Raw genomic sequence first — 144179 nt, 5'->3', positions numbered from 1 at the left:
AAAACGTAAGCAAGTCTTTTAATAGTCGCCAGTGATGTGTAAACATTTAACCTCGGTAACAAGCAAATTTATGTGTTCTCTTGTTGCAAATAAACTTATAATACAAAAAACTGACACAAAATTTAGTGTAGAATTTTTTAAAATAATGCAGAGCATGATAATTATAAGAAAAGTATTCATTTTAGGAAAAATTGGTAATTGTTTTGCCTTTTTAATACTTAACTGTAAATCTGTTTAACAAAATGGTACCATTGATTTCTCAGTGATAGCTGAACAACAGAAGTACCATCCAGTTGCATATAAATGCCTCAACGCTGAACCTGTGACAATTCCCCTTAGACCAAAATATCATCACCTGCATTTTTGAGGTTATACTTCTTTAGGTGCATTGAGGGTGAATTTTTAGTATGCACCAGAAATGCAATGAAATAAGCATGCATTACACAACAGAAATTTAACAGGTTGAAAGTCCAATGTGCATGCATGCAGAAACTACTATAGCCACAAGCAGAAGTCGTTAAGTTAGCAGTCCCACGTGTGGCAACTTGCACCCATATATATTAACTTTGGTGAACATTGTGGGATGTACTGAGGGTATTGGTGTGCCAAAGTAAACTTTATGGTAGTGAAACTATATTTGGAATACACATTCTATAAACTTTAATAGTCATAATAAGGTATAATTACAACTTTAAAATAGCCAGGAAAATTGTGTTTGAACAAAGATGGCATCAAAGATATGTTTTGAAAAAATAAATTGATAGTTGCTTTAAAAATGTACTGCAAGGCTATTTTTAGCTATTTTTAAATAGCCTTGTAGACAAGAGCTATACACAAATCTCAATTCTGTTTTTATAAGAACTTAGTGTAGTTAATTATGAGAAACATTGTCGCTTTGTCCCCCATTGTCACCGCAGGAAATTTAGAGTAAACGTCATATTATGAAGGCATTGCACACTTTTCTAGCATAAAGCTGGGTGCGCAGGACTGCCGTGTCTGTGTGAGGACGAGACAAAGAGAGACTTGCGGGAACCAGCTTGGAATGCGAAGAAGCGTCAAGGAGGAGACGAAGAAGGATCACTAAACAAGTGACTATCAGCAGAGATGTTGTGTTCTTAGAGGAAAATATGCTCAATGAAGTGCCAGCAATGGTAAGAGAAGGTGAGCTGATCTCACAAACTGTTGGTGATAATAAACAACTTATCTCTCAAGAACCACAATTTAAGCAGCATAGGGAAATCAATGACTTCACTGCAGATTCAGATAAAGTGCCCTTTAAGGGGTTCACATGAAATGGTGACCTTGAATAAACCTCCAGTCCTCAACAGTTAAGATCTTATTGCACCCTAAGGCCTAAAGCTGCCGAGCCAGATTTTGTAACTAACTTCACTGCAGAAAATAACAAGCCCCTCACACCAGGAGAAGCTTTGACAAGTCCAAAAGCTGCAAAGTGGAAAGAAGCAATTGAAGAACTATCTTCATTTTTTAGTAATGAAACTTATGAGTGGGTAGACTTACCAATGGCGCAAAGTCTCTCAAATCAAAATGGGTGTTCAAAATTTAAAATCCGGACTCAAAGGAACTTAAATACAATGCTAGACTAGTAGTCAAGGATTGCGGACAGAAGCTGTATGCATTGTAAGATAGCATAATTCCTGCCCCCTGCTATTAATGACTCACTAACTGAGAATGTTTTATTATGGTGATGTTTTCTTAATGTTTCATAATTATTTTATACTCATGTTTGTTATATTACGTGTAGGCATTTAAGTCATATTGCTTTGCTTCAGTATTAATTATTATTTTGGGTTAGGTTTTATATAAATATGAATGTATTTTTATTATTATTTTCACTATAATTTCTTGATACTTTAAAATTAACATGTGTATTAATTGCATTTGCCAAATTTTATAAATAAAGTATATTCTGGACAGAAGACTGTAACATTCTAGAAGGTTCCAGAAGGTTTGAAAAGAATGGAAGACACGGGCACAACACACTGTTTCCAGTAAGTTATTTTCACTCCTCAAATAAGTGGGAAAAACCGGCCCACAGCTGCGCTGAAATGGACTAGAACTTTCACTGGGCGCTACCTAGTCAGTCAATCAGAATGAACCTTGAGGTGTTGTGATGTGTCTTTCCAAACTTTCAGAGAAAAAATGAAAAATGCTTTTTACGTATTTCTCTTATATGGTCATTCTGTATAGTGATTGGTCGGTTAACACGGGGTTGCTTCCCCTTTGTTTTCACCTTTGTAAGGGAACACAACTTCATTGTTCAGTTAGTTGTCACTCGATCGTCGCTGTGTGCGGCCGCATCGTCGGCAGCTCACCAAAAAAACAATGTAAAAGTTACGAATAGCGAGTTTCACACCTGTTGGTTGGGGCCAGACTGAAGGTAAACTTTTTTTTAATGTTTTTTGGACGTTTAGCTAGAAATTTGACCTCAGGCTTCGGCATTGGCCCATGGTAACCGTCGTCACCCTTCTGGGACATATCAGCGGGATATTATACCTTTGTTCAACATTTAACAAAGGGACTTTAATTTTTTTTTTGCTACAGTGAATATGTGATATATCATCTGGACATTAAGTAAGTTAAGATCTACTATTTTTTTGAGAAGTAAAATATTAAAACAAGACTGACTTAAAAAAATATTTTATTTTAAATACAACTAAATACAAACTTTCAATCTAAGGGAATAATTCGTCTCCAATCTTGGGCAATAAAACAAACTTAAAAATAAAGTTTCAAAATAAAATAAAACTTCAAAATCAGTGTATATAAACATAAACTTTTCAAGTGATTAAAGTGTCTTGTTGTTACTATTCTGGGTTGCTTAGCTGGGCAACCTGGAATGTAACAACAAGGTGCTCAGCTTCACTGTTCAGAAAGTCTTGTGGTTTAGAATGCTGTGCAGTGAACTGCAACCCAAACATGAATGCAAGCCAACCATTGTGTATTGTGACAACAAAGGGGCAATATATCTAGCTAAAAACAGTTTAACCAGCCAAATATCCAAACACATAGATATCAGGGATCATTTTATTAGGGAGCATGTCCAAGACAAAACTACTGATGTCAATTTTTTTTCAACAGATGACATATCAGACATTTTGACAAAGCCCCTAACCAGGGAAAGACATAAACACTTTATCAATATGTTATGCCCTAATGAGTTGGTGTGTTTATTGTCGAAGCATGTTTATTGTTTGCTTGTTCCTATATTGAGGGTGTTTGTTGTTTGATGTCTTGAATTGAAAGTTTTTTTAATGGTACTTTCAAACAATTTAAGGAAGTGTTTGTTTGTAAATGGTTTAAACCTTAAATTTACTCGAGTGGTGTATCCCCACTCCTGTGTTTTTCCTGTATCTGGTAATGATGTGTGTTTCGTGCCCATTGCTGTTTGTATGATGTTTATCATGTGTAGTAAAAGACAATCAGTACTTATTGACGAACTCATTATCTAAACTGCATATACCTTACAACTTCATTTTCTGTGAATCTATAGCTGGGTGATACATCCTTCTTTACATATAAAGTTTCATTTTCAAAAATATCTTCAAATATATCTGGAATTAGGAAAAACCTCTAAATAAAAATGATAATGTTGTGGGTAAACACCAAACTCCCAGAAGGTATGTCCAAGAGGTTTGGCTATCAACCCCCAAGGGCCTGATTTAACCCCTTAACATATTAACCCGAGTATATTCGTTTTTTTACATTTGGCACGTAATTATTAACCCGAGTTTACTCGTTCGACTAACAAAAACGTGCGTCTGATTATATTATTTCGAGTTTTCTCGAATGAGTTACATGAGCTCTCGCTAGATGTCGTGGTAGGTATTTTCAGTCTTTGAAACAGACTTCCAGTAGTTTTATGTTACCCACTAGATGTCAGGGCAGATTCGATCCATCACGGTACCCTACTTACACGCGTTCGCCGTTTGTGTTTGAAAAATTGTACATTAGATGTCTCTAATAGTACTATTATGAATTTATGATGTTCCCGCCAATGTTTATATATTTTAGCTGAGGTGTCAACATTACTGTAATGTGAATAATAGAAATTGTTCAAAATGAGTGATTCCGACAGTGAAGGAAGCGACGTGAGTGATCTTGATAAATTGGGATCTGATAGTAGCGACAATTATAATGACATTTCAAGCTCAGAAGAATCAGGTAGTGAAGAGATATCTGGCAGAATGTGGTGTGAGATAAACTGTAGTTTGCCAACTATCTCTCCTCCAAGATACCCATTTACAGGTAAACCAGGCGTCAATGTAAATGTAAATGTTGACGATAATTTTCTTCGTTATTTTCTCTTATTTTTTGATAATGATTTGGCTGAACTCATAGCTACAGAAATGAACCGTTTTGCATCACAGTACATTCAAACACATCCTCAAACAAAATGGAAACCAACAAACAAAGAGGAAATCTATGTTTTTCTTGCACTAGTTGTGGCTCAAAGCATAGTCAAAAAACCTACATATCAAATGTACTGGGCTAAGAACCCAATATTTGACACACCATTTTTTAGGAAAACCATGCCATTTCGCAGATTTGTTCAGCTGAAACAGTTTCTTCATTTTGTGGATAATGAGTCATATGATGCAGCCACCCATCCAAACCCTAAACTGAACAAAATATGGCCTATATATATTCATTTGCAAAATAAATTTTCTGAACTTTACACTCCAGAAAAAGATGTCACAGTAGATGAAAGCCTTATGTTATATAAAGGGCGTCTAGGTTGGAAACAGTACTTACCTCTCAAAAGGGCGCGGTTCGGAATAAAGTCATTCATGTTATGTGAATCGTCAAGTGGATATGTATATTCCTTCGTAATTTACACCGGACGAGGAACCAATTTTGATGATGAATACAAAGGCTTGCCAATGTCGTCACAAGTAGTTATGTCATTAGTGAAACCTCTTCTTGGGAAAGGTTATTGTGTCATTACTGACAATTTTTATACCTCACCACAGCTATCAGATATGTTGCTATCACATCGAACCGATTCTTATGGGACTGTGAAAACGACAAGAAAAGAAATGCCACCAGAATTGCGGAAACAAAAATTGCCGAAAGGCAGTGTCATTGCTTTCCAAAGAGGTAAACTATTGGGATTGAAGTGGATGGACAAAAAACCAGTCACAATGTTGTCTACAATCCACAATTCTGAAATGAAAAGTGTTACAATCTATGGACAACAGCACATAAAACCACAAGTTGTGTTAGATTACAACAGTACAGTGGGAGGTGTGGACATTGTTGACCAGCGCACAACAGACTATGCAGTACCCAGGAAGAGGGGGAAAAAATACTATAAGAAGATTTTTTTTCCATTTAGTGGACCTAGCAATATGGAATTCATTTTTGTTATATTCAAAGTTGGGAGGGAAGCAGTCACATTTGGAGTACAGAGAGGCTGTTGTCAAAAATTTGATTGAACAGTTTCACAAGCCAACAATGTCGCCAGGACGAGGTAGGCCTGGAAAATCAACGAATCCACTGAGAATGACTGAACGTCACTTTCCAGCTACGATCCCGCCAACTGACAAAAAAAGCAATCCTACACGCCAGTGTGCAATGTGCAGCAGGGTGACAGATGCACGGGGGAAAAAAATACGGCGTGAAACACGGTACATGTGTGAAGACTGTGGTGTGCCACTGTGTGTAGTGCCGTGCTTCAGAGTTTATCATACAACAGCAGACATTTAGGCAGAAATTAGTTAGGCTTACAGTCAGAGTGAAATGCATTCAAGAATAACTTCACAAATGTCAATACAGACTCGTGACATTATTCAGCTACTGTATTCAAATAAAAATTCTTCTATTTATTGTGCTGTGAAAAAAACTGAATGTCTCACATAAAAACTTTGTTTTTTGTAAAGAATGACATCCTTGACATTACAATGATTTTTTTTTGTATTTGTGAATGTTCAGCTATTGCAATTAGTGTATACTGTACAAACCTTGTGAGGTAAATTTTTATACGAAGATCTATTCGGACTGACAACATTTACATATCATATGTACATATTTTGTTTTTCATGTTATTCAGGCAATTTTATAAAAGTAGATGTAATTTTGTAAAAGAAATATGGTATGTTGCAAAAGTTATTTCATTGGTTTCTATGTAAGCTTATACTATATCTGGCTAATGTTATAAATATTTTTAGTAATCTTAGTGAATATTAGCACTGACGAGTATACACGGGTTAGGAAACCAGTGTCCATTCAAAATGACATGATGGTGTGATAAATGTGAAATTTTAATGTATTTTGTGTGGTATGTCCATTTGCATATTGAATAGGTAAAATATATTGCTGCACAAATGTGATTTTCAGATAACTACTTTTGAGAAATAATTCTAACCATGCTGAACATTACTAATGTTGTTATAATAACTTCCAATTTGTGTTAAATGTTTTTATCTAAATATTTATCTATTTAATTATATTCCATAAATATTTATAATGTATTTACATATATTTCAGCAATGACGAGTATACTCGGGTTAGTAAAACAGTGTGCATTAAAAATTACATAATTTTGTAAAAAATGTAAAAACGTATGTTTTACATGTGGTACGTTTATTTGCATATTAAAAACAATAGATTACTGCAAAAAAACCAATTTTAAAAAATGGTTTTTTTAGACACATATATCTAGCCATAATATATATGTTAAGGAGTTAAAGCACACCAGCAGTGGAGACTCAATTGTCTGGTGGGCTCTGGCTGAACCTAGACACCCCTGCGAACTGGTCACATCCATTGATTCTGCTTTCACTCAAGAAACAACTTGATACCCAATGACTTTCAAATGATCACACTGGGAATAGTGTCATGTGCTTAAAAACATTATGAAGCTGTGATAGCCAAGTGTTTTTTTAGGGTTATAAAACACAGTTGTACTTACCTATGTATTTTTGTATAGTTTGCTGATCTTGCTTGACCAGAGATTTGAACCCTTTAATCTCTTTGACACAGCTAGGTGGAATGTAGTTGAACAAACATTCCAGGTGAAAATACTCCATAACTTCCAATTCTGGAGTGTCAGTCTGCCAAGAAAAAAAGAGAGAATATAAGTTACAGTACAAAATGTTAGATATATTACCAAATTTATTATCTGCTAACACCACCAGATGCTTACAAAATAAGATTAGCATTGGAACATAACTTACAGATGCTGTTCCACATCCAAGTTTCTTTGATTCAACTCAGAACCCAAGGCAACAATCTATGTTTTAAGATGTTTGTGTAGTTAGTGTAGAATATCTACTGTAGTGTGGAGGTTTATTTGAGGTTCTCCCAATGTATCCTGCATCTTCAGTTTAGCCAGGATAGGCTGACCTGCTCCTCAGTTATTTAGCCTCCCTCCATTAATATTGACCCACCATATGTGTTATTGTTATGACTGGCAATATTCAGAAATAACTACTAACACCAGCACCTGTTTATTTCTTGCAGTAAATACATGCGTATTATCAAACATGCAATAACACAGGTGTAACTTATTGATCAAAATCATTCATCTGATATAATTCATATGTACAACCTGGAGCTCTGCATTAAGCAGTAACTTATCCAAAATCAAATCAGAAGATGATAAAGGGGTGTGACAGGGAAAATACTATTAACTTCAAAGGAACTACAATTAAAACATGATTGTGATTCTTTGTCTGTGAGAATAAAGGTCTGCCACATTCATGCGGTCGCTTGTGTCTGGTCTGTTGGAGCTGATGTTGTAGTTGATTAGTTAACGTGACCTATGATGCCAAGTGTTGAGGGGCAGTCCCGTGGACTGGATCTGTCTGACCATAGCTGGCAAATTTGAATGACCAAGGACCTATTTGTACAACATTAAAAACAAAAACTACAAAGATAATAAAATTAAAGAAAATGAATGGACATCTTTTGGAGATATTGTGTGATTACTAGGTAAGAAATTGGTTGCTAGTGTTTGCATGCATTGTTGATTTGCACAATAAATAGGCCTTACAACATTATTGAGTATTAGGCAGTGATAAATTTTTGCCACCTATAGAAAATTGGTATAATGTAAACCAAATACAGTTTATTTTTGAACTTACAAAAATATATACCATATTTTCTTTCTATTGATTTCATTTTATAATATTTTATTTATGTTGAAACTTAAATATATATATATATTTTTTTTTAATTGGCTGCAAGTAATTTTGTAACTGATCCCTCTGTAGAAAAAGCCACAAAGAGACGGCTGCAAATTCGTGAAAATATTCTGTGCTATCACTGGCACAAAAAATTGGAAACAAACCTGGGTGTGGAATGCAGATTGATTAGGAATATCCAGATATTTAAAAGACAATGCTGTTTTATACCAAATTCTGAAATGCTTAGAATAAGTAAGTACGAAAGCTTTTTTTTTTTAAATCTTTCACATATTATATAGTACATACAAACAAATATTTGCTACAAATAAAAAAAGATTATAATTGTGGATTTTGGAAGCTTTACTGGAACAGAAATAATTTTTGAAAATTGTGTTTTTCCAGAGTATTGCCATTTTATAGAGAAGCTGCTTCTGAGAAATAAGTGAAAGTGAAATGTTTTAAGTGAGGGTAATTCGGCAGGTTTGTGGCTTCTGTGTAAAAAAAGTATAACAAAACTGGAATTTATGAGTATTAGAAATGTTTCTTGACTATCCCCTAAAACTACAAATTTTATTTCCTACTGTATCCTAAAAACACCTTATAGTCGGTAGAGCTGTGAAGTCCAGGGAAATTTTGGGGTGAAGTGTTAAAACTGACAAAAATATTGACATGAAAATTGTAAAAATTGCTATAACAAGTAAATTCCAACAATTTCAATCATTTACTGTCAATATTTACTTGTTTTATATACCCAAACCATACAATTTTCCCCTGACTTAAAGGTTCTTCGCAACTACAGAGATTTATAAAATCCAGTTGAAATAAAAAATGCCATTTTGCAAGCATTAATACATTTTCACAATTTCAGAGCATTTTAAATGTCACTGTGCCTAGCCAAATTGGTTACTATTTATGTTAACGTATACATGAAAAAACTCCTAATATAATTATACTTAAAAAGACACAATGCAGAAAAAAGTCACATTGTAAGTGTTAACCATCTGTCATTGCTTTAAAAATGTAGGCATTGCACCATGAATGTGATAGTATTAAAATTATTATGCACATTCACATTAATTCATAAGTAACTTTCACAAAAACTCATACTTGCAATCACTGACAACCACTCGCATGGAAAGCCACACATCAAATGACGTGACACTAACGTAACCCATTCGATGCTATTTTGCTGCAATAGAAGCCTCAGATTCACTGGCGTGGAGTAACATCCCGGAACCCTTTCAGACATATCCCGGTTTTCCATTACAAAAAAAATTTCAATTCTAGGAGAATTATTTCTTTCTACAGTTTAAATAAAAATATTTGTAATGTTGCTGAGTTAAACTAGCCAAACCTTTTACTTGAGTTACAATCACCTAGACATGCAAACACAACATATTGAGAAACAAATATTTACAAACTCTGTAAATTAAATATCATTTCATACATTTGGCTACCTTTGATTCTAGTAACAACTGTATAAAAATCACACACCTTTCTCAACACCGTGTAAATCAAACAACATTACAATCATGTTACTGTTGGGTAATAGAATGATTGCAGTAATGCTGTGTAGTTTTACATAATGAAAAATCTTTTGAAGGTATTCATAAATATCCTTTTTGGGATGTAATACTCTGCAGAATTACTTAACTGGATTTTTTTTTATAGAATTTATATATTCTGACAAAGATTTTTATTTTTTACAAGATTTTATGCTGGCATAGCCTAACCAGCCTTTCACTTCAGCTATTTTTTGATTTTATTTCTCAGAAGCAACTATTCTAGAAAATCAGCTAGAGTACCACCATTGTTGTTTTACTACCCTGCAAATGGGGTTGGTCCCAAAAGTTAAAATTTTCTGTAAGGAAGAATAAAACAATTAAAATTGGTTAATTTTTTGAAAATAATTATTTCATTTAAATATCATCATTAGTAACAGTTAATATAATCAAGCAATATTTTTGGCACTAACAAAAATTTCAAGTGTTTATATGTATGTAACAGTTGGACCTCAAGCTAGCTGAGCAATATGATTTCTTGTTCCTTCTAATGGACTAAGATTTTGATATGGATCAAGGATCTTTAATGATATACATAGTACTTCAAAATTGTGTTGTTTTTTCTGTAGTTTTGTAATGTTGCTATTTTTTATGGTGTTCCATACAGATGTTCAATATAATGGCTTACACACTCAAATTTGCTTCTACAACAAACACTTGATATTGTCTTGGCACAGGGAAGAAACAGACCTGGGCCATAGCGTAGCATCGTAAGATGCTAGGATGGCTGACGTTTGGGAAAAATAATAAAGTTATAAAAATGAGACATTCACTTTGGCATGTGACTTCAGCTGGCAGATGAGCTTTTCATTTCACTCATTACTCTCTGCCATTCTCACCTCAGTGTATTCTAGACCGTAGCCAGAGTTGGAGGCACTTGATCTGGGGTACGTGCGGAGAGGGGGTAGACGACTGCGCCTACGCATACCGTGGCTTTCTTAGTGGTGTGGTTAAATCAGCATTCAGGAGTCATACCAAGGAGTTTAAAAGGCAAGACATTCCCCATACTTCTGCTCTCGCAGAGATTTCTCTGTCTTTTTTTGTCTTTTACCATATGAGAGTGCAAGCTGTGAAATTTCATGACCTTGGTGTTGTTTTAACTCTGATAGTATTCAAATTTGCCAATTTTGTTGATAATATAGTCACACAACCTGATTGTTTGTAGGCTACAAAAATAACAATTTTTATCAATAATAAAGTTGTGTTAATGGGGTTTATGTTTATATAAAATAACAAATGATTTCATTTGATGGCACCCAGATTTTTTCAAGTAGGAAACATGGCTGACATTTCAATGGCCATTGGGTTTTCTTGGAGTAATCCGTTCCCCCTTCATTCATTTCGTCAATGCTCCATTAGCATCTCATCACCTTTCACTGTCTCTAATGGCTGCAATGTCTGCAAAATGTTATGCTTTGATCAATTTCATTGAAGCTAAGAACTATAGAATGCTTCTAGGATACAAATTTGAGGAATGTAATGGATTGTAATACTTTGTGTAAGTTATATAATTTAATAATTTTTTTTTTTGTTTTATGGGAAACTAAAACTACTGTATTATTGTTTATATAACAGATAACATCAGGTGCAATTTGGGCATTACATTAATGTTAACCGAATTTGTTTTAGTCATGGCTTTCAGGATAGAGCTGCATCATTGTGTTGTTATGTTCCAGTGGTGCATTGATCATATTGTTTCAATAGATGAAAAGTTCTCTAAGAATCCCATTGCTTGTAACGAGAACAAAATGAGTGAATGCTTGCAGCATCAAAACAGAAACAAACCAAAATACAAATCGTGAAAATACAAGTTTGTTTTTAAATAATTTGGATTAACTTTAAATCTCTGTCAAAAAAGAGAGGAAATTACTAAAGAGTGAGTTTCATTTCAATGGCACCATTGCACCAGATGTAAAATTATGACTTTCTTGGGCAAATTCCTCTGTCACATGTCTGATGAAAATGTGATTGTTCTAAGCCATCTGCTGTGTATCCTTCCAGCATACAACTTCGACATTTATTAACAACAGAAAATAAAAAATCTTACAAATAAAGAAAATTTAAATTCTTTTTTTTGTAAAACTGAGTCTCTACATTTTAAATAGTGAAAAATGAAATAATGACAAATGCTATTTAATTATAAGCACAGTAATAAAGTGTGAAAGTATGCTCTGAATTTTATCATACTGTATTCAAAGCTTTCAGCAATCCAGACTACTGCTCTCCCCACTTGTGAAACTGTTTAACGTATGATTTATTATGTTGTCTCATCATATGCAGTACTATAGTTAGGTTTTTTTATATCATTTAATTAATAGCTATTTATTCATTTTGAGAGATGTTTGTGCAGTTGCAGCATGTTGTACACGGCCGTAGCAATAGCTTTCACATGGGGGGGGGGGGGGGGGGGGGTGTCCGCAGGTGAAAGCTAAAAATCTAAACGCTCAAATCATAGTCATTTAGCAATTACTTAAACATGAAATGGGTACACACTAGTTCACCTGCATACAATTAAGCTACATACAAACAATAGTTCCTTTAAGTACATTAAAATAAAATTTGTAAGTAATGTCCATAAAGAATTTATTTAACTATAATAAAAGTAACAAAGTAGAAGATAGACAACATAAACATAATATTGTATATCAATATTATTTTTTTTACAAGCACATAGGTATTTTTATTCTATCTTTGTTTGCGATGCTTCGGCTTTTATTTATTTCCATATTGCACAATCAACATAAAACATTTTGACATAAAAAAGACTACAATCAATTAAAACATTTGGCATAAAAAAAGCCTTCAAAATAAAATAATAAATTAGAGGTAAAAAGTTAAAAAATTAAAAACTTCAAAATATTAAATTTAGCATTTTACGTCTTATGGCCAACATATTTATGATTTCATCTGAATCCAGTTCAGAAACTATGTCACGATGAACGCTCATCAACGCAAGCCCCGTTAGTCGTTCATCTCCTATGCTGTTTCTCAAGTAGTTTTTTAACCTCTTTAGGGTTGAAAAACATCTTTCTGGGGTTGCTGTGGACACTGGGAGTGTGGCCAAAATAGTGAGCAGCTTTTTTATAGTAGGAAAAAATTGATTCTCGCACTGATCTAACTTTCTAGTGCGGTGGATGGTTTTGTCGCCATATGTTCCCAATGATTCTGCATATTTCATACTCACTTGAAAAATTATTTGCCTCAGTTTCTCCCAGTGGCGTAGCGTGCCATCTCGGCGCCTGGGGCGGGAGACCCATTTTGCCGCCCCCATTCTATAGGTGCTTAGTTAAAATTAAATTTCATATGCAATGAGGTACCTTTTATTGAAGTTAAAATAGGATGAGCGGTTTTACAAGCGGATTCTACGGGCCTTATGAGAAGCGAAGTCAGAAATAACTTTGTCAAAATCAATATTGACAGCCAATTCTTGTTCAATCGACAATATAGGCAAGTTTGATAGTCTAGCGGAGCTCATAGTAGATCTGAGGTAATTTTTTATTAGCTTCAACTTTGAAAAACTTCTCTTACAACTTGCAACACTAATCGCCAAAGTCAAATATATACGAATCAAGATGACTATATTTGGAACCAAAATTCCGAGATTCAGTTATTAAATGAACTGGAGGAGCTCCAGTGGTCCTTTACCACTTATATCTTCCTCTGATTCAGAACAGGCAACAACAACAAACTGCTGAAGACGCTTCCGCTCCATCTGAAACTCGTCCTTGTCGATGTCTTCTAATACATGGGAAAGATCACACTCGAACTTGCTGTCCAAAAGTTTCGCTGGCATCAAAAATCCGAACATGTCCGATATTTCTTGAATTTGCTGGAATCGAGTCGTCATTTCTTGAATGATCTTGTCGAATGATGCGATAATCTCTCGGCGGATTTCCTGTTCGTGAGACAAAGCTGCATCTTCAGAAGATTCATCGCCATGCATGCGTTTTTTCTTGCGAATTCTTCTCGTTTTGAGTTCGATTCCGAGTTTTTCGCAGAGAGTCTTAGCAAAGTCAATTGCTTCTTGCACGAAACGGTCTCTACTTTCCACTAAGAGGGTTTTCAAAGCGCAGAGTTTCTGAGCACACTTATCCACACTTAGTCCTCGTTGCTGCAGGTAAATCTGTGTGTCATCTACTTCAGGTAGCACTGCAGCCCAAAAGCCAAGAAAAGTTAGGAAGTTAAATGACTGCATGGCTGTCAGGAGAAGACTGGCTCCCGATCTTGTTTCGGAAGTTTGAGATGAATCTGTTAATTGTTCCAGTACCTCAAGAACTACCTCAAACTTATTTTTAAGCATCTTGACAGCTACATGTTGGTAATCGCTGCGCTAGACGGCGTGCGAGCAGAACAGCTGATTGTGTGATGTCAGGTGAGACGGACGAGCGGAGTCGCCTGGTAGGCCCTGACGGGCGCGCACGTGAAGTAAAACGCGGGTTGGCCATGGTGATGGTTCCACATCGAAGTAACTGTATACGAGTGTTCCTTTTTGAATATGAACGGGGTTCATATATATATAATTTAGAACGCTTTGGTACGATGAACGCGATTGGTAGGTGAGGCGTGTGTGAATATTGCGAGGATTTTCCAAGGATGAATTATGTGCGCCGAAATAAACTCCAAGACGGTATGGCGAAGGATTCGTCATATCCGTACAATTACCTGCAGCTACGGTAACGTATAATGGCAAGGGTTTGCCATTAAAAACACTCGTGAGCAAACGAGTGTATTTGGTGACCAGACATCACGACGTCAAAAAGCCAGTAAGTGCCAGCCGTGCCACTGCCCCGTTGACCCCTTTGACCCCTGGTGCGAAACTATAATTTGTGGATTTTTGGGATTTAAAATAACGGACTAATAAAACTGAAACTGGGATTTTACGTTCAGCGTGTTTCACCCAATCCCTGCCAGACCTAGAAGAAAAAAGGCGTCGACCGTTAGAAAATGACTTAACTGAGAAGGGCTTGTAAACCCATAATTTGTAATTTGCTAAATTTTTGGTATATTTATTTGCATGTTAAGTTGTGTCAATTTTTTGCTAGATTTCGCCTATGTTAATTGGTATTTACAGCGGTGATACGCCCGGTGCGTATCTATTTTTGTTTTTGTATTTGTATTAATATGTTCTTATATATTTTTAATGCCTTTTTGGAAATTATATTTAATTTTCGGAGCTCCGAAGTATATGATCAAATTATAATTTTTTGGGGGAATGGTTAAGGTATTTTTTTAGTATTATTATATAGCTATTTTTTTATAAGTAGTAATAGGTTATGTATTTTATGATGGATGCACCGATTTGTGATGAAACGATTTTATGATAGATATATTTATTAAATGTTGTCATATAAATTTTGCGTCTTTTTAACTTGCTGCCTCCTCTCACTGTTCGCGACCTTATTAGTATTTTTAAGCCTGATATTAGTTTGGGTTTTAAAATTTTTTTGGATTTACCTGCGCTCGCGGTACGAGGCAATATAGGAGTTTTACTGTGTCCCGGTTTGCGGAAGTTGTTTGGTTTGCCCTGGGTTAAGGTCAAACTTTACAGTACAATGCGTAGTACTAAATTCAAAGAGAGGCATCGACACGGGCCGACGCGTGAAACAAAAGATTTTGTATGAGTAATGAACATAATGAGGAGTGCCGCTCAACTCGGCTCGCGCGCGCCGGGCGGCGCGGCGTGATGCGATGTTGCCGTTCGTATGTAAACAAACAAACGTTATAAAGAGCTCTGTCAGTGATTTTGCAGTTTTTCTTTTGAATAAATATTAAAAAATAGTTGGTGCGCAAAATTGTAGATAAAAATGGAACATTATAGTGTGTCTGACACATGTAATGAATGAATCATAGATCAGATCTCAACCCGCTTCACCGGCGACCCGCCCCCGCGGGCTGCCGCCCGGGGCGGGCCGCCCCCTCCGCCCCACCCAAGCTACGCCACTGGTTTCTCCCCAAAATAATAGTGCTATTTTTTTAAGCCTTTCGCTTATCCTGGAGTCCTTATTGATCTTCTCAGGCAGAAGCATTTGAATCCCTTCTATTGTTTCTTCATGTGGTTTAAAGCGTGCATCAAGTTCTGTAATCACATGGTCAATGAAAGGGTAAAATACATTTCGACAATAATATATCTCAGCAGTTTATCCTGAAACATTACTGCGCTGAGTTTGCCTTCCAGTCGTTCTGGGAACATTTATGTCGTTTAAACTGATATTCTTTGCTTACTTTGCTTATCAAATATTTTGAAAAGTATTTTTTATTGTTTTTACATAACTGCAAATATTGGTTGAATCGACAGTGATCTTTTGCATTGCCTTGTTTAGATTTACTGTATATGAAAATACTTTTCTCAGTACAACTAATGACACGATGAATTGGCTGTTTTCCATAGCTGTTTGCAGTTGGTATGCTTCAGTGCTGACATTTCTATTAGCAGAATCCTGAAGTGTTTCAAGTGCTGTGCATACTACTGGAAGCATTTCTGCGAATCTCTCAACAGCCACATGTTTTTCTGTCCATCGCGTCTCACAAAGAGAGATAAGCATTGAATGAGATGAGTTATTTTGATCCGCAATTTTCTTCATAAGACTGTCTCTAAGTGGAGATTGACGCAAAAAGTTAACTATACTTTTTATGGTTCCGATACAGTTTCTTATTATAGGTACCTCACTTGAATGCGCTAGAACCAAATTCAGAATGTGAGCCACACAGTGTACGAATTGCGCTTTTGGGTATTGTTCTGCGATAATTATTCTCACGCCTCGTAAGCGACCAATCATCACTGCAGCACCATCAAACCCTTGCCCAATAAATTTATCCATGTCCAAATTATAACTTAAGAGATGTCTTCGCTAACGCTTGAGCTGAAACATCTTCTACGTTGATAAATTCTTGAAAATCTTCTTGGATGACAGATTTTCCAGTCGAGCAGTCAACATATCGTAAACACAACGCTAATTGCTCTCTTCGTGATATGTCCTGAGTTTCATCTGCTAATACAGTAAAGAAACCTGCTTGTCGAACCCTTTTAAGCACTTGCGTTTTAATAGTATTACCACATATTGCAATCAGTTCATTTTGTATAACTTATGAGGTATACATGGCTCTGTTGTGTTGGTTTTGTGTAATTAAATGATTTTTAAGTGCTTCATCGCCAGATAGTGCACGAAAATGAAGAAGCGCGCTGAAATTTCCGTCATTATGCAAGGGTTCGTTTATTCCAATTTCTCCAGAATCTCGACTCTCTCTTAACGCCATTTCCTGCCGCCCAAGAAGAAGAATTGTTTCTATAATAGCTTTCAATCTTTTTCTATTTTCTGCAGCTATCTTGTTATTTTGTACATTAATACACTCACTAACATCAAGCGCCTTGCCTTCCGTAATCTTCATGAAATTTGCTGCTTGTTCGATAGCGAACTTATGATACTTCGTATCTGCATGGTGATCAAAGCTCTCTAAAGCTTTCTTCCAGTTCGTAAATGGCTTACTAACAAAGGCTCCAAGTTCTTGGTGACCACGACCGCCTTGCATTTTTCCAAGTAATACACATACTTAAAGTGCTCCCTGCATGACATTTGAATAAACAAGCCACGAATATTTGGCAAGCCAATGACATTGAAAGGACAGATTCTTTTTACCAGTGATTGGAAACTTGAATGTATCCGGTGGAATCCAAGGTTCTTTTAATGCTCTTAGTTCTTCCTCATTATTGTTTGGAGGATGACATACATATCTCCCAACATAATAATTCATGGATATATCTGGAGACAAATCTACCTTGGCTGTAAAAGGAAAGAAAAAAAATTACACAAAACATAACACTGTTTACATAAATATTATACATGCATCAATTTTCAATATTTGAGTAAGTACATATATAGTGAAATTAATTGACTAAAAGATCAACACTTCACGTTTGCGTGTTAAACAAGTGTCATTGAAGTTCTTGGGATGGAGATCGGCTGTTGTTTTTGTTAATAAAATAATTTATAAAAAATAGAACTAATGTCATTTTTTAAAAAATTAATTTGAATGATTAAATAAATAGTTTACTGAAAATAAAATTAATTAACAAATTCCAGGCCGTGAGATATTTAAAATATCATAATAACCTTTGCTCCAAAACCCGATCTTACCAAACTTGGATATCCGGCACCGGCAAGCCAAAGACAATGTTTTCTTACCTACATTACTGATACAGTAGAACCTCGTTTTTACATACTTCAAGGGACCGGGAAAAAAATATGTAAAAACTGGAAAAACGTAAAAAAAAAAAAAAAAGGAATTGTTAAAAAACTTTTTTTTATTATCTCACTATGATAGAAACAATAAGAAACAAATATATCAAACTAAATAAAATGTCAGGAATGCTTATGTTATTTATATATTTTAAAAAAATTAATTCACACAGTAAAAAAATTAATCCATCCAATCTTCCAATTCTTCATGATTAGGCCTATTAAAAGCTGAACATGAAATTTCCAGTTCTTAAGTAAGAGATCTGCATTTTGAAGCTACCCAAAATGTCCACTTATTATTTTGATATTTTCTCCCTTTTTTTGGGACTTTGTGTGTGTTTATAATCACGTATTGAACATTTAATTTATTTCTGATGTTTATTGGAAACAATTCTATTTAACAAAAAAAAAGTCTTTCAAAAGGTGGTTTACGTCTAGAAGTAAAAAGGTCAGTGGTTTCCATTGAAATGTTTGGAAATTCAGTGCTGTGAACTGCCGTTTCAATAATATTTCAAATGTAAACGATAATTGCCGAAAATGCACGAAGACGCTTATTTTCAGGAATATGGTAAATTGCATAAAATTATTTCAAAAATAGCCTAGTAATCCACTGTTTATGTTAAAAAAGTATTTACCATTTATTTCATGCATAATACATTGAAAAGTTAAAAAAAGAGAGATATAAAACTGAACTTAATTTTGTTGTCACGGCACCAAAGTTTTGGTTCATGGCTGTATGGTTTACCGTGGCACAAAAAGAAAAGTTGGTTGTTTACAAACAGCGAACAAAGTAGCATTTGACCAAACACAGAAACGTTTGATACATTAACTTCACACTATTCTATTGTTTATGTTTAGTATAAACTTTTTTGGTGGTTTGCAATTAAATGCAGCGCTGTTGCAACGTAATTTGCGAGAAATGCTTTCGCATAAAACGGGTTTAATATTATAGGGAAAATTACGATGCAAGTAAAAAAATAAGTTAATTACAAGAATTTGTTAATCCCAGGAACATAAAAATTAGGTTGCACTGTATATACTTAGGTGTTAACTGTTATTAATTACAGATAAATAGTACATACCTGTAGCTACAACAGTTAGACTTACCTTTCTTCGCTTCATCGTTAATGTTTGTGGATGGGACCGCGTCCGCTCCATCTACTTCTTCAAGGTGGGATTTTACTCTCTCCTTTTTTTGCAAAAAAATCCAAAAGTGATACTTGGTTTGATGACCGTTTCATAATAAATTTTTATTCAAGAGTAGACATTTAATAGCAACAAAAAATGGCTTAAAAAAACATGTTGGCTGGCGGGCGCGTGGTTCTATCAAGATCGCGAGACTCAACTGTTGTGCGCATGTGCAATAAGCGCATTGCGCGGGAGGCGGGTGCGGCACATGCGCAGTATGAATGGTGCGCAGAAGTCTGGAGGGGGGATGTGCAAGGCGCAGTGTCCACGTAGCATTTATAGGTAGTTCATTGTTGTGACGCGTGCTTATATTTTGTGGCACAGATTATATAATCAGTCATCAATATTCTGCTAATTTTAATTATGGGGTATGCTAAGGGGGGGATCCGGACCCCCTGAAACCCCCCCCCCCCCTTCCCTTATATACGCCCATGATGATGTATGATTATAATTTACATTGTTTCATGCTTTTTAAGTGTTTCTGATGAAGCTCTTGCTTTGTGGTCCATAAGCCCCTGAAAGTTATTTTTACTTGTTTGTTTATTAATGTAGTTACATTTTTATATGTTTTCACATAATTTTTAAGTATTGCTTTTTTTATTCATAATTGCATGTTTTTTTGTTTTTTTTGCCATGGTTCTTTGTTCTCAAAACGAGCTGATGCAATATAGTTTTCCAGTTCTGTAAGCATGAAAATACCTTGGATTTTTGTCATAGTGCTGTGCCATGCACTATGATTGGCTGATATTTTTCTGAGTAATCGTGTGATTGGTCAGGAAATATGTCACATAAAAGCCCTTTGTCCTTCCTCAAGAAGAAGAGCGACCATTTAGGCAGTCAGCATCTGTACGAGTACCGAGAGGTAGCGTGTTGTGTTGTGGCTCACAAATAATATAGTAATGTGAATTCAATAGAGAATTTCACAGCTATGGTTAGGGCGCTACCATTTATAATTAACTTCTTTTTGTCTTTTGGAACTTTTAATTAGAATTTGTGAGACCACAGTTGCCAGGGAGAGCCCAAAGCAAGAGTGAGTAGTTTCGCCATTGTTCCGAGAACAGAGCCCTTTGGCTTGTATCATAAGTTGCAAGCAACCATGGGATTTACTTGCAAACAGTCATTGATATTCATTTTTCGGTACCTACCAACATAAATTTTTGTTTTGGAGTAAGTGAGATGTTTTGTGCGACAGTTTGTATTTTCGACATGTATTTGTTCTCGTGGTCGGAAAATGGTGATCATGATGACTGGTGAATTTTCTTAACAACTGCCCAGTTCAAATCAGTTGGTGTCTGAGAGACTTTATTTCAGCAATTAATCTTAAACCTTAACTGTTATTTTGGAACTCAAATATTTTTCAGCACCCAACTAATTTCATCAAGTGTTCATGAATGTGCACTCTAGACAAAATGTTGAGCTAGCCGGAGGTCTGGAGTGTGACAAGCGACTTGAGGGGAAAACTCCCATCCACACATTGTTTTAATTGTTTTGTATTTGGGTTGAATGTCTTACAACACCAAGGTCATTTGAGTGATGACAAACTTCTAAACTGAACAAGGATCTTGGTAAAGGAATTGGCCATTGCCTGCAGCAAGGAGTCGTCGCAGCATTGCCGACAGTGATTTAGAGAAGCCACGAAAAACCAACTGCATCCTTTGTAATGAGTCCATATCTTACCATGGCACCGCCTGTCTCCATTAATTTGGTTAATGGTTCATGAACATGAGCAGTGGGGTGTACCTATTTTTAAATATCATGCCACACCTCCAGAACTGAGAAAAAATGTTTGCCAAATAGCAAAATTTTTTCTCTTTATTTCTCTGAATACTGATGTTATATCAAATGAGAGGAAATAACAATGTTGGAAAATAAGAAGGTAAACCATAAGATTAAAAAAGGGGGTTGTCTGTAAAGTCTGTTCACGGACAATAATTTTACGTGATAACGTCATAAGAAAACATTGATGAAAAATTGCATACAAACCACATTAACTTTTCACTTCACTTTATAAACAGTTGACAAAACAGTTCACGTGTAGGTTGTACGCTGCCGCTGTCTCTCTTCTACTCGGACGCATCGGCCGATGAAGTGGAAGAGAGATGATGTGTCACAAGCCGATCGTGCCTCTCTATCGCTTGTTCCGCGCTCTCGCTTGCACACTTGGCTCGGGCGGAACGTGACAATGAGTCATGCTTTTTCGTGCGTGCAGCCAGCGTTCATCGATTTATAAGATGGTAACGCGTCTTCAAATGATTTTAAATGTGACTTATTCAATGTTGAAATCTTACATCTTTAAAAGTGTTACTATGTTAATGTGTGTTACCTTACGATGTGCCATGTGTTTGTGAGTTTCATTATTATTTTCCTTTAATGTTTATGTTGTATTATTTATTCCTATTTTTGGCAAGTAATTGTTCAAATTATAGTGTCTCAAGCTTTCTTATGTTATCTCATTAAAGTTTTTAATAAACGAGTTCAGACTTGCACCCTTCCGGGAAGGAATAATTAATGACAACACAATAATGACTACTACTGCCACACTATAAGAGTGACCTAGACATCTACTTCCAGAACAATCAAAAGTTAAATTCCATGCCTGGATGATGGATTTTTTTATGATTTATGGGGGGTATATATATCCCACTTCCATCTCCCTCCTCCCTACGTATGCTTCTGCATTGGAGAAATACATTTTGAACTGACCAGCTAATGTATTGAAGGGTTATCATGGGGGCGATTTTAATCTGTCAACTGGAATTTGTTAGTGAATTAAAAGACAATTGTGTCTTGAGAACATGCTTGATGAACTTTTATTGAACGACAGAAAGTTGATTTCATATTGGCTTTTGGCATCAAGTTGGTTCAATTCTGTAATGTCATTGAGCTAGTTTAAACTTGTTGAAATGTGAGGATGGCCTTTTCAAATTGAAAATGATTCTTTCATTTGTTAGTCTGTAATTGCACAAGGTTATCTGTCGGAATGATGCCTACTAAAGAAATTTTTAAGTGGAATGATGCTATTATTACATTTCTTTTATTGAATTAATACCAATGGCAGCAGTGCTTCTGGATTAAAAACGTGTACTTTATGAAAATTATGAAAGAAAAACTGCTACTCAGGCAATAATTGCAAATGTGAATATGCAACACTATTGTAAGGGGTCGTCCATTAATCACGTGATGTTAATTTAGCAAATTTTTAACCCCCCCTCCCCCCTAGTGATTTGTGGTGAGGTTTTAGACTAACCCCCCCCCCCCCCCCCCCCCCCCAAATAAATCACGTGTATTTTTTTGGTACAAAATATTTTTAAAAATTTCAGAATATTATCTTTAAATATAGGTATAATCTAATTTAATTCTGGAAAATTAAGCGCAGTGATTAAAATGTCCAGACACACATTAAGGTTTCAGGTTTATTCTCACTGGCATAAAAATAATAAAGGAAAGGCTTATATGTGAATAAACATATAACTTAATAATTACGCATGTATTCGGCGCCAAAATCACAGTCTTACTGGCGACTGGCAAGCCGAGCCGGGTGGTTCATGTTGCGGCGGGCGGGGATATTGTTGCCTGGCTACGGCGAGTCAAGGTCACACGTTGGTTTTCGGTTTAGTAGAAATCGCGCGAAAAAATAAATACACGTGATATCTCTCTACACCCCTCTCCCCCCTTGTGATTTTTCCCGACACCCCCCCCCCCCCCCCCCCCCTTTTCGAGCCTCACGTGATTAATGAACAATCCCTAACTGAATAAAATAAACTCCAAATACCATGTAAAAAATAACCAGAACATTTATAAGCCAAAATTAATTTGGGTTGATAAAATACACACTTCACCCATTTAAATAATGCTAGTTTCAGGGGGACACATTTTCATGACATTGGAACTATCTTTGAACAACTGTCTATCAGTTTGATTATCGGATCATGTGTGAGAATAAAATTCATTTTTAATTTGACACATTAAAATAAAAGCTGACTGAGTGACTTGCCTATTGAGAATGTGGCTTCAATAAATAAGCCGTTTGCAAGTTAAAAATATAAAATCCTCAAGATTTATGCCGCAAGTAAATCATGTAAGTTGAACCAAAAGTGAGCACTGACTGGTGGTTCCATAATTTGTGAGCAATTATTTAATTTATCTAGCCTATGTTTATTATTATTATTATATGTGGCGTTTCAGTTATGGCATTTGTGTGAGATATTAGTTAACTTTTTATTAATATTCACATAATGTGTTAGGGTATTTACACTTTAGTGTAGGAAGGTAAACAGTAAAGAAACATTTATTTTGTATTAGTTTTTAATGTATTTACTATTAAAATTTTGAGCATTATGTGTTCGTTGATTTCTTCAATTGCAAAAGTGAATTTTAAAACAAAAATGTTTGTATTTTTACTTGAGTTATAAGAAATTGTTGGTTAGGTACTCCTACAAACAAACAAAAAAGTTGGTAAAATAGCTGTTGTAAAACAATTTAAATTATAAAATAAAAAGTAATCTCAAGAAATTATTGGGAATACAAAAAAGAAAGGCGCATTAATGGAGCATATTTTATTCATAGAAATTAGTGTCTACCACCATAGATAAAATAACAGCCATCCCTTTTTACATTCATCTCTCCCCATGGGCATTATTTAAGTTCATTTAGTAAGACACTAACGTAGAATGCCATTTCAAGTGTTCAGTGCTGACTTGGACTTTGTGTGAAAAAGGTTGATCATAAACATTAAATAAAACTGTTTGTCTTTCTAGCTTAGTTCGCAAATGCCAACTAAAAATTAAGCCCCTCTGTTTGCTCCAGGACCTGTTGCTGAGCACAACGCAAGTGATCAGCATCAGGAAGGGCTACTTTATGAGATGATGAATTATGTTGTTTTGCAGCACTGTTAATTTATACTCTAAAAAAACCTCTGTAACCATTATAAAATTAACATCAAACTGTGTAGTATACAAACAGAACTACGTCCTAAGGTAAATTCAGGTCCTTATAAAACAACAGAAGGGCCTGAGGGCAAATAATTTTGTCGGGTTCCATTCATATAAAAAAGCCCGAAAAAAATACAGTAAACATAACTGTGACCATAACTTTAAAATGATATATACATGTAGCATAATCTGTAAATTTTCCAGTAAATTGTATCAATAATAGACTTTTCATTTTTGACCTAACAGGTTAAACACAAGCATTAAAAATTCCTTCGTGGCCCCATCATCCTGAGTAAATATAAGTGGCACAACTGTAAAAATTGTAAGTTTGAAGCCATAAATTGCACTATATCTATAATTCCATTACATATGTGTGTTTAGAATACTGAGTCTTCGTGTATTTTTTTTTTTTTTTTTTTTTATGAAAATACCCAAAAACCAATTTTAACAATGTATGTGCAGGGTACTTTACTGTAAACATTTTATTTACTAAACCATGATTGTATATTGTAAAATAATAACAAAAGGATTGTAACATGTTCAAGTGTTCAAATGATAAAGCAATAACATTAATAACTCACAATTTCAGATGTCCAAAATCGCATTTCATGTTGCTCGATGAACATCTTGCAATACTTGCACTTTATATTAGCTTTAAGAACATATTCCACATTATAAGTACACTGAATATTACCTTTTGAAGAAAACATTTTATAAATCGGGGATGTGAAGAAGTAAACAAAACGAAAGCCACCATAGATTTGGGACAAATGTAGAATGCACATTCCAGAGATTTTGTCGTATAAATGCTCTAGGAGCATTTAGTAACAAAAAATAGTAATTACTTTCATAAACGATATTAACATTTCTATGTATGGGCTTTGGCAATTAAATAATTATGTATTTATGTTTTGAAAATGTCTCTGCAATTTAAACCATTTTAAATAATAAAAATATTAAACATTTCCTAATAATATATTCGAATAATCTATATGAATCGGGAATATTTATTTATATGAAACAGGTTACTATGACAACTTTAAAAGTAAATTGTTAACATGTTTTAAGATTTTTGATAAAGAACTCTTTCACTTCTAAACCTGAAAATGCAAGCCATATAATTCGATTGTAAATGTAGCAGTTTAATTTAAGTTTTCAAAGGGCTCTTTCTATTAACATTACAATATAAACGGTATAAATTTAGATTCAACATAGTATCTCAAATACGGACCAAAACATTGATAACACTTATTTTACAAAACTTTAGAAGTTACCTTTAATATGTTACTGCCCTGGGAAGAATGCACCACTTCTGTTCATCACTTAAGGAGAATGCCCTTTGATGTCTGCCAGTATCCATGGTGTGTTAAAAAAATATATGATTTGAAGACTATAATCAGCACGGTAGATGGTGTATGTTTGATTTGTGTGTTCTTTTACAGAAAGGCAGCATTTAAAATTTGAATAAGTGATACTGTTGATGTTATTTTTGCTATCTTTGAGTAGAAGGATCATCCATGTGATCCTTGTGTCACTCCAGGGAGAGCTGTCAGAGAGGACAGGTGCTGTCTCACAGAGCTCCCCAAAAATGGCTTGCCATGAGGTGACTCCAACTACTGGTGCTCCTCCAATTTGCACAGACCACTGTGGCACATTGCCACCTCAGAGCAAGTTTTGCTTTGTGTACGACCCGAATTAGCCCCAGCGCAGTGCAGGGGTAGCGAGTGTAAAGCTACAAATTCCAGCCACTCCCGGCATATCAATTGTCTCCCATGTGTCAATTGACCAGTGTTGTTGATCCTCATGCTGTTATTTTACTTCTCATTAATGTTGTCATTATTTAAACTATACAATTAGTAGATAATGTTTACATTCTATTAATTTTGGTTTAATTAATAATTGTTGCCTGAACTATGGTGTCTAGGCTGAAAATGAGGCTTAAGGGCGGTATTCCAAAACATTCAGGTAAGGTAGCGAATAAGCACTATCTTGTTGGGATACAACTGTAACCTATCTCGCAGACTGTATTCCAGAACGTGTCCCAATCCAATTCCTGTTAGGAAACGAAAAAGCAACTGTTTTAATAAACTGTACCCTGTACGAGGCTAGAAACTGATTTCAGTGCATTCTAGCGGATGTTTGGCAACCATCGATGGATTTGCTACGCCAAAATCCTACAGATAGCAGCACTATCGTGCGAATTAATTGGCGTAATTTTAATTTTCTCATGTAATTTTAAAGTTGTTGATTATTTGTTTTTATGACCATTAAACTATTCAAATATATTCCAGAATAGTTTTTGCTATTATAAAGTTTTATTTGACACACTAGGTAATTTTTAAGTTGTTGATTATTTGTTTTTATGACCATTAAAGTAATCAAATATATTTCAGAATAGTTTTTGCTATTATAAAGTTTTATTTGACACACTAAAACACATTATACATCCCCCGATTATAATTAAAATGGCTATATATGAGTTAATGGCGCCAGATGCGATTCAGCCATCTGGGAGAAATCAACGAAAAAGTGAGCTCTGCGCATGCGCGTGATTTTGGCAACGAAACGGCAACAGATAGGACACCAAAAATCAGTGCCCTAAAAATCATAGAGTAAGTAAAGGAGTAAACTAAAAATAAGGTACTGGCCGTGTCCTATCGTGCACTTGGAATATGGTTAGGGTACAGGTATCGCATATTCAACACCTAAACCCTTATTTTTGTGTCTTGGAATATGGCCCTAAGTATTCATTTTGCACACTACACAATTTCACGGGAACTGAGATAGGGATAGCATGTGGAAGCCACAGCCTCAGCCAGTTCGTCACCCCCCTTAAAATAGACTGAGCGCACATCGCCCCATGGGATCCATCAACCATTTTTCACTGGAATCATCACTTTATAGTACCAGTCTCCGAACGTGATTCAAGCCTCGCTATGGATAGTATGCACGGCCAGCCTGAAATTACCGGCCGCATAACCTTAATATGTGTGCCAACCCATAGGACTTTTGTGTTATTTGTAATTTTGCATTTTAGTCTGGGCACAGGATGCAGCACAGGCTTCAAGTACCTAATAAACTTTAGTTCACTGGACTTTTGCAGTTTCGCCCTCAATGAGCCACCAGTGTGGCGGCATGTGTAACAAACGTTCTTTAGCATTAAGGCCCATGGACTTTCGGGGCCCACTTGTTTTTCGTCCACATTATATGTAAATTAAGTTTAAAAACATGTGCCACCCCTGTAGTGTATGCTTATTATGTAATTTCGTTCACCCATCATAAGTGGTGGTTTTGTATTCGTGTTGTGCCATGATCAAGGATATTTGTAAGGGTAATTTTATTAATTCCTTACGTGCCACCATTGGGGGGATGATGATGCCACATGGGTAGCAGTGTAACTTTTGTGTTTATTTATTGTCAGTGTATTCAGTGTATCTGTTTCAATTCAATGCAGCATCGCAGTAACATCTGCCCATTTATAGTTTATGCTAAGGCCCAAGGGACTGTATGTAAGAACCTAAATAAATATGTATTGTCGGTACTCCTGCTGCCTGATTATGTTTAGAATAAATATTGAATTGAAAATGATCTCAAAGGAAAAGGGGCGGTGGGGGGGGGGGGGAGGTTCGACCTCGTGGCTGCAGGCAGGAGTGTGTCGTTAGTTTAAACTACCTGGGCTGTTCAGGCCACCCAGGACACCTTGAAATAAAATGAACATGACTGAGAAAACACTGTACTTTATTATTGCTTGATACACTTGCTTGTCCAACGCCTGGCCGAGTATGTCGTCAGACCGTCGCTTCACGATCAGTTTAACACATTGACATTGCGCGCGAACAGGTTAGGCTGCAAACCCATGTGTAAAGTTCTATCCTGAGGCCGGCACTGACAAAACTAAGGCTGTGGTGAATTACTGGATAACTGATAGGTTGCAACTATATTTATATTGTAATTGAAATTAAACATAAAATGGCAAAAATATACAATCAAAAATTCTTAAACATGAGTGCAATCTAACCTACTACAATACGAATGTTTCAGCTTTCGCATAAGCGGGGCTAGATGAAAATTATACTAGAGTTACAGTAGCTCCTTAAAGGTTGATAAAGTTCTTATTACGAGGGTAGATTGCAAATACATATATGACACAGTCAAAATTAACTAAATCGAAAACATGTTTATTAAAGTGTTAGTACACCATGAGACTAAATGCTTGCCAGAAGCCCTAATCAAACGACGATGAACTGGCGTCGAAGCCTGGAGAGATGCGTAAGACTCAAGTCTGCTGCCCGAGTAATTTAACATTAAATTTACTTAAACTGCCGGAATATCCCTGTTGGGATTTAAATTATTAAGCGAAAAACCGCACTTAAGAACGTACGGCTAAGTGGGGTCGGGCGCAGAGATAATTGTAAAAGATTAGGTAAACTTACGACTATGGCGATGAACAGGAAAAGTGGCGCGAAAACTGTAGGCTCTGAGTTCACAGAGAGACCAACCCCTGTGAGCTCCCGGCGGCAACTGGCGCTAGAGCCCCTCGCGACCTCGCGCCAAGACGCGTGTAGCGCGGGAAAACAGCCACGACCAGTTTTGGACTTAGTTGTTAAATTTTTTGATATTACATGATTATTTTACAATTGCACATAATTCTCATATTACTTCAGTATCTTTTAATTTTTATTATTTTGGTTTCTAAAAAGAGGAATTACTTATTTAATTACTCACTAGCGCATTGCCACATCTGGCTGGGTGCTTTGGTCGACTTGCTGTTCGTCGCAGCACACTTAAACACACGGTGGACATCATGCACAGGCGTGTTCGTCGCACTTACGAGTAAGTGTTGTTGAGACGTAACGGTCTGTGCGACCCAGAGGGAGCACCGGCAGCTGGCGTTAGTATATGTAATAATCACTTTGTGAGCATTCATAATGTATTGCATCGAGTCTTGGCTCTGCACATAATCAAGCCTTGTTCACAGTAGCAACATGAATGAGTGTTGTGTGCAATTAAAGGCAATATTGCCAGAATAACTATCTTTCTCTTAGTAGCATAGTCAAGTAAATATAGCATCCCTTGTGGCTAAAACAGGCAGGGGTGCCACTGCCTGATCACCATCTGCCATCTGTTGCCATGTGATGATATCATGCCCTAAGTAATGAGAGTCTCCCCTAACCTGTGAACTAGCCAAAAGTACTCAATATGCTAGTTTGCACCTCGGGCAAATACTTTAATATCATCACTAAATGGAAGAAGGTGGCAGTGCGACAAACTGGTCAGTTAATGCCATATTTCTTCAAATATTTCTATCTCTTTTTATATTTGGAGCTTTTTATCTCGCCCTGTGTTTTTGAGTGTGGGCCTTACACCCTCCTTTATTTTCTCAGCCTTACACCATCGGGCATGTGGGGAGGTCACACTTACGAGATTGGCTGACTGCAGTGTTTTGTTTAGTAATTAAATAACTGGCATGGATGCATGCCAGCCATTATATTTTGGACTGAGTACAAGTGCCTTGTACATCACCTATATTATTGACGAGTGGAGTGTCTTTACAGTTATACTTGTCAGTGTACTTGGGTGCTGCATTAAAGCTGCATATGGCTGCTATCTAACAGGTAAGTACTGTTTTTACACTATTTTATCAGTGTGCTTGTGTGCCCAGCATCAGAGTGTTTATGCAGCGTCTGCAATGAGGGACTTGTAAATTTAACAAGAAGCATGGTTAAAGGGCACCTGCATGTCATAATTCATGTACTCCATTATTTACTGATTAGGGTACCTGTGTGTTCAAGTGTTTTATGCACATGTAATTGCTATGTATTTGTGACATTCACCAAATGTATGCACTGACTTCCTTTAAGTGCTGCATTTATGAAAATAACACTCCCAGACCCTACTTACCCTTTTGTCAAAATAGGTTTATCTAAATCGTCCTAACCTTGCTTATTGGATGTTGTGTAGGTAAACACATGACATTCATAATTTCATGAATTGATCTCATGAACCTGCTATAAGAGTAACACACCCAGGCCCTTTTATTTTAATTTTATAATTAGTCACCTGCCATGTTGATAAGATTTTGACTTCACATTTGCACCCATCATCAGGGTGCAATTTTTGTCATTTTTCAATGTTAATGACATACACAGACACGTGGTATGTGTGGCTTCATCTTAAAGAATTCCAGCTGGTAGGTACATGTTTCAAATATTTCAAATTGTAATGCTTCTATTAATTTATTTATTTATTTCAATTTAATTGTCTGTCCATAAAGAAAATAACACTTAATTAGCTTGCTATTTACTCTTCCACAGGAGTTTGGTGTAAAAGTGGCACTCTTTACTGTTTTCTCTTACCCCACACTATTGTCTCTAAACACTCTTTTGCACTATTGACTCTTCTGCATTGACAGTGTCCCAATGTACCAACCTTCACACACAAACCCCACTTTCCATCGGCTTATCGCTTGCGAAAGGGTCACTCATGCTCTTTACTTCACTGCTATGGTAAGTTGTTATATACCTTGGAGGCCCTGCTGTGGAAAGGTCACCTAGCCATTATCACCCGAAGCGGTGATACCAATGGCATTCTAGTTACACTACTTTTCGCGATAAAGCTTTGAAGCGCACACAATTTTCCAGGCGATACAGTAAGGTGCCAAGACTATTATTTGGAATGGTGTTAGAAAAGGGAAGAGGGATGGGCATTGCATGGGTCGCAGCAGGGTTGACTCAGAGATAATCATGGTCAGCATGCCACTTCAACCATTGTAACACTGTCCCCTATTTAAAACTGTTCATCTAAACAGGTACCATGCCTCTTATGGAAGATTGTTTCAATCGAAAAAAAAAAGAATTATTTTATAAGTCATTATTTTGTTCATTCGTTTTAGCACTTAAATTATAACTAGAGATTTAGAGCCACTGTCCTGTCCTCCATTGTGGGATATGCAGCTACAGCCGATATATAAATATATATACACACACATACACACATTGCCATCACCCAAGGTCTCGGGTTCGGGACCTGGGATGAGCCCAGTAAATGCTGGTGGGGATTATTTAGTGGATTTAGTTATGAGAGCACCAGGCTAGCTGTTGTGGTTGCATGGGTCGTCGGCCCCAGCGTGGATCACTGGACTCGCGGCGAATATGAACTTTGGGCATTGAAACAATTTTGTGAGTTTATATGAGCTTCCAAATAAAGCATGCTCATGTGCACTGTTCTTACACTTGACGTCGTCCAGCCGAAGGCCAACTTAAGCCCGACCTGCACCTGCCAGTACCCGGCCCCGCTAACAGAACGCACCCCTAGCCATGGCCCACCCGAGTCAATCTAACATAATTTAATGGTAACTTCAATATCAATTAAAAAAACCCGCCCAAGGAAAATGCGACGCAGGAGTGCCAGAGTCACTCACGTGTGAACTTGCCATAATAAGTTTGTGAGTGTCTTCTTTGCGGCCTTCAGCCTTAATTAATTATAGTACTGTGTTAACCTAAATATTACCTCCCTGTTTTTTATGTATAGCTAGCCACTGGAGCGGTCAGCAAGCGACAAACAGTCTCTGGTGTGACTCTGAACATTGAAACTTAATTTACACAAATTAATTAACCATTATTATTAAAAAGCCATCTGCCAATCAGATTAATTAAGAATAATTAATGTATGAATTTAGAGCTGCTCTCAGCTTATTATTATTAAAATAAATTCCGAATAACGGAACTTTAGCAACTTTTGCGCGAGAGAATGCCGAGACCTTCCCTCGCGCCATGGCCAGATGCCAGTACCGAGCGACTCGCGGACCGTGGTGGACGTGTGTTCCACAGGGAGCCATCATCCTTTGTTCTACACTGAGCAGTATTTCTGGTAATTATAGTCATCAACCTAAACCTGTTTTATTCTTTTTACGTAAACTCCCCATGCGTCCCCGGTCTTTTTACGGTGTAAGGCTTAACCCAGCTGCTTAACTTTAAACTCCCCGCACGAGCCATCATGTGGGGTAGTTCACCTTATGGCACGGGCCGACTCCCGCTACCTACGAACTTTTTACTTAATGTTGAGTGCACAGGCGCCGACGACAACTACGTGTAAAAAACTTTTCATTTAATTTAACTGCGAGCCGCGACTCACACAGGTGAACACGGACGCCACCAAATTAGCAACTTTCGGGATTGGCCGTCTCCAATAAACCCCCCCCCCCCCCCCTAACCAAGGCTGGCGTGAGGGCTTAGACTAGGGACAGTGCGTCAGAGCACTATTTTAACCAAGTGTTTTTTTTGTAGGGTAATTCCTTGTGCGCCATGCAAGTGTAATATAAGTGTAATTGCGACTGTAACTATCAACCTGATTAAACGACCACTCCGCACACTCCGTGCGCGACGTGTCATCGACAGTCTAAATCTCGAGTTCGTGTTTGTTATTGTATTGAGTCTCCCTATCCCAGCTAGGAACCAGTGTATTATGCTGCATATGGCCTGTGATGTGATACCAACTAGGGACCCCTCCAACCACGAACTTCACCGACGGTCCTAGCGGGTCACGCAGGGGCAACGCACCCATGAAACCCAAATTTGGTTAGATGCCGAGCTAACCTGCCACCCTCCCGGAACACAATTTTAATAAGAGCCAGTTTCCCGCTAGGATACACGCCCGGTCTTGAACACGAGAACTCGGACAGCGGCAAACTGTAAGCATAATTGTTCGCCCAGAGAATTACCTGTTACATTTTGTGTTAGCAGGAACACTGGGGTGGATGCCATCACACACTATTAATGTTTGTCACCGCTGACATGTGCTGTGGAGCACACCCGTCAATGTAGTTGTCATCCTAATGACACACCATATTGTTGTTTTTTTCGTGGGACAGAGTGTCCATTCTAGGTCGCACTCTGTTGTCTACTGCTACAGCTGTAGCCTCTTTCATCACCTGGAGACACTTTCATGTTGCAGACACCATGTGTCGTTCAACCAGCTGCTTGATCTGGGCCAGCTCTTGCTTTGGTTTGGGCCGATACTGTCGAGAAACATTGCATATTACCTTCCTACTTCTTGCTGGATTCTTCCATTTTCTTTTTCTCTCTTAACAGTTACTATATTAACCCTGCTTTTCTTCCTGACTCTTATTCGTCTCTTCTTGGTTCTTTTACACATCTTGGCTCTTCTGCATCTCTCTTGGGCTTGTCTTAGTCTCTTCTTATCCCATGTCATCCCTCCTTGTTCTAGTTTCGCCTTTTATTAATCTATACTAAACACTTTTTGGTCCCTTCTTGTTTCTTCTTGTTCTCTCTTCATCTCTTCTTGAACCCTCACATCTTTTCTTGACCCATCTTTATTATTTCTTGGGTTTTCTCTGGTTTTTCTTTTCCCAAATTCATTTCTTCTTGGTTTTTCGTTTTTTTTAGTTTTTTTTTTTTTTTAGTTTTTCACCTCTATTTGGTTGTACTTCCCTCTTTATTGTACTTATATTTTTGACTGTTTTCTCTTATTGGCTGTTATTTTTATCTTAGCCATTCTTCTATCTCCACTTCATTAATTTGAAGCTTTAATAGCATTCTTCATCTCAGGTCTGCTATTTTTTTTTCATTCTTGATATCATTACTCCCCTCTACATGGTTGTATTCATTCATTAGGCTTTACTCTCCTCTGCTTTGTTGGCCATTATTTCCTTTAAATTTAATTCTTCATGATGTTTTGTTACTATTCATCACTTCTCTGCAAACATTCATCTCTTCTAGGAAATGGTTGATCTCATTTTATATTTATTTTTGGTTCTCCATCCTGCATATCATTTTACTTTCAATTTCTCTCACGAAAATCTTCATATCGGTCTTAATTTCATTCAAAAAATTCTTCATATCGGTCGTAGATCCATTTAGGGATTAATTTATTTTTCTCTTAATGATTTACAGCTACTCTTCAGTTCAATCAATATTTCCTCCATGAGAGCTCATGCCTGCCTTAGTTTGCAAATGTAAGCTCTTCTTTGTTTAGTTACAATTGACGACTTCCTTCAGTTTTCCTCCTAGTCGCATAGGCCATTGTTGCCCATTGCCTTCCATGTTACCGTTTTCACTGGAGTGCAGTGTGAATGCAACGAATGTGTACAGTGCCGTGAGTTTAGGCTACCACCGACTGTAGTTTCCATAGTAATTTCATCTTTAAACTTTTTTCTTTTGCTCGCGGCCGGCCTCCACTCGGCTTGAAGTAAACATCAGCCACTTAAATAACTCTTTCATTGTTTCATTAACGTGTCCGTGGTTAAGATTTCGCAGGATTGTAGTATTAGAGCCACACCACGTGGACACCTTTTGGCCAGTGTGAATTAGCTACTGGTCTTTTGGATATCGCCCACACTAGGAAGCCTACGAGATAAATGTGCGCCTTGCTTTAACAACAGTAATTTCAACTCGGAAATGTTGGGTTGGGTCGTGTAGTGACCACTGGGGATCCGTACCTACAGGGGCCCTCCGTCCAAGCTAAATACACTATTTTGTCTTTCAGTGTGATTAGTGTGTTCGCTGTCACAGGACACCACATAAGTTTAGTTTACAGTGTGAACTGCTTCATTGCCCACATAGTAATTGTAAAGTGTAGTATCAAGTGTGAACTGTTTCATTGCCTGCATAGTAATCATTAGTGTAATATTCGTGTGTTTGTTACAGGCCTAATTTCTCTGTGTTTTCATCCATGTCGTTCAGTGTCTCAGACTCTCGTTACACAGCACATGGTTCATAACTAACATTGCCAGACAGTGTGCCTGGACGTACTAAAGCACTCATACGATCAGGGCCATCTCCATGGACAGCACCACGTACAGAGTCGCCTTCGTACATTAAAACAGATGTCTTATGAACCTAGTTGGTAGTCATTCTTCATGAAACTGTACCACCACATCTCCCCTGTTTTAAAACCACGTGGTCCAGACCTACCCCAGAGAAACGACAAACTAGCTAGCCGGCTCCCGAAATTCAACCCGTACACCATAATTCACAAGACAACAGGTGGGTGCACATCAAATGGCGCCCACTGTAGGGCTATCAAAATCACAAGCAGCAAACTTTAAAATTTCAAAGCCAAAAATTCGCAAATTTTTTAAAAATTTTCTATGTCCACAAAACCACGCAGAAACATTACCAGCGCAAGAGCGGAAGTCGGCGCACCAGGATGGTGCAGGATCGCATCGTGGCACTAGGAAAGAGCGAGTCGAGTTATCAGGCGTTGCACAAGTATAACTTGCATGTTCGCACCGCGGGAACAATGGCCCTTCTCCTTTTTCTCGAGCACAGTTGAGGTCACGTGAAGACGGCTTCGGCCAGGAGAGAGCTAATCTCATCATAAGAGTTCAAAATTTTCTCATTATCCTTTTTTTATATGTTAATTGATTATTAACTTATAATCCTACTTTGAGAAATTGTAGCTAATAAATATTTTACCAAAGACAATAAAGAAACAACCATGTTTAATAATGTTTGAGTTCCTATAATAAACTTCAATCTTAAGTGAAAAAACTACATTTTGTATTTTCATGTAGGGTTACAGGTGCATAAGTTCTTATAAATTGTTCGTTTATTCATCAATAATATTATAGACATTCATTTCCTTATATAATAGGTTAATTTTTCTTGTTCAAGTTACTTGTGATCCTGTAATTTAATCTTATTATAAGTAAAACATATGTGCCACAAACAAAATAAGCAGACCTATTGACTGAACTATTTATTTAAATATATTATAACAATTAAATAAACAAAAATTATAACTATTGTTATAATTTTTCTTAAAGCTACTTTTGTATTCAATAACCTGTTATTAAAAATTTAAATACATATATATAATTTTTGTCAGTGACGAAATTTGAACCATAGCTACAGTTTTATCATTACCTTTTTGTCTGAAATCTATCTCTATACCATTAGACTTTCGAAGCTCTGAAGAATTGATGAGGGAGATTATTTATTCTCAGAGTGTAATGCCGAAGTTTTTTTTATTAATTTTAATGGATTCTAGGCATTACGAATGTAGATTTAATTTTTCTGATGGTGATATGTATGTTGTGACTGTAATAAAATAAGACAGTATACATTTCTATAACTTTACTGCGTGAACACCACAATATGACTGAACGCCAAGCAGGCCATTCTTTAACAAGCAACAAATACACAACACGGAAATTACACCAACTACTAAAAACACACGTACCAACAGTAACATATACAACAATGTACATTATCAACCATCATTAAATGCACCATCTTACACATCCACTGTATTCGTTTTGTAATCGATATGTACATAAATGTGTCTTTTAATGCGCTTAAAAATGTATCCACCGATCTCAAACAATCACTTAACTCATATAAAACACACATAAAATTGCTTCAGTAATTCATACAGGATTTATAAAAATTTAAAAAAATACGAGGTTCACGAGAATCAGCCATTGCCTACATTGCGATCTGAACAAGCAATTGCTTGAGAAATGTCTGCAGGGGTCTTGGCAAAGACAGTCTTATTCGTGTTCTTGAGTAAGGTCTTAACGACTATGAAACATGCTTATGCGGTGGTGTTCTCAAGCTGCGACTATGACACACGAGAATGCCTTCTTAGAAATAATAAATATGGAAATATGGGACTATAATGAGATGGTTATCAACAAAACAGTCATGTTTACGTTTACATGAGACAATCTCAAGCAACACCTATTACACCAAAATATTTAAATAAGAATGCATATAAGAATTTCTTGACAAATAAATAAATATGAATACCACCCCCAGACTGTTCAGGAAGACTACAAAGGCGTTGCTTCTGTTTTCCGGGACAGGAAGTGGTAAAACAAAAAAAATTATTCAAATGTAAGAGACTTCCAATCTCTATCTAGATAACTGTATAATTACATATAATCACTCTCGAATAAATAATACATTCGGTCTGATTTAGAATTTTAAAACAAAGGAAACATTATTTTATCACAGAACATTGGTGGTGGCCGGCCATGTCATCACAGCGACACTTTGACAGCGGCGGATGCAATAGACAGGGCTGGGACCCGGTATTAATTAGGGAAAAAGAGGTACTATATATATATATATATATATATATATATATATATAGAGTGTATCAAAATTCATGTTACAACGCTTGAGGGGAGAAAGCTCTTATAATTTGCAACCATTTTTGCCAATAAACATGTTGCTGTGGTGAATTACGTGTTTACGACGCCGGGCAGCGCTCGAGAGGACTGTACAATGTCGAATGCTGACCCCCGCCCCTTTTTACTTCCGTTGGTGGCGCCCTCACCTCTTTTCTTCTGTTCGTGATGTGCCATATCACTGCGCAGCGTGACATCGCAGTGTCGCAGTGTGTTTTGATATCACTGGTGGTCTGTTGTTGACTGTTCTGTCGTACAAGCAAACTCGTGGTGTCATTTCTTTCGCTGTGGTTCTGAAAAGGGCGATGTTTAAATGGAGCTCAATGGAGTACACGTATAGTAAGTACACGGACATGCTGCTTGTTTACGAGGAAGCTAGACAAAATGGACGAGCTGCCCGTCGTCTGTACGAAGAACGATATCCGGGTCGTAGGATTCCAGCTCACACCATGTTTGCAAGACTTACTCAGCGAATGCGTGATACTGGTACATGAGCCATCACAAGACCAAATGCTGGTGCTCCACGCAAGGTTCGTACTCCTAGTTTTGAAGAAGATGTACTTCAGAGCTTTGAGGAGAGTCCGGATACAAGCACTCTTGTACCCGTATCACCTCCAAAAAGTGCAACACATGGATCCGGTGGACTATCCTCTTCGCATTACCTTTTCTCGTTGGTACATTCGAAGAGTATTGAGGTACCCCGAGTTAGCGGTTTTATTCAGCGATGAAGCCAAGTTCACTCAAGACGCTATTCTCAGTTCGCACAACAGTCATGTTTGGAATGATGTCAATCTGCATGCAACGTGTGTTACAGCTCGCCAGGAACGTTTTTCTGTTAATGTATGGGCCGGTATTGTTGAAGGCCTACTCATCGGGCCTTTTTTTTATTCCGCCACGACTTACCGGCGCCTGATACCTCCACTTCCTTCAGAACGAACTACCAGGTCTTCTTGAAGAGGTTGCATTGCATTTCCGACGTGTGGTGTGGTACCAACATGACGGGGAACCACCTCATTTTTCCCTGAAAGTGCGAGAGTATTTAAACCAACCATTTCCAAACCGATGGATTGGACGAGCAGGCCCTGTCGCATGGCCGCCAAGGTTACGGGTACTAACCCCGTTAGATTTGTTTCTGTGGGGTTACGTAAAAGGGCTTATCTACGCTACGCCAGTATAAACGGCAGAAGAGCTTACACAGCGAATCATTGAAGCGTTCGAAATCATAAGGTAGACTCCACACATGCTCCAGCGTATCCGTGAAAACATAATTCGCCGTTGCCACCTCTGTGTTGTTCAAGGTGGGTGTGTTTTTGAGCCGTTGCTTTAGGCTGTCACATTGTTAAAACTTATGCAACAATTTCAATGTTGTGAAACAAAGCCGAAGCTGTGATTGATTTCAGAGTGAAATTAAAATCTGTGGCACGATCAAAAGGTTATTTCTCTACTCGAATGCCTCCAAACATCCACAACATAACACTCTACAACGAGTTGCCTACGCTGACTCTTTCTGGGGCTACATGGGCCTAATTACGCGTTTCCGGCAACATGTTTATTGGCAAAAATGGTTGCAAATAATAAAACCTTTCTACCCTCAAGCGTTGTAACATGATTTTTGATACATTCTGTATATATATGAATTTGCTCTAAAATGGTGTATCGGTCTAACAAACAGATGGCCATAATTTAAGGCTAGTTTTAAATAGTTAATGATGCTGTATGCCATTCCCATACAACATTCAGCAGTCGGAAGTTTTATCAGTTACATTTCGAAAGTCAAAAGATTAGCACATGTGACACCTCTGCGTATTTACACTTCACCACCGAGACGAATATACAGATAAGAACCTTCAAGGCATTTAAAGCTGACGCAAGGTAACACGTAAAATGCGCCTTTTTATTAGTTTAGCAAATATTTACTTTAAAATGTTTCGTTTATGGAATGAAATTATAAAAAAATAAAATCTCATTTTATGGCTAAATGTGTTCTCCTCAAGGCTAAAGAACAAGAATAAAATGTGAAAATTTAAGTTGCACTTATGGCCATGGGCTTGAAAGCGTTTGTTTTATTTTTGTTCTAAGTAAATGATGACAGACGAGGATGATTATGTTGATGGCATTCATGAGGTAATGTTGAGTTAATGCTGTTAACTTTGTGTATTTTTTTGTATAAATTTAACATTGACTTTTGGGGTGGCAGAAATAAAATGTGATTCTTCATTTGGTTTGAATTTTTTTTAAGGGCGGGGGGGGGGGGGGGGGGGAGTTCATAATGTTTAGTTAGGTTATTCGTAAGGGTATCAGCTTTAAATACAGTAGAGTGAATCATATTTTGATTGTCTTGTAAACATAGTAGATTTGACATTTGGTGGACATAAAGTTGTGTACAATATTAACTGTCTGGGGGTGTAATAAATACTTAGTTTTCGTAATTTTCGTAATTTTCGGATGTCGCGGCTTTTTAGAACGGAAAGAAAAAAATTCAGAAGACATGGTTTTCACACAATTTTATACCCTACAATACCTGTGCTTTTACTCTTCCACCACCATTTATTGTTTATCCGCTATAGGGCCTGTGCAGTGGTGGATCCAGGATTTTGGTTTGGGAGGGGTTTGACCCAGCTGAGGCTAAGCTTTATCAAGGCAAACACTAAAACAATAGTGGACCCAGATGCTTTTGGAGGGGGCTTGAGCCCCTTAGCCCCCCCTCTGGATCCGCTACTGGGCCTGTGAGTTCCAGAAAAGTATAAGCATCACTTTACCAGCAGATGGCTGGGTCTTGAATTTTTTCTGCGGTGGAGAACTAGTGTGTTTCCACTTAAGGCTTTATCTCTTAGACTCAGGCTCATAATAGTGAATTCCTGTCTCATTGCCTGTTACAATTCTTTCAAAATAAGCCTCTTTCTCATTGGAACATTGAGCTTTCAGCTGTCTACTGATTTTAAGCCTCGTTTCTTTGTAGTTGTCAGTAAGTTGTCTCACAGGTTTTCTTGTTTGCGGTTTAGTTTTAATGATGTTATGGACGGTTCCAACACTTGCAGAAACTTTTGCAGCTATAATTTCAACAATGATTCTTCTGTTGTCTCGGATTATTGCATCAGTGCATGATTCAAAGGAGTAAGTGCCATCTTCGACTGGTCGGCCACTTTCACTGCTCATGACCGATACTTTTGCGGCCACATTTAATTGTTCTACCCACTTGTAAATGTTTGAATGGTTTAAACAATTGTTCCCATACACTTTTAAAATTATTGCATGGATATCATTATCTTTAACACCTTCAGCGACTAAAATCTAATCATGGCACATTGTTCTTCCGCAGTGCAATTCTCAATCAGATTTGACATCTTGAACTGACTGATTTTTTGGTTTATGTTTACACAATCTTATCAATAGCTGATCAGAAGTCATTGCAAGGATGCAACTTAAACTTTTGAAAGTTTCACATTTATTAAATAAACCGTTTCCTAGCTACATCAATTTGTCTTCGTTACTTATTCAATGACCTTCGTATATGGGTCATTATCATGAAAAGGGACATTTTTCGATCAAGTTTTTTTAAAAGTTGTACATCCGTATTTCTTAGCTTAATAATTTATTTTAAGTAGTTCTAAAGTTGTTAATTATGAACACAGTACCAGCAGTAAAGTTTACTAGTTATTTTTTATTGAAAACTGAAATTAAAAAACTAAGACTCCATGGAGTTGATGGACAATGTCCATGGAGTTGACAGTGAAAAAAAAAAAGTTATTTTACTATTTTTACTAATCAGTTGCAATATATATACTACTCTATTACAGACATGTAATAAACCGAATGGTTTGTAAATAAGTAAGTCTTATATATTATGAACATTTATGGGATTTTGTGGTTTTGTGTAATCTTTACCAAACATCCACAAATTAGCCTAACATCTTGGGAGTATTTTTTAAACATTTATAGGCAGTGCAGATTAATTTAACAAACTATAAGTGATGTAGAAGGTGCAATAACTGAAAAGGATATTATAAAATAACTTAATGTGAAGTAATAATTTTTTTTAACACATTGCAATTTGAAACAAACTTATAAATCAAAAGTAGAAAGTAACAACATTATGTTTGTTTTCTTAGTTGACATTGTCAATACAATTATGGGAACTGATTACAATCTATGTCTGTAAATAGCATGTTCAGCCTTCTGTCAACTTTAGGGTCCTTGAGAACTTGCTGTATTTGGCTATGGGATACTTGTGACACATCCTCTACATCAGGATACTGAAAAGTTTTATGGTCCCCCTTTGAACGAAGGCATTTTACCCAGTAGCCACTTGTATCATGTGACAGCACAAGACCTATGTAGTGCTTTGAAGTGTTTGTTGTACTTGTGAACTCAACAACCACAAAACAGTTGATCAGTTCACTTGGTGTCTCTGAACATCTTAGATCCTCTTGAGAAGAAGAGTTACATCTTACTTCCTCTTCAGAAGAAGAATTGCTGCCTGAGTAGACATCAGAGTATTTAATTTTTTTCTTACACATTTCATCTGAATAAGTCGTTAAGAAATTAAAATATATAACAACTGTCACATAACTAAGACTAAAATAAATAATAATAACAAAGACAAACTGAAGTTGATCAATAATGAAGAAAGAAATAAGAATAAATAATGCATACATGAAGGAGATAAAGAGGTTAACAAATACTATTGATAACTTTGAAAATAAAGCTTTAACTTTTAAAAGGATACTATTTCTCTCTAGAAGATCATTGACATCAGTTTTTAGGATAAGGCTTCCTAGCTCGTAATGTTCACATTTCTGAGAGGGCAAGCATTGGAAGCAGGAAAGCCTCCTGAAGTGCAGTTTCAAGTGCTCACATCTACTCCATGTAACTTGATGTGTATTTAATGTCCCTTTAAATGGAACCAGTTTTTGCTTTAGTGCATACGGCTCTTCTACAATTCCTTTTGGGACAGAAATTATTTCAACACCTTTGACATTCTCTTTCAGTATGTTGAAAAGCTCAATAAAGTTTGGAACATCAGTTCCATGGGCAACAAGAAAATCTGCAGTTCTTTTGAGTGTGCCTCCCACACCATTGGGAGCACCTTTCCCGTGGTTTTTCTCACTGTAGTTACATGTTATGTCTTGGGCATTAGGAAATTCATCTGCAATTTCTGTTGCTATCAGTTGAAACATCTTCCGATTTCGGTATTGCGTTGCCGGTCCATCGCTGAGAAAATGAAGATGTTTGATATTTCGAGTCAGATTTTCTTTTACTTCAGAAAAGACAGGTTTCAAGTGTTAAATAATGGCAACTGGATCATATTTCAAGCTGTCGGAGAGAGTACAAAATGACTTTGCAACTGTTTTTTCCGCATTTTCTTTACAATTAACAACTACAGTATGGAGAGTTACCTGCTCTCTAGACTCACCAAAATGAAATGATTGTATTTCATCAGTAAACTTGCAATTGTAATTCTCAGAGAAATCAGTGTGTATCAACACACTATCTGGTGAGAGATTTTCCTTCAGACTAGAAATTTGTTTATATTGGTGGTATATATTATTTAAATGAGCCATAAAAGCAGGAATTGAAGCCTCAAATTCTTGTACTAATTCTTCTGTCGAACATGTGACTGCTACTTTAGTGGACTTTCTGCACACCTTATTTACCCCCTTTATAACTAATATTTCTTTTCTTGAAATCCATTTTTGGTAGGTAATTGTATCATCCTTTTCAAACTCACCATATGTTATTTGCTTGTTCTTGCAGTTTTCACACACTCTTTCAAGGCAAATTTTTTTCATTGAACTGTCACAGCAGAGATTCATACAAAGACTAACTGCACTTTTATCTGTAATAATCTTTGAATGTTTTAACTTTGAAAACATTAAGCGAATGTTCTCATGGAGAGTACAAAGGCAAGTATCTCTTTCGCTCACCTTAGGTGCAACAAACCAAAATGGTCTGCCCCTACAGAATGTAGTGTAGCCTAGAAATAAGTCTGGTTTTGACTACAAAAGGTTTTGTAAAGATTTCTGAGAGAGTCATTCAAATAGCGCTTTTGTTTTTTGCACCCTTTTCTTGTGATAGTATCTCTCTTACCTGGACAAAGTCTGCTTGACTCATCTTTCTCTAGGAAAGCCTGTATATCAGTTTTAATCTTGAGACATTCTATCAAACGCTTAGTGTTTTTTCCTGATGAACATTTTCGCAAAACCTTGTAGGTCACAACATTCTTTAAGAACTTCATACATCTGTATTTTTTCAATACTTTACCAGCGACATGCCGGACAAATTAATTTTTCACACTTCCAGGATGTTTACTTTTCTTAATATTTTCTTTCACTCGGGCTACGATAGCTTCACCGAAGACAAGTCTCTTTCGTACATCTTCTGATACATTCTGTCCCCTCAATAATTTTTTCACATTACTTCTTGGAGAATCCTTTGCCATTTTTCTTTATTACATCTGTAGTATTTACACCTGTAAGAATTATATTTCATTTTGTACTTCATTATCTCCTGTTCTAGTTTCTTTATCTTCCTGTACGCCTTCGCCCTGTCTTTTCTTACTTTTTTCCGACCTGAAGACTTACGTTTGTCCGATGAATTTGGTGTATGTATACTGGGCCCAGGAACACACATGCCATCTCCAGAACCTTGAGGAATGTCTGAATTTGGGCTTTCTGGTGGGCTGTTTGACTGTAAATATGAATCAAATTTGTTACTTGCCTCACATGTTTTCCTATACTTAGCAGCAGCTACTCTCCAGGTTTTCCGTATTTTTTGCTTCTGTCGTGGATCTGATACTTGCTCAATACCTTTTATTTTACCTTCGTCTTTTCTTTTGTGATACCTTGCTCTCTCCTTCTCTTTAGTCTCTCTGTAAATATCTGGGTCATTCCTTATTCTATTTCTGCGTCTCCTTTTAGCGTCTTTCTTTTTCGCTCGTTGTTCTTGCATTGCTTTCTCAGACAGCTTTTTATTTCCTTTCGCCATTTCACCCTGCACCAACAATAAACCATTGCAATATTATTTTATGTTTGTAATGGTGTCATTATTCTATAAATTTATACTATGTAAAAATATTATGTAGGTAATACATTTTATTATAAGGCCCTTGTTCATAATCTGTAAAATGAATAATACAAAAAAGTTTTCAGTAGGCCTATGTGAAAACCAATTATAAAATATAATAAATCTATTACCTATGTATAAACAAACTCTTTGCATAAACATTACAGTAAGTTAATGAAAAAGAACATCTGAAATCAACTCCATGGTTTTTGGATCAATCCATGGTATTAAGTATGCCATGGAGTTGATGAATTTTTGCAAACATATTTTCAAGATATATTAGATTTGAGGTTTGGATGAAAATATTTATTAGTAAGTATGTTTACATGAAGTCTTTTAATAATTAGTCATGATAACAATAAAAATATAATTTTTATAATTATATTTCATATCCATGGAATTAATGGATAATAAATGTACTCACCTAATTATTAGCAATGTAAGCCACAGAACTCATCACACAACCATAACAACCAACTAGTTCTTTGTTACTAACAACAAGATGGCTGCTTCTTCCCCTCGTGACCATCAGCTAAACCACAGGCATGCTCCCTGCAGAGATTTTGGTGAATTAACATTTTGCCATGGAGTTGATGTTGAATCTTGGGTCACAACTTTGATATGTGATTAAACGTATTTGTAGCTATAGAATATTGTAAAAAAACAGTGGTACTTACTTACTTGTATTTATGATATGAGGTCAACATTATAAATTAACTTAAAGCTTTAAAATCTGGTAGGAAAAAGTGGATCTTCCCGATATAATGTGCTGTGATCACGACATGGAGTTGACTATTTGAGAAGTTGAAATACAGTTTCAAAAAAGCTACATCTTTATTAACCATTATTATTTATGGTCTTACAAGTACACATGGTTTAATATATAAAATATATAAGTACATCATAACATTAATATTTTAAAGGATTTTTTTGGCTTGGTCAGCAAAGTGTTCCTTTTTGTGATAATGACCCATATATTAAATTCAAATTTTTAGGAAGTTTAACAAATTCCCATGTTTTATTTTATGCTAATGCATTGATTTAATCTTTTATTGCTTCTTTCTGGCCACTATTCATAGCATCCTGGAATGACTGGTACAAATTAAGAAGGATATTGTCCAAATGATGTTTCTTTTTGTATGGAGTTTTGTTTATAATGCTTGAACTTCCTTGGCAATGTTTTCTTATGTTATTTATTGGTTCAACTTGTGAATTACCTTTGTTATGATTTTTTTTAAATAATTTTTGATACTGTAGGTTCAAAACCAATAAATTCCTCTTTGCTCTTACAATCAACTTCTTTAGAAGTTTCATATTGACCCAGCTTCCCAAGTACAGTTCCTGACCCTGTTTAAAAATTAAATTACAACGTACTGTGATTTTCTGTGTCAGAGTATCGTATAGTATGTAGTTGCTAGAGTCTTCATAACTAGCAAATATTAGTTTCTTTTTTCGGACAATTTCTTCCACTTCTACTCTGGTACTAATGTGTATGCCTTACTTCCGAAGACTCGTGTGTGATCCAATGATGCTTTCTTTCCATACCATTTTTAATGAGCCGTGTCCTGAGTAACTGAATTTGGTATGTATGCGATTTTAAGATAAACTGCGGTATTCACTGCTTCAGCCCAAAAATATAAATGCAAGTCCTTTGAATAAAGTTTTGATCTCACACTTTCCATATCATTCCTGTTCTCTCCTTCAGCATGCCAATGTTGTTCTGGTGAATATGAAGCAGTTGTCTCCAGGATTATTACATTGGACACCAAAAACTCCTGGAAAGGATACCTAATAAATTCCGTTCCATTATCATCTCTCAAACTTAGCACACTATTATCAAATTTATTTTTACAAATATGCACCACTTCTTCTACGTCACTTTTATGCTTCAAAAATCTAACAAATTTGAAAGATGATTCCTCATCTTTGTAAAGTATAAAAAAATCACCCTTCAACAGATTGTTCAGGCATTGGGCCACACAAATCACTATTGATCAACTCACCTGCCGTATTGGCTCTCTCTGAAATCTGTTTGAAGGGTAACTGATGCTGCTTATCATAAAAACAGCCTTGACTGAAGTAGTCTCCAACCTTATCAAGTTTTACATCACCAACTAGATTTGTAACTGCATTAAGGTATTTACTGTTTATGTGATCAAGACGTTCATACCACAACCTAAAATTATCATCAGTAACGTTCAGCTCATTACATCTGGAATTCTTGAAAAGCATAGTGTAAAGTATCCTTTGGTAACCCAACTGCAACTGACTTTTTATACCTCAAAAACTTCAGCCTTATTTCCACAGTTTATTATCACCATCCATTTTCTTTTGAATTAGACTTCAAAAAATGGGCTGTGTCTCCGTTCTGGTATAAACATATCACTCATAATAGCTCCTGTTCAAGTATTATGCAGAAGTCTTTCAGTCCTGACAGTACATCTCTTATTTTTTCAGCCAATTTAAAATTATTACCAAGTATCACATTCACATTTACCTCAAAAAACTTTCAAAAAATGTCATAAATACATATGGCAGGATGCCCCACTGTCGATTGTCCATTTCAACTCATTACTCATATCATGTATTGAATGACTCACTATAAAAGTGGTTCTGTCATTTGTAAAAACTTTGCTTCTAGTTGGAGGTCTGTCAGACCCCAGGTGCCTGCAGTTTCTTGCTATGTGGTGGCTGTCTTCTTGATAGTTATAACGTATGACATTTCTTTAAATGGTGCTATGGTACCTTGAAACATTTGAAGCCGATTCTCGATTTTTCACACTTGGTCCACGTTGTCTCCTCATCTAGTAATTGAGCTGTGAGTTTATACAAAGTTTTTTATTATTTTCATCTGTTAACAGACAGACTTGATGGAAAGTCCTAAACTTGTCAGGTAAAGTACTTTATATCTTCATTATGTCTGTAGTTTGTCATACTTTCTTCTGTTTCTCTAATCAACATGGCCAGATTTTCTACTCATGAAATTTAAATAAAAATTCCTTTATTACTTTCTATTTTAAATTGATGAAAATGTCCTAGTAGGGCCATACGGCTGTACTCCGATTTCTATTGATAAACAGCATTTAGTTTTTCAATTATTTCATAATACATGTAATGATTTTCAACCAACTTGGTCTGGGAGAAGTCCATGGCGGATGTCAACACAAACATGGCATTGGCATCATCCACTGTCCATTTATCAAACTGTTTCTCATCTTCAGAGATTATAATTTTACCTGACACACTAAGTTATATTATTTAAACCTTTGGCCTTCAGAGCACAGATTATTTGATTTTTCCACTGTGGATAGTTATAACCATAACATTTATTAATACTACCAACGTCTAAACGTTCCGCCATTATGCTTTGCAATATACACAAGCTATAACAATCACCTGAAAATAGCCTTTCTTCAGCACCTGGGCCCATAACGTATTAACTGTTAGGTTTCTTTCTTTAAACATATGCAATTTATTAAGACTCGTTTATATTGCTTGTTGGCATGCATTACATCACTTAAAAATAACTAACCACATTACCAAATACCACAATCTCGGCCAAAAGCCATACCTAGCCTTCGTACTAGGAGCACCAACTTAACATAATTAATTGCACTCTTGCACATAAACAAAAAGAGAAGCAGCTAAAAATCAGCTTATGTCAAATGTTAAATGCACAGATAATTCCATAGAAGGAATTTAGTATTTCCTTCCATGGAAATATCTATGCTGTCTAGGCATTTCACATTTAACATAAGCTGATGTTGGCTTATTCTAAGAATGTACATTAATATATGTTTTGTATTGATGAACAAAATAATCATATTTGCATGCACTGGAAACACAGATGACAAAATTTAAAACTAAAGAAGTGTGAAAAAAGCAGGACTGGAATTTTGTACAACCGTAAAGGCACTCCAGAATGTTTTACTAGAAGCTTCAAATTGTTTATCAAACATTTAATTAAAGTAAATAGAAATAAATATGAGTTTTACACTATATATATATATATATATATATATATATATATATATATATATATATACATATATACATACATAAATACGTACATTCACATACATACACATACATACATACATACATACATACATACATACATACATACATACATACATACATAAATATCAATTGAAACAATTATTTTATGAAATCCAAGATTACCAACAAGTTTGTGCCAGTTGTAATTGGCTTTTTCCTTCTTCGAGAGAGACAAAATGACAAATCATGTAAGTCATTTGTAGTGGAAATGGAAAACAAATATAAAATTGGAGTGAAAAAACAGCATTTTTGGGTAAAATTTACTTGTGATATCTCAAAGTTTGTAGAAAGATAAAGTGATAGTGTGGTAATACCAGAAAAAATAATTTTTTTTGGTTGTCACTTTTTTTTTTTTCATATAGCTAAGCCTCTCTCATCCTTAACTATCCCTGTGCTAAATGGCTGTTAACATGACATTGGTGATGGTGCTGCATTGCTAGAACAATTTTTGAGCGACTAATAAGGCGCTAGTGTTAACTGAACTGTAAGATATAAATTAACTGTTGGTAATAATATTATTATTGCTTACTTATACGATGGAGCAAAATTATGCAGTAGTAAGACACTAGACTCACTTTCATCCTGATTTCAGTTTTCCAAGGTTTCCCAAAAACAGTGTAGGAAAATGCTGAGATGGTTCCGTACTATAGACCAAGGCTGATTACTTTCTGTTTGCTTGAACTGTGTGTTTTAGTTTATTCATCTTTAATTGTCTTGATGTCACCAAGATATTAAATTCAAAATACTTTGGCTATGATTATTTGGGAAAATTCCAAACAAAAATTATGGGAAGGGTATTTATGATAATATGGATATTTAAGTATAACTTATTCAAATGATGGTGTGGTAGGTGTTCTCCTGTATGGCTTGTTGGTAAGTTTAAATGAGTCTATAAGGGCACCAATCTACGAAGGTGGCTTTGCACATATTTGCAGTGGGCAAAGCAAGAGGGAGATGGGAAGAGGGTTGGCCACATAGCAGGACAGCAAGGGTAAGGGGTTTGTCTTGAACTCAAGATGGCTGGACCAAGAATAATTTTCGCTGGCACTGTTTTTGTTATCTCCTTGTTTGCACAGTCACTGTACACATTTTACACATGGTAGCTGCAGCACTAGTAGTGAGTTCGCCCAGGGATCACAACTTTGTCTGATACAACATAAAAACTATGTAACAAAAGAAAATATACACTATCTGCTTACATGAAGTGTGAAGTGGACAAGAAAACTTGGTCTCGAGGGGCTAGGAATTATGTGACTGGCGTGGGCAGGCTTTCTAGTAAGATTGACTCTGGGCGCCAGAGATGGAGCTAGCCGCTAAATAACAAAATAAAATGGGGGATTCCCCAACACTTCAGGACTAGATCCCATTAACAGTTCAGAAATCAAGCAAGGAACAGTTAGGTTGTACATGAGAGACACGTCACTAATAGACTGCTTAGAGGACATACAAGAAAAGCATATTAAAGTGGCTCAAGAGAATGGAAGGGGGCTGAAACTGCCTGAAGAGGCTGTTAGAGGACATACAAAGTTCAAAATGTAAAGGAATTGCACCTTACAGGCTTTAGAGGGGAAAGTTAGTATAGTGCGGCAGGGTGGCCGGGCATCATAGGAGGGTGTTATGGGGTTTATACTAAATGGTTTTACCAATGGACTGGGAAAGGGGGTGGGATTTAGACATCACAGTGGGGGTGAACACAGTGGTGCAAGGGAAGAGTGGTGGTAGAATCTGCAGTGTTGCATGTCAACACGGTGGCGAGCACTGACATGAGCAGGCCACGGGAGACTGGAAATGTGCAATAAATTGGGCAGAGACTATATTCTTGTTAGGTTAGCCACCGGAAGTGGACAGCTAGGACTGGGTTTGGCTGAGAGCTAGGCTGAAAGGCAGAAAGGTTGTGAGAAAGTGAAGTGTAGGAAAGGTTGTATAAAATTTTAAGTCATTAAAAGTTTAAAATGTTACTTTAGTTTCCATTACCACAATTTATATATTAAAATACTATTAAAGAAACAATTATGCCACAAAGTGAATTCTCAAAGTGGCACAATGTTACAGTATAAATGATCTCATAAACAATATTTTTTTGTTTACAATTTTAAAGAATGCCGTACAGGAAATTTAGAATGACTTTTTTAAGTCAAAATTTTTTTGAAGATTTTGTTTAGTTAGGTACTTAATTTAAAACTTTAAAATTTGTTTGTTAAAATTTATTTAGTTTAGAAATGTTAATGGCTTATGTAAAATTACTAATCAACCATATGGGTGTCATATGTCTATCAGTATTAGAAATTAACATATGCTTCCCTCAGACAGGGAAAAATGTGGAAAACAAAGGAAAATCATGTTATTAAAATGTTTTCAAAACCTGGATTATTTATAGTATTGTAGTTATCAAACTAGTGGTAATTTTTTTATAGCAATGGGTTCCTGTTAATGTTTTACAACCAGTATGTATTTTCATCATAAATTCATGTGGATTTGATGATCAGTATATGTTTCACCAACACAATTCATACGTAAGAAATGCAGTCATCTTTGGAATGATTTGAAGCACAAATATTGGTAAGCTTTTCACCATTCACAATCAATAATGTATCGTTTTATATTTTATTCAACTATAGTCATCATAATTTATATTTTGGCTATGTTTCATAATGTTGATGGAAATGATAATGCAAACTGTATATTTTGCATGAAAATCTTGTACCTAGTCACTGCCTATGTTATGTATTTTTGTCAATTTTTTTTAGTATGTTATTGTTATATCTTCATATTTTATTATAGATGGATTTGATAAAGGGGGGGGGGGGGAGGGTAAGAATTTACATTTTCCTCAAAATTAAATGACAGGCTAATAATTACATTTATTATACAGATTTTAATCGAAATAATTCTTTTTATTAGTACCTGTGCATTTGGGTAGGAATAGTTATACACATAGTTACACTACATTCACTACACCTTTGGATGCAGAAATTACATAAAGTGGAGCCCATGCAAACAAAGCCATTTAGTACCAAACAGTATTACTATATTATTTATATTGAGTAATTCATAACAGTATTGTTGCTTTCTTTTTATAAATATGTGTTATGAAACTTTTTTTAATATAGACGTAATCTATACCTGAGATGGTAATTTTGCTGATACTTTGTGCATATAAAAATTAAATTAATCCTTCAAATGCAAAATTTTGGTTGGGCAGGTTTTAGCCTGGGGAGTTAATGACCAACTTTATTCAGTTATCTTTAAAAAAAATCAATCTGAACTACATAAATGTAAATATAAGAAAGGTGTAAAAGACATGCCATGAAGCTAAGTTTGTAGGTGTTGTAATTATTGGACGATCTAGTTGGAGTCTCTGCGTTGAACAGTTAGCAAAAAGCTAAACATAGCTTGTTACTCTCATCATATTCTGTTCAGTAAATGGTGCTTAAAGTGTTAAGAGGTTGCATATTTTGCTTATGTATATTAATTAATATAGTATGGAATAATATTATTGGCAATCTACAAGCAAAATTAAAGTAAAATATTAGCTATGCAGAATAGATCAATGTGCTCAATTCCTTAAAAAATAAATCAGCAAACACACTGCAGACTTTTGTAAAAGAATGTAAAGGTACAGGTTTAAAACAACTCTGGCATTTAATGCTCTTATGCACAACAAATAAATGAGTAAATGAATGTATTAATTCTGAAATGCATTGCAGCATTCCATGTCAGTTCATCCAACAAAAATTGAAAATGTAACCATTGTTTTTTAATTTTGATAAAAATTGGTTCATTTGTTTGGTGACATAAGGCCACTTAAAAATCAAAATTTCAGATTTTTATCTCAAATACTTCCTGAGAAATCGAAGGTTTCGTTGTGACCATTTTTGGCCTAAAACAGGTTGTAATGACAGCATAAATTGGTCAGTATCTGTGTTTCCTTGCTTTGTATTTCACTGTAATACCAATATTTCAGAATAAGAACACATTTCCTTATGAATTCTCTAGAGAATTCAAATTTTGCCACCAAATTGCTATATCTAGAATGGTTTGTAAGTTATAACAGAATTATTAACATGACTGATGTTTCATGTATCATCTGCATCCTTTATTACAAAATAGACTGTATTTCAAAAGGCAGACCTCACAAAAAAATGAGCTTGGTACTATGTGAAAGAGAAGGAAATTTCCTATAAGATACATTAAAAAAAAAAATAGTGGCTTTCTGCTGGAAACATGTAATGTACTCGATAATCGCTTACTAATGCTATATGTACACATAAAAAAAATTCCCTACTTACACAAATCTATTGCCAATGAATTAGAATCTACAGACACAATCCTCCAATTTTTGCAATTAGCAAACTGCATTGCTTTTCTGATAAAGCTGCCATTCTATATCACACTTGCACAAGTCTTCTTTCAAACAACTGTAAGTTCTGCCAGAGCTGCTTTTGATGGTGCCTGCAAGATGCAGAGTATGTGTGCAAAAGGAACACAGCACACATCGTCTCGAGGTGAAGGCCAGTAAAAGGAAGCACTTGAACCGGCAGGGTGCATGAAGGTTACTTGATCATCTTATTCTGACCTATCAATGTTGTTTACAACACCAACAAACCATTTTTTGTCATACACACAAGACACATAGTAACCAGTATACAGTTTTGATATCGTACCACCAGGGTCTTTGCTAGCTGCTGTAGCGAAATTGAAAACTAAGAAATATGCATTATCCTGACTTGTTTTCTTCATTCCTATTTCATACTGGGATATTGGTGAAGCATTGTGAAACCCTCTTGTGCCTGGGATTGTCTTTGCCATAGTATACCGTTGTTGTAGAGTCGAACGAACGTCATCCATATCATTCTTGTCAATGTAATGAAAGATAATACCTGTTATGTGTTCATTGCAGTAGGTAAACATCTTAGACACTGATGTAATTTGGTCTTGGAATGGTCGTTGAAGACTAGCTTTTGATGTCAGTCGCTTAACAGTTCCCCCAATTCCATCGCAAGATGATTTGCCATGGCTTGTGGCAAAGAATTACCAAGAAGCTGTGAGCTGAAAATCTTGTGTGTGGTGGCACAAATTGAGGATATTCTTGCAGTTCTTGTACTGAGCAGCACAATCATCACTAAAATAATGTATGTGTTTTACATGAGGCAGGTGTCTTTTAACATATGTGACTATTTCCGACTGTGTTTTATACACCATGGAAACATCATGATCCAAATCATTTGACAAAAAACAATGACTGCTTGTTTTCAAATTAGTATTGTCTGAAATTTTGTAGTAAATGACTACTGGATGAACTGTACATTGACTATTGGTCCAATGGTATCCTTGTGCTTCATTTTGGATAACGAAGGAAAAATTTTCACTGAAATCTAATAAAGCTATAACTTCTCTTTCACTTATTTTCTCTTTCAGCTGCTTGAGGTAGTCCGATTGTTTTTTTGTGGTATAGGAATGGGGTATGAGGAGTTCCATTTTTTGTACTAAAATTTCCATAAAGTCTTCTACACTTGAGGTAAGGGTTTGTAATTGTGTTCGGTCTGTACTGACCCACTGTTGATATTCAATCACATCATCTGGATCACAGTCTAAAGTATGATATAGATGCTGCTTTAGAGTATCTGGAGAAGGACATTGCTCACATTGTCTTAGCATTCAGGCAGGATTAAAAATGTCACATACAAGATACAAAATAAATGAACCATACTTTTCACCTACACCAAGACAGTAAAGAAGTAATTCAACATTTTGGTGTATAGTGCACACACAGACGAAATGGGTTCCAGAACTTCCAGCTAAAACGCACCATTTAGGACGCAACGTACAAAACTTTGAAAACACTACCTTGAGAGATGGATATTTTGCCTTAAAAGAACAATACAGCTCATGCAAGTTGCATAGCAAAAGTCTTTTCTGTTTGTAAACATTTTTGGATATAATAACTTTATCTTTCATTCCTGGCATTTCCCTGGAAAACTCATCATCTTGATAGAAATCTTGAATGACCTGCACAGTTTCTTCAGGTAACTTCTTCCCACCTGTGGGATGAACTAATGCGCAGATTCCTTTTTCCAGTGTAAGTTGTCTTGCATGTCTTACCATGTACTCAGAAACACCAAATTCTTGTGCTGCCTTCTGTCTGGACCATGATTGAGGGATAAGGGTAAGAATTTGTAATTTTCTTTGTCTATTCATTGTGGGCAGCTTTTGCTTTATTAAAGTTACCAAACGGTCCAAATCGGCAGCCTTTTTTTCCACTTCATGCCTCTGTAATTCTGTACTTTCACTAGTTGATGTGGCTGGAAGCTGTACATCTAATACTTTAGATATTTTGTCTGCTACAGCTGATGATACCTCTTGTACTTTACGTTTCCCATATTTTTCTTTTGCATGTTGTGGTACAGCATGCAGTTTTATTGGTGACTGTTGCAAATATTCCAAACTTTTGTCAAGTAAGCAATGGGTTTCTTCTTTTGATGCTTGAATCTCTAAACCCTCTGCAACGTCACTTTCAGATGATTCTGAAGATACCTGTGCACCTACTACTTGAATATTATACAACCTATTCCTACATGAGGAGCATAATTTTTTACCAGGAATTAAATTAATTCGCTTGTCTGCTGCTTTTCTGTAGCACTGTAAAGAGATTGTGCGCAAAGAATGCTTAACTGGAACACTATGCACTTTTATAGGATCACAACATGATGTCTGAAACATTTCATACTTCTTAATATAAAACAATTCGTGATGAAAACATATGGTGTGAAGATTATGTTTAGAAATACCTGACTCAGCACAAGAAGAGTTTGAATATCTTTGGAAAGTGATTCCAATCTTTTGATTCCCTTTGTTTTAATATAACACTCTTTATGGCATTCTTCATGCATATCATTCCCAACAGAACATAATTCTAGTTTAGTAGTACTGATAGCCATGTAGTTCTCATCCAACTTATAATGAACTAAGACTTTCCACTAATATTATACACAGGCAGCGCAGTAAGACTGGCCTACACAGTGTAGTCTGCATGGTGGCAGACACACGCCTTATCTCTGACCCGTTATCTTTATTGCTTTCCTCCCCTCTGCCCCTCTGTTCATGGGCCTCTATACTGCATTTGCTGTGACAGCCCAGATATTAGGCCTATCTCTCAACTGCCTCTGAGGAAGCAGAAAAAAAAACCAATGCCAAGAGGAACAGAGCAAGTATCGGAAAATATGGGACATACACAACCCTTATATTTGATCCTCTTTGCTTCCATCTTCTGGCTGCCTTCTGTTAGGGGCCCCATTTACATCACCAAGTCATTTTCATTTTGTTTTTCAACACTCCAGCAGAAAGCCACTATTTTTTTTAATGTATCTTATAGAAAATTTCCTCCTCTTTCACATAGTACCAAGCTCATTTTTTTTGTGAGGTCTGCCTTTTGAGATACAGTCTATTTTGTAATAAAGGATGCAGATGATACATGAAACATCAGTCATGTTAATAATTCTGTTATAACTTACAAACCATTCTAGATATAGCAATTTGGTGGCAAAATTTGAATTCTCTAGAGAATTTTACATAAGGATAAGTGTTCTTATTCTGAAATATTGGTATTACATTGAAATACAAAGCAAGGAAACACAGATACTGACCAATTTATGCTGTCATTACAACCTGTTTTAGGCCAAAAATGGTCGCAAAGGAACCTTCGATTTCTCAGGAAGTATTTGAGATAAAAATCTAAAATTTTGGATTTTAAGTGGCCTTTTGTCACCTAACAATTGAACCAATTTTTATTAAAATCAAAAAACATGGGTTACATGCCCTGGATGAACTGACATGGAATGACCCAGCTGTAACATTTTTCTTCATAAATTTGAGTCATCCTGGGGTGTTGGGATTGTGTTAATGAGCCATGCCACATGAGCACAATGCATTAGCAATCATATCATGCACCCATCTTTGTGTGAAGTTTAATACTTCCTTCCCTTTGTGTATGCACACACACGCACACGCGTGCGCAAGCTTGTCAATAAATATATTTGTCCGTAAAACTATAGATAGCCAGTGGCAGTTAAGAACACAAATCCACAGTCACAATACAAGAGAAAAGAAAATATTCACGTAAGCTTAAATCATGCTAAAAAAAGTGTAGTAATTTTTTTCAATTATATAGTAAATGAATCAACAATGTACTATATCAACTTAACGTAATCACAACCACTTAACGTTTAATATATTTTTTTTTAATTTTCTGACCATTACAATTTTAGGGCTGAAAAAGTATTCTAACACTGATAATGTAAATAAATTTTTTTATGAATGATAATGTAATTGTAAATTATAATAGGATATATTAAACTCATTGTGTATTTGTATGCTTAGATTTTACAATAACATTTTAATTAAGGAAAATTGTATTTGCAATTTTTTACCATGTAGTTTTAAATTGTATGTATGTCTGTATTATTTTTTAAATACATTATGTTTATTTTTATAGTACGAAGTCCAATTGCATCAGTGTCTGCTCTTATCCACAATGAATGATTGTATGAATGAGGAGTGAATGAATGAAATTATTAATTCTGAAATGCATTGCAACATGAACTTTTTTTTTTCTCCTCTTCAGAGGAGTGAACTATTTAGATATTTCAAGGAAATTGGGATTGTGGATTCTGAAGAATTAAATGGAAGTATTATATTTGCTGGTGACTTGAATGAGGATAAGCCAACATATTTTTCTGCAGCTTATCAGGTATGTAAATTTTATTGTAATTTAAACAACATTATAGGTCTTACAGTTTTTCTATTTTGAGTAGGAATTCTTCTTTTTTTTTTTAACTTTTTGTCTACTTTACACTACTTTTTAGTTACATAAATATTAATTCTTTTATAAGTATACAATAAATGCTCTTTAGCACTTTTTGGCACTTCTGGTTATTTTCTATTGCTTTACATTTTATTTACTTCTGGGAGTATTTTATTTTTATTCATGATTTTAAATTAATGGAATTATAGATAGTGCCTTGGCTGGACCCCTAACTACCTGTGTGGAGCTTGTGAGCCTACTCACTTAACAATTATTTTAATTGATTGGTTCTTTAATATTTACATACCTGTGATGTCAAAACTATGTGTTACATTTTTTTACGAATCTGAAATTTTGGGCATCTCATCACTGCCTCTGGTGGCCCAACCCAGTGTGCTCCGTGTCACATGACTGCCGTGCCATTTAGCATGACCAGCCAACACCCTTAGCCTTTTTAAACCAGTCTTATCCCTCCACAACTCAATACACATATATGTATATCAAGCACTCAAATTGAGGAGGGGTCACTCAATTCTGCTTCTGGGTTGGTATCTCATCACAGCCACTATCCCTGAGGACTTCTTTCCGAGACACTGATAATCCATCCCAACTTTGGTAGTTAAAGATATCCTTTTTGTATATTTTAAAGTTGTTTTAATTTTGCTGGTACTCATATCAGTCTCTAGCAAGTAAATAAATGTTTGTTTATAGTTTGTACACTTCATTAGATTTTTTAAAATTTAAAATAAAATTATTTATTTCACCTGCCTGGCATCAGACAAGATAAATTAATACAAGATTGTGTCTTATGAGTAGTAGTTAGAACACGATTATACAGTGAATTGCGATAAAACTGAAATAACACCGAACAGCATGTCAGTTGACAGTATAGCACCAAATTGCATGTTATATCAATTAAAAGCTGCAATTAAGCAGCAATTTAATGTTTGACATTCAAGTGATGTCATTTTTCCTGAAAAAAATTTGTACCAAAGTTCATAGATCAGAGAAATTAATTTAATTTGACTTTTCTATTTATTGAGGAGCTTAATATTACTTGTTTTGAGTACCATTGTACTGTATATTAATTTTTCTTGGTTAGTCCAGTTAAACTGTAATGGAGATTGATAATCCGGCATGGCCATGGTTCCAAACATGCCATATTAAAGACCTTTCACTGAATTTTGTGGCTTTGATCACTAAATTCTCAAAATCACGTGTGGCAAGGAAGTAGAATTGGTAGTAGTTAAATGTTTTTAGGCAATTTTTGGAAAAATGCTGAGTGAATTTTTTCGATGCGCACGCACCATGCAACATAATTTTCACAGGAACATGGCGGACCCACATGTATGAACATGTACCCCCCATATATAGTCACTTTCATAAAAATTAGGGGACATATCAAATGTATTGGTGTGCCAAATGAAACTTTTATGGTAGTGAAACTACCCTGGAATATATTTGTCTTAGTAGAGAGTAATTTCAAGTTTTAAAAAACCTAAGGATACTGGCATTACAACAATTATAATATTCTCCTTACAATATTCTGTCAGGCTTCATAGCACAGTAGCCATATTTCAATAAAATTCCTTGTCAAAAATCAGGTCCAAGCTGGAGTTCAGTTTTTTTTCCTAGTTTTTTTTTATATTTATTGGTAACGTTCCCATAAATTTCAAAAAATCTGTGTCGTAAATCAAAAAGAAGTATTACTTCTGATGCGTGTACTTAAGTACACACACCATTTTTTAAAATTATTACAATATAAGTCATTTATGTTCTATATTTGAATTACTGTAAATAACATACTTAATGTAATAATTGTACATAGGTTGTAATATTTGGTTTTTTTATTTTAGTTAGCACTCAATAATCCAATTTGGCATGTTTCCTAATCAGGCACCAATCGAACTGGTCATGTTTGGATCTTTTTGTAGGATTTAGGCATTTTTTTGACCTTACACGACTCAAGGTAACAAAGTTCGCCTAGAAGATATTGTGGCACTATGTGCTTGTTTTATATTCGCCACTTTTTTCCTCTTGCTTTTAGAAATTACCTGGATGTCTCTCTGCAGTCTCACTTTATCTTCTTTATACCTTCATGCCTACATGCAAGGCTATACTCAAGTTTCAAATAGCCATTTGAAGGATGCTTAAAATTAATTGCCATAATTATGAAGTTTGTCAGGCACAGATTTGTTTCCACTTATTTTTTACACTTGAGTTATTGCTTTGTGATTTTGGGGTATGATTTTATTCCTAAGACGATTATCTACTGAAATAAATTTTTATCTACATAAAATATTCCTCTGCTTCACTGTAAGGAACCATTAAAATTAAACTTACTGTGCTCATCGTTAAAACTTATGTTTTTTCGGGTGATGGAAATAAGTAATTTTTGCAATAACAAAACATTAACTATCCCTATCTGTGGTAATATGATATTCAAAGAAATGACTTTAACAAAATTATTTCACGTTTTAATAATAAAACTTCTAATTGTTTATGCTATTGTTTTATTCAGGAGACAGCTAGCTACTTAAATAAATTTATATTTTAATAACAATTTGTATAAATTTTATATTAAAAGCTTATGAAAGATTTTACACACACTTTTCCTAAAACTTAATTACGTATTGGTTATCATGCTTAGGTTTTTTTTGTAACAACAATATGTTTAATAGGCCCTTTTATAATAAACTCACCGGACAAAATCTTATTCCCCCTGGAGAAATCATTACTAGCATCATTTAATACCGTATAACTCCATCTCTGGACTTGATAACCGCCTTTATTCGGTTAGGAAGTGAGTCCCTAAGGTGGTGCAGGTACTTCACATCCATGTTAAGCCACTCACTGAGTATTTGATCATGCAATTCCATCAAATCGCGGGAATGCTGATGTCGGAGTTTCACACGCTGTTCCAACATGTCCCACAGATTTTTAATGGAGTTCCAGACAGGTGATTTTGCAGGCCAATTGAGATGTAATAGAGTGGGGGAGTGTTAATAAAACCAGTCACATATGCGTCCAGCCTGATGAACTTTGCTGTTTTCTTGAAAAATTGTGGCATACTCAACATGCAGATGTTGACTGAAAGGCAACACCTGACCATTCAGATTTTTAAATAAACATCCTGGTTCATGTTAGTGGTCACTGCAGTGAGAGGGCCCGATCCGTGACATAAAAAAATCCCCATAACATCACAGACCCACATCCGGCTTGAACCTGACCTTGCACACATTCAGGATGATTCTCTCGCTAACAGGTTCGGATGGACCTTCATTCACTGACTGCAAAAATTCCTTTCTGGCGTGGAAGGGGTACACGTTTTTGGTCTCTCTGTTAGGATCTTTTTCGAATCACAATTCTGACGTGTTTCGAGGCTACGTGTAGTGCACCACTGCTTGTAAACATGTTGAACAGACAGCTGTGAAACACCAACGAATCCAGCAACTTTACGGACTGTAAGGTCATGGGCGCGGCCAAACATGATTGCCCATTTTTGCCACTCTGTCGCATCCTTACATCTACCCATGTTGACGATCACTGTCCGTTTGAAACATTATGTGGGTGACTAATTTTTTGTCTGGTGAGCTTATCTTTTTGTACAGAAGACATGGGGCTAAAAAAACAAACAATAGTTTTAAGGATAAAATTACTTATTTTCTTGCAACAGGCTGGTGGCTTGCTAAATGTTGGTCACAATTCGTGTTTATGCTTCTTTTGATGATGCTAGATGTATACCGTATGTCCTTCTAAAGTAATGATTTTTTTTAATAAGTATTGTGTTTGAATAAGTTAATGTTTTACAAACAAGTTTTTTCAACATTTCCATAAGAAACCACTTATCTATCATAATGAATATCTCAACAGTGTGTGATTAAATTCTTCATTAGGCCTATGTATCAATATACATTAACTTTGCAGATCATCTGTGATTTTTGTTTATTCATGGTATTCCCATTAAAACTATATTAAAACCTGTTCTGAAAAACTCGCTAATCTGGCATGCCTGTGATCCTGAGTGTGCCATAAAAAAAGTGCTTTTGCTGTAATTTACTCCAAAGTCATCAAACAGTGGTGGTGGTGTATTTTGTATTTAAATAATAATTTAATTTCCTTGTTTCCAGTGGCAGAGTCAGGCCTGGGTGTATTTGAGAAATTTGTTCAACTGTGAGGTATGAAAATTTTTATTTTAATAACTAAACTAAAACAATATAGCAACAATTACTGTCAAAAGTGTTTTGGGTGTTTTCATGTAGGCTATTAGGTCAACAGTATAGTAAACCTTTGCTGCTATAAAGTAGATAACTTTACTTTATTAGCTTTTACGATTAGCTGAGTAATCAAAATAAAAGATTTTTAAACCATTTATATTAATAAATAATGGTCTTCTTTGTCAAGTACTGAAAACTAAATTTTGTTTCGAGTTTTATTATATCATTTTTAATTTAACAACAGTATTGATAGAATTTTTTTTTCAGTAGGTACTAAATTATCATCCATATTGTAAATGGTAAAATATAGTGGCTTTATTTTGCTCTGTATATAGCCTAATATTGAACTGTGAAGACCAAAAGTGGAGTGTCGAAACTCAAATATGGATTTTTCATCCTCTGTACTTCCAGCAAGGTGTAATTTAATGACGACTTGATCAGTTAAGTGTAAATAATTACTTTATTTGCTTTCAGCTTATGCACAGATTTTATGATATGGTTTGTAAATTATCTTATCTCACTTTGTGATTTTGGTACTTTGATCACTATTGCTAATTGTAGTCCAATTAGCCCTAAGTCTGATGCTACAACCCAGTTTCTTTTATACTGATTTTAGGCCTGTGCGAAGCTTTGACCAAACGACTCAATCAAAATTTGCTATTTGTTTTATTTGAAGCTTTTGTTGTGATGTAAAACTTTGCAGCTGATGTGAAGCTTTGCATTTGTTGTTAAGCTTTGCATTCGTTGTGAAGCTTTAAAACATTGAAGCATAATATTCACTGCTCCTCAGTTATAAGCCAAAATTTTCCAATTTCGAAATTGTGCTTTTTAATTTTGCAAGTGAAAATTAACATAACTAAAGTGAAGAAGTGGTATGGTCAGCCACATTAATACAAAATATAAACATATACTTAGTATTATGTTTGTTTAAAATGTTTTGGGTTAAAGTTTTAGTAATGCCAGAATTTTAACTTCTAATGTGTGTCCTTTTTTTGTATGCAAAATAGTTCAACTGTAATACATAATTTCAGTCATTATTTTAAAATTAATAATGTACAAAATGTTTGAATATGTAACATTTGCATAACTCAAGTACATGCCAAATATTCTGGTTTGCTGATTAAGGGGAAGGAGAACAAATTGTGATATTTTTGAATAATTTTTCTAGTGGGATTAAGTTTACTTACCGGTGAAGGGGCAGCCCCCCCCCCCCCCCTCCTCCTCTGTTGACCAAGCCCTGTTAAAACTTCACATGTATAATTTCTGATGTGTAACATCTTAGCTCTCAGTGTACAGCTTTGGTGGCAATCATTTTGTGAATATGACGGAGGTTAAGGCTCGGTCTCAGTCTTGAGAAATTGGCCTTGCGGCACTCTGGCCGTTGAGAGGTGGAAAGATGAGCAGAATTCACAACACAGTGCCTTACCCCCCTCTCTAGACCAGTGAGGGAGGTAGGTTTTCCTTCGCTCCTTGGTTACCCCTCAGCCCTCGCTTATGCATTGAACCGCTATTTATGGACTGCACCCTCCCTCTCCCTTCCTGTAAGTTGTTATCTCACAGGCGACCGGGAGGGAAAATCCTTCCGTCTGGCCTAGGGTCAGTAGCCTCACATTTCAGACATGTGATCTGTCACGGCCACTATCGATAACACACCGCGCCAGTCAGAAGGTGTCTGCGTGTCATTCTGTTCTGCTTTGATATTAGTTTATATAGACCTAGTAACACAGGATTCTGCCCTGGTTTTATAGCTGGTTTGTTTTTATATCTCAGAGCTATGTATAAGCGTATCAGTATAAATAGTTTTCCAATAACATATTGGGGTGAAAAAATTGAAATTCATCTTATTTTCAGTAATTATGGTGTTTATAAGAATTGGTTTTGCTAGCCTTGCGCTGCATTCTTACTCTAGACATTACAATCTGTAAGTGCGAGGATTACTTTGACCACTGCCAAACAGCAAATCAGCTGGTATATTGACAGTAATATCAGATAGGGGTCCATAATACTATTCCTTGTTAAACTAAAAAAAAATTTAATTTGATTGAGTTGCTTCCACTTACACGAACACAAATATTCTGAAAAGGGTAACACATGGTCATCACTCATGTTGTTACACATAAACACACTGCATTTCTTGAAAACACTGTACCGTTGTCATGTAATTTTCATAACACGTCAAATTCGGCCATTAAGAAGACTTTAAATTACTTACATAAATTTTGCGTTGTAAGGTTTTCAAGTAAGTCAATGAAAAATTTGGGTTTTGAAGATGTTTTTATTTCTAATTTAAGTTTTATATATATATATTATTGAATTCCTCCGTGACACTGAATTTCTTGAATTCTGCTTTACGTTGACCTATCATGTTCGACTTAAAATAACAAAGAAGTAAGTTCGTTGTTACTGCTATAAGTAGTACAGCCAAAGATATATAAAAATTTTCTACACATATCAATTCTGCTTGAGAAACAGTTTAGACAAACAAAATCCATAGTCAATAAAAATGTTACGGTAGGGTTGTAGACATGTAGGGGCCTAATAACACAATGGTACACTATATTCCTACAAATTCATAACAATATATTTACAAAACAAATTGGGTTAACACACAAGCATAGTACAGTTAGGATCAACGTTCATGTGTGTGTGTGTGTGTGTGTACACTGTACAGTGGAAAAAAAGCATTTCAGCTAAGATACATAAATTCTTAGAAAATAAAAAAATTACTTGTAAATTACAATACATCAAAATGTCTATAACAATAAATGTACATTAAAAGTTATGATTAATTTTGTTAATGTTTTCATACACATAAATGTTTTGCGTTTTTTTAAAGTGTTTTTGTCATGTTATATTTTCAAACAAAAAAAAATGTGCATTTAGTATCAGTCAATAAACCAAAATTTTGTGTCAAACTAAATACATTATATATTTCAGTATTGTTTTAGCATGCACAAAAATTACGAACTGAATTATAAGCTGAAGACAGATTACTTAGCATAATTAATACATCAAAATTAGTATTCCGTTAATTTGTGACCGACATATTTAAAACTTTTATTTAACAGAACTTTATAACATTATCAATAGTTTTATAATTTTTACACTGTTATGTGAATATATCTGCTGATATGGTCAGCTCCGTTTCTGTAGCGCCATTTTTCGGTCAGTCTGAGCCTTTAGAATGTAATCCGGATTTCTGATTGGCATTGACCTCGTGTATCTCGGATCAATTAGCTCTGGTAGTAGACAGTTCAAGTAAAATGTTTTTAACTTCTTTTCCATAACATTGCTCCAAAAAGCATTGTCTCGTTCAACACGTACCACCAGTATTCCTTTCTTTGTCCAGATTGTGAAAAGGCAATACCTTGTTCCGGTAATGTGAAGCTGACCTTGGACTTGGTAGTAATAATTGCTTTTTTTGTTAACTTCGAAACCTTTCTCGGATTTAATTATACACTGCAATTTATTTAATGCTATAGCTTCTTCAGGTTTCATGTCAACAATAGATGAAGGACACTTAACTTGAACAATGGTGTCGTTTCCTACTATGCCATCAGGAGTAGCGCCGATGAATGGAATATCTTTGTCAATGAATAACCCACATTCTGTAATTTTGATATTCTGCTTTCTTTCAAGATCTCTTAATAGCATCTTGCTCATGTACCTGACCATATTGCATTGCTGGCACAAGCACATTATTACTGTAAATGATTGTTTTAACAAGATTCTCGCATCCTGTAGTTGATTTTCTCTTGCAGACGGTTACCAAATGAGAAGCTGTTAACAGTTTTCTTCTCTGTTCTATCCATTCACCACTGTGTCGCTGCATAACCGTAAGACGTTCCAGTGATTTTCTCTCTTCATTGGTCTTTTCTAAGCTCTTAAGGAACTCTAACTTCTCTTTCTCGTAGTCTTCAGCAGACATATCTGGTCTTTGGGCATTTGCTCCATAATCCTGATCATTTGTCCCTTTTTTCCTTCCATCTTGCAAGAGACTAAAAGTATTGCGACTTAGATATCTGGCAGACACTTCAAGCTTTTCCATCAGGCCATATTTATTTAGTTCAGGAACTATATTGATCTCATTTTGTTTATTTTCGCTTGTGCAAAAATAGTTGCATTCATTACATAATGTGTGCTCTCCAAAGACATGTTGAGCTCCATTTAAAATATCTTTCCTCAGTTGATCTACTTTTTCGTTCTATTGCAAATCTTCAGATTTTCTGTATAGTACTGCCTTCGTAACTGCAGCCCTCAGTCTCATAATGCTAGCCCCAACGACTTTCCTTAGCCTCACTGGATAACGACCTCCATCACTAATTTTTACATCTCTCAGTTTGTTATAATAGTTTCTCAGCAAATGGTTCCTGCACTCAATTTTCTCTACAGTAATGTTCTTATAAGGTTTTGCATCAAGGATTCTTTTATAAACACTACTATCACCATCTGCTACTAGTTTTGCATACCTCACCCCATGAATAGCCTCGCTAGACAAAAATCCTTCCACAATTATAGCTTCTTCCATACTTGAGGAGCTCTGGTTCCAATTTTTGCTGCAAGTGTGATCACGTGGTGGTGTTTTTCTTGATTCAGCTCTGGTGCAAATTGTGCAAAACTTATTTTTTACACCGATGAAAATAACCTTTCTTGTGTAAAAGCCCATAAGTGCCGCCTGTAAAAAAAGTGGAAACAAAAGTATCATAACGTTTTATAGATCATCTGTACCAGAGAATGCTTAAGAATATAACAATTCACTTAGAGATTTGAGCTGTGCTTAGTTGGTTAAATGTGACAACAACAATGTAGCGAAGAGGAAATGGAGCACCAATATTAATACCGCCGGGAATTGAACTCAGTTTGTCGTGGAGAAAAGCAAATTGTGTGCCCATTATTATTTATTTAATTTATTTATCGAATTCGTAAGTTAATTTGTGGTGTGTGTGATGTTTATAACACAAATTTCGCAGTCATGCTGTATGCTACATGGTAGTCGAACCTGGAACTAAATATAAATATTTGAACCTGGAACTAAATATAAATATTTGAAACACTGTTTATAAGCAAACCATCTATCAAATGTACACAAATGTATATATATTTAATATCGTCCTAAGATTTCCTATAGCTGTATTTTAAAATTTAACAATTTTTTTGATAATTAAAAAATTAACAAATATAATATTTTTTTAAACTTATTAAAAACCGTTAAGCCGCTAATTTTTATAATGCAACCAATGCCAATAATGTCGTCTTGCTGTAGATTATTTATTTGATGCTTTTTGATGTTTCTCAGCTGTGCTAATAGTGCAGCAAAATGAACACTTTTTCCCATTGTATATCTGCTATAAGACCGAGCCTTAAGAAAAGGAAATGTTTAACAACCACGGTGCTGCCATCAGTGGTGGATGGCTAGAATCAAAGTTCACAAATACAAAGAGAAATTGTATTGTATTAACTGTTTATTGAATTTAAGCAAGCTGAACAGTATTTTAATAAAATTCTTTGTTGAAAATTAGATCCAAAGCCAGGGTTTAGTATTTTTTTCAAGTCTTTTTTGCTTTTATCGGAGCCGTTGCATTAAATAGTTTAAAATTTCTCTCTGCAAGTTAAATGATTTGATAGTCGACTTTGCTGCTCCAGCAGCGAATTCTAGCGGCGTGTGTGGAAATATGTGATTTTCATCCAGAAATGTAGTTGAAAACACAATTTGCGTATATTTATCATGCTGTGCATTATTTTAAAGAATATACTTTAAATTTTTGTGTCAGAGCCCCTATTTTTGTATTACAAGTGTATTTGCAACATGAAAACACATGAATTTGCTGGTTACTGAGGTTAGATGTTACACATTACTGGCGAGTACTGAATATTCTCTCACATTTTTTTTAAATATTGGGATAGCTTTTTGTGTAATAAAATTATCAACATGAATTTTATAACTATTTTTATTATATTTTTTAGTACTTGATGTAACATTTGAAAATTCGTAAGTATTTTTGTTTTTGAAATATCCGAAATCTTTGTTAATCACAACATGGTTACTTTAAAAAATAAAATGTGGCACTCGGGTATGCTTTTATGAAAGCTTAATATTACTATTATATGTGGTTTTTATAATTTTTATTGAATAGTGTTATTGAGTGCCCAATTCGGTAATTAATCAATTCAAACAATACAAATGTTGAAGTATAATTTTTTTTGTACTTCAATATAGTACTTATAAAATAAGTGTAATAAAGCCTTGCTGAGAACAATGTTTGCAATTTGATTGAACTTCACAATTATTTTAAACATTGAATTTGATATTCGTTTTGCATCAAAAAACTAGTATTCGCACATGCCTAACTGATTTTGTCCTTAATGTTTATTTGTTACTGCAAATCCTGCTTATAATTTGTGAAACATCTGTACTTTTTTGTAGATACTAAATGTTTTCATTATGGGTGGCATAATTTCAATAGGTTTTATGTTAATCTTGTGCTGGGGATCTTTCAGGTTTCACATTGTTATTAGGAATGAACAGAAACAAGGTGTGATTCCGTCTGAATATAATTACGTCAAATTTATTAAAGGAAAATTTATAACAGATAGAAAAGTCATTAACATACAATTTCAATTACTTAATTAATTATCTCTCAGATATATTTAAAAAGAAATATGGTGTGCTGATATAACACACTAATAATAATATGACGACAGACAACTGTTATGCTGGATTGGAGTGACCCAAACGTAAATGAGCACCTCGTTTGTTTACAAACACAGCACTGACTGAATGGTAGATGATATTTGTCAATACACGATTGCCTAACATTACTTGGCCCTGTTTGCCATAACTTTAAAATATTATCAAGGAGACTAACCTGTAATACAAATAAACAATATATGATTTTCAAAGAAATTTTAATAATATTGATGAATTTGAGGCAAAACAATAACATAAAATACTTGACAATGGCTAAAGTTCTCTGAGACACAATGTGACTAGCAAAAAATAAGAATGTTATTGAAACTGCAGGACGTTACGAAGGGCACCCGACTCGACAAAAGTCCATTTCACGTTCAGTCTCTATTGTTGGTATCCGACACAACACGTAGATGCCGCCTACACATTCAATAAGGGTGGGGTTTGCTCCGGGCTAAACTCTGTCGGTAGGCTATTTCTACCCCCAGGACCTCTGGGGGGACCGCGGACAGTTACTATTAGGAGGCACAGTCTCTGCTATAACGTCTCGTAGCTGGAATCACCGTGTAGGATGAGGGGAATTTTGCAGTCCAACAATGCGCTGGCGCCGACTCAAGGCGACCGCGCCTTACCTTGAGAATGCTGCGCTGGCTCCACGGTCTCCAGACTGCGTGATGGCTGTCCCAGGAAGTGCGTTGAGATGCACCAGTAGGCACCCCAACTTTTAGTCACCAGAGCACTCACACAGGCGAAGTTCCGGCGCGCGCGAAGTCGTTTCCCGGACCGCGGACGCGTTGATAAATTCGATAATTACCGTCCCAAATGTTGATAATACCGAATGTTCAACTTCAAATCGCGATTCCGCAGCCCGGAATTGCGGGTAGCGAAAATTTCTTAAGCGGAGCGATACGTGCTTCGACTCAGTGCAGCGGACCGACTCCCCGAGAAATCGCCAGGAGGCTCTTTTATACTTCCGCCGAGCGTCCCTAGCGGCCTCTCCTATTGGCTCATTTTTAAGTTCAGTCGGTTGCCGATTGCCGCTAATTCTCCTGGCGCTGGCGCGCATGCGCCGTCACAATAGCACTTCAAAAGTCGAATATTTACCATTGCCACAGACCATTGTTGACTAGGTCCCTTCAAACACAGTTTATATTTAATTAAATAAGCTCTATTGACAATATATATTTATATGTGGGCCGTGTATCGGTACAATGGGCTAGCCGTAAATTAAATTATTAAAAGGTTTCATTAAAAAAATACATAAACCAATAAGAAATACAAATGTGTTTAAACTATCCCAGTATATATATTTAAAGTCCAGAAATTATGTTTATATGATGAACCGCGTCTGACGGCGTTATTTAGGAAAGTTCAAAAAAGGTTGAAAGGCACAGTAGCACCGGAGGTCGGGGCTTCGTTTCCTGGAGATCACGCGGGAACATGATGCCAGGGCGCCTGTGTGGTGTTGAGGAAGGGAGATGAAAGTGCCAATTCGGCGTCCGGCTCTCGGACCCTGTCCGCGAACAGTCCGAATCAAAACTGATCAGAACTTGTACACAGACAGTATACGGGGCAGAAAATGCCTGGAAAAGTTAAGGGGAGGTTGAGGAAAGTTGCGGATAGTCACTCACCACACAGGGAAGTCGGCTTCTATTTTCTGATGCGTCGCCAGCCAGGAACTGGATCCCGCGAATACGCGGTTGGCGCGGTCGTTTTCATCATTTCAAAAAGAAAATACTCAAAGAAAATAACTACTATTCGTTGTGCTACGCAGACGGACTAAACTACTTAAAAAAAGATTACAGGGATAGCATCCCTTATTTAAGCGACTACATCGCCGGTTACGGTTGGATGTAAGTCTTGCAGAGTCTCGCCGATTCGCCGATAATCGCAAACAATCCGTCTGCAGTCGCGACGCAAAGTGTCTCACGTAGAACCCCGTCTCGTAATTAAAAGTAAATGTTCTATCAAAAGTGGAGGGGGGGACTGGGAGTCCAGACCGAAAGGTTCCGAAGTTCCCCGAGTGGGCGAAATAAAAAAACTCTGACTGATGTCTCGAAGTTGGTAGCACTGGCCGGCCTTAGCGCTACCTGTTGAGGGGTGTCTGAAATAAAAAAGAATCGACTCGCCCAAGGCGTCTGCTTTAACAAGGGAATAAAGGGGCAGTCAGGTGCTGCGCTCTGGCGGCCTACAGGGTAAGTTGGCTGGGCGGTTAGCGAGTTTGCAGCTAGATGTCGTGTGCGGTCCATCTTGGCACACACATTTTTTATGCCAGTCGCCCTTGGAGACGGTCGCTGTCTGTTGGGGTTTATGACCGGTCATTGGTCTTAGGCGAATTCTTAGAACCGAGAGGGGAGGGGGGTGAAAAAAAGTGCAACGACGCTGGGAACGAGCGTCCATGATGTGACTCTCAAGGAGTGAACCTAAGACGTTTGCGTGATGGTAAAGGCTATGGTCAGCTCGTCTCTGAGAAATGGTAACAACTCGTCCAGAGCTGTTGTGTGCAGTTTTAGTCATGAAGTGAAGTAACGTTACAGGCCTGGGACGTGCCTGTAAGCGAGGGAAATTTCAAACGGGCAGCCAACAAAGTCTTAGATCTGCAAAAGATCCTATAGGTCTCTGGGAAAGGTGCTTCAGACTACTGAAATAAGTTTAACTAAGGGGAGTACACCAGCCTAACAAAGAGTAAATCGCCCTTTAGTAACCAAATTATAGAGCAAAATAAAATTTCCAAAAATAATTTAAAATTATATAAAATTAAAAAAAAAAAGTTTCGAAATACCAAATTTCCAGCACAATCTTTATTTGTAACTGCATTTCTGAGTTATGTGTTTCTTCACTAAACATATAATTTTTCTGGAACATACACATAATTTCTTGGAAAAGGGGGGACGGGGTGGGTAATCAATCTTTTTGGCCGCAGTTTGCTTTCAAATGCTTTCCCATTGTTGGTGGCAATGATACATTTTTTTAGTATTCAGGATTCACCCCTCTCTCTGTATACGCTCCTGCAATTTATCATAAGCCGTTAAAACAATGTCCTGCAACGATATATTATGCTGAACCTGACCCAGTTATTTGCTAATAATGACATACGCAGCAGCCATTCTGCGTAGCTTGCGATCATTTTATGTTTAGTACATGCCACATTATGAAATCAAAATTATTTTTTATTAAATAAAGTCTAGTTTTCATGAAAAAGATTTGGACAATCAACTGTCTATTATCGTTATTTGAAATGGTTTTTAGAGTTACTTAGCTCATAAATGTTTCTAGTGTGTTTTGTTTCCCAAACACTTAAAAAATTTCATAAAATTTTAAGCTACATTCTTAAATGTTATGAATGTAGTAGTTGATTTAAATATCATTTTTAGGATGATTCTGATCTTCATGAGGCCATAAAAAGAATTTTGGAATCCATGTTGATGATAAGAGAAGATAGTTACCATGTGGAACACATTATGTCCCAAGCAGAGCTTGTGCAATTTCGTAACAGGTAAGGATCAACATCATATTAATATGCAAACAAAGTATCTTTTTTTGGAAATTTTATTTGTTTATTTGCATTTTTTACTGCAATTTATTTTTAATTTTTCTTTAAAAATATATTTGCTTAAGCCTGTAACTTGGTATAAAGAGGACATGGTGGTTGAGTGGTTGGATTACTCATCTCCCACCAAGGCGATCCGGGTTAGATTCCTTGTGGGGTTGAACCAGTATTTCTCGTGAGTGGGAAACATGTTGAATGTTGCAGTAAGCATGTGGGTTTTCTAGTGGTCCTGCCATTTTACTGCCATCCCCACTTCTCCCGAATTCATTCTGTCAGTTCTCCATTCTCATCTCATTGGCCCACATTGTCTTTAATGGCCTCCAATGTCGAGACATTAAGCCATAATCCATTCTATCATTTATTTATGCTGTTATCTTCATTTGTTTTTCTGCAGTAAACTTCCATTTTTAGTACATAACTGGCAGATTAGTCACATAAAATAAAAAGTTTCACACCATATTTTTGCGGCTTATTTATCTTGTAAACACGTAACTGAATACGGCTGTGTAAGCAACACATGCCTTGATCTATTGTCAGATTACAATAAAGTGCAAATGAATGGGAAACGTTTCAACTAGATCATCAAAAAATCGCTAAATTTTGTGCAAAAGATCATATGGTTGTCCCCTTTGTATGTAGGTATTATTATCATTCAAGTGAAAATTTTGACAGAATGGAAAAAGAAACAATTTCTACTCATTATAGATGCTGGGAAAGGACTAGACACAAAATCGTTAGTTGACCAGTACTACTTGAAATCACTCTTCTTCACTAGACACACATGAAAAACAATTGCAAAAAAATTGATAAATTTCACATAGTTTTACTGGTTTCCATTTAGAAAACAAGCTATTAGGTTTCAACTTTTTTGTATGCCTCAGTTTATCAACAGCAGCAGCTGATCATCAAATGAGGAAGAAAAATTTAAAAATGGTCAAATGTTGTTGAAGAGCTGTCAATATTAGCAGTCACTCCTGTATGTTCCTTAAACACTGGGAGCTGTGGTTGTGTGTCTACATGTGTCCAGCCAAGAGCAGTGTCACTTTGACAGTCACCTGACTTTTGGATATTGTTGCTGGAGGGCCAGAAGCAGCCTCACCTTAACAATAATTGGGATGTTGAGTTTCTGATTCACTGTTGTCAGTGTCCTCGCATTCAGCATCTAGAACATAATATAAAAAATATAAGGTAAATTTTCAAAGTATCAAAAATGCATTGAAGGAAAAAAGTAACTATTTACATAATTTTAAAATAAATATTTAGAATTTAGATAAACTAAACTTGTTAATATAAATTACAAACCTGTTCTTGGCAGTAAACAATCCGGGTCTAAATCTGAGTCGTCTGCATCGCCTTCAGAAACAGTCGATAAAGTTTTTGTTTAGTTTTTCACTGGTACCACTCTTGTCCATTTTTCCATATTATACAGGAAAACAAATATTATAATTACATCACGTGCATACTGAAAACCTCTGCATAAAAACAGCACAGATTATTTCACGGAGTGATTATAACTAGCGCATGCTGCATGCACAGCAAAGTGACCCTGGTGCAGCCTTCTGACAGCACTCTAAATGAATTTACAATTAGTTGTCATAGCAGCCACAAGATAGTAGCACAAGGCTGTAAGAGTTTAAAGATGATTACCCATTTACCAAACCCGAGATATACTTGTTGGTGGACTAGCAGAAACCATGTAAATGGCACCCCAAGTCAAGCTGGGGCGTGGTCTACCAGTTAACCTTTGCGGTAAGGAATGGTACTTAAAGTGCTAAGGAATTCATGTTATGGTGGAATTTTTTTGCAAGTCGTACATAATCTACATTTAATTTTTAAAAATGCCTTATGATAAGATATATGTAGATTGTTTGGATTCACAAAGCTTTTAGAGGCAAAATGCAACATTTAAATTTTGATTTTGATCTCTTAGAATTCTACCTAGAGCGTAAACTTTGTCTACCATTCAAAAGTATTAAAGAATATTTTATAATAGAATGTATTAAATTTTACAGTAACTTGCAACATTTACTAATGCTGTATTTTATTTTTATTATTATCTGGTTTTAATTACGTTGCATTGAGCCTAACCCTTATCGGTGAGGCCATCTAGAAAGGGAAACACGCAACACAAATCAGGAAATTAATTGGCCATGGCCCATTGCAGTGATGGTCAACAGGCAGTCGCCAGGCCGGATCCACCCCGTCGTCATTTTGTACTGCCTGCTTAAAGATTCTTTCGAAAAATAAACATCACCAGGTATCACTATCGTGTACATTAGCCATCATTCTTTGCATATATGTGGAAAAAGTTTGCAGATTGTAACAACCCAGATTACAGCCTTCCTCATACAATCCAGTAATAATAATTTGTTAATAATTTTTTGTCAAATTTCAGGTTAGATGTAAAAAATTTTCCTTTCGAAGTTATTGTGAACATAATTCACCGGGTTTATTATTTTTAATTTTAAAATTCATAAGTTTATTTTTTGAAGTATTTTTTTTGCGGTCTTTGTGTGGGAAGGCATGCTGACGTAATTCTCCTTCGTTTTTCCACGACCGAGGCTTTGTTTCACACGCTAGGCGTGTGAGTCACGGTCACGGGAGTGTGAGAAAGAGACAAAATCGCTGTGTCGTGGGAACAGAAGTAAGCATTTCGTACAGCCTCTGTTGCCATGCGCCGTGATTGGCTGAAAATTACATGAGCGAGCCCAGGACACTGCCCGCATAAAGGGAAAGAAGGCTTTAAAATTCAGTCATTGTCTGAGCACCGCGCTGAGAGGTCGTGGTCAGGCGATGGCTCACCTCATTTAGTAATGTTATATTGAAGTACAACTTTGCGCCTACGGTCCGGGCGACGCCTAAGAACCTTTTTTCTTTCGAACATTTTAATTAATTTGAATTTTTTTTGACCGTGGTCGTAGGCAAAGCCCACAGCGAGGCCACAAAGGGTTTTGTCCAGCCGTCGCTGCCCGGAACTTATCCGGGCAATATAACGTAATTTGTAATAAGTCTACGTGTTTTTCTCCTTTATGGAGGTACCGTTTAATCTTTTTGTGTGCTCTATTGTACGTAATATAGTGTGATTTTTACATAAATAAAACAGGTGATACATCGAACTTTGTGTATAACTTTCTCCTTTCTTCGTGACCTGCAACCTGTTTGTTCCACTCATCACCTAATTTGAGCTAGCCGGAGGTGGTGAGTGGTAACAAGATGTTCAGAAGCAACAACAGTATTCTCACAGAAATATTGAAAAATATTATTTATTTTTATTGTAATCTATATATTGTTTTATGATAGTTCTTAGAGTTTAAATTTTTTTATTGTTCTAATTTATATTTTTAATATAGTTATTTTTTTTTACTGCAAATTATTTGTATTTATTGTTTATTCAACATAATAAGGCAAAAAATGTTTGTAAAAATTTTAATTAGTGATGGGTACAAACCCAATTTTCTCGAATTTGAATCTTGAATTTGAATCTTGAATTTGAATCCCAGAGAGTACCTCAAATATACCCCTCGAATTCAAATCTGGGTGTCAAGAGTTTAAAAAACAAAATAATGTACAGCACATGAAAAACATTAACTATGGTTCTCACCACTCACCACTTCCGGCTAGCTCAAAATTATGTGATGAGTGGAACATACAGGTTATGTAGCAGGTCACGAAAAAATTCTTACTCAATGTTCAATGTATTACCTGCTTTTTTTTATTCATGAAAAAATCACACTATATTCCGTACAAACAGAATAAATATTAATTATAAGTACATAAAAAAAAGATAAAACACGGAGCCATTACCCGACCAAGGCCTGCTCGGCCCGGTATCCGAACAACGACCGTCTGGTCTAGCGTGTGAAACAAAGCCTCGGTCGTGGAAAAATGTAGGAGAATTACGTCAGCACGCCTTCCCACACAAAGACCACAAAAAAAACTTAAAAAAATAAACTTATGAATTTTAAAATTAAAAACAATAAACCCGGTGAATTACGTTCACATTAACTTCGAAAAAGAAAAAAAAACTTATCTTCCCTGCCACTTAGGAAACATTCTCGAAACTCACAAATTCTACTTTAAACTGTCATGGGTTTACTCAACATGCTCAAATAAATTTAAAAACTATCTCAAAAAGAATTTTCAACAAACAACAAGTTGACACAATTCTACAGTCATGGCATGACAAGCACTTCATTATGATTCAGTCGTATGCTTCTCTTCTTCAAAAAAAAATTACATGAACACATGACCTTCCTTAGGTTTCAATCTATATCTCCCCTTTCAGCAGCAGCACATAATCTTAACATTGATGAAGGATGGGAGCGACCAAGGAGAAGGGATGCACCCTTGCAAAAAAAAAAATTGGACACCATGCCAGAAACATATTTAAAATTAACCTCTTGGCCCCCCCAGCTGCCTCACAAACCACACGACACAAAAAAACATATTCTGCTTTTTTAGGGCAATACAAAAATTCACCTGAACTCTGGCCATCATGAACACACAATTGCTTCTGCAGCTTAAAAACTAGACGACTGTTTTTCTTTAACGTATAGTGTTACATTTTATACCTTTAATTTAGGATGTTGACACCCTGTCATTTAATCCAAAACAAACATTTACCATTACAAATGTGTGGCACTTTAATTAGCACCTTAAACCTTTTCAAAGTTGTATCATTTTCCCGAAAACATAACTCATAATAAATTTCAGTTAACCTCTTCCCATGACACAACATTAAACAATCAAAACATTACCCAAGTGCAATGAAATTATCACAATGTAAAGCATTTCTTCAAATAATATTTAGTACCAGTCTACTCAAAAGAATTTATACATATATTATCATTGTTATTTAAAAACAACCGAAAAACATTCACATTAACATAGTTATTTATCTTCAAAATTTATGTGTACAGCCTTCCTTCTCTTTAAAAACCTTATTATTCATCTTAAAAACTTGCTGTCAAAAATCTTATATTACATTCCTATATTATACTATCAGAAACCTACATTATTAAAATGTACATAATTCGAAGTATCAAAAAAAAAAATCTAAGAAACATAAAAAATGGCAAAAAATTAAAAAAAAAAACATTGAACACAACAGAACTATATTTGACTCCACCCCTCCATCTAGGCAGTGGGCCAAACAAGTCTACACACACTGTTTCCAGAGGCTCTTATTCAAACACATATTGTATCACCCCTTTACATTTACCATTCATTAGTTTTGTCTGTGCACATAAACAACTGTTTGCAATTTTGGCGATAGTTCGGTATACACAAAACCCCTGAACATCTTTCATTGTTTTCCTCACATGGATCAGTGCGCAAATTTTAGTTTGTAAACTATTCTGTACACACAGCCCACATTTTGGCACATTACTGTTTATGTCCTTTTATCACAAAATTTCCTTTTCTTACTTCTCTGCAATCTGCAGAACTCAATTTCTTGATTACATCTTCGCCAACCTCATCCTCAAGTTTTTCTGAGAACGCTTTCATCTCAGTCTCTACTTCTGTCATTTGTTTACACATACTCTTGATCCCCCCATGTGCATACTTCTTATTTTACAAAAATGTTTCTCCACATTATCCAAACATTCCCTGTTCACTTTATCTCGAAACTTTTCAAATTTATTCTCAATGTTTATGTTTTCATGTACATCATGCACACCACATTCAATATGTTTTTAACACCATTACTTCCCTTTCACAAGTTTCTAAATTAGTTTGCTCCCTTTCCACTTGTGATTCACAGCTCTCAACCCTTGATGCACATGTGGAAGTGTGATTGTTTACATTAGCATGCATATTTTTAATTTCAGTTCTCACTTTTAACAATTCCCATCGGATTTCCTGTTGCCCTTGTGCAATTTGTTGTTGTATGGCAATTAACATTTGCATCATCTGTTCTGACCCCCCCATAACCTCACTTTGAATAGGTCCTGCAGGATGTTCCATATTACCAGATATTTCTTGGGGACCTGGAAAATCCTGTATTTAAGTTCAGTTGGTTTTACACTTCACTGAAACAAAATAAAACGATTTCTACTTAACCAGTGTTACAAAAAAATAAGATTCTAAATTACGATCTTAGTTGACTTTCTGTGTTTGTTACTCTCTCCAACGTAGTCCTGCGATGTGACGATCGAAGTTCTGCGATGTCCCACGATGCGACGATCTTTAAATTCTGCATAGTTCCGCGATGCGACTATCTCGAAGTTCTGCGTACTGGACACCCCTGGGACTCGCAGCTTCGGTCTCTCGTGGTTTTCACGACGCGTGGACAAAGCACTAGTTGGAACAGCCAGGTGGTAAACAGCACAGCCGATGATTAATGGATGTGTATATAGCTTGAAGTTCTTGACGTATTTAAAAAAAAAAATCTTCTACAAAAATTTTGTGAATTCAGGGTGTGTAGAAGTCCGTGCCAGCCACACGTTGGGCCACCAAATGTCACCACTCACCACCTCCTGCTAGCTCAAAATTAGGTAATGAGTGGAACATACAGGTTATGTAGCATGTCACGAAAAAATTCTTTCTCAATGTTCGATGTATTACATGCTTTTTTTTATTCATGAAAAAATCACACTGTATTCCGTACAAACAAAATAAATATTAATTATAAGTACATAAAAAAAGATAAAACACGGAGCCATTGCCCGACCACAACCTGCTCGGCCCGGTGTCCGAACAACGACCGTCCAGTCCAGTGCTCGGAATATGAATGAATTACAGCCTTCCTTCCCTTTGTGCGGGCAGTGTCCTGGGCTCGCTGACGTAATTCTCAGCCAATCACGGCGCATAGCAACAGAAATTTCCACGAAATGCTTATATCTGTTCCCATGGCGCAGTGATTTTCTCTCTCTCACACTACTATGACCGTTTCTCACACGCCTAGCGTGTGAAACAAAGCCTCGGTCGTGGAAAAATGAAGGAGAATTACGTCAGCACGCCTTTCCACACAAAGACCGCAAAAAAAAAAAAAAAAAAAAAAAACTTCAAAAAAAAAACTTATGAATTGTAAAATTAAAAAACAATAAACCCGGTGAATTACGTTCACAATAACTTTGAAAAAGAAAAAAAAACTTTACATCATTTGAAAACCTAACCTAAAATATGACAAAAAATTTATAACAAATGATTATTACTGGATGGCATGGGGAAGGCTGTAATCTGGGTTGTTACATGGTATTGAAACATTCTACCCTTTAAATGGTTGTTTCACAAACTAAGTTTCCATAATCAATCAATTTTGTAATTTATTTATGTAATTACACTTTTAAAGTACAATATCTTGGGGAATGGTAACAGGATAGGTATGAAGAAAAAATTTACCTAGTGAACGTTAGAGTTTATCAGTGTTGAATATTTTTTTAATTTACTTTATTTCTTCATATCTTTTCCCTCCAATATTGAATCCTTTGAATACTAAGAATTTGATGGTGTTTGAAGATTTGAGGATTTTATTGGCCCATCCGTAATTTTAATATTAATTTATATGTGTTGGCTGTCTAAAAGAGTGAAGTTGGGGCATCACAGGCCTATAGTAAAGAAAAATCCCTGAATGTGCCTGAAGATATTTTGAAAAATCATGGGAAACCAAAATCATGATGGACGGACCGAAATTCAATCTTGGGTACACGAGACCTGTGTTTTACCACCGCATCACCGAGATCTGTCATTTAGGTTTGTAATAAAGTACATAATGGTTGGTGTGGCATTGTGTCTGCATGTGCAGTAGTAAGAATGCCTTTTCTTTCAAGCACACTGTCTACTTTTAATTTCAAGTAGTAAACCAGCCACTAAATGGCATAGGAATATAGAGCTTTTAGAAGGTTTAAATCTAGTGAAGGGGAACTTGCAGTAGAATGAGAAAATAGGAATTCATGAGAAGAGAGGCGGTAGAAAAAGCCATAAATAAATGACTGCCATCATATCCAGCCGGAAGAAGGCTGGGAAAAGATTTTTTACGTCACAATTTTACACAATGTTTGAGTTTATATCTTGTTATGGGTCTAATACTGTGTTTATAAACGTCGCAAGAATGGTAAGAGCACAATGGGACAAAATGAAACAATTTAAAGAAAACTACCATTGTTTATAAATCACAAGTCTCAAGAAATCGCAAAACTTAAACATAAAACTTCAAAACTGTAGAAAAATTTTTATTAGGCTTCTTATCAAAAATGATGTTTTTAATGAAAGCATGTGAAATTCTTTAGAATTTGATTTATAAGCTCTATTTGCTTTCACTATGCAATAGTTTATTAAGTAAAAAAGCTGTGTGACAAATTAAAATCATAGCCTTCTATACATATTACATCTGCATCCTTAAAAGTTTTTAGAGCACTTCTCTTCAAACATAGAAGGTAGAAACGCAATTCAAAAAGCAAAATTTTGAAAGTTAGCTGATGTTTATGTTGGGTTTTTGCGTCTTGTGTAATTTAAAAGTGTTGGGGTGTGCGAAGCTTAGGAAGGTCGAAGTCGAATCAAAGACTGATTTTCTTTTACCTCATCAAGAAAATTAGATTCCAAAGAATTTTTTTTTAAAGCAGATGATGTTGAAAGTTTGATTTAGCACCATTGTTCAGGGCCACAAATATTATCCATGGTGTCAGCTAGCTGCGTTTTTATTGGGAAGAGAACCAGGCAAGCCGTGAACTATCAGCATGTTGTTATGTGTAGATAATACACAGCAATGACCATATGTACGCCCACCCTCAACCTCCTTAGTGTAATGACTGCCGCCGGTGGTGTTTATGTGAAGGCTCAGGCTTCAGTTAGCTAACAAAAAAAGTGTCGACTCACGTAGCAAAGAGGTAAAAAGTCAGGTACACGAGCACACAGGCATTGGAGGGGGAAAAATGTGCTAAGCATTTACTGCATTCAGTTAAAGATAAGTTGAGAAAGTTTTGTCAGGTGCTTCAGCAAACATTTAGACTTTTGACACCTGGATATTGTGTCAGTCTCAGTTCCCAGTTCCACTGTTCTCTTCATTATACAGCCAGCACCAAGAACCATAAATATAATCGCAGTAACTCAGAAATATTCAGTCAAACCTTTCCCGGTTAAAATACAGCAAAACTCCCATATAATGCTTTTGTAGGGGGACATAAATCATCTAGTCTTTCTAATCTCTCTTCAAGCTGCCAATTAAAAGATTTTATCTTCAAACATAAAAGTAATGTTCATTGAATCTTTAAAAATTGCTGGTAATGTACATTCTCTTCCCTTCGCTACCTTCACCAACTAGCTCAATTGGATGGAAAGATAAGTAATGCTGCAGGAAGTGTCTGAACTCAAACAAAACTGTTCTTTGTGCTGAGGTCCTGTCATTTTTTGTCCATCTTTTCACTTGGCCACAGGGATGATAATTCCAACTAAAAGTTGACCTGTGGAAAAAAATCACAAAAACTCAAAATACCTTTAAAAAAAATTATTATAATGATTTAAAACTGTCTGCTACTCATAAACTGCAGGATTTGCTATCACTTTTATAGCCCTACATAACTTAAACTGGATCAACAAATGATGTGTGTACTTCCTATTTAAACAGAAATCAGTTAACTTGAGGGATATGGCCCTCGCCCATGATAATAGTCAATAACCTACAATTCCTTAAGGGTGTGGTTGATGCCATATTAGTTTTAGTATTTGTTCATCATTATTTATTTAATTTCTTGTTAGCAGATATTAACTTTTTCTCAAGCAATCTTTTTAATTGATGTGCATAAATTAAATATTCAACCAACAAAAAAAGTTGATGCACATTACTAGACAAATAAGTGCCATAGTATGTAATTACTTTGTTGTTCTAGCCAATTGAGACATTAAGCGTCTGTGCAAATTACCTATATGGTAGGTGACTTTTTGTGGTCAAATTACAATAAACTAAAGTGCTTATAGGTCATATTTAACAATAAATATGTCGGCTATCAGGACATAACTGTATCTTTGGTGTAATGGGAAATTTGTGCAAGTTAACTCAGAACAGAGAACCAATTTTTAAGAAATGGGAAAAAAGTAGAACCATCACATCACTTTTATAAAACTAACAAAATAAATATGGCTACACCATTTGCTAGTCTGGTGATATATTGAGCTGTCAGTCTAAATTGTGCTGAAGCACCAGTCAAAAAAGTCTCACCTCATTGTGAACAGAGTTTGTTTATCTCTTTTTTTCTACACAAGTTAAATCAAAAATTTTAAATTAATAAATGTTGGCTACTATACTTGCATGATATACTTGCTTTAGTCTCACCTTTTTTATTTTATCACCTACAGAATAATTTTTATGTTTCTGCATCCTTGCAAAAGGATACTGATATTTTTTCCCTTTCTCTCTCTGAACCAGAAACCTATTTTGAGGTGGATACAGTGCTATTACAAAAAGGAAAATCCTAGCACAACCACAATTTTGGACATCTTACTAAAGTTTGTTAAAGTTAATCAGCAGTGACATGATAAATGTATAGAAGAGTAAAATTCTTCCAAGTGCAATTAAAAGTAACTGTTAAACTTGTTTGATTAATTTAAGCTGTACATACATAAAGTGGGAGAGAGACAGCAAGATTTTGCATACCAAATGTTAAGACTTTTATGTTAATTGAGTGTGGTATACCTAAACATTAAGAGGAAAAAAATTGAAGTTCATGTCATAGTGTTACATAATTAGCACATCAGCCTGTTTTCAAGCATTTTGAAAATATTTTTAGTTATGTTATAGGCAATAATCATAATGTGTTCAAGTTTAAAATGTAGCTGGATAATTTTATCTTTCCATTATATAAGTAATTTTTATGTTTATAATTTTTGCTTTTTTTGTACAAGCAGTAGCAATTTAACTTGCAAAATGTTTACCACATTGTTCTTATTATTGGAAGTTTAATCTACAAATTTTTGTTATTGTAGAAAAATATTTAAGTGAATTTCCACTTCGATGAAGACTTAGATCGTCGTCTTTGACTTTGATTTGAATTGGAAAAAAAAAAAAAAAAATTGGTTGTCTGTAAACATGACAACGTCATAACAAAACATTGATGAAATGATTGATCCAGAAGAAAATTAAATATATTGGGCCTGAGACTGAGCCGTAATAGGTTTTTGCAACCAAACCATTTAGGCATTAAAAATATTATATTCTTTGAGGAAGAAATTTTTTTAAAATTTTTCTATCTTTTGTATGATAAAATCTACCTCTGCATACTTTTATGAATAAAATTGAACCATTTTTATTGAATTACCACTATTTTGTATGGATACAAAGGAGGAGTGAAATGAAATCTACAATTTAATTAATAAATTTACTTTTATTAGCATTCATTAATTCAAATATATTTATTACTTTTGAAGTGCCGTGCGTGCCGTATTACAAAAAAAAAAAAAATTCAGCCGCCGGAATTTGATTCGTCAAACCTTTCGATTGGTAATCAGTGTTGCTAACCGCACAGCCACGAGGCCATATTGGAAACAATTGTTTCAGATGTTATAAATTAATAACAATCCACGCACGATATTTGTTTGAATTTCTTTTAACTAGCATATTCTCTGTTGTACTCAAAATATTTACACGCTCGTGGGTTCATAACTATAATACGGTGTGTGATTTAGTTGATCAAATAATAACTCATGACAAATAATTACCATTGTCAAACTAAAGAGTGAAAAGTATCATACCAGCAATAAATATTTAGTTACACAGCTAAAACAATACTCATACAACACTGTTTAAATATACTGATTTACACTAGTAATTAAAATAATACGTACTTGAAGAATGCCATTTCCTTGCGAATATACTCCCGTGGTGCGGTGCACAAAAATAACCTCGAACCCCGCTATGTTGTCGTCTGCCCCCAGCCGTGTGTGGCGACATGCTCAGGCGTGATCCAACTGGCGCGACCCGCCTATCCCTGCAGCATGGCGGGGTGAAACCTGAACAGTACCCCGCCACGTGCCGGCCGAGTTCTCTGTACCGTCCACAACATACCAGAGAGATGCCACGCATGCGTAAACAGGACACATCCGTAGTGGGACAATTTATGTGCGTGCAGCCAGCGTTCATCGATTTATTAGACGTCACGTCAAAAAAAATGGTCTTCTCACTATCTATAAGCTGGTATATGAAAATTTTACTTTTTGCATCTTGTGTTTCTTGCATAGTTTATAAACCTAGCCTTTAAGCAAAATCTGCAGCTATTATCTGTCTCAAGTAGGTAAGGTGAAGGTATAATTTTTTTATGTTGTACAGCCAATCCTAATGTGATAAGAACTAATTGTTTCATAAATTATGTCATGCCGACAGTCTAGATCACATTAGGGTGAATCCTCAGGAAGACCTTCCAATTCATGTAAAGTGTTCACATCCTTTGAAGGCTTCTACGAAGTTTGGCCTGGATCAGCAACAAATACTGGTAGTTCCACGTGTGTGTGTTTATGTAATACTGAGGAGACTTCCTTGTTTGCCCCTGATACTTACAGACCTAAGTTTACCAAGTAATGGAAACTCACTTTCACTAGTTAACAGTGAGAGTATTTTTTTGGGAAAATGCTGGGAAATGTACAGGCATGTTTTAGAATGTGCAAATTTTTTTTTGTTATTATTAGTAATTTTAACATCCTGGCATAGGATCTCAATTATATATGTATAAGCAGAAATTTTATTTTGTATTATTAGCAGACAAAAAATTTAAGTAATATACATTGAAAGGTCTTTTATTCAACACTTTTGGACCACGTTTATGCCAGATTAGTGATTTTGCCATTTTATTAAACATTAAACTAATTTAAACGGGTATGCAGTACAATGGTATTTAAAACATGTAATAAGCTGCTTTGTGGTAAGACATATTACAGATGAGCGTTCAAGAAATAATTACAGAAATGTACCAGTGAAATGTAAAATGTAACCCCCTAGAAAACAGGAAACCTGTACTGAATTGAAAACCAATAGTAACAATAAACTATGAGCAAACTAAAAACTCCAGCAGCGGCCAAGGTCAACAGCTGGAATGCACCTGATGAACTCTGAACTGTAGCTGCTCAATTGGTGTTGGTTTACAGAATATGCCAAACTAAGGAATGCTGTATTAAAGACCTTTGAAGTGTTTATAATGAACAAATGTTGAATATTTTTATAGGAATAATTGACTAAACTTCTTTAATTAGTGGTTGTTGTGTTTTCTGTAGATCATCTCCATTGAAGCATTACTTACCTCATCTGCTGCTTTTAACCATCTGTATCTTCTATGGGTTGTCTATAGAGTTAATGTGTGCAGCATGCATCTTCCTGGCCATGGTTTTTATCATCAGTAAAATTTGGCACAAGTTTCATGATTTGGTTATGAAGAGAAATTTGAAGAAATTAAGACAGCTTCTATTCTTGCAAAATGAGGTGATCCAACAGATGAAAAAATCACTCTGTCTGTTACGCGCTAGATCACCTACTGCAACAGACCGAACAATGTACGTATGCCATAACCTTACACAGAAGTTAAATTATTTGTAATGTTAGGGAAGTGATTAGGGGCATACCCAGGATTGACTTGGGGGGGGGGGGGGTAACTGGTAATCTAGACCTAGTATAATACCTGTTTATTATTTTAGATGTATTATCCAGTGCATATTTTACCCTTCTGGGAGGAGCACGTGCCCCAATGCCCCCCCCCCCCCTTATAAATCAGCCATTGGAAGTGATAGAAATGTTTACAGACTACATCACAGACCTATAGACAGAGGGCTTAGCCAGTATTTTATCACGGAAGTAATATATTTTGGCATTTTCTGCAAAACATTTCTGTAGCACTGAATGTCTTTTGAAACCAGTTTTTCTTTGGTGGCCTAAAAAAAATGCAATTTTACGTATAAACCATAACAAATAACACAATTTATAATAAAATAGTAATGTGGCTCATGTTATTTTGAACGTTATTTATCCTGATATCCTCCTCCCTGGCTACCCTCTTGGTCTAGACTAATATGTCAAGTAGTAGCATCATGCTTAGTATAGTAACACTCATACTTAATGAAGTAAGAAATGTTCTTAAGCCAGGTACATAAATCAAATTTTGTTTCATACAGCTGAATTCTGTTCTACCTTTTGCAACCCCCTCCCTTTCCACATTAAAACTAAAAACTTATTACATACTCATTTCATTATTTGACTATTTGATATTTGCTTATCTTCTTTTGGAAAATGACTTGTTTTATTAAAAAGTTATTTCTTTATTTCATAGGTTAAATCTAACTGTGCAGATATAGCCACTGATAGATTAAAATATTCTACCAAACATTGCAGTGACTTGGCCTGACATGCAGTACTTGATAAGGGTGTATATACTTTTCACACAAATGAGATATTTATTTATAATGCATTTTAACAAGTTATGTTACAATTAAAATTAGATGCCAGAATTTTACAGTATAGTTAAACTGAGTCAGACCCAGACTACTGGTAAAATGAAGTAAGAACAGTGTCTGAGTCTTGAAGAAATCAAGACAGCTTCTATTCTTGCAAAATGAGATGATTCAGCAGATGATCACTGTCTGTTACGAAATAGATCACCTACTGCAACAGACCAAACAATGTACGTATGACATAACCTTACACAGAGATCATCTTGAATGTTTGTTAATTTATCCTCTAATTCTTCAAGATACATTGCATAAGTAATCGGGGATGTCTGAGGTGGGATATAGATATTACCAAGTGTTTGAAATATATTTGAAGAGGTTTTAATTTTGATCAAGACTGCTTCAATTCCAATGTGATCATAATGTTGGGTTGGATGAACTGATGAAATTTAAATTTATTAACAGCAAGTTTTCATTTTAGCAAGTATTGAATTTGTATCTGTTTGAAAGATTAGATATTGGTGAGTAAAGTACTGTGAAGTAATACTAGAATGATTGAACCATGTTTCTGTGAGACAAATTATGTTGTGTTGTGAATGAGCAAATTTACAAAATAATTCCATAGATTTAGTTCTATAACCTCTAACATTTTGGTAAACTATATCCACTCAATGGGACTAGGCATGCACAGTGTTCCTCCCAGCACCATGGTCAGCAGAGGCTTAGTGATGTTATCAGTCACAGGTGTATTAGTGATGATACAATATGTACTAATAACTTTGTAGTATTATTAATAATTATACAAACAAACTTTATCCTGTCCGTCATAAATACATATCGTCTTGTTCTATGTTATAACTTTTTGTTTTTTATTATTTTTTATTTATTATGTAGCCCTATCATATATTGTATTTTATGTGTGTAAATTTGGTTTTTCCATAAGTATTTGTCTGAAGTATCTTGTCTTATCCTGTAGTAAATGTCCTGTGAGTTGTGGTCGCTGTACGCTTTCAGTGCCTGCTTGCAGTGGGGTACCTACCTGCGGTCGGATATTTCCCTGCAGTTAGTACATACCTGATGTAATGCCTACTTGCATGTGGGGCTTTACCTGTATTTGGTGGCTTCCTACTGGTAGTGCCTGCCTGTTTTGTCATTTTTGTAATTTTTTGTATATGTTTTGTGATTTGTTGACTGTTTTATGTTGTACCCACCTAACAAGTTTCCCAACTGTTGATGGACATGTCACAAATTTATAAATAAATTAGATGATGCCCAAAGTGGTGCCATAAATACTGTCCAACATAAAGTATTATTAGAAAAAAGACTAGAAACCAGTTTAAGGCGATTGGTGCACGGTAAAAAAGGTCACAACTCTGAAAACAATGAAATTTGGATCAGTTGGTCACTAAAGTGTTTAGATGCCTCTGTAGGTCACCATTATTGTGTAGGGAGGTCAGGAGCTTAGTTCCAGCACATCAATGGCGAGATGGCCTTTGGACGGGGAGGTATTAGATGGTGCTCGCTCTGCGGCCTGCCATCTATGAGGAACTAGCAGAAGCTAGAAGGTCCTATCTCACTCTCACTCTCACACACAGCCGATACGGTTCTACCGAGGTCGGAGGAGAGGAAGGCTTATCAGCTTTCTTTTTCATCAGTCCTGCGCTTCCTCCAAGGGGGGAGGACGGCAGGATGTGGCAGTGGGAAGTGTCTTGGTGTCGGCTGTCCACGGCTAAGATCACCTTTGCGACTATAGTTGAAGGAGCTGGAACATGTTTAGACAGTAGATTCGACTTTCTGCTGTACTATACCATATCGTGAAACATGATTGAAACTGTAAGCTTTTCCATGTCTAAATTCTGCAATAAATACATTATATAAAATTTTAAATACAGAGCAGTGGTCAGCATCGGCTTTCTGTTCATGTTCCAGCACCGCGACCGTGTTTGAGGTACTCACTAGCTCGGACGTCACAGGCGAGTCCGTGGCCTTAGGAATAATGTTGTGGCTATTGAGAAGATATCTTATAATTAATTGTGCTGTTATATTAATTGTGTGTTACGGCAATTGATGATTAAATAAAAGGGGGAGGATAATTTACCTTTCATAGCACGAGGGAATTGTTACTTATGTTTACCTCTTCAATAAAGTACAAAGATAGCCGCATGTTACTAAGAATTAAAAATGAAAGCATATATATTGTATTAACCTTAACATAAATTGAATACATGCATACCCTAAAATTTCTTAACCCATATCAATATCTCTTGCATAATCAATTTGTAATTTAAGAAGCATTCAACATTGTTTAAAGTTATGTGTATTAACCAATCTTGAAGATATTTTTTGTAGTGATGGAACCGGCTGTTTGTGCAGATTCATCATAGACCTTCGTAATTTTATTAGTGATTTAATTCTGGTAAAGTAAGGTTTGTTTAGACAGACTGTTTCTGTGTGACAGATGATGTATTAATATTAGTATTCCATCATTTACCTGGTTTATTGTTCTCTGTCCCTCAATTATTCTTTGTGTGGAAGTAGTGTTACTGAGGCTATAAAATTTAAAAAAAATATTTGACATATATAATATATAAAGTGCTTCTGTACTGTTTACCAATAATTTTAGCAGCAAGATATTGACCATAAAAGAACAATGTAATATAAAAATCCAAAAGGGCGTAAATACAAAAACAAATTGAGGCATACAAACAAAATTATAAACTTCAAAGTTATAAGCATATTTTAAGATAACTGTGAAAAGTCATAAGTACGAAATTCAAAATATCATCAAAAAATTCCCAGTGACGTAACAGGGAAAGGTTTTCACCGTTTTTCGTTTAGAGCTAACCTTTCTGAAATATAAGCCTTTTTAGTAATTATAAGCATAGTTATTCGTAAGGCGCCTATTGAAAAATGATGAATATAACAAACACTTTGATTGAATAATCAAGGCGTATTCCACTTATGTAGCTGAATGTTTCTCTGTTGTTACACTAACATTTTCTATTTTATACATTTTCTATTGAGTAGGCTAATATTTGTGCTTAATGATATGCTTGTCTCTAAGGTATACATATCTCTTTGGCATTACTGAGTCAGTGACTATATATAGGACTAGCAGAACCTGACAGACATCCTGCCAGTGTTTATTTACCTCTATGTTTCTAAAATGGATGGTTTGTATGTAATCTATAATCTTTAAAGCATTTGAAATTGTATTCAATTTTAAACTCACTCACCAAATACTTATTACAGTCACAATCACTATTTGTTGTTATTGTAGATTAAGGACAGTAACAATCACAATGTACCAATTTTCATGGTGATCTGTTGAACAGAATAGACTTTTATGCGCTGCAGCTCTATCTAGTGGCAAGTTATTGCAGAATGGGTTTTATGGAAATATTCTCCATGTTCAAATATATATGTATACCAATTTTAAAACTTTATAAGTAACCTTCATAACAGTGTGCAGTTAAAGATTTAATGTAAGAGTACTCTTTCGAAGAGTTGAGACACTGCTTCACCCTCAAGCATTACCAATTCGATCTTCACTCCTCATCAATGTGGTTCTTCGTACACACGATCACTGAACCTCCCTGTGTATACAAAAAAAAATGTTTGTTGGCTTTTATTGTGAAAATGTTAACTCTTGCGAGTGAAGGCAGAAATATTTAAACTATTTTTATTTTGTCCTAGTCAGATTGACAGCAACAGTAAGGAAATCCACAGAAGAGTACAGAAATTAATTGTATATAGAAAAGTAGTAGCTTATTGCATTAGAAAATAAATTATTCATTACATTATAAAATATGTGTGAGTATGGTTATTTTAAAATGCTGTAGAAGTGTGTGATTTCAAATCCTAGGTTTAAAAAAAAACACATTTAGTCTTAGTTGATTAGTTTTCTACTTTAATTCAAAATGTAACCAGTAAAAAGAATTTAGCTGTCCAATTTTTTTCTCCGCTGGAACATAATTTCTTTGCGAGGACTGTGTACTACAAAGTGCGACCTTGGCTGACACGACGTGTCTTCACCCGCTTGCCTCTTCTCACAGACATTCTATCCCTCTACACACTATTCTTTCCCCTTCCCCCACCGCCCGCATTCAACCCCCTTCGAACAACCTGCAGTAGCCATCCTGAGCTTTGCCTGGCTACGTAGTTCCAAGAAGTGTCAACCTCAGCACAACGCGCCAGGACATTCTTTCCGGCAATGAAAGTTTTACGTGCAGTGCTAAAACTATCACTCCTGTTTTCATGTTTTGAGTCAGATCGTGTCAAAACCAAAAGGATACGAGAATACATACATAAGTCAGTCTTGTGTTTTTGAGTATCTTATCAATTTCATTGAAATTAATTTGTTAAATATTTTCTAAAATAGGTCAGCAATGAGCCATGAAAATTTTCAAAACTGAACTGCAAATTTAACAACTAAAATAACTTTTTTATCTGTTTCTTGGTTTGACTATTTATTTGTACAATCATTACATGAACTAAACTTAAAATTAACATTCTTTAAGTTTTCTCATTTTACTGTAGGTTTGGCAAGAAAATAAATACATTTACAAGGAATTAATTTAGTAAAAAAATATAAAATATAACTACTTTATATTTTTCAACTAAAAGAATAATAAAAAATAAATATGTACTGTTAAAATAGTTTTGTCATATTATTTTCCATGCACCAATCGCCTTAATATGTAGCTATTGTCAAGACATTGTTGCCATTGTAAAGTTATGTTTATGGGTATGCATGTAATGTTTAGAATGGTGCACTGTGGGGTCAAATAGTAAAAAGCTGGCCAAAACCTCAGATTAACTTGAATTCGAGCAGGAATTCGAGCAGAAATTGATATAAAAGTGGTTTCAAGGCTGCTGGTTACGAATAACAAAAAATAATTACTGTAAACAAAATAGTGGATCCAAAATGGTGAACACAAGTGGAAAGTATTGTAATTATATAGCAAAATGTTTTGCGGGATTTTAGATGTGGATTGCAAGTTCGAAGTGCTTATGATTAGTACGAGGGTTATTTTTTTTTCAACCTCCGATCGGCTGTAATAAAAAAACGGGAATGAATTGGGAAATTATTTTAATGTAAAAAAAAACGTACATCTTTACTCTATTTTTCCACATAATCACCGTGCAGATTGAGGCATTTGTCGTACCGATGCACCAGCTTTCCAATACCCTGTGCATAAAATGATGCTTCCTGCCTATTCAGCCACGTTTTAACAGTGCTCTGCAGTTCATCATTGGTGTTGAAGCGTCATCCTCCAAGCTACTTTTTCAATGTGGGGAAAAGGTGATAGTCACTCTGTGCCAAATCCGGACTGTAAGGAGGGTGATCAAACACTTCCCATCGAAATCTTGCAAGGAGTTGTTGTGTTACGGCGGCACTATGCGGTCGGGCGTTGTCATGAAGCAAGACATCACCAGATGTCAGCATTCCTCTCCGCGTGTTGCGTATCGACTGTCTTAGCCGTCGTAGTGTCGCGCAGTATGCAGCAGCATTGATTGTTGTCCCTGGCTCCATAAAATCAACCAGTAGCACACCTTGGTGATCCCAGAACACTGTAGCCATCTGTTTCTTGGTGCTGAATGTCTGTTTGAACTTTTTCGGCTTGTTTGGAGAATAGGTGTGCATCCACTGTTGTTGTGATTGAAGTTTTGTTTCTTCATTATCGAAATGAATCCATGTTTCATCACCTGTCACAATTTGAGTCAAAAAGTGTTCACCATCGTCTGCGTAACGCAGCAAAAACGACAAGGCTGATGCCATTCGCCGCTCCTTGTTGATGTCAGTCAACATCTTGGGTACCCATCGGGCACAGATTTTCCTGTATCCGAGATTGTCTGTAACAATGGCGTATAGGGCTGACCTTGAAATGAGCGGAAATTGTTCAGACAGTTCTGAAATTGTGAATCGACGTCTCTCACGAACAACTGCATCAACTCTCTGAACTGTTTCATCTGTTGCTACCGACTGCCTTCCTTGGCCACCTTCATCATGAACATCAATACGGCCTTCGCGGAATTTCCGACACCACTCTCGCACAACGCCATCGCTCATAAAGTTTTCACCGTACACAACACTCATTCGGCGATGGATTTCTGCTGCAGTGTGCCCTTCTGCCTGTAAGAAACGGATGACTCCACGCAGCTCGCATTTCGCCGTACAGTTTATCGTTGCAGCCATGTTGACATTCCCATAACCAAGCTTCAACTGAGGTGTGAGTTTGCCGCTCCACATGGTTGGTGGAAGAGGGTAAACACTACGAGACGTGTCGATTCGTGTACGAGCGATTAGGGTATCGATTAATGGGCATGCCATGGAGAAATGAAACTGTAATCACAATGCAGGGCACTGTTAAAACGTGGCTGAATAGGCAGGAGACATCATTTTATGCACAGGGTATTGGAAAGCTGGTGCATCGGTACGACAAATACCTCAATCTGCACTTTGATTATGTGGAAAAATAGAGAAAAGATGTACGTTTCTTTTGACATTAAAATAATTTCCCAATTCATTCCCGTTTTTTTATTACAGCCGATCGGAGGTTGAAAAAAAATAACCCCCGTACAAAACTTAACATTTAAGAACTAAAAAATGTTTATTCAATTTTACTAATTAATTTTTAAGAAAACTATCATTTTTCTGAACTTTTGGTTTAGTTTTAAACTTCATATTTTATACTAGATAGTCTATATTAATATTCTTAATTACTTATAATAAAAAGTATTTTTACAAAAACCTTTTTAGTTGAACTCTTCATCAGTCAACATCCAAGTCTGCATCAACATCTGAGTCGGAATACAAGGTAGGGCCAATTTCTATTTTGTCGTCAGTGGTTAAGGTACGAGAAGGTATTAAGTTTTTTAGCTTCCTGGCATAAACTCTGTAATTTCTTCTTTGGTTATTTTCTGATACTGGAAATGTATTCTTCGAAGTGTTGCACTTCATCCACTGTCGTCTCTCTGTCTTCGTGCAAAAACTGAAGTCTTAATGGTTCACAAAACGTGTAGACGAAGGCCTAGAATTCTTCCGAATTACTATTTTTGCTTTAGATTTAGAATCAACATTAATAAGTTGTGATGGCACAACTGAAGTAAATAACACATTTGCATGTGATTTGCTGCCGTCAACAAATGTCTACTTGTATCCACTTTGTCCAGAACTTACATCGCAACCCCACTTGCACATTAAATCCATACTACGTGCAGCATCTTCAGACAAGTGTTTTCAGATTTTAATAGATAATATTCTCAATACTTGGAAGCTTTTGATGGAGGGTATAATGCCATATGTTTCTAAACTTTAGAAGCTTCTAATTATCCCGTAGAGGGTAAGCGCATTTGAGCAGCATACGACAACTCGTTCGAGCTCAACTTTGCACAAATTTCTTCGGTCATCCTTCCTTTTGATCTTTTACTGCAGAAGATAAACTCCGTAGAAGGACGACCGCTGATATTGGTAGGTGAACTTCGGTAAGTACCAGGCAAATTAGAGAATACAGGCTCATCAAGCCATTCCTTGTTTTCTGAAAAAATATCTCCTTGGTTCTATTAGCCTTTGGCCACATTTCCCTCATTTTATCAAAAAGCGGTTAAAAGGGTGCTTTCTTATCTTCACGCACATGTATCAAGAGCCTAATTTTTTCAGAAATTTTTCCCATCAAGTAATCTATTACATCAGTTAATCCATCTTTTAAATGTTTTTCACCTATTACAGAAACTTCTTTCCTTGTTAATTGTATTTTTGCGTCATTAGATCCTGTAACAGAAAAATATAAATAAATATATTTTGTAAAGATTTGTAAGCCCTTTTCTCGTAAACTAGGTAGTACTAGGATCACAAAAATTTTTTAACATGTTCTGGCGGATTTTTCAAAACAATTAAGTAAAGAAATGAATAATATAAGTCTTTTGAAATAGTTTTATCAAAAATTAAATGGTTTAATTACCTACATAAAATTATAACTGTTGCTTATTCAGTTGCAAAATGGACAAGTTCATTAAATATTAATTTAGAAGAAGTACATTTTTCCTGAAAAATTACAATTTCCAAGACTTTGGATTATTTTTGTTATAAATTGTTATGACTTGTTATGACTTGTTATGACTTGTTTTTATATTATGTTTAGATTATGTAAAGAACTAATAACAGCAACGATAACATTAAGATGGGTTATAGGTGAAACCTTACATTTTTCGAAACATAAGTTAAGAAAGTATTATTTATATAGTTTGCAATATGATCTCAATCATGCATGATGCTTAATTAACACCAAGAACACCTATCTTTCTAAAGAACAAAGGAAAAAACATGACTAATCAGAAAATTTTGGGAGGTTAGGTAAATCTGTGATACAAATCTAAAAACTCACGCATGTGAGGAAAAATATTTAACGTTCAAATAGGCAGCTAAAGGCAGCTAATTGTTGTGAATTTTGTAAGATGATAGATTGATTAAAAGGCATGAACTTATATCATCGTGTTATATGCAACTTTTTATCTTATAGAAATTACAAATTACTAAAATTTTATAGTTTCACTAAGGGCTATTAGTTAAGAGTTCTTTCAGGAAGAATTAATTTTAATTTTGTAATGCGATAATAAAAAAAAATAAACTACATACCACCAGGAATGTTGTCCATGTCACAGAATAAAAACTGGTCACTTCACTTTCATGTGATGGAATTTCTGAGTAATGGTATCTTTTGTTGTGGCAATGCTCACTCAATATAATTTCCACAAAGGCTGATTTTGAACTGAAAAATTAAAGGTAGATGCAAAGCCAAGACTTTCCACTTTCGCAGATAGATACACAAGATATTCCACTACCAACCGAACCAGTCAAAATTCTTCTAGTGTAGATTTTCAACTTTGAGGTTTTGGCCACCTTTTCAGGGTTTGACCCCACTGTGTGGGGTGTCAGAAGGGCAGATATGAACACCATACTACGTCATGCTTAGACCTACCATAGTCCATATATTGCATATGTATTGTCTACTTTTTTCATGAATAAAATTAAGATTATATTAATTAAATTATTATATTTTAGTACATTATAGTCCATCTACAATATATTAATAGAAAATATTTGTACCAGAATTGTAGAAAAGGACATAATAGGTGACACCATTCATCTATTTCTTCAGGCAAACTCAATTCATTAGTCCGGTAGACATACCCAAAAGTCGCTGTTTTAGTGTGACCGTTTGTAGCCTGATTGTGTTATTTTAAGGGGAAGGAATATGCAGCTTGTGCTGTGTCATTGTAAAATCAACAAAGTTTACTTTCCTTACTTCATTTACTAATCTTGATATTGTATCATTATCGTAATTATATAAATTAAACCTGCACTATTTCTGATTCTTAGTGCCATTTTCATTACAACATAAAATAGGCATTTTAAATGTGTCCATAAACAATTTCTTTCTTTTAAGTTTTAAAAACTAAATTAATTTTTTTCTTCAGGCAATGGACTGTATTGTTTGAAAAAGTTCACTATTATTTAAGTTCTTTACTTAGTAATTAAAGGAAGCTATGTTATATATATATATATATATATATATATATATATATATATATATATATATATATATATATATATATATAGTTAATTTTTTAGTCACAGTCTAATTGTGTTCTTGTATGTTTAATTTTTAGTTCTTCCAGGGGGTCCATATTGCATTCAAGCTGTATTGATAAAAGTGCCTTTGTGGAAGAGTTCAGCACAATTCCCATGCTGCGTAATTGTCTCCTGGAAACTGTTTTAAATATGACAAAATACATGCATTCAGTGACGAAAAATATGATAGAAACAGTACCTTTGCTCTCTCAAGCTGATCCCATTCAAGGTTACCTCTGCAGTTCTGACTGGTGTGATTTAGAACTACAAGACATTTTCCCAAACTGTGATGAGAATGTTTCTATTCAATATTTACAGGTCAGTAATTGGTGTGTATTTATAAAACTATAGTTTACTAAAATTTTTTTAAATTTCAATTAGCCAATCTAAATTTCAAAAATATGATAGCAGTTAGATGTTATACAGTGTATAGTTAAATATTTTACTACAATAAAACTAAAATTTGTGCATATTTTTTTAATAAAACATTTGAAAAATAAGTTATTATCCATCTATACAATAACATTATTTCCTATATTTAATTCAATTTACTACTATTAAAATTTACTATATATACTCAGTAAGCACTTCTTATTGGTACGTAAACACAAGCTGTTCATAAATTTGTACTACGTATTTTTACATTAAAATTATGTTACAAAGAATCGGCATGTTTGTGTTCATAAGTTTAAGAAATATCAACATTAATTATTTAATAAAGGAAGTTATATTAATGCACTGGTATGGCAGCTATGTAACTTGAAGTTCAGTAATTTTTGTGGAATTATTGAAAAGGCAGGGCAGTCTCCTACCTTCTACCACTCTTACATTTTTAAAGATGAATGACTTGGGAGTACAATTGGGTAAGTCCAAGGACTCGCAGACAATTCATTCATTTACTTCACATTTGAGCATGTCACTAATCATTTTTCATACCTTAACTTGTTTTGCCAAGGGCAGCATGCCTTTGTGCCAGCAGTACTGGTTCTATATTGACTATGTCAATATAATTGTAGGCTAGGCTAGGTTAGTATCATCTGTCGAAAATTCAATCTGGTTATATCACAGGAAAACAGTAACTTCTGCCATCTGGTTCAATAACTGTTCTAATTTAGGGTGTAGTGTCGACTTTATTTTTGGCATTTCTTGCAATTAGAGATTTTTCTCTCTCTTTTAAAAAAAAAAAACCTTTGTTTTAAATCTGTTTTGGTCACCATTTCTGCTACCCTTCATGTAATTGAGAATCTCACAAGGCCATGGTCGTATCTAGCTCAATAATTCATCATGTGTGGTCTACTAGCTGCTGCTATCTGATCATGATTGGCTGGATTGTAAATTATTCTCTCAATACTACAGACATCACTGGTTCTTTTAATGTCTATACCTAAGAGTTATTCAATGGTGATGTTGGCAGCAAGTAAATATAAAAGCTTATCTTCAGTTTTTTTTTTTTTTTACAAAATAAAATAGTTTTTAAACAGTATTTTATTATTTGTTGCAAAAACATGGTAGATCACAACTTACATCTTACAAACCAATCTCAGTTACACTTGATTGTTGTAACTTCTCGTCACTCGATTACAAAACAAATATTTTTTTAATCCCTCAGCTAAAGTTATTTAACCAAGGTACATAGTTCCAAGACCATGTGCTGGGGGTTTGAAGGCAATCACCCTTGGCCTGCGCTGATGCCTGGGGTCCAATTTCTAATTTTTTATGACTAAAGATACAAAAAAAGATTAGTATTGAGCATGGTCCCGTTCAGCAGGCATTAAATTCTTGGTCTCACCATTCATTTAATACTTGGAGTGAGTTGCCAACGACGCAACTGCATGCGGCGACACTCAAGCGACAGCTGGTTGGATGATGCCATTACCTTCCTATACAAAGGTGGAAACCAAGTAAAGCAGCCCCGTGGGCCAAAAGACCAATCATAAGACACATGACCAAATATGGAAAAATATGTGCAAACATTGTCCCATGAAATTTTGGAGCTTCACATCATCTCACAGCATCGTCCATCCTGATTGGCTACTGAAATAGCACCCAGTGAACATCCTACTTCATTGCTACACAATCATGCGCCTACATGCTGGTTTTCCCAACGTTTTTCCTAGGTACAAAAAAATTACCTAATGTCACTTTTTTTTAAACCATTCTAGAATTTGAAGTAGACCAGAAATTTTCCAATGTTATTAACACTCACGTTAATTTAACTTTCCCAACAAATGGCAATAGAAGATTTTAAAAATACTTTAAACTTTATGTTAAACCTAAAAAAAAAAATTAAGATTTTTGTGCATACACCTTAAATGCTTATGCATAATAGATTAAACATTATCATAATATAATTATGAACCCTTAATAAGAAAACATATGCAGCATAACACATACTTTGTTATAGTGTAGTTCTTATAAGTAGGTGGCAGGAGTTATGCAAACTTACAATGTAGCTATTGGACTGCAACTTTTAGTTTGAAAAATACTTTAAAGATAATGCCATGTTTGTAATGCTTTAGAGAACAAAAAAATGTTAAATATCTTTGATGAAATGGTTTTTCCAACACAATTTTCTTTGAATTTAAATTATAGTTTACTTTTTAAGTTGTGATTATATCTTGTTATGACTATTCAAGTTTACAAAATGTATTCCAGGGTAGTTTCACTACCATAAAGTTTATTTTGGCACACCAATACGCTTAATACATTGGTCCACCATCTTGATGACTTTGGCTGGTGGTTGTATTAGTTTCTGCATGTATGTGCATTGGACTTTCAACCTGTTAAATTTCCATTGTGTAATGCATGCTCATTTCATTGCATTTCTGGTGTATACTAAAATTTCATCCTCAATGCACCTAAAGATGTATACAGTCAAACCTCAATAATAGAAACCTGAAGGGACCATATTTTTTTTTTGTAATTTCTAAATCATATTGAAATAATTTTTAAACTGGTACATGATTTTATACTGCACAAAATGTACTTTTTTTTAGTGTTGTGAAGTACAATTTTACAATGGCTACACTTGTGGCTCAAAAAATATGTTCTTCTTTTTTCACACTCAAAAGTTTAGAAATTACCTACAAAAAGACATACTACAAAACAACATGTTATTGTTTACCCTTGGAACAAAAACAACTTTGTATTGCTCAATAACCATACTTTTGTATTAAATAAATTACTAAGCACTAACTCCTATGTAATTTCTAGGGTCTGTGAAAACACTTTGTATTAATGAGGGTTTTTATTAATGAAGTTTCACTGTAATCTCAAAAATGTAGGCAATGATAATTCCGGTTTAGGGGGAAATGTCACAGGTTCAGCATTTCCACACGTTCGGAACTCCTGTTGTTCGACTAGCCCTGAGAAATCAATAGTACCATCTTATTAAACAGAATTATAGTTGGATTTTAAAAAGGGGGAAAATTTTTCCAGTATTTCTTAAAATGAATATTTTTCATACATTTATCATGCTCAGCATTGTTTTAAAGAATTCTATGTTCATTTTTGTGTCTGAGTTTCATATTATAAGTTAATTTGCAACATGAGAACACATGAGTTTGCTCCTTATCGAGGTTAGATGTTTACACATCACTGGCAAGTACTGAAAGACTCGCTCACAATTTTTTTAGTTAAGAATTTGTTTTATTACTTTTTTATCTCTTCATTCAAGTATTATAATTATCAATTTTAAAAACATTGACAATATGAATGCTCAGAGAAACCAAATCAGCCCACACTTTATTGCCATGATTCAGTATACAGTTCTCTAAGTAAGCAAAATGTCTACTTTGATATTTCAGTAAATTTTAAAAATAAAATAGGTATCCTGAATTTTTTTAAATATATTTTGCACATTACACCTATCCCTCACTTAGCACGGCTTCAGATTGTGCGAATTCATTTAACGCGATTTTAATTTTACTGCCCCAGTCTCAAATAGCACGTCTGTAAACTTCAGTTAGCACAAAATCTCGGCAGGCAAAAAAAAAAGTTGAGCACGACGCCATGAAGTCTGTTTCAACTTCTGTGAACATGGGCTGTGGTATACATTTAGCCAAACAAGGGGGGGAAGAGTATCGCGCGCAGGTCTGTCTACGCTATCGGCTGTTGTACAAACATCAGCTATGGCAAGTTAAATTGCGGCTATGAAATGTATGTATACCGCCGTGCCGTACCGTTGTCGCCTGGCCACAGATCACGCCGTGAACTCAGTCTAGCCAGTGGCAGGGAATTCACTCAAAAAAATGTGTCTGCCCATTCAGCTGCCGGTAAATGTACGTGCTTGATCACTCATAATGCATTGTGTTCAAGTATTTGAGACAAAACTAGAAGTATTACAGCGCGCAGATTGTCATGAAGGCCACGCTTATGTTGGACACACTTTAGTTTTAAGCAAGTCAAATGTGCGCACAATTGTACGAAATAAGGACTCTTACCAAAAGTTTATATAAGTCTGATGCTGTTGTTTGTACTAGTGGGAATATATTTGACATTAGATACCGGAACAGAAATTAACAGATGATTCACGTGGAAAAGGTCGTTAAATGATTGTTGCAATGAAAAGAAAGAAAAATTGGCTTGATAGGATTGGTGTGAACCAAGTGGTGATACACGAAAAATCATTTTAATTTTTGAAAAATTAAATTATAACTATCCCGACAGTAATATCGGTTTCACTGTCTGTAAAGGATGGTTTGGAAAAGTACACGATGTGAGTTGAAGGTCACGCCCAGGCGGGCAAGTCAGCCGGCCGACTGACGATAAAGTACATAACCACGTATCTCCCATTACGCAGTGTCGTATTTGTCATACAAAGTGCGATGAGAAGCATATAAAGATAAATGGTATGAAATATTTATAGTTGAGTGTTATTCAACGCATTTATATTACGTAAAGTATATTCCTGCACAATTTTGGAACACATTAAATAAATTAGCTTTGCTATTTATGGAAACTAATGCTTCAGAATACGCTATTTTGAATAACACAAGCATTTTTCGTAACCAATTAGTCGTGCTAAGTGAGGGATAGGTGTATTATAATAATTTTGAGCACACATAAACTGGGTATGTCCTTACTTTGATGCAATAAAATAGTGGTTTCTTGTTTTGTTCATCATTTCGCGATAGACAATTACTTTTTGGTTAAATTTACATGTTTTTCAGAGAGAGTAACTGTCAACACTGTGTCGCTCTGAGGAAGTACTCGTGTGTTGCTGGACAAGCAGTGCTATGCATGTCGCGTGTGTCTGCTCAATATATGGTGACTTGCCCGCAACACGGTCTAGTGCTGCTCCAGGATAGAGCGATGTGACATGACATTTTTGCTGTCGTGGTTTGTGGCCTGGCCCTGTGACTTAGAGTTACAGTCACGACCGCTACAAGCGACATGGCTGTCGCCGCTACATTAAATATTCCCCATCCCTGCAGAAGCCATGACTGAAAACTATTACTTTGATTTCTCACGTAAAAGACCGGAGGCTCTATTGCATAATAAAACCAAAACATTATGATGAACATGGAAATAACTAGACCAGCGGATGGTGCCACAAGACAAGTGTATGATGCAGTGATAAATGCAGGATTTCACGCAGTTAAAATCAGAAATCCCTTGCTGCATGCAGTGCAAACTGCCCATGCTCGTTATGTGAATAACAGGGAGGAAATAAGAAAAAGTGACCTATTGCAATTAAATGCAGCAAAAGAGAAAAATGTAGGGTTAAAGAGATGAGGGAGTTCGAGACAAAAAGAATCAAACTGCTCATTGAAGCTAAGAAAGAGGTAGAATTAATTGATGAGCACATAAAAGCACTATCAAATGACTAAATTTAGTAATATGTAGTAGTAGTAGCAATTTTTTAAACTTGTAATTTATTAGCAAAATATTTTCTTAAACAATATATTGTGTATACATAAGTTGTGTATAACTCAAGATTCTATTCCTTGGAAGTGAGTGACTGAAATGTTTTTAAATGTTGTTATGTGGAATGTAAAATCACAAAAACTGTGAAAAATATTTGGATGCTTTAAAACTAACTTTTAAAATTAAATTTTCTTAAAATGGAATTCATCATATGTAAAAGTAGGTATGTCCCAAAATATAGTTAACAATTTTAACTCTTCAATTTATTAATTTTTAGAAAATAAATTAAGGTGCTTGTTTTACTCATAATGACTTCTTGAATCATCTTATATAGTGGCAAGAAGCAGGCATTCCTAAGAGATTAAAAATAAGAGAAATTCTTACAGTTGTTTTGTATGTAATATATGTATGACATCAATGATGAAACTGGTTTGTTAAATTTATTAGTGTCCAACTTTTTTTTCTTCAGTGGGATGTGTTTTTAAATAATGGAAGGCAAAAACCTGGAATTTTTAAATTTAGAGCCTTTAAAACCTGGAAATAACCAGGAATTTTGAATTCCTTGTAGAGTTGCCACCCTGAACAAGGACAGCATTTACAGTAGTCAGTGTGTGTAAAAAAAGAGAGAGCAAACTGCTCATTTACTTCCACACTGCAGTCTAAAAGTGGAATGTACTATAGACAGTAAGAAACTGCTTTAAGTGATATCCCATAGAGAGTATACTAAAGCGTGATCCCGTTCTTTCATTCCCAGTTCATGTGTACAATTTTTTTTCAACAGTTGATTTAAAAAATGCTGAGACAAGCAAGAATGTACTGTAATTGCTATGTGCTTGTAGCAGTAAGAGATGGCAGGGGTGTGAGGGGGGAAAGCTCCACTTCAACATTGGCAATGATGGAGTGCAGGTTACATGCCTCTTTAGCACTTGTGTGTGATTTGCTGTTTTTAAGTCTTTCTCTCTTAAAATTGGGAGCACTTTGCACAGTATATTCATTGGCATTTTCTTTCACTTTGTTGTAATGTACATCCCTATACAGTTGAAGGTCTTTATCCAGCATCATATGGTTCGGCATGTTCTTTAGTCTGGCAACAATCAAGCCACTTGCATCCAGATATTTTCGGGTGGATTCCAGCTGTTGACCCTTGCTGCCAAGTCACATTACTGCACTTCCAGCATTTTTAGTTTGCTCAGACTTCATTGTTGTTGTCAGTTTTTATTTTAGTACAGTGTTTCCTGTTTTATAGCTGGTTACATTTCAAATTATTCATTTGGTCTTCCCATTAAAAGTATATTGATGTTCAATGACTTGGCAAAATCGCTAACAGGGCATGACAGTGGTCCTAATCATGCTGGATTAAAGACCTTTTACTCTATAGGGGTTAAAGGAATTAGTGAAGATAAAGATACATAAGTATATGTTTTATTTATAGTTGTGCATTATTGCAAAGTTGTTAACCTTCCATAGAAAAAGTTTTTTATTAAAAATTTTTCTTTAATGCAAATTGTGTCAGGATGACGCATTAATTTTTGACACCCCCATAAAAATTCAATGTGAAAATGTAGTTATAATTATTTTTTCTAAAGAGAATGTTGAAGAATCTGATCCATGAAAATCAACTTTTTATTTTAATTTTTTATAAATATTATTAATTAGTTACTTGAGATTTAACCACAAAATTTTCAATAGTATTTAATGAATTAGGATTCCACTCTTTTGATATTTGATAAGTAGAGGTCCGTTAAAATGATAATATTTTTCATCACATTTCTTTTTAATGTTTTTGTATTTTGGTTTTATTTTGCTGTTACTAAATTTTATGTGGTTTCAAGTCTGAAATAATTTTTAATGGTTTGAAAAGTATAAATACATTTATTGAACAGACTAAATTTATTTTGGTCACAATTTGCATACATACAGTAAATAAAAATTATATTAAATTTAACAATAAAAAAGGTTTTCACATCCTTTACATGCAGGTTTACATATTACAAATAAAAACTGGTGTAATAAGATGCTGAAAAATCTTTTTTAAGTAGGCCTCATTGAAAACCAATTTTCAAGTACATTATTTGATAAAAATCAAAATGTCAATTAGTCTTAGTTGTCAGAAACCATTGTATATATTACTCGATTTTCAAGAATACATTGAGAAAGACCTTTCAGAATAAGAATTGGATGCAGGCAGCCACAGCAATTTCAGAGCAAATGTTGAAAACTGAGGATAATCTGGTCAGATGTCAACACACTCGGTTGTTTGGATCTTGCAATGGTTCAGCAGTTATTTGCTTGAGGACCCTTAAACCTTCAATTACACATGATGGTTCCAATCTTGGTTCCTTGAAAGTTGGCAGTTTATGCAATAATGTTGAAATGTCTTTTTCATTTGATTGAACCTTGAAATGACATTCCACTGCAAGCATTAAAAATGGTTCTGGCAGGATCTGAAGACATCAACATTTTCAGTTTTGTTTCTCTTTGTTGAGCAGCCACTTTTAGTTTATTTATAACCTCGGCCTGTTTCATAGTTTGAAGAACAGACAGTTTATGTTTAACAGCAGGTGAATACATCCCATCCTTGAATAACTCAAACTTGGTATACATTTCTTCCAACTTGCACTGCAGTAAGTGTGATGTCGGGAATGAATGCCCTTACAATAACTCTGTTAACTTGATTAGCTTTGTGCAGTTCTCAGCAACAAAACATGATTGAATTCTCGCTTCCTGAAGTTCATCTTGAGTCATGTAATTTATATATTTCACACCTGAGTTGTTGCAATCAGAAATTTTATTCATGAATGTAGTTATATCATCAAAGTGTTGGTCAATATACACCACTGCCTTAAACCAAGAATTCCAACGTGTTGGTACTGGCAGAGGAAACAACTTCACTGCTTCTGGGTCTTCTTGATATCTTTCTTTTAAAAATTTCAGGTATGCATGTCTCCTTTTTCTAGTGTTCAGGAATTCACTTTTGACATTGATGAACACATTGTTCAACTCCTTACATGTATGCTGCCATGTGTTGCCTACAAGATTTATTTTATGTGCCCAGCATTTTACATGGATCAGATGTTCACCAATTACACCAAGAAGAGTAGTAGCACACTTATTCATATATGAAGCTGAATGTGTCAATTGCACTACAATTTTCAAACTTGACATTGTATTGGTTTAGTGTTTTGGGTATTGCCTGAGTGCACGTAGTAGAATTGACTGTATCCAAAACAACTGAGGAGGCTAAATACACATCTTGAGTTGATGATGGTTTCAGTGGTTTAAAAAGGATATGAAACACACAGTATCATTTTTTTCCCCATGGTTTCATCACTCAATAATACTAAGTCTTCATTTCTGATGATGTCCGTGATTCCCTCCATCATTTTCTAACCAATCAAAGGGATGTATTTTCTTCACAATTGTTTTGGAACACTGAAAATCTCCACTTCCTGTAACATTACCAGCTATCTAATTTCATAAGCTGGGATGATCAAGTTTTTCTAAAGGGATTCCAGCAGCAATGAAAGCCTCAGCGGTATTCTTTACGAAAGATTCTTCATCAGTTTTTGCCTTTTTATGAAATTTCTTGTACTTCTTGAAGTGAACTTGTCTCTTGCAAGTTTTTGTTTTTTGTGACAATCACTTTCCAAATTTTTTTTTTTTAATGTCCATTTGTTCATTTTCAAACTGACAGTTACAGAACTTGCACCTGAGAATATTGTCAGTAACATAAAACCTGTCACTCTTAAACTGCATGGCCCTAGCCTGAGGGGTTACTTTAGACTTTTGGCATGATTCAGAAACAATTTTCTCAACTTCAGAAAATATACTGTTCTATAGGATCATCACATATTTAGTTAATGTAATAAGTAAAAAAAATCACTTAAACAAATAACTCTGAAAATATAACATGTGCACGTGGCTTGAAAATAAAGATTTCACAATAAAATCGTAGATAAATGTTAATTCAATACTAGGCCTACATGTAATACTTGATAAAAATCGGTGGGTATGGCCCGAAACGATAATTACACAGCACATGTGTATCTGTGGAGTGTATACCTATGGTAGAAGCAGATATTAATTGTTTTGAATGGCTCAGAAAGTTGGCATTTAAACATTATGTAGCAGTTGGTGGACTATGTTTCAGAACAAAAATAACTTAGTTATAGTTATACTTTAATCCTCAATATTCTTGTTTAAAATTTGCTGCACATTGAAAGAAAAATTTAAATTTAATGAGAAAAATTAGTAAATTTTTCTTCATGATAAACAAATGCTATGGTGTTTGATCAACTATTGTGGCGAAAACATGGCAAAACATGATAGACGGGAAACTTTGTTTTTGGAAGCTGGGAATAAACTTACATGTGTACATTATGAAGTCTTTCGATTTGTATTTTTTTGTGCACTTAATAGTATTTAATATTGTAAACATGGGTTTTAAGTTGAATTTCATTTTTATTTTGCCAAAACAAAGTATTTTGCAGATTTAATGTGAATTGAGGTTAATTTCGGTGATATTTCACGATTCACGAAATTTCCATGCCTCTAGTGATAAGTAAATGCAGGTTGTTGTCCTTTTTTGGCATTAAATTTGGAAAATTTGTGCAGTAATTTTTTTACCACAAATTATTAATTTATACAAAAGTTGAGGACTAATTTTTCTGAAATTCCTCAGCCATTAAGGGAAAAAAAATTTCATGTTTAAATTGCACTGCCATCCCCTCCCATATAAATCTTAACATGTCAGTGATGTGATTTAAATCCAGGTAAGATAAGAAAAATACTCAAGACTCTGCCATGTTCTTTATTTATTTTCTTGCACGAAATACTGTCATGACATTGAAAATAAAAACATTACAATCACAACAAAGAATATGTGAGAGAAAATGTTACAGTAACTTTTAAAAACAATTACTTTTAAGAACAAGAAGACAAAATCAAATTATGCAGTTGAATAATGCAAGAAAAAAATGGGGAAAAGAGCTAAACAGTGAATTATGCAAATTTCCTGCCTTCAGGCTTAAATCTAAATTAAATTCTCGATGAGAAGCACTGCCACAAACCAGAGTGAAAACTGGAAGCAAATGACATGATGCCAGACGTAATTTTGAAAGGGGCAATAAAAAAACACTTGTCACATGTCCCGACAACAGACCTGCTGCTCCAAGAAGATATAGGCACAAGCTATGAGGCACTCTTAGCACTGAACATGTAAACAAGTCTAGTTGCCTCCATTACCTTAGTTTGTAGTAGTCCTCTACTGCGAACAGCCTATGACCAACTGAAGCTAGAGCTCGTACTAAAAGGTAGCTAGCCCCAGGCGCAACCCGCAGCACTAGCAGTGGCGAACGACCAAAACATTGGCAGGATATAAGGCGTTGCCTCATTACTTGCCTCCAGCTCACGTCTCTGCCTGCTACCTCCACATGTCACTGCCTGCCACCTCCACACATCAATGCCTGCCACCTCCACACATCACTGCCTGCCACCTCCACGTGTCGCTGCTCTTCCCCTTCACGCATCACTGCCCTTCCCCACCACACATCACTGCCTGCCTCATCCGTGTCACTGCACGCCCCCTACACGCATCCCCGCCCGCCCCCTACATGCGTCACTGCCCACCTCCTTCTCCTCCTCCTCCTCTTGTCTTTATTTTGCATTAAAGTTTTGTAGGATTTTAATACTTATAATGTAAAGTTTTTTTTCCACTTTCAAGCTGTACAGTAGTGTCTAAAAATATTTTCTGTGCTGTTATAATATTTATTGCTACATAGTTCATAAAATTCTGTATTTGTTTCAGAGGCTTACTTCTTTCTACATAATAATCCAGTCAGAATTCTTGCGAAGACTCTCACTCAGTTTTTGTCCGAAAATGTGGCCCAAGTTTACTAATAAATTAAGTAACTTAATATGGGATACAGTAGAAAATGTGTCATGGGAAATGACACGAAACAGTTTTAAGTTGGTGAAGAATTACTGGCTATATTGTGGATATGAAAAGTGGAGAAATATGGGTACTAAGGAGAACAAACCTAAAATTAATTTAGGCTTAAATGGAGATCTTTTTCAAGCATTTCAAGAATGGTTTCTGTCTGTTCAAGAAGTTTCAAATGGTGTTAGTTTTTGTTTAAAACAAATTGAACCCAAGAATTCTATCGTGAATAATGATAAAAATTGTGAAAGTCATTTGTATGAAGTGATGGAAGAAGCAATGGTAGAACTTGAACTGTTGTTGAAAAAAAGCAATTCTTATTTTGAAATTTGTTTCAAGAAACTCAAGAAAAGCTGTAATAACCTAGGTGTAGAAGAAAAATTTCCGAGTTATAGCTCACTTAAGGCAAATGAATATGATTGTAGTGAATTTATACCAGTGGAACATAATGATTTTGATCTAGAAGTTGAAGATGAAGTGTTTGAAGATGTAGTCCATGGCAACTTACCGACCAAAGATGAGGAATTTGATTTTGAAATAAATATAGAAGAAACAAAAAACAAAATTAGGATGAAGCACTTTGCTATGTTCTTTTTAGAGCTTAAAGAAGCATTATCGTATCGAGCAGAAAAGGTAAAAGAAAGGGAAGCTAAGGCTTTACAGAAGAAAAAATGTCAGATTTCAGGATGTTCAAACTCACCACTTTTAAGTGATAGTGCTAATCATGAAAACTGTGGTTCAGGTTGCAGAAGAGAAAACACTATGTTCAGTGAACTAGAAGAATTATATGCAATTAAGCCTGTAATGTGTAATGTTGAAGAAAGTCACTCTGATATAGCTAAAAAATTAACTGACATTGGTAAAAATGTAGGGTGCATAAAAGTAAATCCAGAATCTGATTGTTCCATAACAGGATCACAGGAAATTGATGAAAGTGAAGAACATTGTGAAAAAATAAATTCAGATTTTGAAACATTACAAGTAGAATTGTCTTCGCCAAGGCTGGGGAAAACTTCAGGCGATACAAAATTTGGAAATGTGCATAATGATAAGCTATGTGGTGTAAATTATTCATCTTTGTGTGAAGCTAATTTGGTTTTTGGTGATGGTAGTGAGGAGGATAAAGAAGCAGATGATGTTTCGGGTGAAAAAATCACAGTGCTGCAGTCATCTCTATTATCAGAGCTAGCAGTCAGAGCTGCTCAGGTGGCATCAACTGCACAACATATGAGAATATCACCAATGTTTCCTTTTGACTCGGTTGGTAGAAATGTTTGCCAGGAAAGTGTTCTTGACTTTTCGCAGAATAATATTCAACTAATAGAAGAAAGTTTTTCATATGATCCTGATGAAGAAAATAAATGATAAAACTTTTTTTTTAAAGACAAAAGACAATTGTTTTACATAAAAACTATGGTCTTAAAAATGTATAATTGTGATAAGTGTGGTTGGTATATCAACTCACTCTGTTTTTACTTACCTACGTACACTGTTTGATATTAATTTTTTTGCCAGGTAAAAGATAAATACTTTACCAGCCTTCTGCTATATTGTTTTTTATTATTTTACGAGTGCAATGTGTGTTGAATCATCTTATGCTGTTATTACTATTTATACTGATGTTAACATAGTTTCCTTTACATCATTGTTAATTTTTTATGAATAAATTTTATTTAATTATTTATTCATTATTTATTTACATTCCTAATGTCAGTACAAGAAGCAGCCATACATGAGGTTGAACTGGAAACACATGCAATATTTTTTTAAAAAAATGTACTTTTGCAAGGCTGTCGCTGTTAATTCCAACTTAAATGTCGATAAGAGTTTTATTGATAATAAAAAGTTAGTGTGGCAAATCTTGCCTATCAGTATATTGTAATCAATTAAATAATAATAGAGCACATCATTTTGGTGCTGGTATTAATTTCTCAGGCTGACTAAAAAAAATGCTAGAAAATAATTTCCTTGTTTTTTTCACACCAAAATATAGGTTTTACTTTACCAATCCAAATGGTAAATAAATATTTACCATTATTTTTGTAAACAGGTTATTACTAAAATTTACTTTACACTTAATTAACACTTAATTATAGTTTTTGTATTATAAAGGCTTTTATTGAAGCTAAATTACTTAAAACCATACACGCCACATTTTGTGGTCTTGTTTTATAGAATATCTACAATAAATTTGGGGATGAACGCTTAATTTTACTTAGTATAAATAGTAACCATCGGAGTATTGGTTATTATTTCTTTTCATTTTATAGTCATTACTAAGCCAAACTTTTGTTTCAGTTTAATTGTTGCTCACATTCAATCTTATTTTACTAAACTTAACCTTAACAGTCAAAAGCAGGTTATAAAAATTTTCACTTTCCACGGGTAATATAATCCACATCTTTACAGATTGGGTTGTCCAAAAGTAATAAGAGATGTATGTATCTGTAGAATGGCAATAGTGAGATCATGTATTTTTTCCTTAGTTTTTTTTAGTATTCATGAATTATTGTAATTTTTTTTATTTTAGTGATTGCTGTAGTCTACTTTGTTATTCTCTCTAGTTATGTTTATTTATCAAATGTGAGATGTGTATAGAACCATAGTGCTCACAGAGAGAGATAACTGTGCTATAAGTGGTCAGTAAACATGCAAGAACACATCACTACTCATGAAACATGTTATTAAAGTTATGAAAGAAACCATTATTAAATCAGACTTAATGTGCTGATAATTTGCTGCCTCCTTTTGTTCTGTCTACTTATTTTTTTTATCATTGATAAGAAAATACTAAGAGGTTAACATAATTTTTTTGTGCCGACCTATAACTGTTGAATAATTGTCTGATATACTGGGTACAATAACAATGGTCTGTTCATGTAAAAATGGAATCGGTTTGGTACTTTGTCCTTTCCGTGTGAAGTTTTCAATTTTGTGAGCTCTAGAATACATTTGTATGTGTAAAATTACTCTGTATTAAGAGACTTCTTATGAAGGTAACAAAGTAGAATGAATGGCTGCCTCCAATACTTCTAGCATCAATAAATAGAAACAAACTATCATTTTTTATTTTACCAACCATTTTGTAAAACCACTGTAACTATATTTGATTACAGTGGCAAAAGCTATAGTTACATTAAACATAAACAGTTTTGAGAAAAAAATTACTACCTACTAGTATATATATTTTTTAAAGTAGGTAGCAAAAAACTTTGAAGTACCATAACAAAATTTTATGCCCACATAGAACTTATTAAAATATTTTTTTAATTTTGGGACATTTTTATTTACAGATAATTAATTACTTGTACTCTACTATTTGGTATTTTTGAAAAAATATAAAAGTAATAGATTGTAAGCCGGCCCTCTGTTTGAAAAACTTTGTTCGCATGTGTAGTTGTGCGTAAGGTCAGCCCCACTGTCATATCGCTTCTATGCCACCCACAAAACTGCGAGATTTAATGTTTCTGTTGCAACTTGAGGATTCCTGTGCTTTCTTTACAGATATCCATAGTTTAAAAGCATTTAAGAAAATTGTTTTAAATACTAAAGCAGTATCGTATTTACCCAAAAATAATGTGACACCAAACATTTTGATAATGAGTTAATGACAAATACTTCATGGAGTGGAAATCGCAACTCTCTCACACATAAATTGTCGTACTAGGGAGGTAAGGGAACGAACAAAGTAATTGTCGGAGTGGGTGCCACCACGTGATGTGGGCACGTGAACCCGGCGGAGACTCCCTTCAGGGCCTGACGTGACCCGTGTAGGGCTAGGCCCGGTTCCCTTAGCACGCGATATCGTTACAGTGGGCTCTTCAGGCGTCCCACACGCCTCGAGGTTCAGGAGCGGGGACACGTGGTCACTTGACTAAAAATCACACGTTCGACGTACTCCTTTTATTTCAGCAACGTTACAACACGTCTCCAATCGCGCTACACCTACATACACTATGAAACTGTTAATAACGCCAACGGCGGGAGAGAATAAGTTTACAGGCTGACCAGGTCACCTCGTGGCCTGGTCTCATTAGTTTAGGACGCGGTTCGTGATTAAATGTTCAAATTGAACTTAAATATTTATTAAAACGAGTCGGCCACCCGGAGTATGCCTCGCAGATACAAAAAAGGTTTAAGAATTATAAAAAGTCCGGCGGATGTTAAAAGATCAGTTGATTAAGAAAAATATGAAGTTGCGCGGTGCTCACCAAGCATCAAGAGGCCAGGGCAGCATGGCGGCCGGAAAGCACTGGTTTTACCGTTAGTCTCTCCTGTTATTTATTAATATATATTTTAACTAAAACAAATACACTAAAAATTCTATAATAAAATCATACCAAGATTTAGTTAATTATTTAAGTTGAGTATTGATTATTTAAATTATGATAATGGTTCAAACTAGTTGCGGGTAGTTCCATTGCCTGCCGCGTGGGGCGCTGCGCCGTCCTTACAACTAGCACTTAAAACATAAACACTTAGGGAATATTATTTAAAGAAAAGACAGGTAGGTAAACATAAAAATTGAATAATAAAATAAAAGGGGTCGTGGCACAGACTTTACTTCCGCCTCTTGTCGGCAGCCTCACACGCACACACACACCTGCACACGGGGCGGGAGGTTTGAAAGAGGGTGGTGGTGGGAGAAGAGGGGTGTCGACAGCGTGAGACACATCGGGCTTAGGGAGGGCGTAGCCCCGGTCGACATCAAAATCAAAAATTATTTGAATTAGTAAATTTATATGATATTTACTAAATCTTTTCTGATGCCGCTTTCATCAGTAGATCAAACATGGCCTTTTTGAAACAGCAAGCGGAACTAGGAAAAAAAGGGATTTTTATGGCAGTAGTTCAAATGCAATCATTCAGAAAACAAAGAATGCTGCAATGTACAGGGATTGCCTGGAAGGATGCAGGGGGAGGGGTGCTTTGACTAGAAGCCACGGTGAAGAAGTAGAAGGAAGGAAGGGAAGGAACCCAAGGACAAACTCCATTTTAACCATCTCCACTTCCCTTCACTGCATTCCAAAGTGTTGTCTTGTGTCATCTGCCACCTCTCCCTCCACATCAAGTTTCAGAAAGCCGTAAAGCAGTTTACAGGCAGAACGTATAGTTTTTTCAACAAAGCTGAGGTTCAGGAGGCAGTAATCACCAGCTGTTTAAAGTGGCTTAAGTGACTCTGAGCATGTAGTTTTTCAACTAAGCTGTTCCCATTGCTGTTCATGTTCTTCCAGCAGCAAGATACAAGTTTGTTGTTATAATTTGACACCCACTTTTAGTTTCAGCAATTTTAGTAAAAATCATCACATTTATTGAGTAAGTACTGTAACTCCATTTCTATATTAAACCTTAAATTTAGGCATTAAAAAAACAGCATATAATAAAGGAACTTCAGATCTTAGATACCTACAAAGCAATTTCAAATTCTAATACTTAAATTCCTTCTGTGCATAATCTTGAGAAAATATTTAAAAATTACATTCTTCAATAGCTAACTTTCATAAATTTGACTCTGTCTTGCTGTGATTGATTACAAGTGATTGCACTTTTTTCAGTGCGAACAGCTTAATGAGAATGTAATTTTGGGTTGTTAAAAGTTATTTATAACATCAAGAGAATCCATTAATGAACATATCAGAATCATCAAAAGTGCACTGTACTTATAATTGTTACAACATTTCTCAAATCATCAGGTTCATCCGTTGGATTGCTTGGTTTGGCTGATGCAAATATTCCTTACAGGATCATGAACATCAAGAATAATGTTGTGTGAACCATCATGTCTTAAATATGCAGCTATCACTTCTGTCTGGTGTAATCTTTTCCCAAAACAAGGTATGGGAACAGACCTGGTGGTTGCAGGGATTTCACCACACTGAGTGGGGGAACAAGGTAGCAATTTGGGGAAGCAGCTAGATGGACTATATGACACCTGGGAAGAGTTCACAATGGGTTTCATCAGGGGCGTATTCTCCATGAAATGAAACTAATATTTTATGGGCATTGTGGCATTGATCACTATCTCGCTGTTTAGTTCTGTAATTGTTTTCTGCTTAAGTTATTTCCTTTTCTTTATAGCTAATCTCGTTCCATTCACGATTTGTGCGATGTGTGGCAAACAAATGCATTAGCGCTACCTATTGACTACAGCGTGAATGATACTTGTAATAGTTCCTCAGATTGTCGCGGTACGGCGCTGTGGTGTTCTCAACAGCCACTCTCCAGATGTGACGTCACTACCAACTCTCGCGAAGACGGGGTCGCATGCATGCACTAGTTGCTTCTGCATTTACTGATCAGTAACACAGTGCGGCCGCGAACGAGTCCATTTAGTGTCTGTTCAGTCGGTTTTTTTTTTTTTAATTAAATGTTTGGGTTAGAATTATATAACATTCGTAGACACATTTAGTTGTAATTCAACTCTTAATTTTACTATTTTTCCTTTTCACTGCAATCTTAACGCGTGCGGCGTGGGTGCTTGTCGCAGCTTGTGTTAAGCTTATGTGTCACGTGGGAGGTTGCAGGTGCTTGAAGGTGACATTTTATTCAGCATGAACAGGAGTAGATTGTGTGATGGTTAGTGATAAGTTTACAATTAAGTTTGTTGTAAAATTGTAGTTTTGCAAGATGAATAACTGTAAAAATGACGTCGTAGAGACTATTTTTAATAAACCTTTTCAATCATGTTAATTTGATGAAAAAATAGAAATCGTTAAAAACGGGCGCCCGACGCCAGCGCTTAGCAATCTGAAAACAGATAACAAAACTAAAAATTTTGTACGGACATTTAATCCTGAGCTTTATAACAAAATTTTGTGGTTATGTGGCAGTGAAACATTAACAAAACTCTTCTGTTGGCCATGTTTGTTGCTTGCAAATGAAAAAATCACCCTGGAACAGTAAAGACCGGGGTTATTCAGATCTTAATAATTTGCACACCGCAATTTCAAGGCATGAAAAGTCAGTCTCTCATATACATGCGTGGATATCGCTCGGTACATTCGGCAAAAGTAGGGTTGACTTGCAACTGGATTCACAGAAACGTGCAAGCATTTTAAAATACAATGAAACTGTAAAACAGAATCGGGAAATACTCGTTTTTCGACGAAGTCACGGAGCAGTTCTGCAGGAAAACCCGCAGAGCCGAGTTCCATTATAAGTAAATACATGGTGAGTGACAATTTGATATCTTTGTTAATTCTTCTCTCTAAGTTTTATCACAAAAAATTTAATGTTGTTACTAGTTTTATGTTTAATTATTTTTTTAAAAAACTGCCTAAACAGCACCATTTTGCTCCCTGAAAACCAAAATTTTCCAGGAGAGGGCCCCCGGACCACCCTTCTTCCTAGGGGAGGGGGGGGGTTTGGATGTATTCTATATTGCATGCGTTACCAAATTTGTCAGGATACGCCCCTGGGTTTCATGAGAGTTTGTTCAGATCATTGAGTAAGGCAAGTCGTCATGTCTGTCATTTGTGGTCAGTCTGGCTAGTGGCCTACAGCATGTTATGCATTTGATGGTTACAAAGCAACAAAATATAGAAGTTGAGAATAGTTCTATAAATAAGATAATGTTGTCAAAGGAAGAAATGAATAAGATAGATCGACGAACTAAATCACATAAGATTATAGACGACCCACAAATTTGTTCGCCAAATTACAGGTATGTAAATAATTAAGACTACATTTCACCACTAACCATCCTGGACCTTTTATAGTAATGATAATGTCGTCAGTGTCAGCATTTCGGCCATATGGCTAAACTATGCAGAGCTAAAGCGATTTCCAATTGTATCCTATGGTATATAGTATTGAGTCTCACCTGAATCTTGTCACAATATAGCTACTTAATGCCTCAAACTCCCTTATCCAGAAGCTAAAATCTGGTCCAATAAGCAACTGGTCGAATATACCGAATACCACAAATCAATTTAATGCTATGAGAGACTCCCATGCCAACCAATTTTCTGCAAATGACTACATCCTAATTTCAAACTAACCAACGCCAACAAATTATGGATCACGTGCACAAACACTGCAAAATCCACACAGATCATACTGACCCTCACTCCTTAAACTTGAAATTACTATGCTCAATTCCGTACTTATACCCCGGATATTACTAATGGCATCATCCTCCAAGTGCCAACCATTAGGAGTCCCTCACCAACCAAAATCCTCCCACCTGACACACATACCAGTGACAATGGTAGCCCCCAGGCGGTCCCCCCCTCCTCTTCCATGCCACTATATTATATATCTCAACTATACTAATAAACCTAGAATACAGTAGTCGGGCATTAATGCACACATCCTGCTCGCAACTCCAACAATTAGAAAAAAGTTCAAAACAACACCATGCACATTAGACTAAGTGCATTTAAATCGACCCATATTTTATATCTGCAGGTAGCACTAGGTCTTCATTCTTTATCCATATATAGGAATATGTCGTATGTTAAGCATTTGGTTCGCCTCCATCAAGTAATCTTAGGGCGCGGTTACACGGGAGTCTGAACTACTTCAGGTGAACATGTTCAGCTGTTGAGTGCGGTTACACACAGTCTGAACATGTTTCGTTCGAGGCCATTTCTCATTTAACTTAAACAGGTTGGCAAAGTAGTTCAGATCGACATATCTTCTACATTAGCCTCTGATTGGCTGGTTAGAATATAAACAGTCTTTTGCAGAAATTCTAGATGGAAAGTGTTTCTGGCACAAGTTCGAGTAATATTTTACCGAATGCAACAAAAAAAACCAACAGATAATTATACATATTTTTTAATTTATCCTGACCTTAATTTTCTTAAAACTGAGATAGGTACTCTCGCTCAAAAAATAATAAAAAATAAGTTTAAATATTTTACTGTGCATGTTTGAATTCCCGATTTGTAAAAAAATATTGAGCAATATGTAAACACATTTCATTTCTGCTGATAATGCTGTATAAACAAGTGAGAAAATCCCGCGTTTTCTGGATGCAATTAAAAAATAGAGATCAACAACACAGTCATTCGTTGACAGTAGACAATCGGTTTTAGAGCTAAACACACTTTTCAGCAACTACCGTGTAACCGCACACTTTCGCGTTTGTAAACGAGTTTACTTAAACATGTTCACCTGAAGTAGTTCAGGGTCCCGTGTAACCGCGCCCTTAGATTATTAGGAAGCATGGAATGCTACGTATAACATCCCACCCCCGATTTTAGATGCGGATAAACTGATGTGACATGTGATAACCAATATCGTTTTAAGTTTGAAAGCCATCGATATGCCCCCAACATCCTCATAGTGAGTCATTAATATAAGCTCCATTCATGCTATGGAATATTTATTTAGACATTCTTGCACCATATCGATCATATACACGAATTTATACGGATGTGTCCAAGACAACAGAAGGTATTGGGACCACTTGGTTTGATTCTATGAATGCACAATCCAGTTTATACAAACTTCCTGAACTTGCTATCGTCTATTACGTTGAAGCACTAGATATGGTGATAGTTTTAAAATATGTGTTACAAATAAAGTGCCATCTTTGTGATTTTCTCAGACTTAGCTAGTGTCTTCACTACCCTTCAGTCGCCACATTCTCCCTCTGAATTACTTATTCTGCATATTAAAGACCTATGTATAGATATCTTCCACCACACACATAATGTACAATTTATTTGGATTCCCAGCCATATATGTCTAAGAGATAATGAATGAGTGGATCAAATGCCAAAATTGGCTATAACTCGGAGATTACATCTATCATACTGGCTATTAACTCCACTAGTGAGCAATACTTCCTTCAAGTAATGCTCTCAAATTGGTCTGCATATACTGCCAAGCATCCTTCTCTGTATGCTAATCTCCATGCCTCTACATTAAAAATGTTGAAGCATTATCAACACTACCATTCCCATCATCAGGCAGTTTAGTCCTTCCATTTTCGTATGGCACATCTTTTGTCTCAGAGGCACCTGTGCCAGTTAGGCATTGAACCTTCCCCATCTTGTCTTTGTGGAGCTACAATAGCTGCTACTCAGCACCTTGTATTAGAATTTCCCCATCTTGATAACAGAACTTACTTATTTCGTTCTTTCCAAGTACTAGGCTTGCTGTTCCCTTTATAGCACCCAAACATGGTATATAGCTCTCCACATGAAATATATGCAATCATTATTGGTGACTTTATTTCACAGGGTATACACCTCTGATCATTGGTTCTGCATACGTAGACAACCTAGGTGACCAGTACCTCAACCTCCAGTTTCCTTTGTGCCATGCCCTACTCCACCCTCTGTAGACGGGTCTCTGCCAAGAAGAGTTAGATTATCCTATCCCCTCCTGTGGTAGATTCTCCCTAACCGAATCGGAAAAAACTCTGAACTATGGCTGCTGGCTTTGTGCTGTAGGCCACACCCCTCCGAAAAAAACTGGTTTCATGAACTGCTTTGGCAACCAACCAAAGGATGGCAGAATTCATATCGTAATTTGGCACCAGACAGAAAGAAGGGCACTATGTTGAAAATTTTCTACTCCAGGAAAGGAAACTCTTCGAAAGACTGTAGCCAGGAAGATGTGTCCACGAGTTCTTCCCTACCTTAGTGTTACTACTGCGGCCTAACCCATGGTCATTTTTAATTATACCCGCCTCCAAAGGATCTGTCAGAACTCCTCAGTCGAGGCATCTCTGTGCAGCGTGATGCCTCGAAACTCAGGGCTCCCTGACAATTAAAATAGGAATAACTCAGGAAATAATAACACAGCTCCGAACATAAGCTTACCAAAGTGTTGGCAGTGTCCAGAATTACACTTCCACGAATGCCTGGTGCTCAAGAGAAATAAGGGTGTAAAGAAAAGCCTCAATCAGAAATCAGTGCCTATCAATGCTACCGCTGAGCTTAAGAAAAATGATCCCAGTACTCAGGCTCCACCAAAAAGTATCTCGACCTGGGTATTATATGCATAACCACTCCAGAAACTGCCATGAGTCGAAGTGCAATAACCCATAGCCCATTGGTTCCCTTTTAGACACAGCAACTACCATTAGTTTTGTGAGCAAAAATGTAACTCTTGGCACAGGGACACCTATGAATATTATCGGAATTATTCCATCATCTCCTTTGCTGGCGGAATCGCGATTCCGCTAGAGATTTAAGAGTTTGTAGTTTTTCGCAAATTCGGTTTGTAGAAAATGGAGACACTGTTGTGGTTCTGGAACACTTTAAAATCTTGTGGATGTTTGGTTAAGTTAGGTTAGCTACATTTAAATTTGGTAAAATAGTGTGGATAGCTAGTTATATTATGTTAGCTACATTTAAAACCAGCACTTACTTAGTCACCTCGTTAAATTATGTGATTTATGTTCAGATAAAAAAAAACACAGCATGATATTGTAGGTAGGCCTTTCACCGAGTCGTATGTTATTTTATGAAATTTAATTAAATCCTAATGGGAAAAAATTATATAAACTCATGTACGATGGTATTAAGAGTATGTCCAATTTGTTACCAATCATATATAAACAAACAAAGATAAACACATACATTCAAATCCTAACACCCCTGCTCAAGTTAAACATGTATCAACTACAATGTTAGTTACATTTACTATTTCACTTGCTTAGGATTGAATTATTTAACATTTAACCGATTTCTACAGTGTTCAAACTTCAGTTGGCATAGAGGCTTCGTCATGGTATCTGCTGCGTTATTTTCGGTGTTTACATAGTCCACATGAATTATTCTCTTATCTACTAGATCTTTTAAGTAGTGAAATTCAATGTCAATATGGCGTGAGCGCCTACTATTTTCGAAGCATTGGGCCATGTCTATGGCACTTTGACTGTCTGTGAAGAGAGTGGGTGCACTTGGTGTGGGCATGAAGTCTCTCAGCACTCTCTGGAGATACACCAAATCACTTGCTGCGGTTGCACACGCAATGTATTCCGCCTCGGCGGTTGACAGGGCTACAGCTCCTTGTTTCCTTGATGCCCATAAGATTGTGTTGTTGCCGTGAAGAATTACACTCCCACTTACACTTTTCCGATCCAGCTTATCACCTGCCCAGTCAGAATCACTATAGCATGTTAAGTGTTCATCTGAGCTAGGCTGGAAAGTTAGACACATGTCTTGAGTTTGCTGCAAATATGTAAGGACTCTTTTCCCGGCTTTTCACAATTGTTCAGTAGGTTTGTTCAAAAATCTACTGAGATAGCAAACAGAATACGCTATGTCAGGCCTACTTGCAGTTGCAACATACATAAGTGAGCCAATGAGTTGACGATACTTTAGCTTTTCGTCAACAGGTGCTTTCGTGTCAACCTGGAAGTCACTTATCATGGGAGTGTTGGCTCCTTTGCAGAGTATCATGTTGAAATTGGTAAGAATCTTGGTAATAAAACAACTCTGTGAAAATTTCACTTGATCCCTTTCCCTTATAATCGTAATGCCTAAAAATTCACTTAAAATTCCCAGGTCTTTGGTTTTGAACTCAGCCTGTAGAAGTTGAATTAGATTTCTTACTTCTGTGTTTTCTCCTGTTATGAGCATGTCGTCTACCCAAATAATAAGCCAAACATTTTCGCCAAGGTATAGGCAAAAGTCACTTGCGGATCTCTTCATGTCGTGTGACTCCATGAAGCTGTGGAATCTCTCGTTCCATTTTCTAGGTGCAGTCCTTAGACCGTACAGACTTCTCTGTAGCTTGAGCACTTTGCCTGGCAAATTGTTAACTCCTTCAGGTGTCTTGATGTATATGTCTTCATCCAGGTACCCATTCAGGAAGGCTGTTGGAACATCCAGTTGTGTAATCTCCCAATTTCTTGAAATGGCTACAGATATCAGGAGTCTTATGGTTGGTAGTCTTGCCACCGGTGCATAAACATTAGTTGTTGTTTCCTCTTGAAATCCTTTTGCGACCAATCTAGCTTTCTTCGATCTGTCTTGTTTAGTCTTGAATATCCATTTGGTTTCAATTGCTTTTTCTCCTGGGGGTAGTGCTGATGGAGTCCAAGTTTCATGTTGTTCCAGGGCTTGTATTTCACTTGCGATGGCTTCGTTCCATCCATTTCCCAGTTGTGTGGCCTCTTCATAATCTTGTGGTTCTCCAGTGCGTAGGCAGTATGCCATGTATAAGTCATATTGTTGTAGATGAGAAGGTTTCTTAACAGTTCTTTTAGGGTTCCTCCAGTTTTCTTTGCCTTCTGTGTGTTCAAAACCAATGAAGTCTTCATCACTTTCTTCACAGTGTTCCAGTGTTGGGCATTGCTTTCTTCTTTCATCTGTCTCCTTTTCTTTTATGTCTAATTTTATTTCTGCTTTTTCTTCTATTGTGTTTGGATTTTCTGCTTCCTTGATAAAAATTGTCTCTGGATGCCCTGTCATACTATTACCACTTAGTCTTACTTTTGATTCATCAAAGGTTGCATCTCTTGACATGACAATCCGATCTTCTTTCGGGTCCCACAAACGATATCCACCACCTGAATATCCTACCATTATCATATGTTTCGCCCTTGGTTCTAGTTTATTTTCTCGTGGTAGTTTTAGCATATAAGCATGTGAGCCAAATACCTTTAGTTTGGACAAGTCATTCATGCGTTAGGTGTGGGGAAAAACACACGAGTGGGGACTGCAAGAGGGACGACCATGCAGACAAGTTCTGCTTTAACTGCAACACTCAAAGCCACACCTCAACATGGAAGCAGTGTCCCATGTTCCTGAAACTCGTGGCAAGCAGGGAACAGAGCCAGCACACTGCAGACACCCAGACAGGCGGCACCCACTCTCAGTCAGGCGGATTTCCCCCCTCTCGCCCCGCGCATGTGCAACTACGCGCACAAACAACAAACAAGCCACAGCAGCGCCCGCAGACAACAATCGAGCTCGCGCACACCAGGAAGACTTTCTCGGAAACACTGGCTGGACCCGCACCAAACACACACACCCCAGCACAAAACAGAATTGAAGGTAACACCTTTAGTGACATGTTCGAGCTGGCGGAAATTCTTAAACTCTGCAACTTTACACAGCTCCTCGCACAACTCAAACCACACTTCGACAAAATCCGAGCTGCGACATCCCTACAATAAAAACAGTTTATATTATTGTCTGCACTCATGAATCTCGCTACACCTTAAAATGGCACAGAACCCGCGGAAGTCTTTACAGGTTTTAAAATTTAATGCAAACAGCCTCCAAAATAAAATCTATGAACTGGAACAGTTACTTTTTGTCTACGGAATCGATGTCGCTTTCATTTCTGAAACTTTTCTAAAACCACACATGTGAGCTTACATATGTGGCTACACAATATACAGAACAGACCACCCCAGCACTCCGCGGTGGTGGTACAGCCATACTAATTAAACACCGAATTCACCACCACCCGATAACTATAAACGGACTACAACACATTGAGGCCACCAGCATAAACGTCCGTAATAATAATTCACATGTTTGCATGTCTGCAGTATACAAGACACCACAAGACCCACTTACACCACAGGACCTCAATAAATTAATGGAAGTTGAGAATCAATTCTTGATAGCAGGGGATTTAAACAGCAAACACATTGACTGGGGCTGCACTCAAACAAACGCAAACGGGAACATTCTACACAGCCACGCGGTAGCAGGAAACTACGTAATTCTTGCGCCTGACTCCCCGACAATTTATCCAACAAATGGCGGCACTCGAGAAATTTTAGACATAGCCCTAACAAACATACCAAACGCTCAGCTAAATACAGAAACCTTAGATGAACTAAACTCCGATCACTTACCGGTGCTAACACAAATAACTTTTAATGCTACATCCAACATAAAACTCTTTAATAATAAACTAAAGATTACAGATTCGGACGGGTTTAAGGAAGAACTTATAGACACACTAAATCAGCCCCCCGAAATAAGTTCACCTGACGAAATAAATCCTCACGTAAAACTTTTCACAGACACAGTAAAAAATTACCTTTAAAAAACACTCCCACTTTGAAACAAAAAGGTAGTTCACTAGAACACACTACCCCGATCTGGATTACCACATATCTCTAAGGCGACAAGCCAGAAACAGGGCACAAAGACTTCGCACACCAGAAGCCAGATACGAATACAACAGACTAAACAATCTCGTACAGCACAAACTCAAACAGGAAAAAATAAATCAAAAAATAAACTAAGTAGCCACCAAACCACAAGGAATGTGGAAATTATCTCGCAGGCGCCGCGGTATTAAAAAATTCATCTCAAATCCAGCTATTTTAACAGCCACCGGGGCTAAATACATTGCAGAGGACAAGGCAAATGCAGTAGCAGACCTACTGGAGAAACAATTCTCCCCAAACACCGAAGTCAATGACAGAAATTTCACTCTAACAGGCGGTAAATAACTTTCTACAAACAGGCACACAAACTGTCCCTGAACTCTGACGCCGCCGTCAGTGCTCCCTCTGAGAGCACAGGCCGTTATGTGTCCTCAACACCTGATAAGTGCCGCGCCCCGAACGCGCCCGCGCGCGCAACGTAGTGCAGTGCCCCGAACGGCGTGACGTCAGTCACGGCCTCCTACGTGTGCAAAGCGCCCGGCCGGGTGTGGCACTGCGCAAGGGTATTGTTTTTCATGCATTCGAGAATATAAACAGAAACTAATAAATCTAAAACCATCAATAATCAATGTTAATGTAATAATCAGTTTATAAAGGGTTATAATTCACAACGCTGGCCGAAGTCATCTTCCCGCGCTCCGCAGTTTTCCCGCGGAATTTCCCCCCTCCCTGGCCCCGGCGGCCAGGGAGGTTAGTCAGTCGCCATCCAGCACTCGCCCGGGCCGGCAGCCCACGCACGGGGAGCCTTCAACTTTCGCGCCAACATTCTGTAACTGCAATAGGTAATTATAGTCCAATCGTTTTTATATCAGCTCCCCGGTCGGCCCAAACCGGCCGTTAGCGATCTCGCGCGGTCTATTAATAAAGTGTGTAGTCCATTCACGGACTTTCTATTTCCTACGTAATTAATTAGGTGACCCCTAGTGGCACCCGCGCCTCACGCTATTACGTCCCACCTCGGGACATAGTTCTTTGCCCACGCAGGGCGGCACTGCGCCAAACGCGACCACAAACATTCGGACGAGTCATCAACTGGGACTTGCCACGGCCACGTGTACGATATCGTTCAAGATTCCCACGTGTCCGTACCCAGCTTAACGTGGCCCTCGCCACCACGCGGACTAGCCGCCTGTGCATATCCTCCTGTGCGGGACGTACCACAGTGATTTAGTGTAATGTGTTTTCATAAGTAAATTCGCGGGACCTACCGCCCTATAGTGTAATGTGTTTTCATAAGTAAATTCGCGGGACCTACCGCCCTTATAGTGTAATGTGTTTTCATAAGTAATTGGCGGGACCTATCACTCACGTACCTCGCGTTACGTCCGCGGACTTTCGCATAAACCAGGACAGGTTCATCATGCGCGGAGCTTAGGTCGACGATGAAGCGGCCAGTTACGTGATCGTGCGACATGTAGAGTGTGCTACGCAATAAAACGACTACAAGTACGTGTGCATTTCATTAATCAGGCGTCCTGGGAGGCCATAACAGCCCGGGGAGTCCTTTGTCGCCGCATCCCTGCCTGTAGCCACGAGGCCAGGAACCCCACCCTTGAGATTCAAAATTAACCCACTAGTGTAAATTTACGTAAATTCAGATCAGGCAACGGGGACGGCGTCAACTCATAACCTTGAAAGAATTATTAAAGCAAATTAAAGCCAGTCCGAACAATAAATCAGGCGGCACGGACGCACTAAATTACGAAACACTTAAATACTTCCCCTAGAGGCACTGGAATATTTACTGGCGATATTCAACGCTATACTAACACATAAAACATATCCTGACTCCTGGAAACTAGCGAAAATAATCACGATACCTAAACCAGGGAAAAACCCAGCCATTCCCGAAAACAGACGCCCTATAAGCTTATTAAACAGCATGAGTAAAATATTTGAAAAAGCCTTACACTCGTGCCTTCAAACACACGCAGCGGAACACAACGTGATTCCAGACATTCAGTTTGGTTTCAGGAAAGGTCATTCAACAATCCACCCCTTAATTAAAATCGTTGAAGATGCTACAGACCGATTTAATAACCCATCTAAAGCCTACACAGTAATGACAATCCTCGATGCAGAAAAAGCATTCGAAAAAGTCTGGATTCCGGGTCTTATTCAAAAATTAATAAACTTCAATTTTCCAGACACATATATATATACCTGGTGGCCCACTATCTATGGCGTCGTAACTTTTATGTTGCTCTGGACGGGGCTAAATCGACTACTCGCGAACTTACAGCTGGGGTGCCGCAGGGCTCCCCACTCTCTCCTTTCTTCTATAATATTTACACAGCCGACATACTGCATGCAAACGCCTACGTACAGATGTATGCGGACGATACAACCATAATTAAACAATCTGGTAACCTAAAATATGCCATGGTATGCGTCCAACGGCAGCTAACAGCACTTGAGCAATTTTACACTCGGTGGTGAATAAAAATTAATGCAGCAAAATAAACAATGCTTGTAATATCAAAACGTAGAGGCAGACCAGATAGGGAACTAGAAATTTTTCAACAACCTATTCCTAATGTTTCACAGGCAAAATATTTAGGACTCACGCTAGACAGAACATTACTATGGGGCAAACACATCGCTCGAGCAACAAACATTGCAACAGGGTCTCTAAGAAGCCTGTCCCCAATGTTAAAAGTGCCTAATTTACCACGTAGGAAAAAACTCCAACTACATATACACTCAAATTGTACACCTGCAGTTACTATATGGTTGCGAGGTCTGGGGCTATGCTGCAAACCACCATATAAATCGGCTACAAGTATAACAGAATAATTTCCTAAGGGCCATAGTAGATTGCACTAGATTTACGAGCAACGAAACTATCCACAACACACTTAATATTCTGTTCATCTGCGAAATAATATCAAAGAATAATAATAAAATGTACCTACATGTACCACAGCACAAAAACGCACTGATAAACTCAATAGCGATCTACGACCCGTCCGAGCAATGTAAACATAAAAAACCACGATTTAATTAAAACAAAAATATTAAAAATGAAAGCGACATCGTTTCAGGTATTAAAAAGTCTTCAATAACTTTCAAATTACATAAAATAGCTCTCCGAACACCTCGTTCAGGGGCCTGCGGGGGACCGACCAATCACGGGCCTAGGAGCGTTCTGATTGGCCGGGCCACCGAGGGTCGCCAAACAAAACTATTTTTCCGTCTGTCCCCAGGACAGTCACACTCCAGCTCCGGGCGTGTTCACACCGCGCGGAGCCTACAGTTTAAAGTTTAATGTTTACACAGACAATACATTTCAAAATGGTCCGAAGCACGCAGGTGCAGGTTCGGCTCCCGGGAGTTCTCTCCCTGTTGTGTTAGGACTGACTCCCGATGCCTGAAGGGCGCGACCCACCTGGCAGGCTTCACCTCCAGTGCTGGCTGTGTTTCGGAAAGGCATGGGATTTTGAATTGTGAAATAATAACAATAAAATATATTTTAAAAAAAAGTCAAGTCAATAAATAAATACAAGCTACAAAATAACTTCAGCATAATTACCTCCACTTCTTTCGATTCAAAATGGTCCGAAGCACGCAGGTGTATGTACGACCCCCTCGGGTTCACTGCCTGTGTTGTTAGGGCTGACTCCCTATGTCTGAAGGGCGCGACCCGTCTGGCAGGCTTCACCTCCAGTGCCAGCTGCGTTTCGGAAAGGCATGGTATTTTGAATTAACAAACCTAGTTCTGTAAATTTATCATTACCTAATAAATATCTCTCCCTTCCCCGGGGTACGTAAAATTTTACGGCCACACCACTACAACACGCGCGACAAACCACACACACGTCGTAGCACTTTGTCAAGGCAGAATCATGCAGGTGAACTGGTAGAGGGAGCTGCCCCAGCCCTCGCTGGGGATCCGGGCCGAGAGGCATGCATGCCTGTCAGGGCAGGGCTCTGGGGGCATGTACAGTAGTTTTTAGTCTATATTTAATAAAAAATAAATAAATAAATAAATAAAATTAAAAAAAGGGAAAGGGGGAAAAAATTTCAAATAAAAATAATTAAAATTATATATTATAAATTAGACGAGGGTTCTCCCGACTTGTACTTACAACCAAACGGCCTGCATAGGCAAATTGAGTATCAATAATTAACACAATTTCCTACATTTCAGATTATTTATGACAACAGCCTGGGGCTATCCACCGCATCAACTGACTTAGCCTGTTTTTTTAATGAACTATTAAGGAACGCAATAGTTCGGTCCCTAAGGCGGCCAGTACAGTACTAACCCATGTAAATTCATCTTTACGTTCACAAACACGACCACACGATTATATGCCTGAGCGAGTGTCGGCCTGAACTTCCTGTTACATGCACATATCAGCTGACTACTCATGCATGTTCTGTGTTCCCAGGGGTTCGTAGAAGCGGCTCGCACAGCTTTACACTACACGCCACACCCGAGTTTAACTATGTCACTAGAAATTACAGTACACAGACAAGCCTCTAATGCACACCAACATGACATTACATCACGTACGCCAGTTAGCCGATTTAACTGGTGGGGAGATTCTCTCCCCCGCCGATGACAGGTACACGTAACCTTTTTTAGCATTACACCACCTACCAACGCACACACAGGCCCGTGTGCCAAACTTATCCAACAAGACACGCGCCCATTCCGTTGATCCAAGTGATTTTACAAAAGTGTGGGGTGCAACTGAATTTACACCCACAAAGCGAATTATAGAAACTTCGGTTTCTGATCTCGCACACACTAACTGCCCCGGTTGGCAATATTATGGATCGGCAGCCTAGACAGCCAATCTGGGAGAATAAATACCAACACAGGAATAAGTGGTATTATTGGCTTACCTTACTCTCCTTCTCCTCTGCTAGCGACTCCTAGTGAGACTTTACGCTTCCCTTCTTTCTCTCTCTTGTACCCACCTGCTAGCGACTCTTTTGTGAGACCGCGGGCAATCCTCTGCTAGCGACTCTTCGTGAGACTGCGGGCATCCCTCTCTCCTACTTCCAACCTTTCCGCTAGCGACTCTTCGTGAGACCGCGGGCATCCCTCTCTCCTACTCCTAAACTTTCCGCTAGCGACTCCTCGCGAGACCGCGGGCACCTTCCTTGTCAGCACATCCTCGGTCAGCTGCACTGGGCCGAATGGTCCACTTCCGCCTCAGAATGTGAGGCTGCTCTACCCAAGAGCTGGCGCCAGGCAAACAACACGACAACCAAACGACCAAGCGATGTCCACCCCGTCTCCACTACTTCACCAGAGACGAGGCCGCGACAAGTCTAACCACTTCATCACTACAACTCTAGAAATTTGTTCAAGTTAATGTAATTGTTTAAATTGGCCCTCACAATACATTTCTCATATATCGCTATGCCATCACCCGGCCTCTGTAGAAGGCCTGGGAAGTACCTGTACCTGATGGGCGCTACGGGCGTCGAGGAGCTGCTGTTGTCCTAGGGGGGGAGGGGGGGCAGTCTAGTGGGACACTAGGCAGTTGGTGATGGGTCGTGGGTACTCTGCCCCCGCGTGCCCCACCAGGTATGTGGCTGGAAATCTACTCTGAAATTCTCTACTTGGCTGTGAGGCCACTCGGCCGTGTGGAGGACAGAATGGTGCGGTATAATCGTAGACAACACAGTTTTTATTTATTTGGCTTTTAATCCACGGACTCCATTGGTACGCATGGGTATGCTGTACTCCCTACACATACACTAGACAGTGGCATAACTGCTACAAAAGCTATGATAATGCGCTATGGGCATCTGAGCCATTGTACAATTACACTAACACACACTGATTACAAAACAAAACACGACACTAACATAACACTGTGAATTTGCCGCGGCAGTCTCGCGGGGACGTGATTACTAGTTCGCCGGAGACGGCCAGCACCGAAAGTTAAATTGCAACCGCCCTGCTGCTTAACTGCCGCAACAGTGCGATTAGCAACTTTTCCCCACACTCATGCCCCAAGACCAACCAAAGGTAAATAGCTTATTCCCCGGGCAATGTGTGAGTACCATTATAAAAAAAACACAAAAATTAAGTGCAGTCATTATTTACTATCATGGCTACCAAGGATTACAACCCCCCACATATACATTACATGAAACACTTAGTTACCCTATACAAATATATATAAAACGATACTTGAAAGAGAATATAAAGTTTCTATCAGTCCTGTGCCCGCACTTTCCCTAAACTCGTTTGCTCGTGGGTGATACTGCAGTCCTCGTAATATTTAAACAAAAGTACGTGAACTGTCTCCATGCACTCCATCCAAATTAATACAATGTGGGCCCGAGTGAAAGACAAGTTCATTAGTGTTCATCCACTACAAAAGTATTTACCGGTCCTGAGTAAAGTCAAATTACGTTGCTAGTCACCGTCTACTTCAGCAAAACGTATTTCACAGCCCCGAGCTTCGCCTATTATGACCATAACAAGTATGAGCGTTGACTCCTTACTTTGAGCATGTTGACTGGGGCCCCAGCTGGTGGTCAACGCACCTCCGCGCCGCTGCCTCACCGCGGGCCAGACAGTCACACTGAACCATCCTGCTGCTGTCGTCTCCGGCTCGCAAGTCCCGTACCGCACACTCGCGCGCCACCGCTGAGCGCGTCACTCGGCTACGTCACCATCGAGCTTCTTCGGCCGTCCTCGGGTACACTCGTAACAACCAAACCCACACATCGCTAGGCGGCCGTTGAGCAAACGGTTTCATTTTCTTAGTGTCCTCCTAATGCAATTAAATAATTAAAAAAAAGGGAAAACCTAATAAACATAACAATGAATAATTAAATAACAATAACCAAAACAATAAATAAATTATTAATTACAAAAACAGTTACCGGAAACGGTAACAATCTCCGCGCCAAAAAAAAAAAAGAATTTGGTTTCCACGATACCTTCATTCAAAACAACCTATTAACTCTCAGACGCTAACGAAAACATCAACAGGGCAAGAGGAAGAGAGAAGCTCAGAAATCGAGAAAAAAACACACAAGACACCAAAAGGGAACTCTAAAAGTACAACAAAAAGTTAACAAAAACACTCACTACGAATATCTACTGGAAACCAATTTCTTGAGCAAACAGCCTACTCAGCCAAAAACAGGTTACCAAAAAAAAAAAAAACTGAAACCAGAACGAAACCACGTTCCAATGTAATAACACAACTGACTTAACAAACAGCCCTTCACTTAGGTCTTAGCTGGCTTAACGCCACAAAACTTTGCTATATGTCCCTTTTTGTTACATTTTTCACATTGAAACGTCGATTTATTGCCACCCCGCTCACAACTTGAGGCATAATGCCCTTTCTCTCCACATTTAAAGCAAGTAATAAGGCTTACATTCCGCCTTGAACCTTTAGGACAATTATTCTTAAAATGCCCTAACTCCCTGCACTTATAGCATATAGAACCCAAACGGGAACCTCCTGCTCCTTTACACTTGTCAAACTCCAACTTAGCACACCACACATTATCCACTTCAGTGGCTCATTGTATTATAGCACTCAACGACCTAGGTTTTTCAATAAACGTGCACTCACGTCTTAACTCCGGCCGCATGTTTTCCATGCACAAAGAAATGAAATCATCGGCTGACATTGCTATTCCCATCGCTTTCGAATGATAACAAATATCTGTCACGTAAGTTACCATGCTCTCGTCTGCCCGCTGAAAACTGTAAATTTTCTCCCGTTGTAATTGCTCTTTTACTCGTCGCGGACCTAAGTTCTCCCACAGTTTCTCCTTACATTTTTCCCAAATTATCTTTTCCTCGACACAAACCCGTACTATATTACGGGTGACCCCTTGACATTTACTTATTACGCATCGTAATAATTCTACATCATTAGCAAAAAGTTTTAATTCTCTAATGCGATCTAATTCCATACAAAATCTTATTAATTCATCGGGTTGCCCTCCATGCATACTGGGAATATTTCTGAAACTGTCATATACTAATTTACTTTCCAAGTCCGCGATCATATTACGTCTTTCTAGGGTGCCTACTCCTGACCCAGCACCGGCCTCGCTTACATCTTTTTTTAAGTATTTAGACAACTTGCGTCGTAATTCATCCACCCCATCGTCATCCTGAAACGGGATTCCGGTCGCGTTTAAGTTCACCTGCAGGCCGTCCTTATTAAGCTGATAGATCCAACTAACTGTCATGATAGCACACACGTTAAACACTATCGTGAAACCCATTTGACTGCACTTGGTAGCAGAGTGGCACAGATAAATTGCAACCGCCCTGCTGCTTAACTGCCGCAACAGTGCGATTAGCAACTTTTCCCCACACTCATGCCCCAAGGCCAACCAAAGGTAAATAGCTTATTCCCCGGGCAATGTGTGAGTACCATTATAAAAAAACACAAAAATTAAGTGCAGTCATTATTTACTATCATGGCTACCAATGATTACAACCCCCCACATATACATTATATGAAACACATAGTTACCCTAAACATATATATATATATATATATATATATATATATATATATATATATATATATAAAACAATAGTTGAAAGAGAATATAAAGTTTCTATCAGTCCTGTGCCCGCACTTTCCCTAAACTCGTTTGCTCGTGGGTGATACTGCAGTCCTCGCAATTTTTAAACAAAAGTACGTGTACTGTCTCCATGCACTCCATCCAAATTAATACAATGTGGGCCCGAGTGAAAGACAAGTTCATTAGTGTTCATCCACTACAAAAGTATTTACCGGTCCTGAGTAAAGTCAAATTACGTTGCTAGTCACCGTCTACTTCAGCAAAACGTATTTCACAGCCCCGAGCTTCGCCTATTATGACCATAACAAGTATGAGCGTCGACTCCTTACTTTGAGCATGTTGACTGGGGCCCCAGCTGGTGGTCAACGCACCTCCGCGCCGCTGCCTCACCGCGGGCCAGACGGTCACACCGAACCATCCTGCTGCTGTCGTCTCCGGCTCGCAAGTCCCGTACCACACACTCGCGCGCCACCGCTGAGCGCGTCACTCGGCTACGTCACCATCGAGCTTCTTCGGCCGTCCTCGGGTACACTCGTAACAACCAAATCCACACATCACTAGGCGGCCGTTGAGCAAACGGTTTCATTTTCTTAGTGTCCTCCTAATGCAATTAAATAATTAAAAAAAAGGAAAACCTAATAAACATAACAATAACCAAAACAATAAATAAATTATTAATTACAAAAACAGTTACCGGAAACGGTAACAAATTGTCTTAGAAGAGCTCAATGAGCGTGACCCTAAATTATAGTCTACACTTACGTGAGGTTGTAGCCGGCAGGCGTATGCGGGGCGATCTTAATGAAAACGAGTTGGATGGAGTTGGCCAGTGCTGTAAATTGCATGGTCTGCGACGCGGTGCAAAATCGCCAAGGAACTGATAGAGATAAGCCCGGGTCCACGAAATACACGCCGAGTCTACATGAGCAGCGATGAATGAAAAAGGTTTGGTTATTAAATCAAGTACAGAGTGAACTATCGGTGGAACAAAATTGAAGGCTGCTTACGGACACACGTCTTGACCCGGCGTGGAGTGGTTGGAGACTGCCGAACATGGCCGCCTCGCAAAGGAGGGAAACTTTCACCTCCTTTGTGAGTGGGCGCCAAAAACTTATATCAACTTAATTTGCTCTATTATAAGCTAAAAACATGTTCCAGGTGCTCAATTAAAGGGTAGCACCTGGTAATTGGGTGCTTAAGGCTTAACAACTGTTTTATAGTATTTAATTATTTGAATTGTGACATCAACTTGGCGACTGTAAATTTATTAACATATTGTCTCACTGTGAACTGTTTTAGTTGGATTTCTCCTAATCTTACTCGATCATTGTCACGGGCACTTTAATTAAGGCCAGTGGCCGCGGTGACTGGTAATGAGGTTCGTTGTCTACTCCGTGCATGCGGTGCTCGCACTAAGTGGCTACGACACACTGCTTTAATGCCTGTGAATTAATAATTGTGTCCTAATGTCTTGTTCTTTAATTGTTTTATGGGGTCGAGCACCCGGGGTTCCGCGCCCTGAAGTTAATTTGAGTCTAGTGGGGTCACGCCCGAGGAGCTCGCCTGACTCATTCCCGCTGAACTAGGGGTGCGCTCCGAAAACGGGATCTGTTACTACCGGTGCAGAGCACGGGATTAGAGGCCATGGTCGGGACGACGTCAGCTAATATAAAGTATTTACACTTAGATTAAATATATCGAAGTTCGTTAGAAATACAATTTCAAGGTGTTATGGCAGACACTCAGTGCACTGGCGACCAGGTCACTGTGCATCATCAGCATCGTCAGGGTGAATTTGTGGGACAATTCCATGTAGGGTAGCTGGCTGCCACATAATTTTAAAGGGGGTGGGAGTTAGAAGGTCAAGATGAGGAAGCCCAGGTGCACTGTGATACCTCTTGTCATCGCATCACAACTCATAGAGAGGCCTGCTGCTACTGTGACAGAAACAGAGCGAAGGTTGATAGACCTTAAACTGTGTGATAGCGAGACTGTTGGGTTCTCTTTACTATATGTGCTAGGATAGTAACTAGATGGGTGACTACTACAAACTCATGTATTCACTGTAGTCGAAACCTGGCAGTTATGTCTATAATGATCCTTTTCTAGACATTGATTCCCCTTGAGATCCCAGCAGGAAATAGAGGGTAAATACGGCTTGTTTTGAGGCTTACATAACACTGGTAAAGGTGCCAGGTTACTTTATCACCATTTGTCTATCGGATATGATACACTCGTTAATGGATAAAAAACAATACCAGTGCAATACATCTTGTACATCTTGATTCATGAGGGATAATGTCTTCTTTCTTACACAAAATGTATAATTTATTTCAGGAACAGGAAATTCGTAGCATACACTTGCATTGTACAGTTCAGAACTTACCATTATAGCTAATTACACCAGATCGACTTAAGTTAGACCTGAAAAATATGAGCATGTCTTTCAGTACTTGCCAGTGATGTGTAAACATTTAACCTTGGTAATGAGCAAATTCAAGTGTTCTCATTTTGCAATATACTTATAATAATGCAATACTTCGACATCAAATTTAATGCAGTATTCTTAAAAATAATGCCATGCATAATTAACATATTATGGTATTCATTTAAGGGGAAAATGGTTCAATTGTTTTTCATTTTTAAAACTAATATATATAATTCCATTTAACAATATGATACAATTGATTTCTCAGGGCTATCCGAACAACAGGAGTACCCCGAATGTATCGCATGTAAATGTCTCAATACTAAACAGGTAACATTTTCCCCTAGACCAGAATAATCATTGCCTGCATTTTTGAGGTTATACATCTTTAGGCACATTGCGGGTGAAATTTTAGTATGGACCAGAAATGCAACTAAATAAGTGCGCATTATACTATGGAAACTTGACAGGTTGAAAGTTCAATGTACATGCAAGCAGAAACTGCTATAGCCACGAGCCAAAGTCGTCAAGATATCGGACCAACATATGACAACATGCACCTGTACATGTTTTGTGAATATCGGGGATGTACTAAACATATTGATAAGCCAAGGTAAACATTATGGTAGTGAGACTATTCTAAGGGCTGTAGTCATATTTATGTCTTGAGCAATTCCTTTGCTTAGAAATTCTTATATGCATTGTTATTTAAATATTTGGGCGCTATAGATGTTGCTTGAAAGTGTCTCAAGTAATCGCAAAGAAGACAGTCTTGATGAAGACCATCTTATGATAGTCCCATATTTCTTATTTCCGAGAGGGCATTTTCCTGTATGATAGTCGTTGCTTGAGAACACCATCGCATAAGCATGTTTAATATTCCCTAAGACCTTACTTAAGAACATGTATTTGCCAAGACCCCTGGAGACACGTCTCAGGCAATTGCTTGTTCAGATCGCAGTGTAGAAAATGGCTGATTCTCGTGAACCTCGTATTGTTAAACTTATATAAATTCTGTATGAAGTGCTGAAGCAATTTGATATGTGTTTTAAATGATTTAAGTGTTTGTTTGTGACCGGTCTATACATTTTCAAGCGCTTTATAAGACACGTTTATTTACATATTGGTTACAGAACTATAACAATGTATGTGGAAGACGATGTTTTTAATGACGATTGATAATGTATATATCACCATCAGAAAAATTAAATCTACATTCATAATGCCCAGAATCCATTAAAATTAATAAAAAAAAATCTGTGGCATTACACTCTGGGAATAATTGATCCCCCTCATCAATTCTTCAGAGCTTCGGTAAAGTAATGAATAGAGAGATTGATTGCAGACAATAAAGGTAAAGATAAAACTGTATCTGTGGTTTAAATCTCGTCACTGACAAAAAAAAAATATGTTTTTAAAATTTTCATTACAGGTTATTGAATAAAATTGTAGCTTTAAGAAAAATTGTGTTAATAGTTATTTTTGATTATATAATTGTTATTATATATTTAAATATATAACTAAGTCAATTTATTTGGTTATTTCATTTGTGACACATATGCTTTATTTATAATAAGATTAAATTACAGGATCGCAAGTAACTTGAACAAGAAAAAAATAATCTCTGTTATTTGTAAATGAATGTGTGATATTATTGATGAATAAACGAACAATTTATAAGAACTGTGCGCTTGTAAGCCTACATGAAAATACGAGATGTTTTTGTTTACTTAAGATTTAAGTTTTTTATAGGAACTTTTAAATTCTTAAATATGGTTCTTGAGACGCACGCCACACATGAAGCCCGCTCAAGGGAACAGAGACCGACAAGTTCTCTGCACCATCTGCAAACAATTTTCTGTCCTTTTCGTGTCAGAAACGTTTCTAAACAATGTTTAACGAAAATGTTGCATTAAAAGGTGGCCTTTAAATTTTACTCCGATCGCACTCAAAGAATTTTTTACTTCAATAAAATATGCGAAGTCTGTTTGAAGGGAAACACAAGCAGAATGTCACTTTTCTTTGAAACATTTATTATTTAGTTAAAACCATGCATTTAAATCAATACAATCACAATTTGCCATCACCCGCGGTCTCGGGATCGAGATCCAGGGTGGTCCTAGTGGTTTTCAGTGGCTCTAAAGGAAATCTCCGGCCGGCGCCAGGTTAATTCGAGGATTAACCGAGGTGGTCGTGGGTTTTTTCCTTTGAGTGTTCCACTAGGATCGACGGCTGTTGATGGTGGGAGGGAGTCCTTACTCCTAATAAGCACTGGCCCTAAACAGTATAGAGGACTGTTTCCTAATTGTTCAGGAGGCGCTTGCGAAATTAAAAAATGGTATTTAGGTGCTGGCTTTTAAATCTCGCATCTCACATAGTGTGGATGGGGCACAAGTTATACAATTACACTGGACAAAAAATACATTGGCACTACATACACTCGCACTGATAATTAATTACATATTACATAGATGTTACGTTGCGGCACTTGCAAACAAGGTCCCTACATTAACTTGTGGGTCGACGAAGAGTTTGGGTGGATTAACAGCCACTCCCGTGATGAGCTGTAGATAGATTCGTGCCCGGGCTCACCTGTGTGAGTCGTGGGAACACGAAGACAATATTAAGTGGCAAAGTCTTTAAGATTGCTGTCGGCAGGCTTATGCTCGACGAATTACGTGAAATTCTGTTCGCGGGAATCGGCCCGGACCGTAAGATGACTGCGTCGCGAACCTTTGTTCCGCGACGAGCAAAAATTAAAGCGGCCGGTATAAGCCCAACACCGGAAAAAGGGCATGGGGGCACGCCGGGAGAGGAAAGAGGTTTTAGTGAATTATAATAGTTACCAGAATGACGAATCAGAAGCACAAAAGTTGAACTCTCCCCGTGGGATCACACATCCGCCCTGGCCCGTGAGTAAAACTCTGCTGCCGCGTTGTGCCGGCTTGGGAGGGGAGGAAGCGTAATGACGCGCCAGACTTTCTAATGTGCCGTTATTCCAATTTTATAATCATAATTGGTCATTATTATTTCTATAACACTCGTATCTTAATGTCATATGTCTGAATTAGTTGGCAGAAGGCCTATAATAATAATAGGTACATAACAAAATTTAGATTAATTATATTTGAAAATAAAAAGTCAAGCTGGATACTGTCTGTCACTTGTTGACTACTCCAATGGCTATTTGCAAGTAAGAACAGGGAGGTAAATTATGTTGGTTAACACTGTGGTTAATTATTGGCGGAAGGCCGCAAGGGATGTTCCAGACGTTTATTAATTGTGGTTTCCCACGGGGAAAATTGCTGCACCTCTACGACACACTTTCACTATTAAGGGTTGTTCTGCTAATTAAAAATCACTTAATTAATAACAGCAATTTATGAAGCGTGAGAACTGTTTGGTGGTGTTAGCATATGGACAGAATCTGGGAAGGCACTCACCGGCATCGGCGGCTTGCTTGACTCACGTGAAATGTGTTAGGGGTGCATTCCGTTAGCGGGGTTTAATACTGGCGAGTGGAGGCCGGGCTTTACAGCCTTCGGAGGGACGACGACAAATTATATTCAACTAATTTTTCTTAAATATTTTAGGTTAATTTTGTGTATTGCTGTAATCATCAAATGTTAACTGACACAGTTGCGCTAACATTTTGCTGTCTGCTAAATTTGAGATTTAAGTTTATCGCCCATAATGGGGGTTAAAATTTAAGTATTGGTGTCTAACCCAAACTCGAAAAAATATTGGTTGAAATGCAATTCGTTATTAAACAGTACTTAAGTTTTGTCAAGCTTGTTTTAAAACTTAAACAGTCTTTGTTTTTCAAACTTTTGAAGCATACATTCATTAATCAAATCTTCAGTTTGCCCAATGTAATTGAACAGAAATTTTATTCGTGAGATTGCTTTTACATAATCACTTCTTATACATAGTTACTAACAATGTTAATATTAAACTAGAAATGGTGGGGAGGCAATGCTAAATGATATTAAATATGGAGATTTTATCAATTAATGGGACACATATATATTCCCCTTGTATATTATAGTTTTAGCCTTTAATTATGGAATCTTTGGTTTGTTAATGTTTGGGCCGACCATAGTAAAATTGTCCCTTAGAATGTTAACTTATTGAGCCAGAACCTCCAGAATATTTTACAGTCTCTTATTATGGAGCTGGAACAAGTCCAAAATCGTTGCTTGCAAATAATTTGTGGATCTTTCCCATCCACTTCTATCCTTTATATGCAATTAGAATTAGGACTTCTTTCCCCATGTCTCCATAGATATAATGCGCAATGGGAATAGTTTCAATCCTCGCACATTCCTGGATTCCTTTGCTTGACAGTTCAAAATTCCCCCCAATGCTCCCTATATAAATAAGTGAACGTGTTCAAAGTATTGACACATCTGTTTGTCGTCATTGGTATACACTCTCCTATGCTATGTCTCATGTCCCACTAACTCCAATAATTATTGGCACTAAACAACAATGCCCTAGCATAACCCATCAGGAATTTTATGCAACCTTGTACTCCATACCCAACTGTTCGCCGATATACACTGATAATTCTAAGATCATCCAAGGTGTTGGTTCTGCTTACTATGATTCTGCACACAAGGTCACTAGACTTTACAACTTCTGGAATACTTAAGTGTTTATTAGGCAGAGGCATATGTTGTCTATTCAGCTCTATGTTATGTCCATCAAAATAACATTCTGAATACTGTGATTGTCTCCGATTCACTCAGTTTACTTAGTGCCTTGTCAGCATCCAAATTCAGCAATTAACCACTAATATGGCTTATAAAGGAATTATACTTTGACTATCTATGGCATCAGATCAATATTACTTTTATCTGGATTCTTAGTCAGATATATCTGGTAATAAAATTGTAGATTCCTGTGCGCAGTTTGCAATCCACAATGGCAAACCTGTCCCAACTATTTCTTATTCTATTCTCTTCATCCTCTTGAAGACCCTCATCTATAATGAATTGGACAGCAATGGCGAATATATAAATGCTCCAACCCCAAACTTTATACAACTCTTAATGAGGACTTTCAAGTCAGTCACAATATTATTTTTGATAACCATCATGCAATATGTACATTTGCTCCTTCCGACTGCATATTAATCATTACTCCACCACAGCCCACCTCTATAAATTGGGTGTAGTTGATACCGCAGCTTGTATCTGTGTAATCCCACAGGCGAATCTTAATCACTTTTTATTCGAATGCCAACTTACTTCCCATGATTAGCATCTATACTGTATGGTCTGTGCTTTATCTTCGCTGTTCCCACTATTGTATTCATCCGACTTTAACTCGTAATTATCACAACTCTGTATATAACCTATAAGGCCCCACAAAGAGGCATGACAAATGTTTAAGTTATATGAATTATGATGGTTACTGCGGCCCTCTAGTGTATGCTTGGAATGACATTTAACAGCTACCAAAATACATACATTACCTATGGTAAGGATTAGATTCATACATATAAAACTACTGCGATAACAAATTGATATTTATTCAAAAAATAAAAAAATAAACAGCAACTGGGTCACTACAGCACACTATAATAATGACAATCCGTATGATGACCAAGGAAGAAATAATGTTCAAAGCTTGTTGCCCTTACGGTGCACACAATTATTTCAAAAGTTAATTTATATTTATAATGTTCTAAAAATCTCCGGCGTAGTTCGGTAAGATATTTCAACGAAACGGTACTCTCAGGACTACATTTTCTTGGTAACTCTAGTGTCTGAATTTGACGTCGTCCGACCGAAGGCCACCCTAAAGCCCGACCTGCAACCGCCAGTATCTGACCCCGCTAACGGAACACACCAATAGCCATGGCCCACCCGAGTCAGGCGAGCACCGGAACAAAAGGTAGAATTAAAGACCATGCCCTAATTAACCAGCCACCGCGACCCCTGTGCATTATAAATTAAACATAATTTAATGACATCACTTTTAATTAAAAACCCCATCCAAGGGAAGGGCGATGTAGGAGTGCCCGGGTCACTCACGTATGAATTTTTATTAATACATTTGTGAGTGCTCCCCTTGCGGCCTTCAGCCTAAATTAAATAAAGAAGTCTGTGACGTAATTATGACCGCCCCATTTTTGTGTATAACTCGCCACTGGAGCAGTCAACAAGTGACGAACGGTCTCCAGTGTGACTCACATTATTCAAAATTAATTAATGCGAACTTGTTGAATCCAATTCCTAAAAAGTATCTGCAAATTAGGTTAATCTTTATTATTTAATGTATGAATTTAGAACATCTTTCAATCTCTTATTAATTTAATAATTTCCGAATAACGGAACTTAAGAAATTTTGGCGCGAGAGGACGCTGAGCCCTCCCCTCGCGCCAGGGCCAGACGCGAGTACCGAGCGACTCGCAAGCCGGGACGGACGTGCGTCCCACGGGGAGTCTTCAACCTTTGTCTTCACCGAACTCACTCCTGGTAATTATAGTCACTCTACAAAACCTTTTCGTATTTAACTCCCAGTGTGCACCCGGTCCTTTTACGGTGTAGGGCCTATCCCAGCCGCTTAAATGTAAACTCCCCGCACAAAGCATTATGCGGGGCAGTGCAGCATACGGCATGGGCCGACTCCCGCAACCACAGACTTTTAGGTAATCGCCGAGTGCACAAGCACCGGCAACAACGACGTAAAGACTTGTAATAAATTTCATAGCGAGCCGCGGTCCACACAGGTGGGCCCGGGCGTCGCCGTTTGCAATTTTCAGGTTCGGCCGCCTCCAATCGAACTCCCTCCCTCAACCTCGACTGGCGTGAGGACTTAATATTAGTGACAGCGCATCAGAGTGCCCAGTTTCAACCTAGTGTAATTTGTGTAGGGAAAATTAATGTGCATAGTGTAACTGTAACTGCAAGTGTAACTGCCGATTTCAATTAAACGTCCACTCCGCACACTCCGTGGGCGACGTGTATACGACAGTGCAAAACCAAACTCGTTGTCGTGTCCTGCATTTGGCTTCGGCCCCCTTGTGCAAGTGCTACATGCTCATCCCTGAAACAAACATGGCTGCCCCGACACCACAGGATATTTTTTACCTAATCTCTATGCCTAAGCTAGTATTCTGTAAGATGGTGATGTACCTGGTGTCGATAGATGGCGCCTGCTGCAGAATGTAAATAAGTGGGATTCATTGTGTCATTACTAGAGACCCGTGAAATTCGCGGGTTCATTTCGTGTTATGCTAAAATTCAAATAATTATACCTTAGTGTTGCTTCTGTCATTGGTTCACTGTTAATCTGGAGGACTGAGGGCCAATTAGAGACCCTCACTCATAGAAGTGTCGAATCACAGGCCACCCAGTCGAGACGACTCACAAGTCAGCAGCCAATGAACAGTTGGCATTTTCCCGAGTGTGTAGAGGATATTGGAGTCAATCCTGGAGGTCATTGAACCCGCGAATTTCACGGGTCTCTAGTCATTACTCAAGGAAGGAGTGGGCTTTCGCTCGTGTTGGGAGCATCCCGAGAGTCAGAAATTAGTATATGATCAGGACAGTCAGTGACATCTTATAGGACATGCTGCAAAGGCTAAATCTGTAAATATTGACTGTAATGATAATGTAACAGATTTGTATATAACCTTGGCTTGTACTGTACTAGTAAGAGATCCTTACCCTAGAGAAGTCCAGGGAAATAAAGCAAGAATTTGGAATTTCGTTCATTGCTCTCTCTCCTTCCTCCAGAGCAGCCTTCGAGATTATGATCTGGAATCATTTGCTAGAGCGGTCTTCTTCCCCTTGAGCTAGAGGTGGGTTGTGACGCCAACCGCCGGTGCTCCCTCTGGTCCGCAAAGGTCGTTATGCCACAACAACACTGGCTCCGAAGTGTGGCGAACACGCCCGAGTGTGATCATCACAAAGTGTGAGAAAGTGCGCCGCAGCGACGTCAGCGCCCGGCCGGGTGTGGCAATGCGCCTAACTAATTATATATAATTATTTGTCAAATTAAAATAACTAAATTAATAACAATTTAAAAGAGGATTCATGTAAGGGAAATTATTTCTAATGGTTTTATAAGCATATATTTTGTAACTTGTCTTTTAGTCCAAAACTGGCCGGGTCGGTTTTCCCGCGTTTCACGTGGTTAGGCGCGAGGCCGCAGGGCGGTCTCGCGCTCAGTTACCATTTGGGGCTCGAAGGGGTCGGGCGCTCCGCGAACGTCGGGTCATCAGCTCTAGCATCTCTTCAACATTTCAGCAATAGTGTAAGTTTTCGGAAACCTTTTTATTAACTCGGCGCCGACCCCAACCCAGTCGCACGATATTTCGTGCGGCTCATAATTAATTTAAATTCTCCCTACCAGGGAACTTTACTTTTCATACGTAAATCCATGTCCAGTTTAAGGACCGCGTAGTAATGGTACGCAATTTTCGGCTGATTAGCCAATTAATCGTTATCGTCGTAGATCCTCTGTATTAAGTGTTGAGAATAACACTGACTAACTTTCGTCTTGTAACTTTCTCCGTTTTTATTGTGCAAAGTGTAACGTGTATTTAAGTGACTAACTTTTATGTGTAAGGAACTTTTACGTGTACGTCTTCAGTCGGCGTGCCCACGTAATTTCAGAGACGTTAATCCCGTAGCAGGTTAGACTGCAAACTATCCCGAACATAGGATCTTTTCTACGTATTTACGTGCCAGCCTAAGTTGTGGCAATATCCATTAATTTACATGCTAAACCATTCATAGGGACGTGAAGCCACTGTTTCAGCTTGTCAATATAACTTTGCAATCTATCTTGGTCGCGCGAACCGTCACGTTTAGAGATACGTGTGTCATAGCGGCCCGACAACGGACGCGGCCAGTCTCGGGGCGAATGCGTGTATTGATACTGAATAAAGTGCAGTGTCCTGTAAACCGTTTTCCATTCATTTACGAGGCGTCCTGGCTGGCCTAAACATCCCAGGTAATTTCTGAAGCTTTTTTTCCAACTCCGAGACGCGCTCCTGCCTGCAGCCACGAGGCCGAACCCCCGTAAAACCCCTGAGATATTTCACATTATTAATAATTAAATAAAACCTAAAAACAGGCAGCGGGAGTGGCGTCAGTTGTTACAGCAATTTTCGGTATCTGTTCCAACCTGATACTGATACAGCATTGTACCATGTTACAAGTCTCTGATACTTCTGTATCTGACGGTCCCAGGAGGCAACAAAGCTCCGCGTACGCAGACCATGCGACCGGAAGGAGAATCTGATACATTATTTATCACGCCTGGTGATTCTCTAACTCTGATACTCTTATGCCCGCCTGATACAACCAGTATCAATCAGTTCAACATTCACTGCAGTTCGTCCTGGCCGTGTATCACCATGTTGCGGGCTGTCATGCTTTGTAGTTAGTATCTTTATAGTGAAATAAGGAATGGATAAGTGCACGAAAAAGACTTCATTTGTGTGGAATTTTTTCACGGAAAATAATGAGTTTGATAATTGTAATTTGTGTAAACAAAAACTGAGTTATAAATCATCGACTAATCTGAAGAAACATTTGAAAAAACATTGATATAGTATGCTCACTAATGTACCTATCTGTTTTTTTATTTTTTATTTTTGATAAAATCGTGAATTTTTAATGTATAGAAACACTAGTTACTAATTGTTTTCGAAAAAAGAAAGTCCATATGTTGATTACATCTGTTATTAGTGTCAACTGAGAATTTATTTGCATTTTCATAGCTGTTAGGTGCACAAATATAAATATTATATCTTGTATTAATGTACTTTTTAATATTAAAATTTCATTAGTTTTATTATTGAACGAGACGGTGCACGCACTGCGCACTGAGCTTACTTTGAAGTAGGACAATATCAACGACCTAGAACGTTGGACAATATACAAAACGACTTGTAACCAGGGCTGCCACTCTGATATTCATGAAAAACCTAGATAACCTACAAAAAAAACCAGACACATGGGTAAAAAACCCAGATGTGTCTAAAATGCTATCGTTGAAAATGTTTGCGTACTAATTCAAAAATATAAACATAACTGGTTTTAATATAAAACAATTAATTACCTTACAAGACTGAAAATGGTTAAATACAACCAATACAAGAAAATTACACTGCAGCAAAATGGCTGTATAAGTAATTCTTGGACCAGCACATATCATAAAAAAACATACAAATATATACATGACAAAACAAACACCATCACTGCATTCGTTAAACTGGTAATTGTTTTTATAAAACTGCATCATGTACGTTAGTCTTTATTCAGAGTCTGATTCTACAAGATTGGTTTGAAGGTTAATTGTTGCATTGGTTTTGTGTTCTGCAAGCCTCTTTGAAGAATGTGTCTAATTTAATATTCGACTTAGCTTCTTGAAAACTAGTTTTGTGTTTATATGTATTTTTGTGTGTGAAACACATAGACTTGTTTGCATTTATCAAACAGATATTGCAACAGATACAGTAGCTACTACCTTTATTATTGTTTTAGGTATAAAAATAATTAAAATTATAAAAAACCTAGAATTGTTGGAATTCATTATTTAAAAACCCAGAAACCCAAACACCATTGGAAAAACCCAGATCTGGGTGGAAAAACCCATGAGTGGCAGCCCTGCTTGTAACAATATCGCTTTGCGCCTCTCCTTCAAGGCTTCAACACCTTCCCCTGCGCTTCCTCCCCTACATTGTTTCCCTTCTTTATCCT

General features: G+C 36.7%; 2 protein-coding genes across 10 annotated transcripts in view; both read left to right on the top strand.

The window, feature by feature from the left end:
* LOC134529506 (piggyBac transposable element-derived protein 4) overlaps window positions 1–12061 on the top strand; it is an 18437-nt gene extending 6376 nt beyond the window's left edge. For 3 of the 4 annotated variants that reach the window (XM_063363663.1, XM_063363662.1, XM_063363660.1), the window contains exon 2: window positions 967–12061. In XM_063363663.1, the coding sequence (XP_063219733.1) occupies window positions 4080–5456 (1377 nt within the window). In that variant the 5' untranslated portion in view covers window positions 967–4079 and the 3' untranslated portion in view covers window positions 5457–12061. The other variant, XM_063363661.1, reaches the window with a different exon arrangement.
* Window positions 12062–39219: 27158 nt separating this feature from the next.
* LOC134529504 (uncharacterized) lies at window positions 39220–109069 on the top strand. 6 transcript variants are annotated; one of them, XM_063363654.1, is made up of 7 exons: window positions 39220–39339; window positions 56957–57082; window positions 61267–61314; window positions 71416–71537; window positions 84789–85064; window positions 95625–95904; window positions 107261–109069. In XM_063363654.1, exons 1-7 carry the CDS (start codon window positions 39298–39300, stop codon window positions 108755–108757), a joined length of 2391 nt encoding a protein of 796 aa, XP_063219724.1. In that variant the 5' UTR covers window positions 39220–39297; the 3' UTR covers window positions 108758–109069. The 6 variants fall into 6 exon arrangements, with proteins under 6 accessions (XP_063219724.1, XP_063219729.1, XP_063219726.1 ...); XM_063363659.1 differs by lacking the exon at window positions 107261–109069 and adding an exon at window positions 100758–103070 and having other exon boundaries at window positions 39230–39339; XM_063363655.1 differs by lacking the exon at window positions 39220–39339 and adding an exon at window positions 50796–50895 and having other exon boundaries at window positions 107261–109068.
* The last annotated feature ends 35110 nt before the right edge of the window (window positions 109070–144179 follow it).

This window comes from Bacillus rossius, chromosome 2 (assembly GCF_032445375.1).
Source record: "Bacillus rossius redtenbacheri isolate Brsri chromosome 2, Brsri_v3, whole genome shotgun sequence".
Taxonomy (NCBI): Eukaryota; Metazoa; Arthropoda; class Insecta; order Phasmatodea; family Bacillidae; genus Bacillus; species Bacillus rossius.
Note: the sequence above shows the minus strand (reverse complement) of the source record. Positions and strands in the feature narration are given on the sequence as shown.

What these genes read in the sequence shown, in the direction of transcription:
- LOC134529504 (XM_063363654.1), top strand. Translation starts at nt 39,298, where the DNA reads ATGATGACAGACGAGGATGATTATGTTGATGGCATTCATGAG. An exon ending in GAAATTTGTTCAACTGTGAG is followed by an intron (nt 61,315 to 71,415) that starts GTATGAAAATTT and finishes TATCATTTTTAG; the next exon opens with GATGATTCTGATCTTCATGA. An exon ending in ACTGCAACAGACCGAACAAT is followed by an intron (nt 85,065 to 95,624) that starts GTACGTATGCCA and finishes TTTAATTTTTAG; the next exon opens with TTCTTCCAGGGGGTCCATAT.